Source organism: Lampetra planeri, chromosome 32, assembly GCF_965212315.1.
Source record: "Lampetra planeri chromosome 32, kcLamPlan1.2.h2, whole genome shotgun sequence".
Lineage (NCBI taxonomy): Eukaryota > Metazoa > Chordata > Hyperoartia > Petromyzontiformes > Petromyzontidae > Lampetra > Lampetra planeri.
In genome coordinates, this window is record NC_136138.1 from 5,707,610 (window position 1) to 5,851,788 (window position 144,179).

The 144,179-nt window shown below is 49.0% G+C and overlaps 3 protein-coding genes, 1 long non-coding RNA gene and 1 other non-coding gene across 6 annotated transcripts; 4 read left to right on the top strand and 1 right to left on the bottom strand.

Moving 5' to 3' along the window:
* The first annotated feature begins 13,013 nt into the window (after window positions 1-13,013).
* On the top strand, window positions 13,014-13,085 carry TRNAW-CCA (transfer RNA tryptophan (anticodon CCA)). Its single transcript has one exon. It is a non-coding gene; the product is annotated as a tRNA-Trp (tRNA).
* Window positions 13,086-14,616: 1,531 nt separating this feature from the next.
* LOC144729370 (uncharacterized) lies at window positions 14,617-33,643 on the top strand. Its single transcript, XM_078609592.1, has 7 exons — window positions 14,617-15,044; window positions 16,975-17,139; window positions 27,516-27,669; window positions 30,397-30,522; window positions 31,058-31,152; window positions 31,887-32,002; window positions 32,440-33,643. Exons 1-7 carry the CDS (start codon window positions 14,967-14,969, stop codon window positions 32,729-32,731), a joined length of 1,026 nt encoding a protein of 341 aa, XP_078465718.1. The 5' UTR covers window positions 14,617-14,966; the 3' UTR covers window positions 32,732-33,643.
* Window positions 33,644-47,762: 14,119 nt separating this feature from the next.
* LOC144729371 (NUAK family SNF1-like kinase 1) lies at window positions 47,763-107,311 on the top strand. Its single transcript, XM_078609593.1, has 7 exons — window positions 47,763-48,751; window positions 86,862-86,982; window positions 92,012-92,163; window positions 100,731-100,796; window positions 102,048-102,167; window positions 102,724-102,856; window positions 103,458-107,311. Exons 1-7 carry the CDS (start codon window positions 48,317-48,319, stop codon window positions 104,783-104,785), a joined length of 2,355 nt encoding a protein of 784 aa, XP_078465719.1. The 5' UTR covers window positions 47,763-48,316; the 3' UTR covers window positions 104,786-107,311.
* Window positions 107,312-114,076: 6,765 nt separating this feature from the next.
* On the top strand, window positions 114,077-116,893 carry LOC144729249 (uncharacterized). Of its 2 annotated transcripts, none has more exons than XR_013587670.1 (2): window positions 114,077-114,471; window positions 116,721-116,893. It is a non-coding gene; the product is annotated as an uncharacterized LOC144729249 (long non-coding RNA). The 2 variants fall into 2 exon arrangements; XR_013587669.1 differs by having other exon boundaries at window positions 114,077-114,228.
* A 13,989-nt stretch (window positions 116,894-130,882) lies between these two features.
* RAB29 (RAB29, member RAS oncogene family) lies at window positions 130,883-143,071 on the bottom strand. The gene is made up of 5 exons (XM_078609594.1): window positions 141,553-143,071; window positions 139,079-139,150; window positions 137,593-137,774; window positions 133,287-133,408; window positions 130,883-132,518 (listed from the first exon to the last, which is right to left on the bottom strand). Exons 1-5 carry the CDS (start codon window positions 141,686-141,688, stop codon window positions 132,398-132,400), a joined length of 633 nt encoding a protein of 210 aa, XP_078465720.1. The 5' UTR covers window positions 141,689-143,071; the 3' UTR covers window positions 130,883-132,397.
* Between the last annotated feature and the right edge of the window lie 1,108 nt (window positions 143,072-144,179).

Genomic DNA, 144,179 nt, shown 5'->3' on the forward strand with positions numbered 1-144,179 from the left:
CTCGCTACCAGCACTTGCCCCAACAGTCTTAAAGGATATACAGGTGATCTTTATCTTGTGTCTTGTTTGTAAGCGTATGTTCATATGTGCGTATGTGTGTTGGTGTGTATTTATTTTGATGTATGATTTTGCGTGTGCACGATTGAGTGTGTATTCATCTGTGTGTGCGATGGAGCAGTGGTTTGTACCCCCGAATTCGATTCCGGGCGAGGGCTAATATCGGTGCAATTAGTTTCAGAACATGTTCTTGTCCTCCTCTAGGTTGACTCAGACTTAAATCGTGTGGTGTGTGTAAACCACATTCAAATACTGCACGAGGTGCGGGCGATGAATTGATGAGGGCGTGAAGTTGTGCTTTAGTAATCTTTGTGCTTTTGTTGTTGCATAATTTCACGTAAATCCGTTGCTTCAACACAGTGCGACGTCGTCGTCGCTGAACATCATTGATTCAATAATTGTAATAATTTAGACTTTATAATGCGCACAGGTTTCACTCGCTCTCAGACATACAGACACAGAGAGAGAGCAAGAATGATTCAGAGACGCGGGAAAACCACAGAAAAGCGGAAAAGATGGCCAGAGTCGGTGGCACCAACAACAATTGCCCAAGTTCTGCGGTTCTGTATTGATAATAAGCAGCTGTTTTGTTTGTTTTTTCCCCAGGAACCCCCCCCCCCCAACCCAAGAAGCCACACAGCTGCCCCACGGCAAATCTCTCTCTTAAAAAAAACGACGGCCGCGACAACTTCTTCTTACCACCCACGTGGCCTCCCCTCGAGCCTTCCTCCCCGCGTTGTATGGCTTTTTATTCCTACGTGATCGTAACGCACGCTGAGCCTCATGTAGGGAGGAAAGCCATGCAACGATGGGCGGATTTGCAGCAGCAGCAGCAGCAGCAGCTGCGGCGACAACGACGGCAGAAGCGACGGTGCCTGGAACGTCAGCGGATTTTTAAACGACGAGAGAAAAAAAAACTAGATGGAGCAACCTCCTCCCCGCCGTTCACTCCAGCTGCCTCCATCGCCTCCCGCCCACTCCTCTCTGCCGATCTCCTGTCCACAATCAGGCTTCCTATTCAAGCCAGCAGCGGGCCGCTCAATTAATGCGAATCCAAATCTGTTCCTCCCGCTGCTCGCCTATAATGTGCAACCCTGAAAGGCACTTTGCCCTCAGTTTTGTTAATTTGAAAATGAGATTAACGGATTTTTAAAGAATATATATATGTACAACCAGTCACAGGTGTAATGCTGTAATATATGACTGGTATTAGTAAGTCATATCTGCCAGAATTGACTCTTTCATCGTTGCAAATTGAAAGTCGTTGTTGCTGAACAACCGGCACAAAGGTCCAAAACACCGAGTGGCCAGCAACAAGTGGCACTCTCGTTGGTGTTCACGACAAGAGAGTTCATATCTCTCTTGGAGCACTGCTTTGCGGAACAGCAAAACAATAGCTGCATGGGGTGTGTGTGGCCGACACCACGCCGGACCGCTTTTTGTCTCCCTCGTGCCAATGCTTACACACATGCACCCGGTGCTCATTTGAGGCCGAGTCGACCTAGGGGAGGCCCAGGAATAGTTCAGATAATCAACACCTATGTTGGTCTTGAGCGGGAACTGAACTCGGGTTTGCAGTGCATTAACCAATACACTACCACCCCTCCACAGACAAAAAAAATCCCCTGCTTAGCCTGAACAGTGGGGTAAGTGCTGTTAGAGGGCACCTATGAAGGCCGACCCAGTACACGAGGGGGGTGGGTGTCCAGCATCATGCCCGACCGACCGCCTTTGTCTCTCGAGTGGCGACACAGGGGACGGCCCAAGACTGGTGCAGATATTTGTCGCCGATTGTGGGCCATGAGCAGGAATCGAACGCGGGTCGCAGGATTGGTAATGCAACGCACTAACCGCTACCACTCCCCACAGAGACCCCCGTATAGCCTGTAACAGACTGTTGGGGCAGGTGCTGTTAACGAGCACATATGAAGGCTGGCACGGCACACGAGAGGGTGGGTGGTCAGCACCACGCCCGACCGCCTCTTGTCTCCCCAATGGCGATGTTTACACATCGTAACCAGGCACTCATTCGAGGCCGAGTCGACCTAGGGGAGGGCCCAGGACCGCTTCAAATAATCGTCACTGGTGTTGGCCGTGAGCGGGAATCGAACTCGGGTCGCCACGTTCACAGTGCAGCGCGCTAACCGCTGCGACTACCACTCCCCGCACACGGACACACGCACACACGGACACACGCTGACACACACGGACACACGCACACACGTGACTTGGCGTTCCAGACAGCGTGCGAGGTCAACCACGCCGTACGTTGCCTCGCAGGATGAAGAGTCCCTCCGCCTCCCTCCAACCACCTCTTTTTAGTGAGAGAGGGGGGCGAGAAAGAAAACGAGGGGAGAGGAGTGAGAGAGGCAGAGAAAGAAGGTTACAATGCGCGAGAGCTACTGGAATGCTGCTGGGCTGTTCTGCGTGAGACGTAACGAGCGCGGCAGCCAAGGGGCTTTTCAGCGATGCCTCACCGCGCCTCGTGACCACACTGCTAATTGGGCTTGTGTCTTTATAAACCAGTGGCCGAGATGGCCAATTGTCCCACAAAGGCAGAAAAGCATGCGGTTTTTTTTTTTTACCGAGACATTCACGACATCCCGCCCACCCATCTACTAACCGCTTTTGAATGCCGTTGCTTGGCTTTTTGCAGTTTTCATGATCAACATCAGCCACGAACAATCCGCTGCCGAATGAAGGCCTGCCCAAGTCGTCGCCACCCCTCTTACGCTGTTCTGTGATGTGACGGTCCATCCAGCGCCTGCATGCGAGCTGATTACATCACTCCGTCTCGTCGGTGGAATTCATCTCGGGTGCATTCCTTGGTCGCCACAGTCACCACGCTTGCCCATCTGCCACCCTTAAAAAAATATTGAAAAATAAAACAAAATGCGTGCTTTTTTTCGAGTTCTGGCGAACGAGACTGACGTGGGAGTGTGGTGTGATGTGGGGTGGTCTGGGTGGTGTTGAACTTCTTTTGCACCGTACGTAGCCAACGATGCTAATCGGAGGCGCGGGTAGAGGTGTAGCTTTGCATCGAATCATCATTTAACATCTATTTTTAAGCTCGTGATACGCGGGTGGCTTTAACACCTTACCTCCCCCTCTCTTACCTATATAGCCTCTTGTTGCAGCAGCCCTTTTGCCCACTTCAACAATTGTTTCTTGCTGTGGTTGTCTCACCTGATGACGGACGCTTGTGTTGCGCCCGAAACGTCGTGATTTATTTTATTTTATACCTACGTGACTTTACTAAAAGAACCAAAGAGTATGGATCCCTGCAGTCACGAAAACGTCAAATCTAGATTTAACAGCTTGTGTAAGATTTCGACACTACTGGGTTTGTTTCCGTCCGTATGTCATGGGCTCACCCCTGACCTCCTGCAGCTGCTAGTGGCCACTACAACGTTGAAAAGAGAATCGATTCTCGCATCTAAACATGACCCTGAATCGCGACAATTCACCAAATCTCTTGTGGGGGGGGGGGGCGTGGTGGGGTTAGTGGTGGGATGGTGGGGGTGGCTTTGTGGCGAGGGTGTAGTGGGGTGAATCGTTACATCTTTGGTCCTGCGGGGATGGGGTTGGGTGCCCACGAGTTTGGGGGGGGGGGTGGTAAGCTTGGATGGTGGAGGGTGGATTGAAGAATAGTTCTCCCAAGGTCATTTTGGGCCACTGCCTGAGGGAGGGGGCTGTGGGTGGCAGGACACAGTGCATAAACACATTATTTAATGTTTAACAGGCTCGGTGTCAAACATTGATGGGAAGATGACATACCAGAGCACTGTGCTGCAGTGCCAATCATCGCCCTTTCCACGGTGTTTTTTTTCTCTTGTAGGCCAGGTTATAAAAACAAACAGCACTCGACCGTTCAATTTAAATTCTTGATGAACTGCGACGCTGGACAACAAGCAAGGCAATCCGCCTCCTTTCCATATCCGTCACTCCACTTAAAAATAAAATAAAAAAATGTCTATGCATCACATCGGCCATCACTGCCTTCTTTGAGTGACATTTTTGTTTTGTCAACAGCAATGTATGTATGCTGAACTTCTTTCGCGCCGTACATAGCCAACCGTGCTAATCGGAGGTGCGGGGGAAGGACAACTAAACATGAAAAAGCAATTCTAATGATATTAGTTTTCAATCTAGATTTAAAAGTGCATAGCTCCAGTGGCTCCCTAAAATCGGAATGTTTGGCGTTCCAGACGGCCGCAGTAAGCGCATCTGAAAGCGTGCAATGCAGTGACCGCCTTTGTTCCATGGTTAGCCAAAAGCCACTGCGAGGATGACCGAAGTTTATGCTCCTTACGAGATCAGTAATATTTCGATTTAAAGCTTTCGTGACTGCAGGGATTCATCTTATTGGTTCTTTCGGTAAAGTCACGTAGAAGGGAAGTAATAAAATGATAAAAATAAAACAATAAAATAATTCTCACGACGTTTCGGCCACAGCGCAATCAGCCGTCCTCATGTGAAGACCACGTGACTTTACCGAAAGAACCAAGAAGAGATCAGTAAGGTATTGTGCTTCATTTGCGGCAAGAATGGTTTCATCCAAGCAAAACTCTGGACCAGTTTTGGCATTCAGTTTCATCCAGCAGTTCGACTTGCTTAAACCAATGCTGGTGAACTGCCAGATGTTCATAGGCTGCCAGATATTTATGCGATGGAGAAGATAATTGCATTGTCCCTTGGAGAGCAAGAAGAACCGATGGAATAGCCCTGCGAGATGGATGAAAACGCCATAACAAACGGACACTAAGTACGGCGAGGTGATCCATTGATACATAACACAAATGAATCGGTAATTCGTCATTGTGGAGATTAATATTATAAATAACGCCTTAATTTTTTTTTTCACAAAACCCATCAGCCACACGGCTTTCTGGGAGCATGTCTTATCAGCAGCACTGGTTAATATCCGCGTCTCATTTGTACATGACTCATTTCTAATGACCCCGCTTACTTCTCAACAGGTGAGTCAATTTTGTGAAAGTAATGGCTCCATATCTTGCAAGGCGGCTGGGCGGTGCAGTAGTAACGCCTGTGCCTCACAGCAAGAACAGCCTGGATTCAATTCCTGACTCAAGCGCCTTTGTGTGTGGAGTGTGAGTGTTCTACCCCTGATAATAGTGTTTTTACCCTTTTATCTGGCAAAAAAACTGACACTTTTTTTTACATGGAGTCATGTTTGCATTGACCACAATACCTGCGGTCGGAATGCAAACAAAAAACACAACTCTCATAATGTATGTACTGTCCTTGAAATTGATTGGTCCACACCCGAGACAGCTTTTCTTAGAGCCTAGTCTTTTGGCGTCATCTGGTTCAACACCATGTGAGACCAATAACAACAATGGCAGCATTGTTTCTTTAGACGGAATATCATTATTTTGTTTTCTCCGAGGGGACCCCCTTCATGGATACTTGTCCTTGTGCGTCTCAAGGTGGGACAACAGCGTGGGCCTCCAAGTGGTGGGGGGGGGGATGGGGCATTAAGCGCTCCCGGACGAAGGCACACGCTTGGCTACACATCCGTGCTGGTCGGTCTCCTTCGCCGTGTGCGTCCTTAATCTCCTCTTTCACGGCCACCGTCAGAGCCCCCCCCTCCCCAAATCAGACAGCCCCTGGTCGCAGCCAAGCAGCTTTTGACAATGCTCCCCTCGCTAGGGGCAAGCCTTGGAATCTTCTCGTTTAATTAAAAGAGAGAGCCCCCCGCTTCCACCCCCTCCCCTCTCTCTTTTTTTCATTTGCCCGCTACTTCCACCCCCCTCCCCACACACAATTCTTGCCACAAAACCTTTTTATTTTCTGACCAACAGGCAGCCCGGAGCGGATTAAGCGCCCGGGTTTCAGTGTTTGTTGTCGGGGCGACGCGGATTTAAGCGTTCAACACGTGGCTGCAGGAATGAGCGGATATTTTTTTTAAAGGGAGACTATATCCGCGTCGCATTTGTCTCATTCGTTTTCACCTGATGACGATTGCTTGTGTTGCGATCGAAACGTCGTGATATTGTTATTAGTTTTATACTGGTAGGAACCTCCTGGTTACACTAGCCCACAGGGGATTATTGTGTCCGTCCGTCCGTCGTGAATCCAAAAATGGGAGGGGTGGGGCTGGGTGGAGAAGGGAGGGTGGGGAGGGGCTGGGTGGGGAGGGTGTGGCTGGGTGGGGGGTGGGAGGGGTGGGGCTGGGTGGGGAGGGGCTGGTCACCCCGTGGTGCCCTTATAAAACTCAACGTTTAACCTACTCACGCTGGCTTATGCCCGCCCTCACAGTCGGCCATATTTGCGGAATACACCACGCCGCCGTTGACCCTGGCCATTGACCGAGCAACCCAACGTTCCTACCAGCTCCCTCCGCAGGAATGTGTTTATTTTTTCTATCTACGTGACTTTACCGAAATACCCAAAAGAAGAAGAATATGAGACTATATTCTATTGTCCGGATTATAAGACGCACTTTCTCCCTTGTATTTTTCAAAGTAGAAGATGGTGGCGCGTAATTATAATCCGTTAGGTGTGTGTGATGAGACTTGTATAACTGGTATTGAGACACCGAGCACACGTTTGGGACGCGACTTACTTTCCGGAACGAATATACCGTAGTACGAACAACGCTGCACGGCGACCCGAGCTCGATTCTTGGCCATGGATGATGTCAGTCAGTGGTATGCGATAATCTGAATCAATCCTGGACCTCCACACCTCCAACCTGCACCAACCATCGTGGTGAAGTCGGGTCAGGCAGCCGCCATGGCCGACACAGCGTGAGGAAGCCTTCATCTATCAATAATTTGACATATAATTACACTGTATACAATGTATTGTTCCCTGTGTACCATCCAGTGAGTGGATGCTGTGTTTAGAGAGCTTTGCTTACAATTAAACAGCTGCAAGAGATCCTTGGTCAACTCAGCCCATCATCATAATTCATCAAATGTCGATAAAATTTGTACCACGTTGTGAGCAGTCGACCGTGGTTGTCCAACGCAGACGCTTATCACTGCCATATCAGATGTCGCCACTGGCTCAGAGATGTGCATGGGTGGTTACGTGTTGATGCTAACATTTTCTAACACACTCAATGTGTAATGAAAGTTAAATTCAGCTCTTCGCCTCGATAACGTTTCACTGAAATCGTACACATTACATGATGGTTGTAAGCAGAAGCACTGATGCCCATAGAGTGGCGGATATAATAGCGCCCCAACTGTTGCCCAACTCTAACACTAACCCTCAGCCTAATCACTCTCAACACCAATTTCAGCCTTAGCCCAACCTTCAACACTCACTCCGTCTGAAGACAAGAAAATACCCAAACCTTAAATCCAATTCCTAACTCCTAACTATAACCCAGTCCTATACCCCTACCCTAGCCCAAACCTAAACCCAAAACCTCGTCCTAACTCGAATCCCAGGACTAACCATAATCGCAGCTCTAACCATAATCCCTAACCTAAAACACTAGCCCAATTCTTATCCTAACCATAAATCCCATCCTAAACTTCTAAGTCTAAACCAGTCCGAACCCCATCCTACCCTCCTAACCCAAACATTATCCTAACCATATGCCTCCCTACTCCTAAACCTAGCCCGAACCCCAGTCCTACCCTGACAATAGTTCAAACACTAACCACTAACCCCATACGCCAATCCTATTCCGAGCCCCTATTCATAGGCTCAACCGCAGCTCCATATCTATCTGCATTCTCGGTCCTTAACCCGAAGCCCAAACCACAGCCCTGACACTTACTACAATAGCGCCCCCAGGTGTTGCTGATAATATCCCTGCGGAAAGAACGTTGCCCTCATTCCTCAATGTTACAGTCGTGGGTGTCAGGACAGGTACCGGCCAGTAATGCAGAATTATAATTGGACAGCAGTGTGAGTATGGTCACTTAAATTAAACAAACGCACACTTTTTGAAGGATTGTATTGAGAGCGTTTTAGCCCTCTTAACTGCCATTGTAGTCAACGTGCAATGTTGGAAACAACGTTGGCATTTGGTTGGACTCGTTGGACCAACGTTACCCCAACATTCGTCCAACGTTCCACCTTTACTGGGACGTATGCAACGGCATAAGCCATTTGCGTAGTTATTGAATGTGCAGGTGGTGCAATTGCACAGGGGCCCACTGGCCTCACGGATCCAAGAACTCGATTCTTAGGGCCTATGTCAACTACATCACCCTGCTGGCGTTGGTGACACATTACGAAGACATTTGAGAAAGTCCCCAGTGTTCGCCAAGGTCATTGGGTGTGTGAGATCATAATACAGAAGAACTCATTGCAGCATTGGTAAGTTCGTGTACTCATTGCATGAATTAGGTGACACTCTCAGATGCATACAATTTCGCGAGGTGGTATATCTGGAATACCCAGTTCCATTGAATCTCTTCAAATCGACGTTTGTGAACTAAGCACGAATCATGCCCACTCCGAGACGTCCTGTAGCTTCTGTTGACGTTGAGGGACGATCAATGAAGTTTGTGATTCCTTAATCCGCGACCCGCTCTTTCAAAATTATAATTATATAGCCGTGATCAATCCACTGCTGGATGAAGGCCTCAAGTACCACACTCACCGCCACGGACGCTGCCCCACTCCCCACCACGGACGCTACCCCACTCACTTTAAGATGTTCTCTGTTCATATTTTGTTTGTTGCGGTTGCACCCGACTCAAGAGCCGCATGGCTCACAGGGCTACACCTAATAAATGAAACTTGAAACTTGAATGAAAGTCGTCACCTCTCACAGTTCTACAATGCAAGAATAGGCAATGTAGAGTACCGACAAATTCATCGCCATTCCATCACCATACTTGACCTTGGCCAACCATCTCTTCTAGCCACACGTTCTGCCCATGCCCACTTTTCCTTAACAGTTTTAATGCTATAATTATAACCTACATATGCTCTCTGATCCAAGTGTTCCACTTACATGATCTCAATATAGTTCCAAGCATGCATTCATTAGCAAGCTGCAGCGTGCACACAATTCTTTGGCACGTGTCGTGACGGGTACTGCAAGATCTGACCGTGTCCGTCCGGTGCTCGCTGAGCTGCATTGGCTTTCGGTTGATGAACGCACACATTATAATTACACACAAAGTTCTTGCCACAAATGAACCACAATACCTTGCTGATCTCGTCAAGCAGCATAAACCATCATCGCAGCGGATTTTGGCTGACCATCGAACAAAGAAAGACAGTGGTCACCGCATCACGTGCTTTCTGATGCGCTTCTGCGGCCGCCTGGAACGCTCTTCCTTCCGATATTAGGAAGCCACTGGAGCTATGGAACTTTCAAATTTAGATTGAAAACTCATTTCTTTATAACTTCATTTTGTGTTTCGTTTGTTGTCATTCCCCGCACCTCCGATTAGCACGGTTGTCTATGTACGGTGAGAAAGAAGTTCAACATAACATACATTCTAAGTGCACTTTCCAGCTTCATTTCATTTTAATGGCCATTCTGAGCCACATGGCAGGACAATACTACATGTAGAAATAACCTGCCCTCTAGTGGTCAAAACACCTAAATACAGCATACAACAAGAACAACATTCGTCAATAACCCTACTCACTTTAAAAGAACAATAATATTGTAATAGGCAACGTTTCAGGCAACAGCCCTGAGCTATGAAGAAGGGCCATTGCTCGAAACGTCGCCCATTATACCTTGTTACTTTTAACAAGAGGCCGTCCATAAATGACGTCACGCGATTTTGGACGATTTTTGACCCCCCCCCCTCGTCACACGGCGTCACAAAAAGTCAGACCCACCCTCAAATATGACGTCACAAAGCTCTGCCCCCCCCCAAAATAAAACATGCTTCAAATCGCTTTAAACTATTGTCATTGTAGTGCGTATTTAATGTGGCGCTGCACTCTGATGCTGTAGGAAATATCAATTAAAAAGTATATTTAATTAAGTAGAATGTGTTGTCTATATTTATTTAAAGTTGCGCATTTTGATGTGGCATCACATTTCTCAAACCCCCCCCTCCCTCGTCACACATCGTCACAAATGTCTGACCCCCCCCCCCCCACAGGTGCGTGACGTCATTTATGGACGGCCCCTTACGTAAACACACGTCACCGGTTCGATCTCCCGGTGTGCCAGTTTAAACAATGGGGTAAAATGTGGGTATACGCCCATCGCCCTTCCACGACTGCGTGGAAGAGGAACAAAACAGCAATGAGCCCTCTCTAGAAGGTGGCTCTCTTGAGCTCTATCGAGCGGAGGGCCCAACCACCAGCAGGGGCAGTGAGCATGCACTTGCACGGCTGCACCATTGCCTTGTTTGTTACCAATGGCCCTTAGATGGTCTTGGTTCTTTCGGTAAAGTTACGTAGATAGAAAATATAAATACAATTTAAAATAATTTAATAAAATAATTGAAATCTTTTTTCCTTTAAGTATTTTCCATTTATTATTTTTATTTTATTATTTTTGTTTTATTTTTATTTTCTATCTACGTGACTTTACCGAAAGAACCAACAATATAAATCCCTGCAGTCACGAACGATTTAAGTCGAGACTTCAATTTCACGCACGCCGACGGCTACCAGATACATTTTTATTTTCCACGTTATCTTCACTTCACAATATAAACATATGGCTCCTCTCCAATAGGCAATTCCGAAGCAGTTCGTTATAATAAAACATATTAAAACAGTGAACGTTGACGTTACAGAATCGGTATTTACCCCTACGTAATTTCCTTTACCCCGTTAAAACATTAACACCACATCCCACTTCCAAACGAACACATTCCGACATGTGTAATAAATACCCTTAAACCAAGGAAATGTTGTAACCCATTGTGTTAACGAATATTAATTAAAACATTTCTGAAACAACGCGCAGTGGTTTGAATGCCGTGCTAAGGAGACGTGCATATTTTTTTTCATTACAGCAGTTTATAAATGATACTAAAACTTACAAGAATGTCTACACATTGTGTCGTCTGAGAGGACGACTGCGGAGGAGATGGAGCGACGGAATCTGTTCACGTGGCAGGAGGAGCGAGATGGTAGCAGCACTGGGCCGCTGGGGGGGCATTCACCCAGCAGTGGATAGACACCGGATGCTGCTGATGGTTGTTTGGATCAGGCTATCGGCGTAATACTGATAGGAACCTCCTGGTTACACCAGCCCACAGGGGATTATTGTATCCGTCGTGCAGTGAGGGGCTGGGTGGGCAGGGAGGGGCTGGGTGTGGAGGGGAGGGTGGGGTGGGGTAGGGTGGGGAGGGTGGGGAGGGGCTTGGTGGGGAGGGGAGGGTGGGGAGGGGCTGGGTGGGGAGGGTGGGGCTGGGTAGGGAGGAGAGGGTGGGGAGGGGCTGGGTGGGGGTGGGAGGGGTTGGGTGGGGAGGGGCTGGGTGGAAAGGGGAGGGTGGGGAGGGGCTGGGTGGGGAGGGGCTGGGTGGGAGGGGTGGGGCTGGGTGGGGCTGGGTGGGGAGGGGAGGGGCTGGGTGGGAGGGGTGGGGCTGGGTGGGGAGGGGAGGGTGGGGAGGGGCTGGATGGAGAGGGTGGGGCTGGGTGGGGGGTGGGGCTGGGTGGGGAGGCGCTGGTCACCCCGTGGTGCCCTTATAAAACTCAACGTTTAACCTATTCACGCCGGCTTGTGCCCGCCCTCACAGTCGGGCATATTTGCGGAATACACCACGTCGCCGTTGACCCTTGCCATTGACCGAGCAACCCAACGTTCCTACCAGCTCCCTCCGCAGGAATGTGTAATTATTTTAGCGTTTAACACACTAATTACTACCGTACAGCGGTGATGGTCGTGTGCATAGGTAGTAGGGCTTCGTCCACCAGTGAGTAGATGATGGGTGCTGCTAATTATGATGCCAATGCATTGTTGTGTTTGGGTCAGTGATATCACTTATTAGAATTATGTAAGCATGTGTTGACGAGGGATGGCGTGGGGAGGATAGGCCGCAGAGGTCGCAAACGGGTTTTGATTCCTTACCCGTACCCGGCCGCACCAGGGTCGCAATCGGGTACCCGTACCCTACCTGATACCCGGCTACCCGTACCCGGCCGGGTATCGGGTAGGGTACGAGTATCGAGTACCCGATTGCGACCTCTGGGATGAAGCCATGTTGCAGGCGCGGGTGGGTTGATTTTAGGAACTTGAATTGTGAGAAGAGACAAGACGTTGGGAAATGAGTGACAAACGGTGACTCACCAGTGACTCACGGCCTACCCGTACCCGGCCGCACCAGGGTCGCAAACGGGTATCCGTACCCCCGGCCGGGTACGGGTAGCCGGGTATCGGGTAGAGTACGGGTATCGGGTACCCGGTTGCGACCTCTGATAGGCCGTCATCCAGCAGTGGATAAACAGCGGATGCTAATTGTTTGAAATCGGGCGACTATCGGTGAAACACATTCCTGCGGAGGGAGCTGGTAGGAACGTTGGGTTGCTCGGTCAATGGCCAGGGTCAACGGCGGCGTGGTGTATTCCGCAAATATTCCCGACTGTGAGGGCGGGCACAAGCCGGCGTGAGTAGGTTAAACGTTGAGTTTTATAAGAGCACCACGGGGTGACCAGCCCCTCCCCACCCAGCAGCAACCCTCCCACCCCACACCCAGCCCCACCCCTCCCACCCAGCCCCTCCCCACCCAGCCCCTCCCCACCCTCCCCTCCCCACCCAGCCCCTCCCCACCCAGCCCCACCCCTCCCATTTTTGGATGCACGACGGACGGACGGACACAATAATCCCCTGTGGGCTGGTGTAACCAGGAGATTCCTACCAGTATTATTTGTCGCATTTACCACAGCAATGACTGCAGTGATGTTGATGAGGGATGGGCGCGGGGACGATAAGCCATCATCCAGCAGTGCATCGATGCTGCTGATCGTACGCGATTGTTACGGTCAAAGCTTCGCGAAGCACGTTAAAGACAAGTGCGCAAAGTTGGTGACAAATGACCACAGGCCTCGTGGCGCAACGGTAGCGCGTCTGACTCCAGATCAGAAGGTTGCGTGTTCAAATCACGTCGGGGTCACAGTGTTTGTGGATACAAGTTTTTTTAGTAAAAAAAACCACGGTTAATAAAAGAAACCGCCCGGTGCATCCGTGGGCAAACGCTTAAGTAAAATCACAATGTATATAGTCGACAATAGGGGACGTTTTTGGCCGGAGATTCTTCTTAAAACTGCGTACTGTACTTTGCCTCTGTGGTTTAAATAATGAGAACAGCGCGGTCTAGTGGCGGTAGTGAAGATTACCCCTTGAAAGATGTAAACTCGAGTTAAGATAGGTGACTGAGATGTGGGCAATTGTGGCCAATGAGACAACTTCACGTTGACCCTGTGCAGCGATTGAACTTTCATCCCCCGAGTAAAACAACAACCCTTATAGGACGTCAACTTTGGCAAACATCACCGTTGATAAAGATTCGTAGTTAACTTTGTTATTATTGGGCGCTTTGCTTAAATGCCTCAGCACCTCTGAGGGCCAGTAGGGGGACAAATGCTACAGAGCAAATCTTTCATTTCCCCCTACTGGCAGAATTACCTTAACATTTTTATTTACATACAAAGCAAACTCTTATATTCCTTGGAAAACATTTATCAGTTTCACCCCTCTCCTCACCGCCCATCATCGCATGATAAGCCACTACGTTTAGCTATCATTTGTGACCAGGTCGCTTTTGAAAAATAACTTAATAGTTCAGTGGGCTTTACCTGATGAGGTAACATTTATAGATTACATTTATTTTTGTATATATTTTAAGTGATTTGTTTATCTTTCCAATACATTGAGCTCCTTTTTCATAGATGCCACTACTGGAAATCTATGAAAAATATCTTTATAGCTCATCGGATTATTTATACTGCTCCAGTTTTAATAAACATTCAGATTTGAAGGCACCATTATTGTATTTAACCTCGGCAAAATGCACGCACTTAAAATTGTAATTATAATATATCATTAGTTATAAAGTATAGTGTATTAAATGTAATAATTATAAGTTATAATACTGGATTATATTATAAAATATATTATTGAAATTATGTTATGATTTAATTATTTTACAATTTTAATATTATAGTTATAATTTAAGGCACCATTATTGTATTTAACCTCCTTGAGGAAATGCACGTACTTAAAATTGTAATTATAATATATAATTAGTTATAAATTATAGTGTATTAAATGTAATAATTATAAGTTATAATACTGGATTATATTATTAAATATATTATTGAAATTATGTTATGATTTAATTATTTTACAATTTAAATATTCTAGTTATAATTTAATAAAAAATGTTATATTGCAATTACGTAATTAAAATATTGTTATATATTGTAATAATAACATTATTATTAGTTACAAAACATAGTAAATCAAATACAATAATCATAACCTAATACAGGATTACAATATCAAGTATAATAATTGCATAACCATATTTAAATCATATTATAATTTGACGCCACGGAAACCCGCATTAACCAGCGTCACCAACGGACGGTCGACGGCTCGACCAATGAGAGCGCGCGCGCGCCTTCGAACGCGCGCGGGCGACCAATGGGAAGCGAGGCCTGCGGACATTTTGAATGCGCGGTCCGGGGCGTGCGAGTCAAGGGGTCCGCATTGTCATCGCCTCGCAGTTATATATTACATTTAACACTTTCTCACCGCTAAACCCCCCCCACAACTCCTCCTCTTATCATTATTTATTTCCCGCTTCGATCGCAATAAAAAAAAGGCGGTGTTTTTTTGCTGCAAGTCGAAGCGACGTCCCGTGGAAGCGCCTCCTCGTGGTCGCGTCGTCGTCGCTGTCGCTGCTTGCGTTGAATCGCTTCGTGGTGGGGTTTTCTGGCGCTTAAAAGAAGGCGGTAGGGGGAGAGATAAAGAAAGAAAGAAACGCGCTAAGATGTCGGGTTCCGCCGTGGTTGAAGATCCAGCCTCGCTCACCAAGGAGAGACTCAAGTCGGAGCTACTCGCGCACAAGGTTCGAGTTTTTAGTCTGCCTCTCCCCTCCCTACTCTTTGTTTTTTTTTCGGTAAAGTCACGTAGGTTAAAAGGAAACAAATACATTAAATCACAAAATTTGTTTGCCTCTCCCCTACTCTTGTCATCTCATCCCCATTCACCCATCACCTCCCCTTCCTTTCCCCGCCAGGCTGATGCCCCCTCTCTCTGCTCGCCACCCATCGCCAAGCCTCTCTCCCACACCCCTCAGCCGCCTCGCTTGGGCCCTGGTGGTGTTGTCACCAGGGTCTTCCTTGACCCATGGAACTTGCTATGTTGTGCATCTCGACTTAAACAACCACGGTTGGGTTGGGGAATGGGAGATTTCGGTCCTTAAATGATTACGATGCTTATTCTATGTACAAGCATGGATTGGTACCACACTTGAGTCAAGCGAAATTGGTTCTAGATTTGAAGCTTTCGTGACTGCAAGGATTCATACCCTTAGGTTTTTTTTACTGAAAAAACCTAAGAGTATGAGTGAAATTGGTTCTTAATGGGTGGACTTTCATATTCGCGGTAACGTTTAACAACCATGGTTTGGGAAGATAATGTGACTCGGGCTCTTTAAGGACGCCGCTTACATTCCACGTAGTTTCGCACCGCGGTTGAGTTGTGTAGGTCCTTAAGGGATGGATACCTCTTTTGCTGTTGACGCAGATAGATGTGACACCACGGTAGGGTTGGGGGGGGGTCCTTTAAGGACGACGCAGACGTTTTTACGTCAACGCTGGGTTGGGTAATGCGATATCTATACGAGATCTCTCTTGAGGACCCCCTCGCTTGAATTGCCCAGTGTGAGACACCCTCAAAGGGGGGGATGCCGCTTTGCGTGCTTGAACTCCACGTAAGGATTTGATACCAGTTGCGTGTAATAGGTAATTAAACGACGCCACGTGTGGGTCTTTTGAGTCGCCAAGATGAAGCCACTCGCTCACCTATTGTCCGCGTTTGCGGGTTGGCAGTGTGCAGACCGTATTAAACGTTGCCACGTCTGGGACTTCAAATTCCCAAGATGAATTCATTCAACATACTTGGCGACTGAGCCTGATTGTGCGATACGATAGTCTGGGGTGGACCCTTCAAGGCTGCTTGGTATTTTTTTTTATTTGTTGTGCCTCTGGTAGTGCGGTGAAGTTGGTCCTTAAAGGACAACTTCTAGGACCCCAATTATGGTGCTTATAATGTCTGACATGCCGCTCCGCACGTAGACATTTAACACTACATATGTAGTGTAATATACAACGTTTAAACGGACACCACTTGTGAGTTTTTACATGCTGGATTCTTTGCTTTGTACATTTCTTTGAAAGTAGTTAGGGATTCATCTTTAAGACCCAACTTGTGAATTTGTTAAAGTTGAAAGCCTCGCTCTGAATGCCGACGCCCAATAGTAACATTGGAATTTTAAGTTCGTGTTGGACATATCCTTTGGGTCAACCAGATCCTCGGTGTAAATGTACTTAATAAGATATACCCTTGAAAAATGTAAATTCTGGGCCTCCATAAATGTTGTGCTTTTCAATGAACACCAAACTGCAATTCTGATTGTGTTAAGATACATGCTTTGAGTTATTTACTTCAAGGGTGCACCGCTTAAATATAAATCTCTCGCTGTCCACTCAAACATCGTATAGCAGCACAATGCAAATGATAACACTGAAATATCTTAACGATCATCCACAAATATAGCTGTGCTTGGCGTTTTCAGCTGTAAACATCTCCACCCTCCATTATATTAACACAACGCCGAGTATATTAACATTGCTTTTCAAGTTTATTGTTCAGTTTTTTTCCCACTGTACCGTCCCTCTCTCCCTGCAAGTCGACTCCAGCTGTGCCCTCTTCTGCCGAATAAACCCTTCATCACCCCTACCCACCCCAACCCTGTCACCGTGCCATCATCGCAGGTGGCGCTGCCCACAGGCGAGCAGAAGAAAGAGGTGTACGTGAAGCTCTACCTGAAGCACGTGACACCCAAGCGGAGCGGTGTGCGAGCCCGGGCCGGCCTGCGTGCCGACTTCTCCAGCGATGAGGAGGAGCAGCAGCAACCCACACGCGCCTCTCCAAACAGGGTGATTTATCAGAATACAGCGATCCCTCGTTTATTGCGGTTAATGGGGACCGGAACCCCTCGCGATAGGCGAAAATCCGCGAAGTAGGATTGGCCCCCTAGGAATTTCCGTATATGTGTGTGGGGGTACCAGTATGTTCAAAATATGTATATTTATACTTTATATATATATTTTACTTAAATCTATTTAATTATAAAACCTTAATATTATACATTCACTCTCTCTCTCGTACGATACGTATTATGGTGTTCTACACTCACCAATGACAGTAGTATCTTGAGACTTGACTCCAGTAATGACGACGATGACAATGACAATGACGACGATGACAGACCTGTGCAGTTCGATGAATGTGATGATGATGATGGTGTTACTGCACAGGTATAATAAGGCCTTTAAATCAGTTCGAAAAATCCGCGATGCACTGAGGCCGCGAAATTGAACCGCGAAGTGGCGAGGGATTACTGTATTTATTCTGGAGGAATCCGATGAGCTCTCAAGCTTTTTTTCAACATATGTCCAGTATTATCATGTTGGTGGCATTGCAGTTTCTCGCTGCTCATTCTCCTCTGCCTCCGCCATAGTCTGGAGACAAGGCTATGAAGAAGGCTGTCTCTGGCCCAGGCCAATCAGGTTCAAAGATAATGCGTATATAATAAGAAGCATGTTTTTTGTTGCATGTTCACCACAAGTACGTGTGGTTAATGCAGGCATGGTTCCTTGCAAAAGGGTTATATTTGGTGTTTGAAAATTTTAACACCTGTTTTATTGCGAGAAAGGATAACACCTATTATTGTTTTTATCATGGTCTAGAAAGTTCTTCCCATAGACATCGATGCATTTGACTCCCCTGCACCTGTTGGAAGTCAAAGCTTAAGACCTTAATTTTTACTTAGGCGTTTTACTAACTGCCTCTTTCTCGCTATCAAATAAATATGTTCACTGTTTCTGCACAGGGTCTTGAGATGCGGTCGTGTTTAGATGCAATAAAGTTCCAAATTGTGCTATGTGTTAAACAGCACAGAAATAATAATGTCACTTAATTACCCAGGGAAGCCTAGCGGAGTTGGCATACAACAATGTATATTAATATGGAATATTACACTCATGAGGCATACATTGCATTGTGTGTTTAGCAATGTATTTTCCAAATAACTGTTCAATTAGTTCATTTGAACCCTGCAATTTTGCAGACTACATACACTACAATGGCTCAAAAAGGTATTCTTGAATTGATTTGTGACCACATCATGAAAATTCATTCTATTAGCCACTTTGTTTTTAGGCTATTGTTTTGCAAGTGGCAGGAGAGCCACAAACCCACGAATTTGAATCACAATACCCCAAGGACCATACAGACATGTTCACAAGCCTACTTGATGTACTGCCCTTCCGGTTTGAGAGTTTCACAAATCTGCGCGATCCACAAACGTGCAGGATTACAGGCGTGTGATAAGGTAATCGCGGATAATGCTGCTTCCATCAGTTTATTCTCGTGCTAGATCTCACAGCTCCTGTAAAATCAACACCTGATTTCCCAGGTTTGTTCTTAGAGTCATCACTCGTCTGGGTTTAGTTCTTCCCCTGGCTTGCCAAACCCTGAGTGCATCTCCAATGCCCGTCTCTGTAAACTGCCCTCCCATACTCTGCCATGTCCATTCTAATCTTCACTTACCGATTACATTTACAACTATTTTCTATGTTCCCTTCCGAACATAAAAGTTTGTTAGCTCCCTTGTGAAATTCTTTGCATCTTATGTCACGGCAGCATCCATGTAATATCCAATACGCAGTGCTATGATTGATGTAATGTAGGTCTGTCATGAAAGTACTATCAAGACTCGGAGAATTGTAAAGTCTTATTTGCTGTAATACAAGTGTCACTTTTATTCATGTGTATTTCTGCATACCATAGGCGGTAAACTAATACTATAATAATGCAACATTCTCCACATTTCCAGTAATTATAATCGGATATGCATAATTGTATTACAGTAATTTAATCACATCTATAATTTCAGTAAAAGTTAGACTCCCATATGGCTTTTAAGCAGTGTTGCGTATGAAGACATGTGCTTTTACTTCCTCATTTCATTCATTGAATTATATTGTTGCCAAAGAAAGTCACAGCGGTTTCCTGCTTGGAAATAATCTCGTTCATATCCCGATTACTGTCCAGAAAACACCCCATTCTCATTGTAAGGACAGATCATGCATTCGGACAATCAACTTTGCACAATAACATCATCAACCATGGCTATCATATGTATCATTGTTTGACCATACTTCATGCTCGTCATGGTGTGTTTTTTTAAAGGGGGCCCAGAGAACTAATTCAGATATTATTACCACGGATGTTAGCCTTGAATCCAACACAGGTCGCACGTTTCATAGCCACAGTGATGTAACCACTGTGCCACCACTCCCCCTGCAATCTAATATATGGCCAAAAAATAGTTCCTGAAAATAACAGAGTAATACCAATGCATGGTAGTATCTGAGATAGAAAGCTCCAGCATAATGTAATACCATGGCATTTGTACTGATCCCAGCCATCAAAACTAAATTTTAAGTCTTGAAACAAGTGCTCAGAGGAATGCTATTATCAGCCATTGTCAAACCACAGCTGGATGAAGATCTCCCCAAGCCATTCCTCATGGTTCCACTCCTTTGTTAATCTTGACCACCTTGCATTGTCATATTACATTCACCTTCAATGTACAGTACAATGTAAACTTGCACATTTCTATATATTATGAAGGAATTAACGTGGCATATATGCATACCTGCGTGGTTGTATTAATCAATTGCAGTAATTTTTTTTATTCATACTGTGCGTGCATGCACGAATGGTGCGCTCTGTATTAATAGCCACAATTTACTATTACATTTGAATCGGGTAACAGCCCATTGAGATCGAAAGTCTTTTTCAAAGGATGCTTGGAGTAGCTCGGAGAACTAGCTCTTTAAAATGTATACACTCGTTACATGATTGCTCATGTTACTTTATTTCTCGTCCTATTTTACTATTCTTAGGAACATGGAGATGGAGTTTCCAATGGATAATGCATTAGGTTGGTGTAGATTTAATGCTACATGCACAATGCCTAATGCTTTGTGTACCTTACTGATAGTATTCTGCATTTTATTAGTATGCAAGGACATTGCATTTACACATATAAATGAATGTACAATATCCTGTATATGTCAGTCCATTGCTGGGTGACGGTCTCGCCATGCCGACCAAGTCACGTTGGTTACTTGAGCATACCTCACCATGCTGGTCAGTGGGAGTTGGTGAAGGCAGGGATCATATAGGTACAGTTGAGCAATGTATCTTGATACACTATCCCCTGTTGCCAGTCGCGTAGCCCCGCAGCCTATAACAACTCAATGTGCATGGTGGTGATCCATATTAGCACTGTCCAGGCTCAACGCTGCTTACTTATGGATACTTTTCGGGTGATGCAATCCTACAAATGTATCGCATTTATTTGTATGTGCAGTGCTATTTACATGTACACGTTAATATTCAAAACATCATGAGAGCGTATCCCAGCTCAAACATATTGGTGACTCTTCACTGCCCTGAGACGGGGTGGAAATATTCCTTGTTTCTTTTCTGGGAAACCTTCCAATAGATTGGATGAACGATGTTGACATCCGACGGTGGTATTTATTTTAATGACCTTCGAGAGTTCGTGGGCCGAGTTGACTCTTGACTGAGTTGAGTGCTCCGAGCAAAGTGCCTGCAGGCGTACCTACTGGGCAATTGTATGAATTGACCACCCTGCCGGTTAAGTCGGTTGTCACAATTCTTGGCCATGATTCAGTTCCAGAATCATATCTTTTGGTCTCGTTTTTTCCATCCTGTTTTAATTGTTTACTGTTTTGTCTTGTTTTCATTATTTAGTTTGCTCTATTAGCCTAAAGGGAAGATATGATTTGCGCAAGTTGTGATTGATTTTTTGCGCGAAAATAGTGATTTTTATCGAATGAATGCATAATTTCTTGCCGGTGTACCTGCAGGTGAACTTATTTATATTTTTTAGTATTTTCTCACAATTATAACTTTTTATTATTTTGAAATGTGAAAATGTTCAAAATCAAAAACGATTTTCACGCACATGTGTATCACCCACACAATCAGCCTTAGGTCGGGCAATTGGATTGTGATTTATGATTGCGCGACACTGACACGATCTTAAGTGCATGCTTTGAGGCTACGAAATGGTACACGTCAAACAAATTGACCTCGCGTGCCAGTGACATGTCGCCGTGCGCGCTGACTTTCATGTGTCGAGGGTGTGAGCAGAGCTTGTCAACTTGAAACCTACCAGAGGTGTTCCTTCCTGTGTAATGCGTTGACAGTGTGCAAATTTTTTTGCTTCCCACCGGATGTATGTATAATTTTGGCTTGTAAAAACATTAGAATGCATCTTTATATGGTCTATATTAAGGGTGTAATTGGTAAATGGCAGTACATGTTAATTGATCAATTTGATAATTTTTATGAACTCAAAAGCTTGTTGATTTTTTTTAAACCAAATTGATTATGAATAACATGCGAATATTGCACATTATTCAAGCAAGGTTAATGTGCGACCGATAATAATGTCCTTCCCTTTGTCAATCCACTGCTGGATGAAGGCCACTATTTATGCCTTGTCAGTCATGGGGAACATACGTATATATGTCTATGTTGAACTTCTTTAGCACTGTACCTGTTAGTGTGAGTTGGTCAGTTGAGGAGAGCGAAGGAACAGTTGAGATATCACACGCCACTGATTTTAGCCATGGCCAAGAACACGTCAATTTGTAGCAGCAGTTGTCTTGTCAACAATTGTGTTATGCATCATCCAAAGCAGCGCTTTCTATAAAACCGCAGTGGTCTCTTTTCTGTGTCGTGGAGCTGTTGAGACTAATTATTGTGGTTAGACATCCGAGATCACAATTAACAGTCATTCCTGGCAGCACACCGCACACTTCCAGAATACTCTTGTTTTATCAAGAATTTTTTTTTTTCATCTCGGGGTCTCACTTCAAAGGCTTTTAAAGCTGAAAAAATGCTTTGTATTAAGCCAATTTTTGCACTGAAGAGATTTGTGTATATTACTACTGTCGACTTGGATATAAATTTGAAATGCTTTGCATTACTTTATAATGTTCACATCTTCTTAGACACAAGTAAATGATTGTAGATGCAGGTGCAGACCTTCCTTGTTTAAAAAAAAAGCTTAGCAAAAATGTCCGAAATGCATCTTACTAAAGCTGGCCAGCCCAGCCGGTGGAATGTTTTTGGTCGTTTTTTTACTTCAAGATGGATAACATTGGTTGGAATGTCTGATGTTTTACGAAAAACATTTTAACGACAGCTCGCGTAGTAATGAACGCTTTCTATTTACTCCTAACGCAAAAAATATTCCCGCGTGCCCGCTTTCCCCCCACGCTTCGATGAAGTCAGGATTTTGGATCAAGATTATATTCACGAGTAGATTTTTTTTTTACTCGTTTGTACAGCATCATTTTGTCCCATTTGTCCTGTCGGTACTGCCTCCGTTGTGTTGTCTAACATCGGTCCGGTTTTTACAGTCCGTGTCGCTTGTACTGTTTGTCTCGTAAAATATCATACCTTGCAATAATCGGCAGTAAGAATATAATTTTCATACAAAAAATGCGCATAACTTGAAAATAGTGCAATGCAATGTATATATCATGGGTTTTTCAAAATGTATTTTGAATTAAAATCGATTTTGAGGCACAACTATTATGATGTTGATTTACATTTAGGGTCATGGAGCAAAACACAACAAAAAAATTATAAGCAATACAAATGAGATGGTAATTTTATTTTTACACTTTTGGTAAATTGAATCCTAATCCTGAATCGTGAAAAATGTTCCAGTTCACTGAGGGAGTGGGATGTATCGTCACGTGACTCTGTATGTACTGCCCAACATGTGACCTATTTTTGCCAGTATCAAAGTATGAAAAAACAAGAATAGGTTTTATCCCTTTCCGGCAATTAAACAGGTGTTAAGATGTTCAACCACCAAATATAAACCTTTTTCAAGGAATCATATCTGCATTATCCACAAATACTTGTGGTGAACATGCAAACAAACATCGTCTGATCATATATGCATTGTCTTTTAAACTGATTGGCCTACACAAGAGACAATCCTTCTTTATGGCCTAGTCTCACCAGTGTCAGACGAGTGAATGCCAAAAGATGAACAGTGGCTCATCGATGAGCCATTGTTTGCATGTTCTCCACAAGTACGTGTGGTTAATGCAAACAGGATTCCTTGCAAAAGGTTTATATTTGGTATTTGAACATCTTAACATTTGTTTTATTGCTGGAAAACAGTGAAACCTATTCTTATGTGTTGTCTTTTTGTCAATCTACTGCTGGATGAGAGCTGCATAGGTCGTTGGGGATTATTTGAACATACATCACCATTCTGGTCAGTGCTGGGTAGCATGGAAGTAAAACCATTGAGTACAGTACGGATTTTGCTGCACCGCCCTTTGTTAACAATCTAGGTACGCTTTGTACCACATGCCTAATACCAAGCATTTTTTGCATAGAGAGGCACCTCAAAGAGTTTATTTTTCTCTTTTAACTGGGGTGGGTTAAATGGGTTCGAATTGGAGTCGTGCTAGCTTCAAGAGGAGAATCACGTCTTGGCGGTGCAGGCCACTGCAGATACAGCAGTGTCACCAACATAGCGTGGGTTGTGTGGCCCAGAGGTCGCAATCGGGTACCTGATACCCGCACCCTACTCGATACCCGGCCGCACCAGGGTCGTTTGCGACCCTGGTGCGGCCGGGTACGGCTAGGCCGTGAGTCACTGGTGAGTAACCGTTTGTCACTCATTTCCCAACGTCTTGACTCTTCTCACAATTCAAGTTCCTAGAATCAACCCACCCACGCCTGCAACATGGCTTCATCCCAGAGGTCGCAATCGGGTACCCGTACCCTACCCGATACCCGGCCGGGTACGGGTAGCCGGGTATCGGGTAGGGTACGGGTACCCGTTTGCGACCCTGGTGCAGCCGGGTATGGGTAAGGAATCAAAACCCGTTTGCGACCTCTGGTGTGGCCACACGAGACACGTGCATGTGCGTCTGAGCCGAGCCGCTCCCGTTACCCGCACGCCATGTAACCGCTGACCCATCGATGAGCCATTGCCAACCGTCCACACTGCCTTTTATGGGCATGAGGCAAGGCAGCAGGGAGCAGCCCACTCAGACTGTGAATCAGCTCGGTCCACCCAGCCGATTGGTGGGTCAGCAGACCCGTGACCTGCGCGAGACCTCCGATTGGCTGTCTTTTGTCTGTGGGGCTCCCAAGAAATCTTTGAGGTGGTGACAAAGGCTTGCCCACATGTCACATCTGTGCCAAGTTATATAAACCGTTTTGGACTGATGTGTTGTTGATCCATATGCGATAAAGTGCATCTTCCTTTCTGGAGTCTCCTTTTATTAAGAATCCAAGCGTGGCTTTTTTTACTTTACAATGCACAAGTAACAAAATATGAAACTCATTTTTTGCACTGCAAGCGGTTGAAATATAACAATGCAAATAGTTTTGCATTGTCATGTGCTTACTGGAGATGTGAAATTCCATATATACTATATATCTACATAATTTAGTGATTATACTTAATCGTGTATAAAACATAAATAAAAAGAGAAAATGAAACTGGCTTTAGAACAGTGCTGTTAATCTTTCTAAAATTGCCACCACGTGACAACAAAGACTAGCAGAATGGGCTCATGGCAACTCCTGCTTTAGGAAATTAAACTCTCTTTAAAAGAATGCAAAAATAGATGTGTAAGATTTGTGTCTATTATTTGTACTGGATGTTTGTTATGTAATCTCGTGAAAAATGTAAAAAAACAGCTCACCTTTGGTTTTGCAGACCACCAAAGCACATTATGCATAATAGACTTTGAAGAAGGGCCACTATCAAATGACCAGCCTATCTTTTATCGGATTTATATATAATGTGGGTTAGACCCTCCTCTGGTGCTCCAGCATCTGGAATTTCCTACATACTTAAATATGTGCATTGTAATCTCTGCCTCTTCATGACCTTGTTCAAGAACACCAAATACAATCGTCTACTTGGCCTGTGGCCAGAACCGCGATGAGAACTGCGGTAAAATAGGGATTGGTGGATCACACGAATGTTGTGAAACTCCCTTCCCGTGGGCATCAAGGTGCCATACCTTGCCTCACCAGCAGAAGGCAGTACAGCAATTTGACGAATCTCCATTTATAGCCATCTGTACGGGGATTTATTTTGCCCCCCCCCCCACACATGCATGGGTTTTCTCTAGCTGTTCCTGTTTCCGCCAACATATACAAACATTCATTAATTGCCTTAACCTCTTAAAATTAAAACACAACATAGGACTCGACTGAAAACGAGTCCTAGGACTTCTCTGAATAAATAAGTATTTTTTTATGACATGTTTACTGCCTGCTGCACTTGTTTATTTGATTGTATTCTTTCACTTAATTAAATCAACAGGGAAGTGCATGGTTGAAGCACGCCTCTATATGTGGAATTGGGGGGGAAAAATCAAAGTCTGTAATTTTTTGAGAATTGCAGATTTATGTTTTTTGGGTCCGCTTTAATTGGAGGTCGCTTTTTGGGGCTTTTTCCTTCAAGCCCTGCCTCTTTCCTGTTTAGACCTACCACTCTTTCCTGTTTAGACTCACCACTCTTGTTTAGGCCCTACCCCTTCCTGTTTAGGCCCTTCCTCTTTTGGCTCCACCCCATCCTCTTAAGGCCTTGCCCTTCCCTGCTTAGTCCCCACCCCGATTCTGAAACCCAAGAAGCTGCGGCACAGAAACATGTTAGTGTGAAGCAGGAAAAGGCGAGTCTACCTTTGGACAAAAACGTGGTGGTTGCTTAATGTGTTTGCTTAACAGCAATATGCTCATGTACACCACTTAGTGAACACCCCCAAAGTAAATATTTAATAATGACCTTGGATAGTTGTTAGTAGTTCCCCACTGTTTTTTTCATATAAAAAGGTTGCAACTAAACACAACTTTTGGAGCTGGCCCTCACTAAGACTTGATCCATCGGCGGCAGTTACTGGTGCACTACAATAAACAACCAAAAACGTGAGAATCCATTGCATTTAGAAAAATGGTGAGTTACTCATTCTTGAGACTGACATGTATGAGGTAGTGTTGGGGGCACGCAGTATGTAGCGGTGGCTGGGGGGGACAGTAGGTGGGTCGGGTTAACCACAAAGTCCACAATTCCTTCTAGATTTGAAGCTTCCTCCTCAAGCAACATAACATTGACCATCTTCCAATTTCAACTGGAGTGGCGGGCAATGCTCCCCGCTTCCCCCACTATCGTAGAGTGGAGTGGCGGGCGTAGAGGTTGGCGCATTGTGCTACAAACCCGGCAGCGTAAATTTCATTCCAGGACATGGTTGATATGAATGGTGAATAACATCGGTACCGAGTCGTTGGCACCCATCTTCGCGCACCAGCACTGACAAGCATGAAGAGGCCTTCAGTAGATTGACAAAAGGGTTACAAATGGCTTTTAGAGCTATGATCCGTTTTTGTCGCCTCGTCAACTTTAGCTAAGTAGGGTCGTCACAAGTCGCAGGTATGGCATACACACTTGCTTGTAAAAATAAAAACTGACATAACCGTACGGATTTCACTAGGGGGTGGCATTTGACAAACCATAGCAAAGGTCTTTCTAAACCTGGGTTTTCAAGTAATGTATAGTTAATCCACTGTAAGCTGATATTTTGAGTCTTTTTAAACAAGGTTCAAATATCACCAATTTTGTGAACTTGATCGGACTTAACTTTTTTAATAAATACTCTGAAAAATAAAAATGTACTAAACATAATTGATAGCATTGATAGAACGTTAGATATAAATGCAACATTGCCAAAACATGCCAAGGGACTGACGTGTACCAGGGGTTGGCACAGCATTGAAATTGCACAAATTATGCACGTTTCCATTGCGCTTGTGGTACTTTAGTTTTCTGCACATTCTTTTCAGATAAACACTTTTGGTGGAAGCACATACACTGCAACCTAACCCCGGTACATTTTAAGCCGATGTCATTAACATCACTTGAGCACTCTGATGGAGTGCCTGGTCATGATTTTAATTTCGTTATTTTTATGAATTGACTAAAAACTCGGTGTCTGCCCTAGACACACTGCCTAGGTACATACCAACAAGGTGAGATATTTAGATTTTTTGTCGTGTCTTTAAAAGGAAAAATACATTTGAAAATATGAAGGTAGTGACAAATCATGTTTTTTGGCTTCTTGTACAACCCCCCACCTCCCTATTCTACCTTGCGACGGCACAGAAGTCCACCCGGAAGACGGTGGTGCAGGTGACGCCAGTCAAGGAGACGGTGACGATCACGGAGATCATCGAGGAGAAGGATATCACCAAGATGTCCGACATGGAGCTGTTGAAACTGCTCTCGCAGTACGGCTTAAACTCTGGACCCATCATTGGTGAGCGCAGGGCTCTATCTCCCGATGCCCCCCCCCCCCGCAGTCACGCTGGGTTCTTGGCAGCACTTCAGTTGCAGAACGCAACAGAGTTTGCATTTATATGGTCTCGATGTACTTTTCAGCTTTCCATATTCGTTGGCGATAAGCCATTGGGAGTGGAAATACATGGATTAGCAAACGTACACAAGTGAGAGACATAGTTTTGATTGTTAAAAAAATAAGTGGGCTCAGCCTGGACATGTCGGTGTAAGGGACGATGAACAGTGGTCATGCAGCATGACGGAGTGGCACCCAAATGAGAAAGCGCACACAACTTGGAGATGGAGCAATGAAATCAGCTCATATGCAGGTGCAAGATGCATCGCTGCTTGGGGAAGACTTCATGTAACAGTGGATTGATCATGGCTGATTTTGAGTTTAAAGTAAGATGCAACTGAAAAGATTTTACATTTTAATTGCATTTGTTGCCTGGGCTGTCAACCCCTTTCTTGAAACTTAATTAATTTCTAAATAGAAGTTAGCTACTTACTACATATTGACGTAGTGCTATCGTGATACATCTACATTGATGCATTCAACCACATTGGGAAAAATCTCTCCAGTGCCGTAATATTATACTTCACCATAAGCTTGACATCTTTATTCTCATCGACAAAGCTTGCTTCTTGTGTCAAATGGTCTAGGACAGACAGCCCTAGGGTGGTGCAGGGGCAGGGGCATATCTAAGATAAGAGCCATTTGTTATTTGGGCCCGAGCTTCCTTTAACATGTGCCATTGTTGGCTGGACGTCCTCCCCAATGAATGGCAAGCAATAATAGAGTTGTGTTCCCTGCTAATTAACACAACCTAAGGGAAAGGGCCCAGCCCACTAATGGAAATGCAAACACCATTACACAGCCTTCATTGGTTTTCCTTGTTATGCTCAAGATTTGGATAAGACAGGAAACATTTCCAGCAGTCTTTCTTAAAAAATGTAAACAGATTGTTTGCCAATTGTGAGCAGTTAACGTATGCCTCCTATGAACCAACTCATGCTTGCTAACTCGTAATTCTGGCAAAGATGAATTATCTTTAGTTACAGACGATGTCTCTGGTATCCCGTGAAAATGCTTTACGCCTTTCTCTAGGAGCTTTGTTGTTGTTTACTTAGCATGGCATATTGGCACTTTTAAGTGTGCTGAGGCTCAGGGTTTCGGCTGTTTGATGATAAAATTGAAATGAGTGTTTCGTGATAAAGTACACCAGTTGGTATTTCAGGTAAAAACCCCTTGAGCAAAGGCTGTTTACCATGACGTAGACTTAACAAGTGTTTAATTTTATCAAGAAATCAAGTGACATTCTTTTTTGTGATCTTTTCATGTATGTGTAGGGGTGTTACGGAGGGGCTGTATACATGGGATCACACGGGAAACAAACACAGTGGGCGGGGCTACGTGAGTGCACGGGGAGGTGCTCTCAACGACGTCCGCACCGGGGAGCCTGGGGGGCTGACCCGGAGTTGTGATCCCCCGGGGCCCCACCCCTCAGCGGGGGGTTTTGGTATAAAAGGGGATGAGCCGGAGAGCTCGGGGCATAATGTTAAAGCTAAACCAGTGAAGACCGAAGATCGTCTAGCTAGAGCCCTGGACTCCCCTGGGTCGCCGCCCTTATCAGGGCCGCACAGGACCGAGTCAGCGGCGTGGTCCCGAAAGCCAGAGCCGGTGCTCTTATCAGAGCTGGTCTGGGACTCCGGGTACCGTGAGCCCGACTTACCAGTGTCGGGCCAGATAGCCTCCCCTAGCCCGTTAGTGGAGGACTAGGAGGTAGGTTAGGCATAGCTAGCAAGTGTATCCCCAGCTAGCCGGGTAAGGGGGCCGATACCCCCTCCAGTGTTGTATGTCCGGGATTGTGCCAAATATCTCGGAATAAAAACGTGTGTCTCCAACCCCGGCGTCCAAGAGTCTTCAACTATATTACATATGTATGTATATCTAAAATACTTCCTGGTATCCGTTTTCATTTCGATTCAAGCCTATAGTGGAAAATATTATTGTCGACCTTGGTGCACTTTCTTCTTTGCAATGAAATGTAGCCAAGTGGCTTAATTTTCAAGTGGTTTTGGATGTCTTTTTCCCCCTAAATTATTTTGGCCGCATTCCCAAGCCACGCTGAACACTTCAAACGTCGTGTACATTTCCTGCTCCCTCTGCAGTAGGGTGTGGAATTTTAAGCTTGGCTGCAGCCTCGACCAGTGAAACAAATTATGTCATGGTGAAACTTCCCATTTAGCAGCAGCTTTGTCTGACCGCCAGTGCATGTCCGAGATAAGGGCCTGCCTGTACCGCACGTCCAGACACGTGCTAGAGTAAATTACATTCACTGCCTCGTTAATTTGGTGCGACGTGCACAAAAACTTCCGTAAAATTATTTTAGTCGCTTTCCTAAATTAAACAAATTATGTCGTGGTTTTTTACGTGCCACTTCGTTGGGAAGGTATTGGCTGTACTTCGTGCTTGGTCTAGCATTCCCATGTGACTGTCTAGATTTCTTTTGGTTTTGCTCACGTGTGTGGCACTATGTCCGACGTTCGCTCCACATGCTAGGAGCTTCTTCAGGACAATGTCAAACAGCAGACCGTAGAAGCTGGAAACACGAGAGTGCTATACAGCACAACTGGGAAAACCTACGTCGTCGTGACTGTTTTTGTTATCTTTGTGTGCCTCGGTGGGTGGCGATCTTATGAGCAGCCACCACGCGGAAGGTGTATGAGAGCAAGCTCATGAAAGCCATGAAGGAGGGCACCTCGGCCACCAACACGAAGGCCGTCGAGGAAGCCTACAGTGATGACGACGACGAAAACAATGGGAAGGAAGGTACGGCTTTTCGGTTTTCAGGTGGCCAGGAGACGAGTATAGCGAGTGTTCGTGTGCCCATCTTTGCCATGGGGTTTTCTCCAAGCACTTCAATGTCACCTCCCACGATGTAGACCCTCATGAAAAAAAATAATCTTACAACTCAGACTTACGTGTATTAATAATTGGCTGTTACTAAATGGGGTGGAATGGCAGGGTAGTGGTTAGCGTGCTGTTTATGAATGTGGAATTCTGAGTTCTATTCCTGGCCACGGCTCACTTGGGTGATATCAGAGCCCATGCTGGGTCTCAACTCCTTTTACCAACCTGCACTGACCAGTGTGGTTCAGTACAGTCAAACAACCACCATTACTGTAGGGCATGGGGAGGCCTTCATCCAGCAGTGGAATTACAAAGGTCTGTAAAATCATGAATATTATACTTATTAAGTGACCACCGCATTTAAAAAGCATGCAATTACAAGTGAGCAAGTCATGTTAAATTTAAGGTAATTCATTTCCGTGGTTGTTGTGTCGTTTGTTGCTTGAACGTGAAGCTGCAGAAGCCAAAGAAAAGGAGGTCGAGGAACCAAAAGGCAACAGCATTCAGGCCCCGGTGGCATCTCGCTCGACGCGGTCGGCCAAAGTCAAGGTGACCGTTCCCTGCTCCGTCCGCAATGCCCTTCACCCTGTTCACTGTTTCTCTGCTCTTCACCAACTGCCTGCCTCGTTGTTGGGTGGCGGAATAAACAGTGGTGACACAACAAATGGTGTCTCGCAGCAAGAAGGGACCTAGGTTCGATTCCCGACTCGGTTACCTTTCTGTATGGAGTTTGTATGTTCTCCCCCTCTTTTCCATGGATATATCCTCCGGTTTTCTCCGGTGCCTAAAGTAGCATACAATTTAACTGGTGTTGAGATATACTAATTAATATATATTTAACTTCTTTCGCACCATACATATCCAACTGTGGTACCTGCTCTTTTCTCTGTAGTCCCCAGCCCCTTGCTTCAATGCACTGTGGTCCCCGATTCCTGCTCTCTTACACCCTTGTCTGCCTCCCTGCTCCACGATATCTGCTGCTTGGCCAATTCCACCTGCTGCCTGCCTGCTTCCTGCCTGCTTCCTGCTTGCTTCCTGCTTGCCCCTGGTTTCCTTGCTTTCTTCTCTCTAATTCCAGCTTCCTTGCCTCTGATCCTTGCCTCCTACTCGCAGCTGCCTGCTTCCTACTCTTTGCCCTTTCTCTCGCTCCCCGTTCCCCTCTCGCCACTGCCTCGTCCCATTTCCCTTTCGGCTCGCCGTTGGGCACGCTGCCACGCGTATACTATGCGATTGTACTCAAGCTTGCGACCCGTGACACGTCCTGCTTGGCGCACATGTTTCAGGTGACTGAGGAGACCACCACGACCACCATGACCACCACAAGTACCATGAGCAAGCGATCTTTGAAAAACTTCAAAGAGCCGTCTATAGAGGTCATGTCTTCTCCCAAAGGAATCAAGTGAGTTTTACTCTTTTTAAAACGTTTTAATAATCTATTGAATTAATGATTAGTTAGCAAGTCTTTTCACTCATTATAAATGTGTTCATAATGTCACACTTATTTGTAAGAGGCTTTCAAGAGTTTCTGCTGCTGCAAGTTAATAAAAGGTCAATTTGGTTTCCTGCTCTGAGCAAGTATCGGGAGATGCCCATCATCACCTATTTACAGTAATGAGCCTTCAGAGAACTCTCTACTTCCATGGAATTAACATCTACTACCTAAATATATCCACAATAGTTGATACGTGTACTGAGAAACCTTAGAAGCGATTCTAATCGGTTCCTATCTACCACACAAAAACCCCGCTTTACAACCCATGACGACTACGACCTAGCAGTTATCCACGCCTGTTCCGCCACGTAACGACGCGTTCCTCTGCCCCCCCCCTCCCACAGCGCCACCCGGCGCCGGCCCCTGCGCTCCTCGGCAGAGCCCTCGCTCCGCGGAGAGGACCTGCTGGTGCGCCGCGAGACGGTAACGGTGACTTCGGCCGCTCCCGCCTACGCCCGAGCTAATGCCAAGCCGGTGCACGCCACTGACAGCGTCACGGCGGCGCGTGCCGTCGCCCACCGCCGCTTCCCCGTGTGGCTGCGCGTGCTGCTCGTGCTGGCGCTGGTGGTGTTCCTCGCGCTGGTCTATGCCAACATGGAAAGCAACGAGCCCAAGCCTACTCCGCCCCAGGAATAGTCGGGACGTCTAACCTGGTTCTTTTTCGGTATTACATATGTCCAGTATATATATACTTTTTGTGAATTTTTACAAAAAAAAAATGTTGGGTTTTTTTTATTTTAATGACGTACCACTCTGCACGGTTTTTTGCCAACGGAAATTCAAAGCACACGGAATCATACTCTGCCTTCCATTCACTCGGACGATGCCTATCTTGTTTTGCTGTAGTTCCAATATAGTTTGGTAGTTGGTTTAATTCATCACCAAATTGATAGCCAGTGGATTGGATACTGCAGAATTGACATCTTGTGATTTTTTTTTGTTTGAACATGGTCTGTTTTATGTAAAATGAATGAAGTGTTAGCAGGAATCACAAAATATGATGTTACCCAACCGTCGTTTGTGTTAGGTTCAACTACGTTTTTATCTTTTTAACATAAAGCGTTGTATCTCTAAATGTTTTGAAAGCTTATACGTTCGCAGTTGAGAACGTATATTTTATAGGGAATTGGTGAAGCCTACGAATGTAGGAAAGAAAAAATTGTGAAAAAATAATGTTCCCGTATTTAACTGCCTTAAAACTGTTAACTGTGATCTGCAGAGTGCGGACATATTTTTGCAAGTGTCCAAAGTCGTACTGCCTGCCAGAGGTGGTGTATTTTAATGTATCCCAGTCACACGCAGCAGAAATTTGGGTTTGTAAGTTATTCGGCGATCGATAGGAAATGTTTTGGCTTTTTAAAAAGGGTGGTCATGTATTTTTTGTCTGCAAATATCATAGAGTACATTTGTTAAAATAACAAAAAAACTAACAAAAACACAGCTAGAGTACATTTTGTATTGTATTTAAAGATACTATATTGAAGATTTGAAACTTTTTTTTACGACAATGTTGAATTTTAAATGACGAAATACATGGTTTTTAAACAATTGGTTCCGTATTTAATTGGAGAGGATTAACGCTTGCAGATGGGACAGATTTTAAGGACAGTTGGCAGCTATTCATATGGAATATATCGCCTTCCTGTAGTTTGGGTATTAGCATTGTTTATGTACGATACGAGGAATTTTAACTAGTAGATTACATTTACTTTATAACTTGTATTATGCTTCGTAGAATGATTAATCTTAACTGCTTGTAAAGAAATTCAAAGTGGCTTCTTTGTAAACGGCGTGTAACATGCTGAAACCAACCACTTGGCTTTTCTACTCTTTGCCTGTTTAACCTCAAACCACACACTGCCGTTTGGAAGATGATTGGGTGCATTCTCACGTCATGCAAAACGATGGCTAATGCGAGTTTGCAGAGGCGCACGCTTGTGTTTATGGGCATTGAAAGTGCCTAAATGCAGCTCTTAAGGCCAATTAACACATCCCGGGTTTTTCCTGATAAACTGTGCTCTAAGGAACAGTTTTCCACAAATATATTTCAAGAACTGCGCGCTCACAAGTTATTGCTGGCCCCCCTAGTCGGGGTTGATGGTGATTCGCCAAAGCGCAGCTTGATTTAAAATCGGAAGGGACTATTCCAGCAAGATGAAGGGCTTAAAGCACATTTAAAAGCAGCTTCACCTTTTGTAGATGTATGGATTAGCTTTAACTTAATACACTTTTACAGTACACTTGGCACTTACATGCTTTTGAGCGGTTAACCATTTGGTGTCCGTCACATTCGATAAGTTGAAATTCTCATTGAAACGGTCGCACAAGTGGAAAGTGTTCCAGCTCAACACAGCAACCTGCCATTGCGGTGTGCGCCGCTGTTGCGTGCAGTGGCAGTCTCTTATCACGAATTATTTAAACGTGTACTGTTGAATTGCACTTAACATACCAAACAGTACTTGTTTTTAACAATTTGCGTTGCGAAACTGCAAGCTCAATTCAGCATTTAATAAGCACAATTGCCTGATGAGAACATGTCATTTGCTTCTAGAGTAGCCCTTCTCCGTGTTACTCAAAAGCGTATTTATGGCGAAGTAACAATTGCACATTGTATTTAAAGTAACCTATACAATAATGATATGCTCAAAGTGGGAATAATTCATTATACACCTTTCAAGGCTATTTGTGTGGTGGTTGGTGCATATCCCTATCCGATCCTGCTTCGTGCATTTGTGGAAGTTGTACAGCCGTGAAAATTTGCGTCTTCCAATTTCTTTACAACCAGTTGTCGCGTTCGGTTGCGCACACGTATGTTAGATAAGAAAAATGTGTTTTAAGTCAATGAAGAAGCAATACAACTTTCCCAGAAGGTCGTGTGGTGTCAAATTATGTTCATACTTTGCAGCTTAAGGTGTGTTACCTTGTGTGGAATTCCTAGGATACTAAGGCTTTGTTTGGATTTGGAGAGTGCCTGCAATGTAAGGTACTCTGAGATTCCAAGCATCGTAAGGATTCCTATAGATTCAGTTAAGAGGGCCTGCTCAGAATCACACAGCCCCATCCAATCAATTTGGATTAAGAATGTTTTTTTTAGCATATAGAGTGAAATCGCCTTACAAAGCAAAGTGTGAACCTGAATACATGTCACCTAACAGAAGGATTAACTTGTGCCCGTTAATGATGGAATCACCTCCGGTGAGAAATAAGTTATACGTACATATGAAGCTACAAGAAGCTGGTCACATTTTTAAATAAAAAATTGTATGTAAAAATGTGTAAGAAAATCATGTGAATTACCTCTTGTCATCTTCATTTTGCAAATAATGACAACAGCAACGTGTTTTAGACGCCGTGTTTCATTACTTAATTTTTTGTAATAGAGTTATTTTTACTATGAGAAAAAAATATCCAAAAAGATGGCTTCGTCTTCTGTTGTTCCACGCCATATAACGTCTCGTTAATGCCGCAATTCATTGTATTTTTTTCACGTATTAACAATTATAAAGCGTTATTGATGTTGGGATGTATTACATGTGAATTTGGTGGGAATGTTCAATTTTTTTCGAGATTGTACAAGGAAATAAAAAAAAGATTGTTAGAAGTTGTGGGCAACTATGGGCATTGATTGAACTCGTTATTGTACCTACTTTGAGCCGACTGCCACATCTGCTAAAGTGCATTTTTGTTTTTGCTCCGTTGAACTTTGAGCTGGAAAATACGTACAATTTATTAGAAAATCCGGGGTTGTGTTTTTACTTCATTTTATGTTAGCAGAGCAATTAAGAGAACACATGAAGTTAAAAATGCACTTGAGCAGCAGAGCTGTTTTAATACATGAAATGATATTTTCAACCCTTCTGATTGTAGTTTTTACTTTTATTCTGTATACAAGACTTGTGTTTGTATTTTGTGTAGCCTGTATATGAAGCAACTCCAAAATATAGTGCTTTGTGTGAAATCTCTACCATTTATTTTGTTGTCACTATACACTCCGTACAACACGTCTCGTGAAGGTGCTCAGGGGATTATTATGACGTTGTGTGGGAAGCGGTGGGGCAGCGATTAGCGCGCTGCACTACGAACCCAGTGAGCAGAGTTCTAGTGACGATTATCTGAACCGGTCCTGGAACTCTCCTAGGTCGACTCGGCCTTAAATGGGTACCTGGAGCGGTGTGTAAACATCGCTGCTGGAGAGACGAAGACGGCCGGCCACGGTGCTGGCCACCCACCCCCTCGTGTGCCATGCCAGCCTTAATAGGTGCTCGCTAACAGCACTTGCCCCAACAGGTCGGGCTTTATGGGGGATCTTTGTCTTAATATTGCGTTTCAGAATTGAGAGATTGCGACACCTTGGGGGGGTAGTCCACCCAACTGGATTAATCATGGCTCGTACTGGATGTTCTTATTGCTGTAAATACTATGGGTTTATATGTCAATTCTTAAGCTCACGATACATGCATCCGATCGTGTGTGTGTGTGAAAGAATGTTTATTATTTATTCTGCTTGTGTTATATCGTTAAACAAATGGTGGAGCAGTGCTCCGTGCACTGCCCTATGGACCCGCTGACCAAACTTCAATTCGTGGTCACCGCTAATACCAGTGGTGAGTGATGTACGGACCATACGGTCCTGGTGTCCGCCTTCACCAACCCGAACTAACCAGCATAGTGAAGTACGTTCATGACCGACACGGCATAGGTAAGTCGTCGTCTAGCAGCGGATTGGTTGTGGACTGGAGCGGCGTTATTTCACTGTTGTATGTAACAGGGTTCCGCGTTCACCCATGCAGTCACCAGAGATGCTACCGTTCACCACAATGTCGATTTATTTTGATCAAACCGCAGCGTGTAGCCATTGCTGCAGGCTGCTTTGGTTTATTTGTGTTGGGAGTACGGCTTCAGTTTGGTTTGCAGGTGTCCTCCATCTGATAACAGTTTGTCGTTACCCTCCCTGCTAAGTATGGACTTTTGCGCTTCACTTTTCATTCACCTTCAGTGTTTATGGTGCTATTAATATCAACATCGTTTACGAGATGCTCAAATTCACTTACAAATCGATGAGCTCCCACAGGCACGCAACACAGCTGGTGTAAATACAGAATGTTTTTTTATGGATTGGGCATGTACATTTTGCAGAACCAAAGCATTTAGAATTGCTCTCGTGTTCTCTGGTTATGCCACACACCAGAGGTCGCAACCGGGTACCCGATACCCGTACCCTACCCGATACCTGGGGTACCCATTTGCGACCCTGGTGCGGCCGGGTACGGGTATGGAATCAAAACCCGTTTGCGACCTCTGCCACACACTGACGTATGCCCGACGTTTCGCTCCGCATGCTAAGCGGTCGTTCATAAATTACGTCACGCACCTATGGGGGGGTCGGACATTTATGACGGATGTGTGACGAGGGGGGCGGGGTTTGAGAAATGTGACGTCACATAAAAATACAACTTTAAATATAGACAACACGTTCTCCTTCATTAAATAGACTTTTTAATAAATGTTTTCTCCTAGAACAGAGTGCAGCGGCACATTAAATACGCACTACAATGACAATAGTTTAAAGCGATTTGAAGCATGTTTTATTTGGGGGGCAGAGCTTTGTGACGTCATATTTGAGGGGGGGGTCTGACTTTTTGTGACGAGGGGGGGGGGGGTCAAAAATCGTCCAAAATCGCGTGACATCATTTATGGACGGCCCCTAAAATACTTCCAGCGCGCATAGCAAAACATCGGGACATGCCCAACAACACACGGTACGCCTGTAACATAAGTTGCATTTTACTCGGAATTTATCTTTAATTGGTGCTCATTATTATATTTACTTTTGTTATATTGGTGACCTAGGTCACGCTTGCACAAGAGACTGATTGGTCTCTTAGAGAATTCGTCACCCGCTTAAACTAACTCCAACTACACAACGGAGAGAGATACGCGGCACGATCGTTCACGCAAAAAAACCCTCCGGAGTGGGTGTTTAAATGGCTTGTGTCAATACTTGCTTCAGATTGGACAGCGTGCTGATAGAGAAGCTGTGTCATGTTATTTCGAGCACAAGGCATTAATTGTGCCGGGGACAGGGGCTCCCTTGTACACACCACTGTACAGACATCTTTTCGTCCGGGACGTTATGTCCAATGACATGAAAAAAAACGAGTCTTTTTTTTAAACAAAATTTCACTCTGCATTTTTACTTGGCAGTCATTAAATCGACATTGGGTTGGAGCGGTTCGTGGATGTCGACAGCTTGCCCCATCCCTGCACATTTCTCGTCGTCGGTGTTTTTCTCCCCCGTGTTTTGGCTTTAGATTCGAACACCGTGAAGATAAAATATTCGCTCATCCGTGTACCGAACAGCAGCTGGGCTTCGTCAACATGGTCTAGATTTTTGCATTGTCAGTTCATTGTTTACCGTTTTTAATCCAATTTATATATTTAGCAAATGCACTCAAAATTATGTGTTTGTGTAGGGATAAGTTAATGCGTCTCTAGCCCTAACACCTGAATACATGTGCGACGACATCTTATTGAGCCATTTCAGTGTGAATACGTTTAGCATGAGGGCAAGTAAAGAGTGAAAGGCTGTTTAGTGCCAGCCGTCCACCCACCTCGGAGAAGAAGCGATACAATCAGTTCGTGTGCAGGTGTTCAGTCGGTTCGTTGCATGGCAGGATCGTGAGAGGTGGCGGCGGCTTGGGAAGGCCTTCATCCAGCAGTGGATTGACCATGGACGATGATGATATTCATCTTGGTTCTTTCGGTAAAGTCACGTAGAAGGGATATAATAAAAATGTACCGTAATAAAATATAATTCTCACGACGTTTCGGCCACAACACAAGCAGCCGTCCTCAGGTGAAGAAACAGAGCTGTCGGAAAGACAGCGCTCCAATGAACACTGCTAAGCTTGGCAGCGTATTTAAGTTGGGTGGGAGGAGCAGGGCGCCTCGACAAAGGAGTTTACATATCAACAGGAATTTAGCATAGAAGTAGCTATGATAATGTGAGAGATTAGCATGATGTTAAAGTGAGAAATTAGCATGTAACTGGGAGATTAGCATGTTGTTAATGTGAGGAATTAGCATGTAACTGATCACGGAAGTGGCTATGTTAAAGTCAGAGTTTACATATCAACAGAGGAATTTAGTATATTGACGCTAAAGAACTGCAACTACCCAACTATCATACAATAAACCGATGTGAAAGAACTAAATATAAACTACATCAATATAATCAATGTACTCAATATACTCTCCAATAAGCTGAGCTATTAACATTAAGTAACTGGGTATACACTACTCTATATAATGACTATCATATAGTGAACCGATAAAAAACTAAAATATAAACTACATCAATATACTCTCCAATAGGCTGAGTCAATATACTAAATTCCTCTGTTGAAATGTAAACTCTGACTAACATAGCCACTTCCGTGACCAGTTACATGCTAATTCCTCACATTAACAACATGATAATCTCCCAGTTACATGCTAATTTCTCACTTTAACATCATGCTAATCTCTCATATTATCATGGCTACTTCTATGTTAAATTCCTCTGTTGATATGTAAACCAGAGGTGTGGACTCGAGTCATGTGACTTGGACTCGAGTCAGACTCGAGTCATGAATTTGATGACTTGCGACTCGACTTGGACTTGCATAACAATGACTTTGTCCCACCTATGAGATGTGGACTCGAGTCATGTGACTTGGACTCGAGTCAGACTCGAGTCATGAATTTGATGACTTGCGACTCGACTTGGACTTGCATAACAATGACTTTGTCCCACCTATGAGATGTGGACTCGAGTCATGTGACTTGGACTCGAGTCAGACTCGAGTCATGAATTTGATGACTTGCGACTCGACTTGGACTTGCATAACAATGACTTTGTCCCACCTATGAGATGTGGACTCGAGTCATGTGACTTGGACTCGAGTCAGATTCGAGTCATGAATTTGATGACTTGCGACTCGACTTGGACTTGCATAACAATGACTTTGTCCCACCTATGAGATGTGGACTCGAGTCATGTGACTTGGACTCGAGTCAGACTCGAGTCATGAATTTGATGACTTGCGACTCGACTTGGACTTGCATAACAATGACTTTGTCCCACCTATGAGATGTGGACTCGAGTCATGTGACTTGGACTCGAGTCAGACTCGAGTCATGAATTTGATGACTTGCGACTCGACTTGGACTTGCATAACAATGACTTTGTCCCACCTATGAGATGTGGACTCGAGTCATGTGACTTGGACTCGAGTCAGACTCGAGTCATGAATTTGATGACTTGCGACTCGACTTGGACTTGCATAACAATGACTTTGTCCCACCTCTGATGTAAACTCCTTTGTCAAGGCGCTCTGCTCCTCCGACTCAGCTTAAATACGCTGCCAAGTGTTCATTCGAGCGCTGTCTTTCTGACAGCTCTGTTTCTTCACCTGAGGACGGCTGCTTATGTTGTGGCCGAAACGTCGTGAGAATTTAATTTTATTATGTTTCATTTTTATTATTTCCCTTCTACGTGACTTTACCGAAAGAACCAAGAAGATGAATCCCTGCATTCACGAAAGCTTTAAATCGAAAGATGATTATATTCCTGAGCAATTTTATCAATGAGTTTAGTTGTGATGGCTAGGATGAGTACAAATGCAATGCTATTACATTAAACTGCAGCTTTATATCTCAGACACTGCCATTCATTCGTACATCAGATTGCAGGGGGAGTGGTTGCACAGTGGTTAGATCACTGGCTATGAACCGTGCGACCTGTGTCCAATTAAATCACGGCTAACATCCGTGGTGAGTCATATCTGAATTAGTTCCCTGGCATAACCCCCCCTCACGCGCCTTCAAAAAAGCCCCACCCTAACCAGCGTGGTGAAGTATGGTCAAACAACCCTCATGAGATGTATAATATTTTCCCCCCGCACCTCCGATTAGCACGGTTGGCTACGTACGGTGCAAACAAGTTCAACATACATCGATAGTTCACATATAGTTCACGGGGACACCTTCAGCAGTGGATTGTACATTCTACATTATATATAATTCCAGGAATTTACTTGCTGAAGGAGCGACCTTTTTCTTTGTATTTCGGGTCAACCCTGTAAACAATTACCGTGCAATATTGTTAGCTCTTACCGTAACCCTAAACTGCACCATTTGTACTGGTAGGAACCTCCTGGTTACACCAGCCCACAGGGGATTATTGTGTCCGTCCGTCGTGCATCCAAAAATGGGAGGGGTGGGGCTGGGTGGAGAGGGGAGGGTGGGGAGGGGTGGGGTGGGGAGGGGCTGGGTGGGGAGGGTGGGAGAGGTGGGGCTGGATGGGGAGGGGCTGGTCACCCCGTGGTGCCCTTATAAAACTCAACGTTTAACCTACTCACGCCGGCTTGTGCCCGCCCTCACAGTCGGCCATATTTGCGGAATACACCACGCCGCCGTTGACCCTGGCCATTGACCGAGCAACCCAACGTTCCTACCAGCTCCCTCCGCAGGAATGTGTGCTCCATAACACTGTATTATTCAAACTCATATTTTAAACTAAATTGTTTGACATCTCTTGGTGAATCTATGTGCCGTGTCCTTTCTCAAAGACGTTGGCGGCCTTCCTTTTATTTAGCTTTGTCCATGATATGTGCTCAGTAACTTTTTTATTCAATACTCCCAATTGTTAAAATGGCTTTTGAACAATACTTAATTCGCTGTCTTCCCTAGTTTATTGTAACTAATTACCCCATTCAAAACATTCAGTGTCTTGGTTTCTCATGACATGTCCAAGAAATATCACTCGCCTTTCTCTAACGATCCTTATAAATGTTATTTTTGTATCTGCTACTCATCTTGTCTTACTTTTCGTGAATAGCGGAGCCAAATAAGGTGGAATCTTAACCAGGGCCTGACCTATCTGGCGTCACTCGCATTACAACATTCATATTTTGCATTCCAGAAAAATGACTACTAACGCTTCCTCGATTTGTTTAAACTCACCCTTTTGATAAGTCTCTTTTCAAGGATCCACAGGGCTTGGGCAACTCACTGATTTATTTTAAGCTTTCGCTTTTCTTTTTACTTACCCCTCCCTACACACGCCTGAAACGTAAAGCTGCCGAAGGTAGTTTTGTTTAAACAGCGGGGATATACCGTAAGACTGAAAATATGCGTACGATTATATTGCGATATAGTCATGCGCCAAAAAAAACCACACACACCTATGCCCTTTTTAAGTATTTGCATTATTAACTTCGGTCGGTGCCGTTGTCAAAACGTGCGTCTGCCGGATGGAGGGAGGCAGGTTATCGACAAGAGTGATAGGCAGATGTTGGTGACCCTCACGGGCGGTGACCCCATAGGAATGAAGGTGACCCCGGGGGAAGACTGAAAGCCCACATGGTGGGAGACTATAAGAGCGGTCGTTTGAGATCGAGTATCGACTGAACACCAAGTGAAAGATTTAGCAGCAGAAGATTTTATTTTTGGTGTAACGCCCTTCCTTTACGCTGTGGCGTCTCGGAACGCTTTACGCAAGATAGGCGACGTGCATCACATCTCATCATGAACATTGGAAAGGGCACTTCAAGTGGGAAGCTCTTCCTGTGGGCACAAGGTGATTTCGCACCTGGCCTGTAATCGAGAATTAGTCTGCCAGTAGGTGGCAATGCTTGCTCTGTGTGATCCCAATTGAGTTTCATGATGCCAGCACGAATGGACTTCTGTTGTTTTTCGAATGACGTCACGGAATCTTTAACGTCTTCAGGAAGCAAACGCAAGGTGTGGTGGCATCAACGGCATTGGCCACGGTGAACTCTTGACCTCGTTTTCAACATTACGACAACCTGGGCAGGAATCTTCCTTTTTCTCTCTCTCTCTTTCTCCACTCATTCTTGCCCTGGGCCATCTCCACCTCTGCTCTGCAGTCCTTCATATCCCGGTTCACAATTTCGAACCACCTCTTTCGTTCTTTCTTGGCCTGTCTCTCGGCCTCTGCTCTGGTGTTGTGTCCACGTTCGTCACCTCTCAGTGCCGAGCCCCTCTCTTCTTTCGACATGTCCGAATCATGCGGGTTGACTGTATGGTGAGCTTTCCTGAGATGGGTACCCCCCCCCCCCCCCTTTGCCTTATAATTACAAATGAACGTACAAGGTACATTTACTCATGGCCAGCTAGGAGGTAATCATGACCTTTGAACTTTGGGGTGTTTCCCCTTTGGTTGTCGACCTCTGGGGTGCCACTTCCGTCCCTGTCTCGGTGACCCCTTCGTGATTGATGCTTTGCGTGCAACGTTCCGTTCTGACCCGCCAAGTTGTTTACCCTATTCTCAGATGCAACTCTGCACGCACATTTTCACATGCATCGGCATCAAAAGGGGGGAAGGACCGAAGCTCGTTTTCTATTTTAAATAATCGCTCCGTAACATTCATGAGAGATGGGGCGGGGGGAATTTGCTAAACGCTGATTTGTGGTGTAAAGTAATAATTCTGGCGTAAGACTTTTACAAAAATATATAGTTTTACATTAAAAAAAAGAATCCGTTGGCGTCTACCGCAGTGCAGGAAGTGATGAATTTATACAAACGTATGAAAATGCCTTCCAGGCGACTCGCGTGAAATCTGAAATTCTGATCTCGCCCTCGGCGGTTAGCATCGCGTCCGTGCACGCGTGCAATGGAAAAAAAACACACCCTAACCCTGGCCCTCTCGATTACGATTATTACTTATTTTACAACAGCCCTTGGCCACTATGAGACCTCTTTTACCAGTGGCAAAATATAGTAATAGGCTTTTACCCTTTCAACTGGTGCAAAAACTGACACCTTTATACAAGGGATCATGTTTGCAATAACCACAACACAAGCAGTCAAAATGCAAACAAAAAGAAACAACTCTGATGATGATAATGATATGCACTATCCTTGAAGTTGATTGGTCCACACCCGAGACAGCTTTTCTTAGATTGGCCCTTGGCCAATCTGCTGCTGGATGAAGGCTCCTACGCCGTGTCGGCCATGGAGGGGGGTGGGGGCTGTTGGAAATATTTTTCTATACTGGTCATGTCAGTGGGGGTCGGGGGGTGGGGCAAGGGGGAGGTTGCCCCTTGACGTTCGTCGTGGCTATAAGATTCTCACTAAGGACGCCCATCAGGTTCATAGCGCAACGCTGCTAACCGCTGCGCCACCGCTCCGCCGCCCCAAGATTACGTAACCCAGTCGTTAGATAATGCAGCACCTCGATGACATTAGCATGCGCACTGGGCACGTCGCTGCGGCGAAATTGAACACAGATTATGCCTCGTTATGCAAAGGAATTCAAGCGGTCGAGAGAGGACGCCCAGCATGGTGGCCAAGTGATGAAATCGGCTCGTGTGCAGTGATACGAGCTGGATTGTTACATCGCAGGAGCGTGAGAGATGGTGAGGGCTTGGGAAGCCTTCAACCTAGCAGCGAATTGATCGTGGCTGCTGCTGATGATGATGATTGTTTTTCCTACGTGTTATTAAAACGTCATTTTTCTAACGGAGGTTGACACGTGGGTTTACTAGACTGGCCCCGTGGCTCGGGGAGGACCCTTTTGTGCCTGAAATTGATTGCCGCCGTCAACGTGTGCAGGTGAGAGATTGTGTACGAGAGGTGGCGCTTTTTCTCCATGCACGTGCGCCTTGTGGGGAGCGGTGGCGCAGCGGTTAGCGCTACGCTGCGCTACGATGACGATTATAGCTGAACCGGTCCTGGGCCTCCCCTAGGTCGACTCAGCCTCAAATGAGTATCTCGTGCGGTGTTTAAACATCGCCACGAGGGAGACAAAGGCGGTCGGGCGTGGTGCTGGCCACCCACCCCCTCGTGTGCCGTTCCGGCCTTCATAGCTCCTCGCTAACGGCACTTTGCCCCAACAGTCTGTTAAGGCTATACGGGGGATCTTTGTCTTTGTACCTGGTGCGATGGAGAGCGGTAGTATTCCTGGTTAGCGTGCTGCGCTACGAACTTGGCCACCCAAGTTCGATTCCCGCTCACGGCCAATACCGGTGTCGATTATCTGAATCTGTCCTGGGCCTCCCCTCGGTCGACTCAGCCTTAAATGAGTACTTGTGTAAAAAAAATGAGCACTGGGGAGATACGGGTGGCCATTGGTGGTGCTGTCCACCCACTCCCTCGTCTGCCGTGTCGGTCTTCATAAGTTGCTGCTCGCTAACGGCACTTGTCCCAACAGCCTGTGAAGGCTACACGGGGGATCTTTGTCTTTGTTTCCAGCTAAGCGTGGTCTTTCACGATAACCCTCCATGAGTGGGTGTGAGCTGCACTCAGAAATAAAATCACGTTTCCGTTTTAAATAACATTGCGTCACCGCAAAGAATTAAGAACGTGCACTCATACAAGCACACACATAACACACATAATGAATAGACATGCAACACACACACAACACATGCATAGCCAAGATACATAATACACACAACATATGAATGCATAATACAAACACATTCACAACACGTACATAATGCCTATATACTGACAACGCAAACAACACAATGCAAAGCACACCGAGTAAACACAAAACGCAGTCACAACACCACACAATCGTTTGCGTACGATCCACCTGCCAGAAACTATTGCCATATGAGTCTTGAATAAGAGTCATTGTCCGAAACGTCAACCTAATGTATACCATCTATTATGAAACTGTTCATTTCAAGAGATGGTAAGTGTTGCTTAAAGTTCAATGGTGGTCGGAAATCCCAATATTCATTTATCATTGAATATCGTCCTTATTAATGTTGAAGGCAAATGTATTAGATTTTCCGCCCACCCTATACATTACCCTCCAGTATTAACATATTACAGTGTATACTAATTTAATTACACGTATTATAACGTATACCTATGATGCGTGTGCCTCAACGTACAATCACAGAATGTGTTAGCAGATGTATTGCTTTCCTGCGCAACAGCACCAAGCTTGAACAGCTGCTCGCTAACAGCACTTGCCCAATCAGTCTATTGAAGGCTATAAGGGGAGGGGGATCTTTGCCTTTATAGATTTGAAGTTTTCGTGGCTGCAAGGATCCATACTCTTTGGTGCTTTCGGTAAAGTCACGTAGGTGAAAAAAATAAGAATAAAAATATAAATAATCAAAGTATATCACGACGTTTCGGAAGCAACACAAGCTTCCGTCATCACGTGGGACAACCACAGCAAAAATGAAAAAAATTATTGTAAAAATAAATAAATACCTTTTTTTTCCTTATTTTTTTTAGATTTTTTTTTTTTATAAAAAAAAATTGCTGTGGCTGTCCCACCTGATGACGGAAGCTTGTGTTGCTTCCGAAACGTCGTGATTTCATTTGATTATTTCTATTTTTATTCGTATTTTTTCTTTAAATTTTTTCACCTACGTGACTTTACCGAAAGAACCAAAGAGTATATTTGTCTTTGTTGCATGTGTGTTCAGTTACGGCGGTGACTCGCTGGTCCATTGGGAGGCCCGGAGCAGAATACATTTTTTAAGGACCCCCATTACATTTATAAACCCCTAGTGAGATGGCAGAAGAGCTGTAGACAAGGGAGATAGATTGTAGTGAGATTAGAGAAACATAGACACCACAGAGATGTAGTGAGATGAGGGATGCGGACAAGATAGAGGTCAGATTGTATTTTCTCCGTCAATTGACTTGTGTTTATAAGTGTTTGAATTTGATCTGATGGGGCGCACGTTGTATTCATCGTTATATATATCCAGGGCCCCATTGATCGATTTGGGGCAATGCGTCGTTTGTTTATGCCCAGCATCACCCACCAGTGTTGTATGTAGACACAAAGATCCCCCGTGTAGCCTTAAACCTACTGTTGGGGCAAGTGCTGTTAGCGAGTAGCGCCTATGAAGGCCGGCAGGGCACACGCGGGGGTGATTGACCAGCACCACGCCCGACCGCCTTTGTCTCCCCGGTGGCGATGTTTACGCACTGCACCAGGTACTCATTTGAGGCTGAGTCGACCTAGGAGAGGTCCAGGACCGGTCCAGATAATCGTCACCGGTGTTGGTAGCCGTCTTGTTCAACAAGTGATGATGGTGACACTGCCTTGGCACAGTGGTTGTGCTCAGTGTTTGTGTGTCTCATCTGAATAAGTAATTCGCTCCCTCCTAAATCAACACTGAGCAAATAGAAGCATTAAAACGCAACACATTCGTCGATAACACTGCCTTTACGTTAGATAATATGCGACGTTTTGGGCAATTGTCCTTTGGGCCATTGCCCAAAACGACGTGTCGGAGTGGTTTTTGATTCGTTTAAGACCACAGAGTGTTGTTATTGACCAATTTGTTGCGTGTTGTTGATGTTGTTATTTTGCACAGTAGGGGGCACAGCTGGCGCATCTGCCAGTCATCTCAGCCAGTCAACAACCCACAGCACCTGGGTCTGTCCCGCGACCTCCTGGCATCCACAATGTGCACCTAGACTGGCACTGGCGCCGTGGTGACGTCACCGCCACTTAGTGGCGAATGGCTGCTGCTGTTGTTGTTATGTGTGCTTGTCCACCACTGCCAACGCAGCAGTAGCAGCTTCAGACAATGTTTTTTTTTCAACTTACAAGCGCATCTCTCCCTCCCTCGCTCCCTCCTCCCTCCCTCGCTCCCTGCCCTCTCGCCCATCGGTGATGACAAATCTTCGCTCTGCCTCCATTGGCCCGGCCCTCGGCTCCACGGGACCCAATTGGACGTGGAGGGAGGGCTGCCGATGTTCAAAGGTGGCGCTATATTGCCCAGTGGACCCCCCTCAGCCTTTCTAGCCCTGCATCACATCCAACGCGCGCTCTCGGCGCACGGGGAGGGAGTCGCGCTCCCTCGCCCGCTCTTCTCTCTTCTCTCTCTACCCCGCGCGGATGATGATGGCACGAGGGGGCACACAGCCACATCGTCCATCTCATCATCATCGTCTTCCCTTGGAGGATATGCGTGCTGTCTAGAGGATAAGGGGAAAGAGGTCTGTGCAGAAGTCTTGGTGGTCACACTCCGGGCTGGCGCGTTCCTCTTCGCCAACGTATTCGTCCTCATCTCGTCGTCCGTCATCATCAGAAGCCACCTCCATCATCGTCATCCTATCCCCATCACCACTCGTCAAATCAGCCGTCATCATCATCATCACCAACAACAACAACAACCACGAACGCCTCTTCGGCTCCTGCTCCCAGCTGATCGCTGGAGGCAGCCTCCCGGATGGCTACCGAGGTGCTGCTGAGGACCCGACGCGCAGAACCAGCCGGAGCCACCAGAGATGTCCGGGTTCGCGGTTCGACACCAGCTACACGCCGGTCCGCGCTGGTTCAGTTGCAGCCACAGCAGCAGCAGCAGCAACGTCATCTTCACCAGCAGCAACGGCAGCAATCGCCGTGCTCTTCCTCAACCGCAGCAGCAGCAGCATCCTCCCCGTTCACTTACTCCTGCCCGGCTTCGCGAGTCAAACCGGGACGTCCTGGGTCTCCGGTTGCCACCGCCGCCGCTGCTGCCGCCACTGCCGGCTTGGCTCATCGCGGAGTGCGGAGACACCAACACACGCACAACCTGAAGCATCGCTACGAGTTCCTGGAGACCTTGGGCAAGGGGACGTACGGCAAAGTGAAGAAGGCGATCCACAGGGCGAGCGGACGCAAGGTGAGGCGGCCCTGGCGATTGTGGTGGTGGTGGCCGTGGCGGTGGTGGTGGTGGCCGTGGTGGTGGTGGTGGCCGTGGTGGTGGTGGTGGTGGCCGTGGTGGCGGTGGTGGTGGTGGCCGTGGTGGTGGTGGCCGTGGTGGCCGTGGTGGCGGTGGTGGTGGTGGCCGTGGTGGGTTGTGACGAGCGGCGTTGGAGCAGTTCGCGCTGCACCGCGCTCTGAAGCCCGGCCACGCGAGTTCGATTTCTGCACGAGGCCAACATCGGTGATGAATATTATGAACCGGTCTTGGGCCCTCCCCTAGGTAGACTCAGCCTCAAATGAGTATCTGGTGCGGTGTGTAAACATCGCCACTGGGGGGACAAAGGCAGCCGGGAGTGGTGTTTGCCCCCCCCGCGCCGTGTGCCGTACTGGCCTTTTATAGGTGCTCACTGACAGCACTTGACCCAACAGTCTCTTAAGGCTAGAAGGTGTGTCTTTGTGGTGGTGGTTAGTGCTGCACTGCGCTACAACCCCGGCCACACGAGTTCGATTTCTGCACGAAGCCAACATCGGTGATGAATATTCTGAACCGGTCCTGGGCCCTCCCCTAGGTCGACTCAGCCTCAAACGTGTACCTGGCACGGTGTGTATAGAACATCAGGACTATGGAGACGAAGGTGGCCTGGCATGTTGCTGGGTAACCTCACCCCCTTGGTCGACGTTCCGGCCTTAATGCTCGCGAACAGCACTTGCCCTGACAGTTTGCTGAATGCTCATAATCTTTATTTATCCTGGAGAAATCCGATGAGCTATGAAGCTCTTTTTCACAGATGCCCAATGCTATATGGGGGAATCGTTGGCTTTGTTGATTGTGGTAGTGGTGCCTGATGGTGATAATGGTTATAATGTTGATGATTGATGATGATGGCGAGAGGTGATGATTGCAAGGTGGTTATTGTTGAATTATAATTATATCATGTATAGTTGCCCAGGAAAGCCTCACTGAGTCTAATGACTCAATATCACGAGGGTCCTGCAATGTTTTTTTTTGCAGGCGAGGAGTGATGATTGCTATGTATAATCCAAACGATGTATTGCGGTTCTGCTATTGACGATGGGTGCTGATGGTGGTGTAGGGGGTGATCGTGAAGGTTATGATGATGACTGTCGATGCTGGTGATGACGAGTGGTGTTGCTGTTGCTGCATATGACGGCTATGGTTATGATGATGGTGATGATGTTGATGCTGCTGCTGGTAATGATGATGATGTTGCTGATATTGGCGGAGGTGCCGCAGTTGATTAGGTCGATGGCAATGGGGTTCTACTGCTGTTGGTGCTGCTGCTTGTGATGGCGGTGATTCCATACGGTGATGATGCTGGTGCTGCTGATGTTGATGACGATAGCATCGGCTGGTGGTGGTGCTGATGATCATCATGCCACGGGGTGATGCTGCCGTTGATATGGATGGTTGTGGCGTTTGGTCCTGCTGCAGATGATGATTGAACGACGCTGTCCGAGTACTGGAATGTATGTTGAACTTTTTTTGCACCGTACGTAGCCAAACGTGCTGATACAAACGCTGCTGATTGCCGAGGTCTCCATGCTGCAGAAATGTTGAATGCATTACTGTCAGCTCGTCACCCTCAAGGTTGGGCAGAATTTCGCCGGCGAGAGCTAAAAATATTATCTGAACCACGTGCACCACTGCCCGTGCATGCAGTCGGTGTGTGCGAGACTGCTGCTCCGTTCGCGCGGACGTTGCCGCTGTATTATTATGTAACGGTTGATTAAGGTAATGGTGATATAACAAAGAAGAAGATCCCCTCCCCTCCCCCCCCGTATAACCTTCAACACACCGTTAGGGGCAAGTGCCGTGAGTGAGCATCTTTGAAGACGGGAATGGCACGTGAGCTTGAATTGACCTTCAAAAAGAAATGCACGCATTTGATTCGCGACCACGGCTAACATCAGTAGCGAGTGATATCTGAACCAGCCCTAGCCGCACCCTCCCACCCAACCCAGCCCCCTTCCAAATACACTCGTCCGCGCCTACTGACCAGTGTGGTGAAGTATGGTCAAATACCACCCCCGCCCCCCACACAAGCGACACGGTGTGGTGAAAGTCTTTATCCAACAGAGGACTGACAAAGGGCTGTGGAGCATTATCATCACACAGCTGACAACATGTGGAATGTAGCAATGACCTGTTGGTAGCATGTCTTACGAGTGGACGTCTTATTGCGTTTGCGTAGAGGGCCAATCGGTGCTAATACTTGGCAGTTTCGCGAGAGGTGGCGGCGGCGGCTTGTGGAGGCCTTCATCCAGCAGTGGATTGAACATGGCTGATGACGACGATGATGACTCTCCACTGACAAGCAAGAGCAGTGACGGCTACGGTTTTTTTCGTTGCAAAAATCCGGATCCCTCTGACGAAAGACATAATGAGCCTCAATTGGCCCTCACCTGCTCAAATAAAGTCACCTGCACTAATTAAAAATGCGTCATGCATAATGCACCCGCTACCTGGCTGGCACACAGGTGTACCGTGATGATGACGTTGATTGGGCGGGCATTTACGGTTCACGTTCATGGTAGAGCAGAGGTGGTGGCGATACGCGTGTGCCAATTGTAAATTGGCTGACGTTTGCTTCTGAGTGGAAGGGGAACATAACACATTCCTGCGGAGGGAGCTGGTAGGAACGTTGGGTTGCTCGGTCAATGGCCAGGTTCAATGGCCAGGGTCAACGGCGGCGTGGTGTATTCCGCAAATATGCCCGACTGTGAGGGCGGGCACAAGCCGGCGTGAGTAGGTTAAACGTTGAGTTTTTATAAGGGCACCACGGGGTGACCAGCCCCTCCCCACCCTTCCAACCCCCCACCCAGCCCCTCCCCACCCAGCCCCTCCCCACCCTCCCCACCGTCCCCTCCCCACCCAGCCCCACCCAGCCCCTCCCTGCACGACGGACGGACACAATAATCCCGTGTGGGCTGGTGTAACCAGGAGCTTCCTACCAGTATTATCTCGAGAATGTGTTTGTACGCTCACAGCCGACACCGGTCCTGGGCCTCGCCTAGGTTAGCTCAGCCTAAAATTAGTACCTGGTGCGATGTGTTAACATCACCACTCAGGAAACAAAGGCGGCCGGGCGTGATGCTGGCCACCCACCCCCTCGTGTGCCGTGCCGGCCTTCATAGGTGCTCGCTAACAACACTTGTCCTAAAAGTCTGTTCAGGCTATAAGGGGGATCTTTGTCTTCGTAGGTTGCGCAGTGGTTGGTGACAAATAGCTGCACCGGTCCACCCCTAGGTCGACTGCACCTTAAATGAGTACCTGGTGCAATGTGTATATTTCAGTATTGGGGAGATGAAGGTGGCCAGGCGTGGTGCTGCTTACCCACTTACTCGTCGTGTTCTGTGCCAGCCTCGTGATGTTCTTGTTAACAACACTTGCCCCAACAGTCTGTTCAATGCTATATAGGAGATCTTGTCATTGTCTATGTGGGTGTGTGTATATTTGTACGTACGTATGTAGTTACATGTCTAAATGTGTCTACGAGTAGATCTGTGTGTAGGGTTGTACGTGTCTTTGTATGTACCACTGTGCATATGTATGTGTAGGTGTGTGCCTTTGTCTGTGTCTGTGTGCTCACACAGAAGCTCTCAGCAAAGCCCTGGGATTTAAATTAAATCCTCCGACTCCACGTGGGGCCATGTGGCCAAATTTTATCTCTGCACCCCAACAGACACGACCTCTCTCTCTCTTTCCTCTTCGGAAACACAAAGATCTTGCATTTGCCATCCTCAGCCGTGATCCATCCACTGCTGGATGTTGTTGACCCCCCCCCCCCTCAAGCCGTGCCGCCACCACCTCTCTCGATCCTGCGACGTAACGATCCACCTCGCGCCTGCACAGGCAAGCGATTTCACCGCTCCATCTCCACTTTGGATGTGCTCTCGGGTCCATTCCATTGTTGTTGCCACTTGGTGTTGGTGGATCCACGCTCATTATATTCCAGCAACAATCGAAAAACGAAGACGAGCAAAAAACAATGTTAAATCTGCAGAACATAAGAGGGCACTCCTCCAGCGGCGAGCTGCCTTGCCTACGTCGAAGAGGCTTCGGGAAGGCCTCCGTCCAGCAGTAGAGTGACTACGTCTGACAATGATGACGACGACGACGATGATGATCGCGAAGAGGTCGAGGAGATAAGGCCGCTCACGACGGTTTACATTCCGCACATACCCAAGCCTCCGACCCAGGCCTTGATGTCCTGTAACATCTGGAAAATGACACATCATGTGCGTGACAATTTGGCCAGACACTCCGCTGAGCGAAAAAAGGCAGAGAGGCCAAGATGGATTTCACTCCCCGCCGCCGCCTCACCTCCATCCTCCCCCCCCCCAACCTCCTCCCACGCCACCGCACGCCCAAAGCATTCCAACGTCGAGTCGTGGCAAACGGGCCGTTTCATTGCTCGAAATAACATTTGGGCGAAAGAAAGAGAAAGTTTTAAAAGAGACAGTTGTAAAAAAAAACCCGAGTTCTTTTTAAGGGATATTTTTTATCCATTCATTCCAGCTCACGGAGATGGTGGTGGGGGGGAGGGACAGAGCTATTTATAGGGCTCGCTGTCGGTTGGGTTGCTGCCGTGAGTGAGAGAGGGTGCGTGCCCCAGTGTACTCTCTGGGAAGAGTTTAGATTTGGGATGATAGAGTTTTGGCAGCAGTTACAAGCCCTTTGATTCACAAAGGTGGAATTCGAGACACGGAGGCAGCGGGGGTTGGATGCCGAGTGAGGTGCTGGGTGGGTTGGGTGGAAGGTTGCTGAAAGTGGCGGTGAGCGCTTCACGCCCTGCGCTACGAACCCGGCGGCCCGAGTTTGATTCCTGCTCACGGCCAACACCGGTGTCGATTATCTGAACCGTTCCTAGGCCTACCCTAGGTCGACTCGGCCTCAAATGAGTACCTGGTGCGGTGTGTAAACATCGCCACAAGGGAGGCAAAGGCGGCCGGGCGTGGTGTTGGCCACCCACCCCCTCGTGTGCCGTGCCGGCCTTCATAGGTGCTCGCTAACAGCACTTGTCCCAACAGTCTGTTCAGGCTATAGGGGGGTGGGATCTTTGTCTTTGATTGTGGCGATGCTGGTGGTGTTCATGATGGCGGTGGCCACTGCTCGCCTCGCCCACCGCGTGAGTGCCTTAATAGGCGCTCTCACACGACACCTCACCCCGGCGAACGGCGCTGGTTTTGAAAGTCATTGTGGGCCGATTTTCCGAAATGAGCCTCGACTTGTCCCTGCGGTCGGATCAGTGGCGCAAGGGGTGACAGTGGGGCCAGGAGTTGGGGTGGAGATGTGGCTTGGGAAGCGGGTGAAGGTGAGGGATGGTGAGGGGTGAAGGATGGTGAGGGATGATGAGAGCTAGTGAGGGATGGGCATGTGGGTTGGTGAGCGAGGGAGTAGGTGAGCGAGTTGGTGAATGGACGAGTGAATGAGTAGTCGGGTGAGAGAGTGAGAGGGTTAGCGAGTGGGTCGGTGAATGAATGGGTGGGCGGGTGAGCGAACGAGCGAGCAGGTGGTGGTGAGGATATGAGGATTGATGAGGATATGAGGGATGGCGAGGGATTAGGGATGGCGAACGGTGAGGGAATGTTGAGGGGTCGTGCAGTCATGAGGGATGGTGAGGATTGGGATTTATTTCAGCCAGGTCTGTCTGAATCGGCGACCTTGAAAATACCCCCCCCCCACACACACACCCGGCCACACCACATCCAGTACACCTCTTGCTATGGCCATGGCTACTACCAAGTCACGTGCCATCTACTCCGGGTCTGCCAGCTACCGCCCGAAAAACATTTCGGTGAGAAATTAAGCACCCGGGGTGGGGGGGTTTGGGGGTAACGGGTGGTGAGGGATGTGAGGGGTTGGGACGAGGGGTGGCGTGGGGGGTGGGGGTGAGGTACGCGGAGGGATGGCGTCGCTGTTTCCCCCTACAGTGACTGCTGGCTGGGAGGTGAGGTCTTCCATCATTGGCCACGAAGTTGGAATGTTTTGCTTTGAAAAACACGGCCCTGGTTCTTGAGGAGTGCGTGTTTGTTTGCAGTAGGAAATAGCGCGTTCCCTCCTCCACCTCCACCGCTGCGACCACCACCTCGTTCGCTCACCCGCCCACCCATTCATTCACCGACCCACTCGCTAACCCTCTCATTCTCTCACCCACTCACTTACTCACCCACTCGTCCATTCACCAATTCGCTCACCTACTCCCTCGCTCACCAACCCACTTACCCGCTCACTCAACTAACTCACTCACCCACCCAAAAGACAAAGAAAAGAGCTCGCAAATAGCCTGAACAGACTTGTGAGGCAAGTGCCGTTAGCGAGCACTCGTGAAGGCCGGCACGGCACACGACGGGGTGGGTGGCCAGCACCACGCCCGGCCGCATTTGTCTCCCTGGTGGAAATGTTTACAAATCACACCAGGTACTCATCCAAGGCTGAGTCAGTCTAGGGGAAGCCCAAGACCGGTGAAGATAATTGTCACGGATGTTGGCCGTGAGCAGGAATTGATCACAAGTTTTGTAGCACAGTGGGCTAACCACTACACTACCGCTTCACAGTTCGAATCCGAGTGTTCCTCCTCTTTCTGTCTGCCGGTGTCATTCTGAGCCCGCATCTCCCCATGCTTCTCTGCGCGACTGTTTTTTTTTTACTCTTCGTTCCGTAATTGTAATGAATGCCCGTGTCATAGCACGGAGTACAAGCTGATTAAAGCACAATTCCCTTTGGGCACATGGCTACATTACCTCTCATTATCAAATCAAATTCCACTTTCCAACAGGACTCTCATCCGCCACTTTATTTGATTTTTTAAATATGTATATTGGTCCTCCTCCAGTACCTGTCCAGGGTACGCGCATACTCTGCTGTGTTTTCCAGTTGAGTTTCTTCTTCCTAACACACTCAATACGATCGACTTAAACGGTCGTTTTTTGTAGCGGATATCGATCCGGATTAGTTTTTGTGTTGGGCCTCAAATTCTGGTGATTAACCCCGCTGCTCTCCATCAAGATTGTCACGTTGATACATATATTATTTCTCTACTGCTGGCGTGCTGATCAAGTTCTGACCGATGAAGCTCGTCCTCTTCGCCGGTGGCCTGAGACTCTTCACGGCTGCCCATCGCCGTCGTCACTCGATGGCGATTTTCCACCCGAACCGCGTTGATTCTTCATCGGGGAGCAACACGCTCTGGAATTTGAGCACCGATGTTGAATTCGGCGACAAAAAAAGAAATGTAAAGCCAGCAGTGAAGAGGGAGGAGCTCTATCGGTGAGAATTTGATCGACACAATCTCGTCGGGTGGTGGAGGGCTCGATAACAAGAATTTTGGAAAAGCACCACCACCACCACGTGGCCCGACCCAAAAACAAACACAGATCGGTCGATAAACGTGCGTGTGACCTGTGGTTTGCGGGGCCATGAATCGGCCCGTATTTTTAAGCGCTCCCTGGCAGAGAGCGTTGTCCGTGTCCTCTGATTGCATCGCGGTTCCCAGGCGTGGGGGGGGGGGCAGTAGCGGAGTCGAATTTGCTGCGCGCTCTACGACACCACGCGACGCGCGCCTCGAGCGTCGCGTTTTATTGTTGCCCGTTTTGTAAGCTCGAAGATTTTCCTCTCCGCCGTGGCGACGGTGGTGGTGGTGGCGGCGGGTCGCGTAGCACGTGGTGTTTCCAGCTCGCGTAGTCGACCACGGCTGCCACCCTCCCGGCATGAAAGATCCACTGGACCCGTGTGACGGGAGGGAGAAGAAGATCTCTCGATTCCGGAAGACGATAGAGCCGTGTGTAAATCCGTCGATCCGCGTGGAGTATTCGGTGCTTCATTTCAGCTGGAGCGGTCCGGAACGCTGTTCTGGGAATTGTTTTGCCACGTCCATCTCACGCCCTTATTGTGTTTGCAAGATGCCGTGGTGGTGTGTGTGTTGGTGTGTGCGCGTGTGTGTAGTGTAGCGGTTAGCGCGCTGTGCTACGAACCTGGCGACCCGGGTTTGATTCCCGCTCACGGTCATCACCAGTGACGATTATCTGAACCGGTCCTGGGCGTCCCGTAGGTCAAATCAGTCTCAAATGAGAACCTGGTGTGGTGTGTAAAATTCACCACTGGAGAGACAAAGGTGGTCGGGCGTGGTGCTGGCCACCCATCCCTTTGTGTGCTGTGCCGGCCTTCATAGGTGCTCGCTATCAGCACTTGCCCCAAATGTCTGCAAAGGCTATACAGGGGGTCTTTGTATTTGTGTGCGGTGGTGTGTGCGGTGTTCTGCATGAATAGTGCTCGGGGTTACCCGATGTCCTTATGAACAGTGCGTAAATGTAGGTTACAAGGCCTACCTTGTACTCCTATGTTGACAATCTCAACTCCGAGGCAGCCTCGCAGTGTTCTGGACGGTAACGAGTAAGAAATTAACCCCTGGGTGTATTATCATTGCTATTAATGTTATTACGTAACTGACAAAAAAAAACCGGGACCCCTTCGGGCACGCTTCGAGATTTTCCAGGACGGCTTCCGTCGGAGAGAGAGAGAGGACACATCCTGAGAAGAGAAGGAACGGGTGGCAACCCCAGCAGCACCTCAGCACAACGGCGGCCGCTGCAGTTCCATGCGGCTCCTGATAATGCGTGACCTCCGTTGTCGGCGACGGAGCAAAGTTTGCCCGGTGAATTAGATGTTTGACCTCTGCCCCCCCCTCCCCCCAATGTTTCGCACGTAAGTGTTTGTTTTGAGCCCTGCCGAGAGCTCGTGAGGGTCGTGTGGCAAGCCGTGGAGCGTCGTGCGACGCTTCCGTCGTCTCGGTCGGTACGGCCTACGTTGTGGGTGTGGACCAATCAACTTCAAGGACATTGCATTCATTATCAGAGTTATGTTTTTTGTTTGCATTATGACTGCAGGTATTGTGGTCTATGCAAACATGACTCCTCGTAAAAAAGGTGTCAGTTTTGTTGCCAGATAAAAGGGTAAAAAACCAATTATCATATTTTTTTTACTGGCAAATGAGGTACCAATGGTACGTTGCGGTCGCTGCCCTGCCCTGCCACCTTCGCTCTCTCCGCACTGGCAGCTTCTTCAGTTCCTGTAGCGCAGTCTTATTCATTGCAGGGCCCGTTGGCCACAAGCGGCCGCTGGGTGGTCTTTACCGCGGCCCCTGATGTGCGGCCCCCAACAATGCGCAAATGTGAAAACACCCCTTGCAGGCGACGTGGCAGTCGTCGCACTGCTGATGTTATATCGGAAAAAGTGCCCCCCCCCCCTACTGAACATTAGTGAAGAACACTGCTGGAGAAGAAACTGTAACTGAAGGACCTGAAAAAAATAAGAGGTTGGTCGAAGGATCTAATTGCATCTCTCGCTGGGCAGGGCAACCCTTCGGTGTCAAGAGAACGTCCTGTGGAAGCTGACGTCACAGAGCTGCGTCCGAGTTCCCTTCAAATGACCACCGGTTTACACAGTAGGGGGCAGCTTTGTTCATACTCTATGCAGTGAAACACAAGCGCAGTCTTTACGCCCCCCTCTACTCCTGTTCAAGTTCTTGCCATCCTCTCTGGTCTCACACTTTCCTCTTAATTTCATCATCATAGCGCCCCCCTCCCACCCCCTGCTCCGCTCTGCCAACTTTCTTAAAATGTGAGAGCAGTGCTTCCCTTTCTCTGCCTCTTGGCCTCTTCCCCAGCGTCGTTATTTCAAGAGCTTCCTTCGGACAGCCTTTTCCTCCGCACAATATTTACAGTCCAGATCTTCTCTGAATTGTTAGGATTAAATCCGTGGTTGGCCATGGGCCCTGGTGTAAGGAATTAAATGGGGGCCTCCCCCTGTCCAATTCCCCCCCCCACCCACCCTGACCTTCGACCCCTGACCCCCGACCCCTGACCCTACGCCCTCCTTTTTTCTCATAGCCCTGGCGCCTGGGCCCCGATGCTTGGGTCCCGGTGCCGTCGCACCGTTTGCACACCTGGTAGCTCTGCCACGTCTTGTGTCATACACCACGAATATTTCCCCCTCTGACAATTTTGACTGATTGGTTAATTGCTGCACCTGTGTGAAACAGAGCGTCATAGCTCATCGGATTCCTCCAGTCTAAATCAAGAGTCTGACAATTACATCATCTTCTTGCGCGTGACGGCAACTATGTTGCTTTTCCGCAGCTCAATGCCAAATCTCGAGGTCTGCCGGCCACGACGAGAGGGCTTCAGCGCAGAGGGAGTTTGTGCAGTTTTTCTATTCCTGCTCTTCCTCCGTTGAGTGAGCGCAGTCAACGATGGGATTACTATACGGTCCATCGATTATTGATTGCGGGCTTCGCATTTGTAACCAGACGAGAGCCAGCCGACACTGCGCCGGGAGAGCTGGGGCACTCATCCCGCCGTAAAAAAATATATATATTTCGCGATCTTCAAGCTGCCGTTTCGCAAAAACAACGGCCGGACGTCGCCACCCCCCCCCCCCGATCCCGGACCCCACACGGGGCACGCGTCGCCACTTTTTCTTTTGTTGCAGAGGAAGGCGTCTTCTACTCAGATTTCACCACCATCCTCCCTGCCCCCCCCACTCCACCCCTGCCCGGCCCCCGCCCCCCCACTGTGGAATGGCTGAGTTCCTGGAGGACCTCACTCCAGGAATGCGGCGGCTGCGGCGTTGGCGCACGCGGCGCTCGCGTCGTGCCCCCGCGGTTCGCTAGGCGCCGGAATTCGCGGCGAGCACAATCATTTGGCGAGCAAGCCGCGACAACGGTAACGGTGCCTGGGGAGGAGGGGGGGGGGGTGGGGGGCGGGGGACAGCATCATCGTAATGGCCGGCCCACGCGTTGCGGCCGCACACGCGCCCTGGACAATCGGGCGGACGGTGCTCATTGTTGGACGCGTCTCGCTGACCCGTGCACAGTCCCGCCGGCCTCACCTTCCTTGACCGGGGGAGGAGGAGGAGGACCGGCGGCTTTCAGGTCATCAGCCTAATAAATCCTGGCTCCCCTTTCAGCTGGTGAAGTTAATGATTTGGTGAAGTTAATTCGTTCATTATCACGGAGCCAAAAAGTGGCTTTTGGCCCCCAGGGCAATTATTGCATACCGACCTCCACACCTCCTCCTCCACCCCCCAATGCTGATGTAATGCTTTGGCGAGCGCCAGAATAGCGCAATCTCTTACAAGCAGCCGGTGTGGTTTGTACGAAAGGATGATGACTGGTAATTTTGTCTTCTTAAATTCCACAACTTTTTTTTTATTCCAGTTATGCTCTCGGTGTAATGCCGTGGGACCAAATGTCCTGCTGGGATTGCTGCCAGACCAGTGCATTACTCCGTGACGTTTAGAGAACGGCCTGTGGAATGGGACATCACAGAACTACCTCTGAGATCCATTCAAATGATCCCACATGAGGAGATGGTGCACTTCCCCACGTTGGACGACGTGTGGCAGTCAACCAATCCCCTTTTTTTAATCCTCAAAGCTGTAAATTAGCCCCTTTGAGTGATGTTATTTTAAGTAATCATTGATGACCTGGCCTGACACCATCCACCTGTAAAGACTCAAGAATCCGGTTTAATCACGGAACCACTCTAAACCTGGACTCGAACCTAGGCTCTCAGCATCTCTGACCCCTGAGCCAGCCGGTCACCTCTAGCAGAATTTTCTACGGATCGTTTCCCTTCCCCACATCCCAGCGGGGGTGTTGGGGAGGGTAAGCAGTGGGGGGGAGGTGGGGGGTGGTGGGGAGGGTAAGCAGTGGGGGAGGTGGGGGTGGTGGGGAGGGTAAGCAGTGGTGGGGGAGGTGGGGGGTGGTGGGGAGGGTAAGCAGTGGGGTGGGGGGGAGGGCTGGTGGGGTCTCACCCCCCATCACCCAGCTCATTCCACTCTCCATTCAACCACCCCCCACCACAGCCACAGAGGAGACTTGCTTAATTAAAGGCAAATGCATCCGAAAGTTTGTCCTCCGTGGAGATTGGAGCGATGGATTCTGTAGTTTGTGAACAGGTTGCTCCGTCCGTTGTTACCTTGCGGGGTCGAGAGAGGTGGCGGTGGCTAGCGGAGGGGCCTTCATCCAGCAGTGAATTGACCATGGCTGAGGATGACAATGATAATGATGATGAGTCCATTGGCATGTTGGCTTTCCACACCAATATTATTGAACGGCTTTGTCATGGGACCTCCTTTGCCAGTACCAAAATATACCAATAGGGTTTTTCCACTTTTTTTCTGGCAACAAAACTGACACCTTTTGCAAGGAATCATGTCTACATTAACCGCAATACTTGCAGTCAAATGCAAACAAAAACACAATACTCCGGTAATTTATGCATTGTCTTTGAAACTGATTGGTCCACACTAAAGAAAGCTGTCTCTGGTGTGGACCAATCAGTTTCAAAGACAATGCATAAATTACCGGAGTATTGTGTTTTTGTTTGCATTTGACTGCAAGTATTGCGGTTAATGTAGACATGATTCCTTGCTAAAGGTGTCAGTTTTGTTGCCAGAAAAAAGGGGAAAAACCCTATTGGTGAACGGCTTTGGTTTTAGCAGGCAAAACTCTGGACCGGTTTCGAACTCCTGGGTCTCATCAGCCTTGTAAAACAAATGCTGCCGGGTTACCGCGTGTTCATTGGCAACAGCACTCCGTATAAACTACGGGGGTGGGGGGGGACCCTGTTTGTTAGACACAAAAATCTTAATGAAGGTCGGAGGCTCCGGAGGGGACATACCTTGCGGATTTGTGGCACTGCTAACACGACCGAAAACCTCCCGCCTGTCTAGGAATGTAGCCGCGTGTGCGTGCGTGTAATGTGTCACGGAGGAGACCGCCTCTGATCTACTAAGCCCTTGCCGTCATGGTCAAATGATTTGTCGATAAATCATTGGACCGCCGCTCGTCGTCAGCGCCGTTGCCCGTCTGTCTGAACCGTTACGCATTCCACGACGGCAAGAGGGTGATTTACAAAGGGGGGGGGGAGCCTCGCATGTAGCAAATGCATGAATCGGGCGTTCGTTTAGAAATGTAACCGGAAGTCCTCGGCTGGCTGAGCGGCTCCAGGGGCTAATAACGCTCGTGTCAGGGTACTGAACTTTTGAAGCCGGCACCGCCAAAATCTTGGCTTCGAGCCCTCCGTCTCCTGCTGCGAGATTCAACGGGGCTCTCGTGCGCGCCCAAAATGTGACGGTCTCCGCCGCAAAGAGGCACCTTGATACGTTTTGGCCCCGCTCGGATTCTGTCCCCTGTGTACGAATCAGTGGCGCAGAAGCGCGGTTGGCATGGGGCCCTGGCAGAAGGAATTAAATCCCTCCGCGTGCCCCCCTGTCCACATTTGCTCCTTCCTCGCGTGGCCCATGGGCAGTTGCGCCGCCTGCACACTCGCCGGCGACGCCACCACCGCTCTGACCATACTTCACCGCGTTGGTGAAGGTGGGCAAGGGCCCAGGAACCGGCACGGGTATCTACTCCGAGCCGCCGGCGTTCGCCGTGGCCAGGAGTCGAACTCGGGTTGCCGCTGGGTCCGCGGTGCATCTCGCTGTCCGCCGCAAACCACCGCTCACCACCCTTAAGGACGGCCGGACAATTCCAGCAGACGATCTCGAGGTCGGGCTCCTCACTGCGGCGGCGGCGGCGGCGGCGTCGGCGGCGAGTAAAGAGAAAGAGAAAAAGAAAATAAAAATATGACTCCCGCTGCTTTTATAGGAAACACATTGCGCGCGCTGGAGGTGAGCTCAGGCGCTCACCTTGACGGACGCCCCCGCGAGCAACGCCGGCACGCGAACCAGACGGCAGCGGGGGGAGGGGGGGGCTGTGCAGCGCGAGCGAGGCTCCTCGGTGCCCCCCCCTAAACGAGAGTCCGTTCTGCCCACGGACAAATCAAAGGGGCACGGTGGCAGTGGTGGTGGTGGCAGTGGTGGTGGTGGTTGTTGTTGTTTTTTGGCGGCATTGGAGCGGTGAGCGCGCCGCGCTATGAACCCGGCGTCCCGGGTTTGATTCCCGCTCACGGACAACAATCGGTGGCGGTTATCTGAACCGGTTCTGGGCCTCCTCTAGGTTGACTCGGCCTCAAATGAGTACCTAGTGCGGTGTGTAAACATCGCCACTGGGGAGACAAAGGCGGCCGGCGGGCGTGGTGCTGGTCAGCCACCCCCTCGTGTGCCGTTCCGGCCTTCATAGGTGCTCGCTAACAGCACTTGCCCCAAACAGTCTGTTAAGGCTACACGGGGGATCTTTGTCTTTGTTAGTTGGCGGGAGTGTATCAGTCAGCGTGCTGCGCTATGAACCTGGTCGACCCGAGTTCGATTGCTGCTCACGGCCAACGCCAGTGACGATTATCTGAACCGGTCCTGGACCTCCCCTAGGTCGACTCCTGGTGTGGTGTGTAAAATCATCGTCACTGGGGCGACAAAGGCGGCCGGGCGTGGTGCTGGCCACCCACCCCCTCGTAATGGCGAGGCACCGGTCACTTGAGGCTGGAGGAGACGGGAGGCTGAAGGAGACGGGAGGAGACGGGAGGCTGGGGGAAGGGCCTTCTACATCGTACAAGGGGCTCGCGAGGAGATGGCGGGGGAGGTGTTGGGAGTCACTGGTTGGAGGTGGTGCAGTCACTCGCAGTCGAAGCCGAGCACGCGTTTGAATTTTTGCAAAAATCGGCAGGGCAGTGTGGAACCACACGTGCGAGCGTGAGAGAGCGTGTTAGATGGGGTGTGGGGGAGGGTTCGGGGGGGGGTGGTGGTGGGGGATGGAAGGGGGAGGATGAGCCCCCCCTCCTCACCTCCCTCCACACCCCCCATGGGTGAGAGTCTGATGAGGCCTTCTTTGTTTATTGGGAGCTGTGCGAGCGCGCAGGGCAGGGGTCGCAACTGGCAGAGAGAGAGAGAGGGGAGATTGGGACCCGCGGCGGAGGGAGAGAGAGAGAGAGGCGCCGGCCGCGAGGGCGAAACCTGCGGGAGACGGGAACGACGGTGGCCGAGTGTCCTCGCTGGCGAGATGTTATCTCCAGCGCCTGGTATGCAGGAGGTCGTGGGTTCGAATCTGACCCCCCGACGTCTGTTATGTTTGGAGGTCGCACGTCTCTCTCCCCGTGGTCGCGTGGGTTTTAAATGTCCGGGTCCCGAATTTATCGCTGAATTGCTACGCGACAAGCCACTTCGTTGAGCTATCATTTGTGGCCCGGTCGCTGCTGCAAAGAAAGAGCTGTATAGCTCCGTGGGCTTTACCCAGTCAAATAAAAAAAAATGTTTGAAAGGGACGCGGCTTTTTATTTTATTTTATTCAAAAAAACTAACAGCGGAACGAGACGTATCGTCGCCTGCTCTCCATGGTGGATTCGTTCACGATGTCTCTGTGTGCACGTTGAACTTCTTTCGCACCGTGGGTAGCCAACCTTGCCAATCATAAACGAGCGGGGCCGACGAGGGGCCTGTTGAGGCCATGCTGTCGAGTGCGCAGGCGGCGCAACTGCACAGGGGCCCAGGCGTCGGGCAGCGTAGAGGACCTGGGGAGAGAGGGGGGCCCCACTTCGTTCCTTGCGCCAGGGGGCCCCGTGCCAGCCGCCGCTACGGCCACTGGGACAGAAGTTTCTTTTCCGTGGGAGACCTGGGTTATATAATAATAAAATATATCGGATAGCAAACGGGTTACAGATGCGGAGATTAATCAAACTGTGGCAGAGAAATGCAGTGAAATAAAATGCACGTGCATTAGAAAAGAATGTCGAATTAGAAAATGGGGCTGACGGCCCCCGTCCTCCGTTAACGTGGCCCTGAGACACATGTCTATGGACGGACAGCAGAGAGGGCCTCAATAGAACAACCTGCCCACAAAGCGTTACTTACTCCGCAGCATAAGTGGCTCCTTTCAATCCTTGACCGGCAATTTAACTCGCAACCTTACGATTGCGAGTCGTGTTTGATGATCACAGCAGTGCCCTGGCCAGATAAGATTCACGGCGCAGGGTGTTGTGAATAGGCTACAAGCCAAGGCAAATCTTTGACTCGAGGACTTTGGGCCCCCCCCCCGCCCCCCCACTATTCATTGTCAGCCAAGTGACATTGACATGAAAATCGTGTTCCTATTCACATGTTAAAGGTTGGTTGGTACATTTGTGATGCTCCTTAAGCTACAGATTTCGAATGAAGATCGGAGGAACCAAGGGGCAGAGGAATAGGATTTAAGAGTATCGGTGGAACGCATCCGAGAGGGCGTCCACCGTGGAGATGGAATCATGAAATCGGCTTACGTGCAAGTGGCTGTGTTGATTCAGTGGATTATTACCAAATACCTTGCTGCTCTCGTCAAGAAGCATAAGCCATCACGCGAATTCCGGTCATCCTCGTAGCAACGGCTTTTGGCTGCTGCGTGCACTTTCAGATGCGCTTCTGCGGCCGTCTGGAACGCTCTTCCATCCGATGTTAGGAAGCCACCAGAGCTGTGCACTTTTAAATCTTGATTGGGAGCTAATTACTTTAAAACTACTTTTGTGTTTAGTTTGTTGTCCTTCCCCCGCACCCCCGCTTAGCACGGCTGGTTGCGTACAGTGCAAAAGAAGTTCTACATACATCATGAGAAATGGCGGTGGGTTTGCATAGGTCTTCATCCACCAGCGGAATGACCCTGGCTAATGATGATGATGTTGCTGTTGAAGAGAACGAGTAGAAATAAAATAGATAGCAGTGGGCTTGATGTAATTTTGTAGATAATTGATGCGAAGATTGTTGTCGTAATAAATTATACACAGGCCATAAAAGTTAGCTCAAGGCTTAGCGTAAACACTCGATATAAAATAACGCACGGGGGGGGGGCAGGAGAGCGGCGGTGCAGCAGTTAGCGCACTACGCCATGAACCTAGAGACTTGGCCTCGGCTAGCCATCATGAGTGATATCTCGGCTGGCTCCCCACTCCCGGCCCCCACCTTCATTAACCCGCTCTGACCAGAGTGGTGAAGTATGGTCAAACAACCCACGAACCGACGCGGCCTGGGCAGGCCTTCAAATCCAGCAGTGGATGGCAAAAGTGGCTTTAAATTATGATATTTAAATAATTGAAATCAAATCTGTTTCATTAAAGCACGAGATGGGCGCCGGGGGGAGCAGTCTAAAGGTCAGTCAGCCTTTGGTGTGCGTCTGGTGCCCTCTGACACGATTGTTCCCTTATGTGTGCGCATTATTCGGGCGGTTGGGTGGTGTCGCGGAGATATACATAGAGACTCATCGATATACATAGAGACTCATCGATATACATAGAGACTCATTGAGATACATAGAGACTCATTGGGTACATAGAGACTCACTGAGATACATAGAGACTCATTGAGATACATAGAGACTCACTGAGATACATAGAGACTCATTGAGATACATAGAGACTCATTGAGATACATAGAGACGCATTGAGATACATAGACTCATTGGGTACATAGAGACTCATTGAGATACATAGACTCATTGAGATACATAGAGACTCATTGAGATACATAGAGACTCACTGAGATACATAGAGACTCATTGAGATACATAGAGACTCCTTGAGATACATAGAGACTCATTGAGATACATAGAGACGCATTGAGATACATAGACTCATTGGGTACATAGAGACTCATTGAGATACATAGAGACTCATTGAGATACATAGAGACGCATTGAGATACATAGACTCATTGGGTACATAGAGACTCATTGAGATACATAGATACTCATTGAGATACATAGACTCATTGGGTACATAGAGACTCATCGAGATACATAGAGACTCATTGAGATACATAGAAACGCGTTGAGATACATCGAGTTTACATAGAGACTCATTGCGATACATATAAATTAATTGAGATACCTAGAGACTATATTGTTTGGGTCGTTCGGTAAAGTCACGTAGATAGAAAAATAATAAAGTAATACAAAATCACGGCTTTTCAATTGCAACACAAGCAATCGTCTTCAGGTGAAAAAAAATACAGCAGGCGGACTAATGAGGCAGGGAGAAATGTAGCGTGAGAGCTACTGCAACCATAGGTCATCAAGGTTTGAGATGTGTACAAACCAAGGGTAAGTGGGCGGGGCTCGAGATGGAATTTGCAAGTAAATGTAAGAACGCAGAGCTAGGCATACCTCGGCTATACCTAGAGACGCATTGAGATACATAAACGACAACCCACAATTGTATGATTGTGACCGTGTAACCCCAAAACTATGGTCCGTATAGTACCACTGTAGTCTGCCGTCCTACAACAGAGGAGGAGGAGGAACAGCAGCAGAACTGCACGAATTCTCTCCAGAAGGCTTCTCGTCGTGGCAGGCAGACCTCGAACTCCTGAACTTCTTGCTGCTATCGTGCGCAAGAATATACAAATTTTGCTTGGGCTGCGTGAGCTGTTGAGTGTTACCCCCTCTCGATACGATATAATGGGATTCGTGTTCGTACAGCGTGCGTACGCAGCCGCATCTCGAGACCCCGCATCACGGAATGGGACTTTTATATTAACGGAAGGAGCACGTACATATTGTCATTTGATGAATTGTCATATAGGTGGTTCCTCCTTGTGCCTGGGTCATTGTCCATCATCATTGTCTCTCTTTTGAGTCATTGTCTCTCTCATTGTGTGTCTCTCTCTCTCTCTCTGAGAGTGAACACACCCAGCGTGGCGGCGGTGCGTTACAAGTTGAAATGACGACAAGAATGATTGATCATTTTCTTTGGGTCTTTCGGTAAAGTCACGTAGATAGGTTCAAAGAAAATAACAAAAAAAGAACCTATCTACATGACTTTACCGAAAGATCTAAAGAATATGAATTCCTGCAGTCACGAAAGCTTTAAGTCAAGATTTAATGATTTATTACTTAAGTTGCACTTTTTCAAAAATAATTGTAACCTCCCCATCTGTGTAACTCGCATGCTGCGTGTGCAATCCGTATTTGGACGATCTATAAATCCTAATTATCATTGATGTTGAATCTTATTTAAACCATCACGCAAACTCCGGTCATCATCACAGCGGCTTCTCGCTAGCCATCGAACAAAGACGGTCACAACGTCGCACGCTTTTGGACTCGCTTCTGCGGCCGTCTGGAACCTTCCTCCTTCCGATATTAGAAAGCCACTGGCAGAAATGCACTTTTAAATTATCATCGAGATTGAAAACTCATCTCTTTAGAACTGCTTGCTTTTAGTGTGTTTCGTTTGTCCCCCCCCCCCACCGTCGGGAACCTTTGATTAGCGCGGTTGACTACGTGCCAAGGAGGCTCAACGTACACACGTGCATTAATTTATCACGAGTCAAAGGTAGGAAGTTTTGGGTTCAAAAACCCTTTTCTCGAGATCAGACACCGAGACGAGCACAGCCCCCCCCCCCTCCCCATCCTCGCTTAGGGACGCCACAGAAGTGGTGGCTGCGAGCGCGCACGCGACGGCGCCCGGGTTAAGTGGCGGCACTTACCTCCTCCCCCGACTGCCGTCTTGTCTACGGTGGGGGTGGAGGGGGGGTTGGGGGGGGGCGTGGGCAGGCTGTAATTATTGATCAGAAAGCACTCGTGTTCTTACCGAGGCCAAGAAAGGAGCCGCGTGTTTGGCAATCAATCAAAGTGGCTTTACGTAACCCATCGCAAATTCATTCGTGCGTTCTTAGTTTGGTTTATGTCCCCCCCCGCACCCCCTCCCCCACCACCACAGTGAAATTCTGTGGCATTTGGGTATTGGGCGCCATAGTGGCCAGATGTTAACTACCTCGCCTGGTCGTGGGTTTCATCCCGACCCTGATGCTTGCATATTTGGAGTTTGCGTGTCTCTCTCTCCCCGTGCTCGAGTGGATTTTACTCCGGGTCCTCTGCTTTTTCCCTTCCACGTTTTTGAAACGTGCGTTGATGAATATTTGGCTGCTATAAGTTTCCACATGATCAACAGTCACTCCGTTCAGCTACCGTTTGTCATTGCCAGGTCGGTTATGAAAAAGAGCTATTTAGCTCAGTGGGACCTTAGCCGGTAGAAAGAAAAAAAAAACATTTATAGTTTTAGTTTTATCTATTCATTTACCTTGGGTCCGGCCGCTTTTTTGGCTCTCCCCTAAAGGGGCGCCAATGTGAATTTTACTCTGACCAAGAAGTCAGTCGGCAAGGCCGGTCCGTCCCAACATTAAACAAAACAAAGCCCCCCCCCCAAACCTACCCCCTGCTGGCTACATTCACGACCTCCTGCAGAGCGCACGAACGAAGATTTGTGGCCGGTCTCTCTTTTTTTTTACACGACCGGGCGGCCGTTGTACACGATTTGTGCTGGAGAATAATTAATAGTCAATGCGGAGGGCTTTGTGTGCAATTACGGGCAAAGCAATGTGGTTGTTTTATTATTTTTTTAAAAGACGAACAAAAGTTTCCAAAATATGTAGGGCATGCGAGGAATTCCGTTAGTGCCAGGAGACTTGAGTCTGGGGTAGGGGGGGGGGGCACAGGACTGGAAGGGAGGGGTGGGGTAGCTGTACTGGGGGTTGCTAATTGCTATTATTACTATTATAATTATTAGCAATCCCGCACCTCCGACTACCACGATTAGCTTCGTACGGTGAGAAAGAAGTTCAACATAAATACATGCATTATCTTTTTTTTTGGGGGGGGGGGACAATAGGGGGCTGGAGTTTGAGCCCCTCCCCAGAGGAAGGGGGGCGGTCGGTGGTGGTGATTTTCTCAGCTCCGCTAGGCTCCTCCACACCGTGTTGGGTTTAAACATTGACCGCGTCTGTGCCCCATTATTCCTGCCCGCCCCCTGGCAGGGGTTGCATGGGACATGCTGTTCTCTCGTCCCGGTTGTCCACGGGTGCATGCTCGACTGAGCACTGACGCAGCAGATTTAGCAGCAGTAGCAGCAGCAGCAGCAGTGGCAGCAGGGACAGCAGCAATTGAGCCGAGCTCTCTGAACGTCGATCGCTGCCAAGACACTCACGACCGACATGATCCTGAACACGCCGGATGTCGTCGAATCCTGGAAGCTAAGCCGTGTTGAGCCTGGTTAGTTCTTAGATGGCTCGGACTTTGGATGGGAGACTCCCGGACGATATCAGATGTCGCGCTGCTTGGGTTTTCAAGTCGGTACAGGAGATGGGCAATATAGCAATGGATCGTTGACTCTATCTGCGTGGAGTTTAGAGTGAAACTCAATCGCATGTTCGAGCTCATTGTTACCTGACGCACGTTTGAATTGTTTTGTCAAGGAAGATTTGCCGATTTGTTTTTGGCTGTTTTCAACACTGGCATCAATGGAAGCTGCCATTCCATTAAGAGGGTCAATGGCTTTGGCCAGCCTTAACCCTGAGCCCTGACCCTTGACCCCACCGCAAAACCGGTTTAGGCGCATTTTTGGAGTCACTGGGCATGATACGCCAAGCACTCTGTGATGGAATTGGCCAAACAACTTCATGCAGGACCGTCCTAAACAAAACGCTCGCCAGATCTCCCCGGGTAAACAAATGGCTTTAGAATTATAGGGACTCCTCTACTTACGAATACTCGACTTACGAACTTTCAGAGATATGAACAAACCTGTCCGTATGTCCAGTTGCCTGTTCGAACCGAGAGTCGTAAGTTCGACTGCCGCGCAATCTGGCGGTGGTGGCATTTACATCTGCAGAACGTGAAGAACCAGTGGCATCTACATCTACAGGAGATGATACAACTTTAAAGCCATTCCCTGTGTTTAGTGTACACGCCGTGCAACGTTTTTGGAATCGACAGGAGTAAAGTTGGACTTACGAACAAATCGACTTACGAACAGACCTCTGGAACCTAACTCGTCCATAAGTAGAGAAGTCCCTGCATTGCTTTAGAATTTTTTAAGTCAAGGAGTGAATATGTGGTAGGCTCCAACTCCATCATCATCGGTGCCAACTCCATCATCATCACAGTAAAATCCATTTGTCATGAATCATCATCGCCAGCACCACCATCATCGTCGTCATCATCACTTCCTACAATCATCATCACTAGCACCACCATCGTCATTGTCATCACCACCACTGCAACTATCGTTGTCATCAGCAACGATGCAACCATCATCATCAGCAACACCGCCATCGTGATCATCAGCAACACTGCCACCACCATCATGCTGGGTAAACAAGTGTGAACAATAATAACCATCATCATTTTCACCATGCTGTGTAAGCAAGTGTAATAAATAATCATCATCATCATCATGCTGGGTAAACAAGTGTAATAAACAATAATACTAATCGCCACCATATTGTCATCACCATCATCCCCATCAAGCGATGGAACCCGAGCGCTTGGGTGGGCTCTCGTGCACGGTGTGTTCTCCTCCTTCGTCGCATTTGCAGCCTCCGCCGCTTGCCCCACGCGACGCCACGGCTTCAAGCCTGCCACAGTCTTTCTTTGATGCAGCAACATAAACCTCACCGGGTAGGTGAGACACGGGACTGCGATGGCGCAGGAGTGGCCCGGTGGGCGCTCGTATGTTCACCTGGAGTTCGTATGTTCTCCTCCTGTTCTGCATGAGCGTTCTGCGGGTTCAACGGGTTCTTCCCAGAGCTAAAAACAAAATAACATACAATGCGACTGGTGTTTCTCAATTGGCATGACAGCAGCATTGCCCCACTACTGCAAAATAAAAACAAAAACAAGCGGCATGAGTGTACGGGTCTCTTAGGTGCAACATTCACACCATCGCAGTTTTCTCGTCGTTAAATATCATCGCCCGCGCTCCGGTGGCTTCGTTCACAATGTCTCTGTGTGCACGTTGAACTTCTTTGGCACCGTGCGTTGCCAACCGTGCCAATCGGAGGTGCGGTGGGGGGAAGGACAACAAACTAAACACAACAAGCAGTCCCAAAGAAACGAGCGGGGGCGACGACGGGCATGTTGAGGCCGTGCTGTCGAGTGTGCAGGCGGTGCAACTGCACAGAGGTCCACACGGGCCAGATGGGCCCAGGTGCGCCGGGCTGCAGAGAGGACCAGGGAAGAGGGGGGGGGCCCACTTCGTTCCAAGCGTCGTGAGTGCACGGGTCTCTTGGGTGCAACGTTGACAGCGTCGTAGTTTTCCTGGCGATAAAATATGAACCGTAACATCCTTTTTCTTTGTGGTAGCGGTGGCGCAGTGGTCTGAACACTGCACTACGAGCCGAGCCACCTGGGTTCGATTCCCGGCCATGGCCCGTGAAGTAACACATCAGCAGATCTTGTGCATGTGTGCATGTGTGGGGGAGCGGTGGTGCAGCGGTTAGCGCACACTGCGCTGCGAACCCAACCGACTGAGTTCGATACTGGCCACGGGTGACACCAGTGGCGATTGACGTTCAGTGCGATCCCAGGACCCTTCCCTAGATTGACTCGGCCTTAAAACGAGCACCCAGTGCTTTGCGTTTGGAAGGTAAAGCTGGCCAAGTGTGGTGCCGTTCGCGCACCACTCCATCTGTGTGCCGTGCCGACCTTCATAGGCGCTCACTCACAGGAATTGCCCCCAGTAGTCTTAGTCAAGGCTGTACGGGGCCATATTTGCCTTTCGTGTCGTGTCGGTGAGAATGGGTTGGGTGGGAGAGGCCACGTGTTCTCGCAAGGTGTTAACGGGCGTTTACGTGTGCGTCTGTGCACGCAACGTAAGTGGTCTCAAGGTGGCCAGGGTTGCTGTTGTGACAGTAATAACTCGAAGGCACCACGGGTATTTGCTCCAAATGTACCAAATCATTGATCATTGACCCTAGCCCCTCGTTGAAGGTTTAAAAAAATACCCCCATCATCATAAGTCTCATGAATAACAGTTGAATCATCATCATCAAAGGCAGAAGCAGCATAACCCATCAGCAGCAGTAGCGCATTATTGTATCGTCATCACCACCAGCACGCACCTTTAGAATGTTAAGTGCAATCAGGCCGATGCAAGAAGTGTTTTGTGCTGCGTCATACCATTAGGCAGCCACTGGAGCAAATCATAAGCAGCAGCTGCCGCTTGTATCGCACGGGCCAGACGGTCAAAACTACACACCACTTGTGCCCGTAGGTGTGTGCGTGTGTAGATGCGTGTGCGTGTGTGTGTGCACGCGCGCGATAGTGCAGTGGTTAGTGCACCGCGCTACGAACCCGGTGACCCCGAGTTCAATTTACACTCACAGCCACCATCAGCGGTGGATATCTGAACCGATAACCGAACCCCTACATTGGCTCAGCCCTAAATGAGTACATTCCTGGTGCGGTGTGTAAATACTAGCATGGGGGGGGGGGTAGATGAAAGCGGCCAGGAGTAAGTCTCGGCACATCACCCCCCCCCCTCTTCTATTGCGGATTACCGTGCCGGCCTTAATAGGTGCTCACTTACCAGCACGTGGCCCAACAGCCCGTGTAGGCTATGGAGCAGGAGGTGGAGATCTTTCACTTTGCGCACATATGGTTCAGTTCAGGACAGTAACACAGATTGGCCAACGCCGCGGCTGAACTTTCATGACCGTCCCATGCATAACAAACCGAGTGTCGTTTTGAAAGCTATTCAACTGGTGTATAAGCTAAACAACGTTTTCTTGTTATTTTATCAGGTAAGGGCCTCGCTGAGCTCGTGTAGCTCTCTTTTTCAGAAGCGACCTGGCGATCGCAACCGACAGCTCGACGAAGTGGGCTCATCGCGCGGACATTTCTAGCGGTCAAATACACATCGGTACGTGTTTGACACGTGCGCAAAAAAGTGAATGGGCCTTCAACAAATACCCAGCGCAGATGATAGAGTCGAGCCGTCCAGCCGAGAGCAACGACCACCGTGGTAAAATCTTGACTTAAAGCTTTCGTGACTTTTATGAGTATTTATTTGCTGATCAAGAGCGGTGGACAAATGATATCTTATCTGATGATGCGAAGCTCTGATTAGCGCTGTTGGCTAGGTATGGTGCGAAAGAAGTTCATAATATATACATGGGAACCACAAAGCACATCTTCGAAGTATATGAGATCGTACGTCCAAAATTGTGGAACTACCCACCCAGTTAACCCTTGACCTCTGGGGTTGTAGGGGGCATTACTCCAGACACACCGAGACAAAGTGTGCTCCGCTTCCTTCAATTGCAAGCAACTTGTCATCGTCGTCATTATCCATCGTTGTGTTTCCACTGCTGGATGAAGGCCTCCGCATGCCGTCGCTATCCCTCACACCCCAGTGCTGCGGATACCCGCTGGAGTTGGTCAAAGAGAAGATGTGTCCACTCCTGTCCACTGCAGTGTGGGTCGTCCACTTATTCCTTTTTCCACTCACACTGGGAGAAACCATTAGCGTGGGGTGCCGTGATGGGGGGGGGGGTACTCAGCTCGTTTATCACTGGGTCAGGAACCCATTCAGACATGGGCGACACCAGGTTTTTACAAGTGTGCTGTGTGGGTGTGGGGGGGGCTAAATACCTCTGTGGAGGATGATGGGGGGGTAGTAGGGTGGGGGGAGGGCAGAGGGGCAGGGCTCGAGTGACATCATGTATTTCTTAGCGATGTTAAGCATCGAAAAAGCGGTGCCCTCCGACTGTGTGTGGACCGGAGGTCACGTGATGGGACCTCGGAGGTAGCTCTGTGGTGTCCACTTCTGTGCGTGCTGCTCTGAGAGAATTCATGCACGGGTCGTTCGTTCCGTAACAACGCGACGCCGATAGCGCGATCAGGATACAATTTTGGGGAAAGGAATGACATTAAGTTTAAATAATAATGATCATAAATATGGAAACAAATCTCCAATCTTGCGTGTGTGGAGGAGCTGCAGCATAGGTGGTGTAGAACATTGGGAAGTGGAGTTTAACCCATGAAGGATGCGGGGTTCAAATCCCTGCCTTGGATTACTCACACCCTTCAAGCTAAACAACTTGCAATTTACAATGAATACTCACCAACGTCTAACGAGTGTTAAATACCAAAACACTTCGTTTTTTTATTGTCAGCAATTTGTTTATAATAATAACATAGAAATAATATTGACATATCTACCCAGGAAAGCTACACCAAGTCCCACGACCCGTTTTCAGGATGGGTCCCGCTACATTGGGACGTTTTGCCAACAGCAATTGCATTCAATTTCGATTTAAAGCTTTCGTGACTGCAGGGATTCATCTTTTTGGTTATTTTGGTAAAGTCACGTAGAATGGAACTAATAAAATAATAAAAATAAAACAGAGTCTGAATGACTCTGTCTTCTCGACAGACCTGTTCTTCACCTGAGGACGGCTGCTTGCGTTATTTTATTATTTCCATTCTACGTGACTTTACCGAAAGAACCAAGAAGAGCAATTGCATTGTGCCTTTTAGCTATGGGAGGAATCCGGAGAACCCGAAGGGAACGCATAGCAGAACACGGAGGCAGAAAATACAAACTCCAGCACAGAAAGTCGCCCGAGTCGGGAATCGAACCCAGGCCGCTTCGTGCTGCGAGGACCACGAGTGTTAAACCACTGGCTGCCTCGTGTACAGAACCCCTTGGGGGACCGTAGGGCAAGTCCGCTGAATGAGACACCGGCTGCTTTTGAATGTACACGAGCACATCTCTCATGAAACCCCGTCTGTAAGGGGCCGTCCATAAAGGACGTCACGCACCTAGGGGGGGGGGGGGGTGAGAGGTCAGATATTTGTGATGATGTGTGACGAAGGGGGGGGGCGGTTGAGAGATGTGACGTTTACATCAAAATGCGCAACTTTAAATAAATATTGAATTGTTCCAACAACACTAATTGTTATAACAACACTCTTACAACATCAGAGTGCAGCGCCACATTAAATACGCACTACAATGACAATAGTTTAAAGCGATTCGAAACATGTGTTATTTTCAAAATGGAAATATGGTTTTGGGGGGGGGCAGAGCTTTGTGACGTCATATTTGAGGGGGGGTCTGACTTTTTGTGACGCCGTGTGACGGGGTGGGGGGGGGGGTCAAAAATCGTCCAAAATCGCGTGACGTCATTTATTGACGGCCCCTAACCCACTCGGCCAAATCTCCCAGATTGCGACAGATCTCATCAGCACTCGGGAAGCTAAGCGGGCGTTGAGCCTGGAGAGTGGCTGGATGGGCGGCCACCGCCGCACGAACAGGGCCATCGTCTAGTATCTCGCGGAGCCGCGTTGCGACGTCAGTGCAGCAACATCCACTGCTGTACTGCACTTCCACGCTCCCTGCCTTCACCAGCAACGCACACTGACCGCCAAAAGCTGTTGATCAGGAAACTTTTAATTTATCATATCAATGTCATCTGTCCCCCCCCCCCCCCGGGCCCACCCTCCATGGTGCTGTAGCTAAAGTGCAGCCTCCCAACTCTTATTATCCACTCTCCCTCTCTGACCTCTCTGACCTCTCTGACCTCTCTATTTGCGATGTAGTGAAGGAGGCCCATTGCCCGAAACGTCGACTTTGAAGACGACATAAATATCCCCTACCACCCGCGTGGCACGTATGCAAATCGGTTTTAACGTTAACATTCAAGGTAACATTCAAGGGATTTATCATTGGGGTCAGTGGGGGTCAAGTAATTATTTTGCCCCCTCCAAAAGTAGGCAAGCGATAGCCCCCACCCCCCATCCCCCATGCCTCCCTGTGGCGCCTCCTATGACTTGCGCCACCTGCACGCTTCAGTGCACTCTGCCGCAGCGCCCACTCGGTGCCAAGCCGCCCCTCGGCGATCTTTGAAATCGCTCTCCCGCAGCGGAGCTTCTCAAAGTCCAATCGTCTCGCATTCTCCTCGCTCACGTCACCACCCAGAGCCAAGGGGGTGGTGGTGGTGGTGGGGAGGGGGCGGTAACACCTGGGGTGATAAATGCGGCAAGTGTCCACCGTGGGCAGAAATCCTCGTGCAAATGGGCATCTGTTTCATATACACTGTATGCACTGAATATGAAACAAATGGTTCCGCTTTATTCCATGCATGTTTCAAATGTAATATGTACCCCCCGCTCCCCCTCCCCCACCCCCAAAACGATATTCTGCAGCAAATGTATCACAGTGCCCTTTCCGTGACATTGTTTTTTCCATCACAAAAAGCTACCACGGTGACCTTGCTATCGTACACACGTGTGGTCTAGACACATTCGTCTTTAAGAAAATCACCGTTAGCCTCGGCCACCCCGGGTTGTACCAAAAATGCCACTTTTTTGGGCCAATGGCTCAAAGGTCAACCAAACAGAGCCGTACTTGAATGTTGGTAAATGTGGAAGCACTCTGCCTTGTGGTGGGGGGCTGCAAGGAGCAGAGATTACGGTCTCACGACTTCAGACATTCGCTAAATTATTTTTGTAATAACTGACAATGAGCAAATTCATAACACTGGTTTATTTGAGTTTAGAGTGCAGCCGGCTCCACAATTTTGTTTTTAAAACATCACGGGGATCTTTACCATCCGCTGCGAAGCAGTCCCTCTCATTCAGCACGTAGCATTTACGACGACGATGATGATGATTGCGATTCAAGATTTTGCTGATGCTGACGATGGATTGTGCTTCTGTTCTAACCAACGGTGACTGCCGGTCTCAAACCACGAAGCTCTGCGTACGAGTGGCGACCGCGCCACCACCCGGCCCCATCACCCGACTCCCTCCTTTTCAACCTCCTCTCTCTAACGTCCCATTTCCCCTCCCATATTATCATCATCATCAGTGCCATCCATTATAACAACTCCTGGCCGGGTCACGTTCCACAGAGCAGGTTGTGCCAGCACCCCCCCCGCCCCCCCCCCCCCAGGTCTGTTTGACCGCTGCCAGCGTTGGCCCGCGACTCATCGCGTCTCACGCGAGCGATCTCAGGAGACGCTGCTTTGCGGTGGGGGGGGGGCGGGGCGAGCGAGCGGGCAGGGGGGGATGGGTAGCAAGATGCCGCTGCTAAGTTTCAGCGGCGACGCTTCTCGCTCGACAAGGGGGCCCGTTGTTTGCGAGCGCTGTTCACACTCTTTCACCGCACGAGTGTTTCCTCTTCACGCGTGACTCCCGTCCTTCTCCCCGCGTGCCCGCTGTGCTTGCCCAGCTGAGGCGGACGGATTGATTGCCCGGCTGAATGAGAGGGGGACTGCTCGTGGCCAACAGTGCGTGCCACCAGTGGCATTTTCAGGCACCGAGGTGGGCACCGGCTAACTTAGGTGCAGAGGGTGGGGACGGAATATGGGCCCGCACAGAATTACAACACTGCAGGTGTTGAGACAAATAAGGCATGGGGTCAGTAATGCAGGGTGCTTGCTAATAGTGCCATGGTGGCAACAGTTCATTGCAGAGGTCGCAAACGGGTTTTGATTCCTTACCCGTACCCGGCCGCACCAGGGTCGCAAACGGGTACCCGTACCCATACCCATACCCGGCCGTACCTGTACCCTACCCGTACCCACCCGGGTACGGGTAGAGTACGGGTATCGGATACCTGATAGGACCTCTGGGATGAAGCCATGTTGCAGGCGCGGGTGGGTTGATTCTAGGAACTTTAATTATGAGAAGAGACAAGACGTTGGGAAATGAGTAACAAACAGTTACTCACCAGTGACTCACGGCCTACCCGTACCCGTACCCGGCCGCACCAGGGTCGCAAACGGGTACCCATACCCGTACCCGGCCAGGTGCGGGTAGCCGGGTATCGGGTAGGGTACGGGTATCGGGTACCCGGTTGCGACCTCTGGTTCATTGTGCCGGGCAATAGGTAGTGCAGGGCGCTGTCCAGTAGAGCAGGGTGCTGGCGAATAAAATGCAGTCAATCAATAGTGCAGGTTTGGCTGGCCAATAGAGCGTGGTGCGAGCATGGTCTCCGGTTCCTTGTGCAGGGTGCTAGTGAACAGTGCATGGTGGCACCAGTTCATTGAGCTAGCGGATAGTGCAAGGTACTGCCCAGGAGAGAAAGGTGAACAATGCAGGCTGCTGCTCAGTGGCGATTGTTGCTGGCCCATAGTGCAGGGTTTTAGTTAAAAGACCAATAGCCGCTCAGCTGAACAGGAGCGAATCAATAATGCCAAAGTGATCAGTCATTATGGCAGGAGGTGGTAAACAGGACTGTGGTGAGAGAGCACATTTTCCCAACTCCCCGATCGCACACAAAGCGCCGCAACACCTCTGGATGGTGTGATTGTGGTGGTTGTGGCAAGTGTTGTTGTTTCATGGTGTGTGTGTTTATGTATATATGTGGTTCTTTTTTGGGGAGTGGTGGTATAGTGGTTTGCGCACAAGTCCCACGACCTGGGTGTAATTCCCGGCCTGGCTAAAATCAGTGGCGAGTGATATCTGAATTTGCGTCGTGAGTTTTCTGAGTCGATTCAGCCGAAACTGTCATACCTGGTGCGTTGAGTAAACATCAGCACTGGGGAAAACAAAATAAAAATTAGCTGACGCGTTGCGGGTTACACTACCACCTTGTGTGCCGTGCTGGCCTTAATATATATGGATGTTGAAATTCTTTCACACCCTACGTATCTAACCAAGCTAATTGGAGGTAAGGGGTAATGGACATCAAACTAAACACAAAAAGGCAGTTCTAAACAAATTAGTTTTAAATCTCGATTTAAAAGTGCTTATAGGAAGGAAGAGCGTTCCAGACGGCCGCAGAAGCGCATCTGAAAGCACGCGATGCAGTGACCGTCTTTGTTCGATGGTGCACGCTAACAGCATTTGCCCCAACCATCTTCATACCTTTAAAGTGGGAGGGACCTTTGCTAACGAGTGACGTTAAGCGGATGTCAGGGAGTGGGAGATTGAACCCCACCATTGTGGTGTTGTCAGATGCAGTTGTGTTTTGACCGCATCCTGTCTGTCCTCGGCAGTTTATTGCAGGATCCGGGAGTTGGTGTTTGCAGGGATGGCTCTTGAAGTCCCCAGTGGTCTCATCCGCTGGTCCATTTTGCTGTGCGTGTTTGTGTAGAGATAACTGCGCTTAGTTTGAGCCTCCCTGCCCTCACCCTGAGCACATTATCTTACGTACACAAAACATCCACAGACATTTGCACGCACATTAATGCACACACGCACGCATAGAAATGTGAGTATAATTTCTATTTGTTTTTACTTAGTTTTTATTTTGTCGGCTGGCCTACAGAGCCTCACCTTTGGCGGCCTAGTCAATCCTCCTCGGGAGAACCTGGTAGGGCATCTAGGCGAGTTGTATGAATGTTGAACTTATTTCGCACCGTACGTAGCCAACCATGCTAATCGGAGGGGCGGGGGAGGGGGATCTGTGAGCAGGCCCACCCAAATCAGCATCAATGCCATGGGTTCCCGGATCCTTTTTGGGTAGAATGAGCCCTGACTCGACTCTGTACGACAACATTTACTCTTGTAAGCACTGTGACTAGCAGACAAATACAGGATTTTTTTTAAGCGAAGCAGATAAGTAAACACAACCAGACTCGAGGTTTTGTTTTTTCTTTCTCCACCATTCACTCCTTGACTTGGGCCAGACAGGGCGAGCACGAATAAATGACGACCACGGGAAAACTTTAGAAACGTTATGGTGCGTCTCGAAATATTTTAGAAGACTTATATGACAATAATCATACATGTGAGAGGCTGTCCACGGATTGAATTGATAGTTCCCCGGGCTGATATGGGATGTCCCTTGGTTAAAGTATAACTGCAAAAACTTGTCTTTGGTGAGGATGTACAGCACACTACAGGAGTACTCTTTCATCCCATACTTGGCCAATTCCCGTTACTGCTGCATATACATTTGTAAAATACCCTGTGCAGTTGTTTAATAACGTGTAGGGGAGTATGTTACAGAGTGACTACACAAAGGCAGCCGGGCGTGGTGCTGGCCACCCACCCCCTCGTGTACTGTGCAGGCCTTCTTAGGTGCTCGCAAGCAGCAATTGCCCATACAGTATGTTAAGGCTACACAGGGGACCTTTGTATTTGTATGTTAGAGTCATTATACATTATGTGTGTATGAATATATTATTTACATTTTTAGGAATGACAATGGAAATGTCTCCCTGCACGGTGTATATTGTACTTTGTTAAACTTTAATTCTAATCCGGCCCCACGGTGTTTAGCGCAGTCTCCAAGCCGTTGTTTTCCACTCTATCTCTCTGTCCTCTCCCAATAAGTGCCATGAAGAAGGGCCATTGCCAAAAACGTCACCTATGATCTATTTTTCCGTTGAAGGCCAGCCACAGTGTTATCGGAGAACGCTTTTGAGAATTAAAACCCACTATCCCAGTGTTGCCATCTTGCTGTTTCCGACACGGCCATAATGGAGCCCCATTAGCCACCCAGCCACCTCGTTGGCTAAATATTCATACCCGATGGGGAAGGTCGTGCCACCTCCTTAAGGTACAACAAAACGGGAACAAATCATGGGGGCGATATGAATACATATCTCGCAAATGCAATAGCACGGAGTGCTGCAGGTAAATGCTTTGCATTGAGTGGTTTAATTATTATTATTGTGATTGATATTGCTCATGATTTTTTTTAAAGTGCCCTTCAGGCTGGGCAGTCCCACACACTCTCTAACACACACTCTCTCTCACACACACTCACTCTCACACACACTCACTCTCACACACACTCACTCTCACGCACTCACACACTCACTCTGACACACTCACTCTCACACACACTCACTCTGACACACTCTCTCTCACACACACTCACTCTCACACACACTCACTCTCACGCACTCACACACTCACTCTGACACACTCACTCTCACACACACTCACTCTGACACACTCTCTCTCACACACACACTCACTGTCACACACTCTCTCAGCGGCGCCGCGGTGCTTGGGCTGAGGACGCGTCTCTCAGCCCACGCGGCGATCGTTGCTGCACTCTGCACCCTGCCGACGATGCTCCCCCGTGTTGTTTACCCTGCTGGCGTGACGCGCATGGCTGCCAATTCCTGTCAATGCAGGCGGCGGTGGGGTGTGGAGGCCAGGGGGTGGGCAACGGTCAGCGCGCCGCTGCGCTACGAACCCGGCGGGCCCGAGTTCGATTCCAGCTCACGGCCACCGCCACCAGTGACGATTATCTGAACCGGTCCTGGGCCTCCTCTAGGTAGACTCGGCCTTAAACGAGTGCCTCGTGCAGTGTGTAAACATCGCCACGCGGGAGACAAAGGCGGCCGCGTTTGGCGTTGGCCACCCACCCCCTCGTGTGCCGTGCCAGCCTTCATAGGTGCTCGCTAACAGCACTTGCCCCTACAGTCTGTTAAGGCTATACGGGAGATCTTTGTTTTGTTGCGGGTGGTGGTGGTGCGGGGCGTTCGACGGCTTGGTGGTGGCCCCAGCTGCGTGGCGCTGGGGGTGGTCGTTGTCGAGAGGGGTCACGCGATCGAGTTCCTCAATTGCCGCCCGAGTCCTGGCCCCAAAAATCAACAGCGGTGGCGGCGATGAACGCCGTGAATCGTCGTGGTTTTTTTCTTCTGTTTGCGTTGTTTCAAGCTTTCCCATTATGGTGGAGAGCGTTTACACAGTCAGCTCTGTCTGCCAAGTCCACCTGTAAGGGGTGCGGTCACCATAGCTCTCGTAAAGATGACCCATTGTGGAGGGCATAAAGTCGAGTGGCTATCTGGGGCTTTTTACCTTATTGCAAGGTGGCCATGAAATGCCAGTAAAGCAATGGTTTCCTTGAATCTATATGTGCGGAGCCTTGAGTCTTATCTGCCCCTCGTGTGCGTGGTGGGTTTTCTCCAGGTTTTCTCCGGTTCGTTCCCATGTGAAGTCAAACTTGTTAATAATGCAATTGGCCAAACACCGAAATGCAGCACCCTCCCGAAGATGAGTCTTGAGGCTCGGCACAGAACCAGTCCAGATATGACGCACCATCCATTTTAGCCGTGGCAGGGAATTGATCGCTGGTCAGGGCTGGATCCAAAGGCGGCGGAGGGGGTGATTGCCCTGTTTAGGGCCAATTTTAAGGCCCCATTTAAAAGGCTTGACATTTTGGAATCCCCCCGCCACCCTCCACTGTGTTCAGAAGTTTCTAGATTCGCCTCTGGCTCCGGTAGCCAGTAGGGTTGTCGTGCAGTGCACTGGTTGTTGCACCACCACTTCACGTGCACGTTTTAATTATGAAGAACTCCAATCCTTGTTTGCAAGAGATCCTTACCTGTTTCCCGATTTTTGCACTCCTTTCCTTCGCTTGTATTGTTTGCCGTTGTGACTTGCTGACCCGCCCATACCGGACATCTGTGGAAAAGAGTTTTATAGCTCATCGGATTCCTCCTGCAGTCGAAATAAAGATTCTGGTTTTGATCCGCTCTAGACTTTTTATTATTATTATTATTATCTTGAGAGCCCTCTCCTGGTCAGGCCAATGCAAACGCAAAAGGCACTTGGAATATATTACATTATTTGGCAGGCGATCCAAAAAAGGAGTTGCGTGTTCCTCTGGGGAAACTTGAACTTGCATTGTGGCAGCCGCGAGCCGTGAAGAGGCCATCCAAATGCTCGACGCTCCCTCGGGCAGGCTCGGGCGGTCCCTCCGCCTTTCGAATGCAGCGTTTTCACACTTTGTTTGACCAGTTGACAACTCAAAGAGACGAGATGGATGGATCGAGAAGCGTTTTCCGAGAGTGACCTGGCTCGTCAAAAAAGTGACACAAAGGCAATGAAATGAGGGGCGTGGAAAATGGAGCAAATAAAAAACATTCCGAGCAAAGCCAACTGGACGGACAGTGTGGGTCTGTGGCTGTGAGCTTGTGTGAAATTGCATGTGTGGCTGTAAAGAGTGAGGTCAGAGAAAGCCACAGAAGACTTTATTTTACGTTCATGAGATTTGTTTTTTTCACTTTTGCAAAAGGCTATCGGAATGCAAAATCTTCTTTTTGAGAGGGCTGGGTAAAGTTGCTCGAGGTTCAAGTGCTTGGTTCTTTCTTAGTTGTTAAAGTCCAACTTCCTAGACAAAGGCCTCTCCCTAACATTTGACCGACTTTACTGTGTCTTTCCATGTCCGTCCCGTCTATGTTGGTCTATGGGTTTCTATGCGAGTCTAGTTCTGTGTGTGATTATATCTGGTTCTGTGTGAGTCTACAGGTCACTCTGTGAGTCTATAGGTCTCTGAGTGAGTCTGTGATTATCTATTTGAGTCTATGGGCCTCGGAGTCTGTGTAAAGCCATGGGGTTTGGTCTTATTCTTGATTTCTTTAGCATAAACATCCTGCCCCCAGTATCTTCAACTCTTTATTATCATTTGTCACCTCCATCGATCGTTCCATTCCAAATGTTCTTATCTCATCCAGCCATCTCAAATTGAAGTACTCTGTGGCCCGCATGCTCACGGTGCATATTGCACAAGTAGATTACAATTTCACGGTCATCAACCTGTAATAATTACTACTCTAACACCGTCAAACACCCTCCAGCAAAATCATAAACAAGGGAGTTAAGGGGCATTGTTTTATTTTCGCGATCATAAATGCCTGTAGCATTCTCGCCCATGGTTGGAGTTGGTGGTGGCTGAGTGGCTGGGGGTGAGCTCTCGGCGAGTGTTCGTTAAAGCATCGGCCAAATATTGGGTGAGCATTGGGGCGAGTGTTGGGCGACTATTGGGCAAATGGCTGAGCAGGTGGTTTGGTGAGCGTTGCGTGAAAGTTGGGCGATTCTTTGCTCGAGTGATTGCGCGAGTTGATTGGGCGAGTACAGCACTGGGTGAGTTTTGGTGAGCATTAGGCCAAGCATCGTACAAGATTTACACGAACATTGAGGCTGGCGTCGGTTGGCCGTTCTGTGAGCATCGGGATGAGTGGTGAGTGACCGAGTGAGTGGTGGGCGAGTACGTGGTTGACCGTCATATGCAGGTCTGCATGAGAATTGGCCAAGCATTAGGCAAGGGCGGGAGCGAGCGCGGGGGAAGAGCCGTTTGGGGCGAGCCATTTGAGGCTCACGCCACTAATCTCCGGCATCATCCCGCGTGTGGGGCAATGCGGAGGGGGGGAGGCGCCCCCTAAAATTAGGACGCGGCGGCTCGTACGGGGCTGAGTGCCCTGCCGTCGGGAAAATCCAAATCTTGGGCTCGGCTGGCGGGGTACATTGGGGGCGGCTGTGTGGGGGGTCGGGTAAGGGAGGGGGGGGGGCGGCTCAGATCTCGTTTGCGTTCGGCGTAGATCGGCTGTCGTAACGATTCCCGCGAGCGGCGGAGGCGATTCTGTGTAATTATGTGAGGAACGGAGTATCCGCCGTGGATTGGCGTTGGGGTATTTTTGTTACGTTTAAACTAAACCAGTAAACTATTAAACTAAACCATGTTTTTATTTTACCAGGTAAGGCCCACTGTGCTATATCGCTCTTTTTCAGAATTGCCCTGGCCACAAATGATTGCACAACGAAGTGGCTTGTCATGTGGAAATGTTGTATAGCAGTCAAACACTCCAAACGCACGCTTTTAAATGTGGAGGGAAAAACCAGAGGACCCGGAGAAAAATGCACGTGACCACGGGGAGAGAGACACACAAACTCCAAATTTACATGCAGGTGTCAGGGTCGGGGTCGAACCCTGGCCCTCCTGCATACCAGGCGAGGGAGTTAACATCTCGCCACCGTGGCGGCCCAATTACATGAATCCGGGCGGTGCCGGGACACGTTCCAGTCATTGCCACGTGATTGGAGACCTCTTGCTCATGCGAGTATTTATTGATGTTTTTCCCCCCTTCATGGGAGATGACGGCCGATGGGAAGGGGGTGGGGGGGGGCAACGAACGGAGTGAGTGGAACGTGTCAAGGAGTGGAACGTGTCCGAGAGGACGTGCCACCCATGGAGACGGAGCGCCGCTCGTGCGCAGGCTCTGTGTGGGTGGTTGCCAACCTAGGAGGTCGTGGGAGATGGCAACAGCTGGAGGAAAGAGATCATCCAGCAGTGGAGTGACCATGGCTGCTGCTGATGCTGATGATGATGAAAAAATACGTGAAATAAAAGTAAATACATTCCAGCTGTTCTCAAAACACGAGTGGATGAAAGCCTCCCCATCGGGAGTTTTTGACCAATATTTTACTTCACTGACGTTAGTCCTGGCCGTGAATCGAACGTGCGTCGACAGAGTTGATGGCGTAGTACGCTAACCACTGAATGTTCTCCTCTTGGCGGCGTGGATTTTTCTGCGGGTCCTCCGGGTCCTCTGGTTGTTCCCTCCACTTTTAGAATCGCCTCCGATTAGCACCGTTGGCTACGTACGGTGCGAAAGAAGTTTGGCTGCTATTAATTTCCACATGATAAGCCACTTCGTTAAGCGATCACTTGTGGCCAGGTAGCTATATAGCTCAGTGGGACCTACTTGGTAAAATAAAAAATATTGTTTCGTTTTATAGAAACGCATTAATGATTATCTCTAATTGGGTATCTTGGGAGTGTAATTCAGCAAGTGTTGTTAATCTCGAGTTTACTAAGCCAATTAAAAAAATAACCACTTGGGAGCAGAATGCAAGAGTGCGAAAACCTTCATGAACGAACCGACGCACAAGTGACGCCTACAGAATTCCTCAGCGCGACGGGAATCGCGATGACGCATTCAAGTGCGGACATTTTTTTTGAGTGAGGCGCACGCTGTCTCCACTGTGAAGCACGTGGCCGCCAGTTTCGGGGATTCACTTAATATTGCGTACAAATAAAGATGTCATTATAGAGTATCAAAATGGTACAGGTGCAGCCCTGCAAGTGTTTGCTCACGCCACTGCCCGTAGAAGAACATCCGCTCTAGAGAGCGCTTCCTGGGGCTAATTTGGCCCACTCTCCCACGCTGGCCAGACATCTCGGAAGAGGAGGCAGTGACCCACACTTTACCCCACCACACGCGACCCGCCGATCGATCGACTTGGCTGTGGCTGCACCGCTTGCACACCGCCGTGTGGACTGACGCAAGAGGGAGGCTTTTAAGACGCCCACACCCGTTGTTTCAATGGGCGAGGTCAAAGAAATAAAATTCAACCAGAAAACCTCTGGGTGTACATTTTTAGTGTGCGAACCATCACACTGCGTCAGCGTCCCATTATTGTATCGTTTATAAAATAACCTGTATGTCTATCTACGTAATAATTGAACCCTGTACAGTTTTACGTCGATGAAGAAGGAACTATGGCCGCCCCCTTCGTCGATGGTCCAGTGGGAATTTTCTCTGTCCCCGCAAACCTCGTCTTAATCGCGGTGGCTGCGATGGCTTAAAGTGCGACCCCCCCCCCTCCCTCCTCCTTCCGCTGTTGCTGCAGGTGGCGATAAAGTCAATCCGCAAGGACAAGATTAAGGATGACGGCGAGATGGTGAACATCTGGCGGGAGATCGAGAACATGTCGTTGCTGAGCCACTCCAACATCATCGGCGTCTACGAAGGTGCTTGGCGGGGAAAATCTGATTTTGCGAAAAAAAATGTTTAAATGTTTTAAAATTCTGCTGTTGAGATCACACGTGTTGACGTGTTTTTAGTAGGGGGTTTCCTCCCCAGTTAATTCCAACTGCTATCAGCATCGTGTCGTCAGATGAAGAATTCATTGGTAAAGTGCCGTCTTTGTATATATATAAAAACGGCAACAATTGCGGTGGGCATTGGTGGCGACGCTGCACGTGGCCGCCTGTAATCCAACGCTTCTGTGGAAGCAGCAGAGAGAGGGTTGGTGGATCACCGCAACAGATGTTGTAAATTATCCTTATTCACGTGGGCGTCCAGGAGGTGCCACACATACCTATGGCTTGCTAGGAAAAGGCAGCATGGCAAGTGTGGACGCCGACTCTTTCATATGTGTGGGATCGAGTGTTGTCCCCTCGCACCTGTGGGTGTTTATTTCCCGGTGCTTCGGTTTCCTCCCACATGTAAACACTCCTTCATTGGCTGATAACATCTCAATATGTAGAGGACCACAGAAATTGGGCAATTGTTGGTGCTGGCTCACCGCACGGATGCTGCCTTTCTGCTAGTCTGTGGTTGCTCACGCCTCTGAGTTGTTCTCCTTTGAGAGCGAGCGAACACTGGACGGCAACGGCGTTCCAAGCTGAAATTATCATTATTATTGTTTGACAAAATCTATCCCAAATAAATCCTTAATAACATTTTTTTGCTAAATTCGAGACGAAGTTGTAGGCACGCTTTCCCACACGCTCTGCTATGAGATCATCGCGTGGCAGTCAACACCTCGGCAGAAAGATGCTTGGTTAAAAGCTGTGCCCAAGTCAATTGAAGGGATACTCAGAAGTGGTTCTGTGATATCTGCTTCTCTGGACCATTCTCTCACAAGGGGTGATCCGCCTCGGGGCGCGGCTGATACGGACGTCACAACAGGCACATAGGAGGAGGTTTTGGCAGTCCGCGCTGCGTCTCTCTTTTCGTAGATTCTTCAGGTCGACGCCTCTTCAGTTGTCCGGCGCGATGTCTGACGTTTCGCTCCCGAGTGCTGGGAGCTGCTTCAGATTTCCCCAAATCACTTCTCGAAGAAGCGTCGGACATGGCTCGGTGCAACCCGAAGACGCGTCGGGAGAGAGAGAGCGAGAGAGAGAGCAGTTGGGGAAACAAAAGTTGCGCATAAAAAAAGGTTGTCAACTGAAACTTTTTTCTTACCCGTTGTGGATTGCAGCTCAAATTTGCTCGGAGGGGGGGCGGGCGGGGCGTTGGTGGGGGGGGGGGCGGTGAAGGGATTTAATCATTTGTTTTGCTTTGTATTTTAATCACAAAGGGATTTTAATCGGAGGGGATGTTTTGCTCTCTAGCACAGAGGGGGGGGTTTTGGTGTGGGACCCTGGGTGTGAGCTTCCTGCTGCTGCTGCCAGGGCGTTCTCTTCGGGCGTCGGAGCGGAGAACCCCGAGAGAGGAGGAGGGGGGCGGGGGGCGAGAAAGGAGGGGGGAAGGGAGAGGCGCAAAAAAACACTTTGCACAAAGGCGACGTTCGCTCGCTCGCTCGTTCGCTGACTCGTTCGTTAGCGCCGCGACGGTGGCGTTACGGTGAGCGGTTGAGCAATGCCTACCCCAGGCCAAATTAGATGAGTGCGACGCTGCGTGGGCGCGATGAGTCTGAGCCGTTACTCTTTATCTTGTTGTGACATCGGATGTGCATGCGAGACTGCTCCTGTGAAACGAACAAAAAGAAAACACATTTGCCACAGATCTGACGTTCTAAAAATTAAAGGCAGACTTGAAATTATATATTTTTTGGGAACGCGAAAATTGCTAATTAATGTTGTCATATCAAAGAACACATATAAGATGAGGTTAGTGTTGATATGCAATGGTAAAGGCGCAGCCCTGCAATTGCTCGCTTGAGCTACTGCTGGCAGAAGGGCCTCCACTCGGTGGGTGGGGGGGGGGGCTCTGGAGATCCCCCTCGAGAGGGTATTTGGTCTACTCTTCCACACGACTTGGAAGAAGTACCCACACTTTATCCCACCACATGCAACCTTTTTCGATTGACTGCGGCGGTGAGCTTATTTCTTCATCCTGTTGGACGGACAGAGGTGACGTGGGGATTTGAGAAATTTGCTGCTCGTTTCAACTGCTCCGCCGTGAGACGGAATCGAACCGGCGACCCCTGGACTGCTTCTGACCGTTGCACCGCGACTGTGTCAGCTTTGATAACCAAAACATTTCACTGCATTTACGACAACAAGAAATAAAATAAAAAGGAGACCAGGTGGGCTGAGCAGTTGGTCAGATCGCCTAGCCAGCACTGTTGAGATTGTATGGGTTTATCCTCCCTTGCGATTAAACTGGATTCTGAAACGGAGCACGTTGCTGTTGTTCGCCCGGTCACGGTGACTGCCCCCACCCTCCCCCCCCCCCCCAAAAAAAAGAAAACACACTTAAATTGAATTTGTTTAACTAGAAAAATAAGAAATCAAAACTAAGTTTGTGCCCCGTTCGAACGAATGCAGCTGGAAATACACAATGGTCCGGAAGACCCACAGAGTGGTCAGCAAGAAAATGTGTTTTTTTATGGTGAAAAACAACGAGAGGACGTTTGATCACCTTGCGAACATTCCTTGTCGTTGTGTTGCTGGGTTATTCCATCGCAGGGTCGTCGTGAGTGATGGGGGGCGGCTTAGAGAGGCCTTCATCTAGCAGTGGATTGACCATGGCTGATGATGATGATGACGACGAGTTAGCCGGGTGGAGCAGTAGAGGGGGTGGTAGGTGGCGGGTCGTTAATTCCCACCCCCCACCTCCCACTGAGAATTCCAATTCCTGCATCATCAGTTTCACAAGAGGTGCTGTCCCCTCTCATTCTGGACAATTTACGGCGGTGATGGGCAGCCCAGACGAGTCGATGGGCGGTCCTCCTTCGCCTCCGTGTGCCACAAGCTCGACATTTGTGCTCACGCACTAAACATGATCCCACGCAGTGTGGAGTCTATGGGCCGTGATGAGTCTATGGGCAGTGTTGAGTCTATGGGCAGTGTTGAGTCTATGGGCCGTGTGGAGTCTATGGGCAGTGTTGAGTCTACGGCAGTGATGGGCAACCCAGACGAGTCAGTGGGCCACGTGGGCTGCCCTCCTTCGGATGAGTGGGCCGCAAGCTTGACACCGTTCTTGCGCACCAATCATCACCCCACGCATCACCCTCGACACACTTGGGCCAGGCCACCAAGAGGGCCCTCCACGGGACGCGTGTGGCCGGTGGGACGCAGGTTACCCACCGCTGGGTTACATCCATCATGGGACCTCCTTGCCAATACCAAAATATGAGAATATGTTTTACCCTTTTTTCTGCTGTACGCCTTTTGGCGTCCTCTGGTCTAACACCTTTTGAGACTAGGCTCCAAAGAAATCTGTCTCTGGTGTGGACCAATCAGTTTCAAAGACAATGCATATGTTATCAGAGTGTTTTTTGTTTGCATTCTGACCACAAGTATTGTGGTTAATGTAGACATGATTCCTTGTAAAAGGTTTCAGTTTGGTGTTTTAACATCTCAACACCTGTTTTGTTGCCAGAAAAATGGTTTACATCCATCTGTAAATCCACTGCTGGCTGTCGGCCTCTCCAGGCCAATCAGTCATGGGGTTTTGTTGTTGTTTGTTTGTTGGTAACAATACTTCACCACGCTAGTCAGTGCTGGTTGGCGAACATCTGGCGAGGGCCGGACCATGTCCGAGACACCGCACGCCACTTGTGTCGGCCGCGGCCGCGGGTTGACCATGCGTTGGTCGGCTTCCACCACAGAGCGTGCAAAACCGCTGAGCCAGCGCTCTGTCTACCCCCCCCCCCCCCTCGTATTGGACCCGACTCAAAGCGTGTGAATTTGCCCCCTCGGCTAAAGCTCTGCCCTAGCCCTGTTAAGTCATCGTTTCAACCAATTGGAGACACCTTGGGGTTTTGCTGATGCAGCGTAAAACCAAAGATGGGGCGCTGGGATTTTACGTCTGTTAAACGAGACGCGGTTTCTGCACTTTGCTCGTGTGTTTGTTTGGCTTTAATAGACGCTCACTAACGACACGTGTCCCTGTTTGGACGGATCGAGGGCGATTAATGGGCTTTGGCAAGGCCTAGAAAAGATGTGGACTCATGCGGTACAGGAGGATGTGGAGCTGATTGGACTTGCCGATGACTGGTACCACTCGTGTCAAAATCAGTCTCTACGGCTCGTGAAGGACGCTAATGGGCAGTTGCAGTCAGTCGCCCAGTCATCTAAGTCTACCCAAGGCACCTGGGTCTATCCCATGACCTCCTGACGTCGAGCCCTCCATGCTCCACGTGGCCTCAAAGTGCTTCTAGCCTGGCGCAATGGACGTGGTGACGGCTGTTGGTGTTGTGTGCGCGTCGATCTGATAACAGCTTGAATAGGCGCTTGCTTACAACACTTCACCCCGACAAGTCTATAAGACTACCTACCGGGGGTAGGGAACCTTTGCCTTTATGCTTGCGTCCGTGCGATGTTTATCGCGTGCGTTCATCGGTTTGCACGTGCGTGCGTGCGCAGTGGATAGCACACTGCGCTATGAACCCAGCGACCAGAGTTCGATTCCCGCTCACGGCCACCGGCACCAGTAATGATTATCTGAACCGGTCCTGGTCGACTCGGCCTCAAACGAATACCTGGTGCGATGCGTAAACATCGTCACTCGGGAGACAAAGGCGGCGGGGCCATGCTGCTGGCCACCCCACCCCCTCGTGTGCCGCGCCCCAAAACGCCTGTCGAGGCTGCAATGGGGATCGTTTGGTTCAAGTTCAAGTTAATTTATTAGGTATAGCCCTGTGAGCCATTCGGCTCTTGAATCAGGTGCAACCGCAACATACAAAAAACAAAAAACGTGAACAAGAAAAAATCTTAAAGTGACTATGCGCAAACAGAAAAATCCAAGAAAAGACGGCAAAATATTGCAGAAAAAGCACCGTACACCAACATACACCAAATATTGGTCTTTGCTTGTCCCCCTTAGTGTTCGAGAACAAGGACAAGATTGTGATGGTGATGGAGTGCGCCGAGGGGGGGGAGCTCTACGACTTCCTGAGCGCGCGTCGCCGCCTCCCCGACGCCGAGGCGCGGCGTCTCTTCCGCCAGGTCGTCTCGGCCGTGCACTGCTGCCACAAGGTGAGCGCGTGAATATACGGGGTGCTTAAAAAAATTAACCCATAAAAACAAAGTTTTTCACTATAAATCCTTTATATGCGTGGCGGCTAGAGTCCTCTCATCCTCTGGCTTGAGATGGCTGCCACCTATGGGTCAGATGATTGTCTGGCAGCATTAAGCAATTGGTAATTAAATATTGAATTTTTTTTCCCTAAACAGTGTAAAATTTTGGATTTTTTTTCACGAAAATAAATTGTCACGCACAACGAGTCTGTGTGCAAAATGTCAGCTCGATTGGATCACGGGAAGTGGGTTAAAAAACGACCGAAAGATTTGCACGGTCGTAAGCGCGCAAGCAAGCAAGCAATTGAACTTAATATAAAGGATTTAAAAAATGTGAACACTTCCGAGAATTGTTTTTCTTTCGGATAGTCCCATATTAGCGTTTACATTGTTTTGAAGCACCCTGTATATATGCATGTAGAGGACCGCAGAGCTTGGGCGATTTGTCGGCCTTCCCGCTCGTCTCTAGTTCCTTCCCGCGCCCGCCGGAGTCGTTCCGTCTCCCTCTCTCTGTTTGAGAGAGCGGCCGAGGGCGCCGCGCAGGCGCCGCGACTGCGCCGGGGGCCTCCGCGCTACGAAGCCGGTGGGAGGGGAGGGGCCCATTCGAATCCACATTGAACGTCAACGTCACGCGTTTAAGGGTGTTGGGCTGCATTGTCCGCGTGATGATGAGCCACTTGGGCGAGCTATCATTGTGGGGCCAGGTCGCTTCGGGGATAAGAGCTGCATAGCTGGTAAAATAAAGAGAGTTTAGTTTTAGTTCAGATTCCACGCATCGGCGGCCCTTGCCGACGGCCACGGGCCTGCGTCGCTGCGCAGCGGCAACCGCGCCACCACCACCGTGTCTCTTCATGGCCACCACCACCGCCACCACCACCACCACCGTGACCACAGCTGGCGTCGTCGCCGTGATTATAATTATTAGGGCTGTCATCGTAAGAATCATCATTTTCAGCGTCACAATGAACTTTATTCCAGCGTCGTCGTCGTCGTCGTCGTCATCATCGCCGCCACTGTCACCAGAACCATGCATCGTCATCTTCATCATAATCATCACTCATTATCGCCATCATCAGCCCACCAACATCATCTTCAGTAAACAGATGTACGGCACAACGGAGCTAGTTCAAATGAGGCAGAACACAAGATACAGGCAGCACATGAGAGCGGGGGCTTAATTTCAGTTGGGTTGGCGACCTGGAAAAATAAATCCACACCCAGCACACGACATCCGGTATTACCCCTCGCTATGGCCGTGGCTACTAGCCGCGTGCCTGCTCCAGCCGACTGATTATCCGGAGAAACTATTTTCTGAGAACGTGAACCCAGCATTAGAGACGGAACAAAGACGGGCAGAACAAAACGACAGCGAAACGAGGCCAATCGAGAATCGATTCTAGAACTGAATCGCGTGGGCTTTCTCCAGGTCCTCCGGTTTGCTCCCACGCGTAAACACTCGTGAATTGGCCGATAAGCACGTGAATATACGGGGTGCTTCAAAAAAATGTGAACACTTCCGAGAATTGTCTTTCTTTCGGAAAGTCCCATATTAGCGTTTACATTGTTTTGAAGCACCCTGTATATATGCATGTAAAGGACCGCAGAACTTGGGCGATTTGTCGGCGCCGGCTTATTGCGTCGCTGCCTTCCCGCTCGTCTCTAGTTCCTTCCCGCGCCCGCCGGAGTCGTTCCGTCTCCTCTCTCTGTTTGAGAGCGAACGGACGCCGGGCATGCCTTACAGGTCGAAATTATCATCGTGCGTGCAATGGCGCGGTCGGCTACGTCCGGCGGTGCAAAGAAAGTTCAACACGCATGTGAATAGACGGCAGGGTGCAGGTGGAAGAGGAGGTTGTGGGAGAGGGTTGCGTGAGCAGTGAATCATGAAATGCATCCTGGCGGGGGTGTAAATATTAGTATCGTGAGTCAGGCCTTGATCGTCGGCCCTGAAAAAGAGACGCGCCCACGCTAATCCGGGACCCGGCTCATCAGCATGCAATTCCGGTCGCCCCGGCGCAATCTAATCAGAGCCTCGTCACCGATAATTACGCCGAGACGAGCGAGAAGAGCAAGATCACGCAAGGTTCGCTCTGTCCGCCCTGTGCTCCCGCGACGTCGACATTATTATTATTCATCACAACAACAAAAACACAGATGGGAGCGGTGCCTTGCCAAATATAACGTCAAGCGACCTTGAGTCACTCTGCCAAATGCGTGTTCATCCACGCGTCCTTGACAAGCCCACGCTCGTGTCGCCGTCCCTTGCCCCTCGAGATCGCACTGCACCCACCCTGCTTACCTCTCCCCTCTCATCTCACTCTGCTCCCCTCCATGCACTCTCCTACCTCTCCCCTCTTGCCTCACTCTACTCCGCTCCACGCACTCTCCTACCTCTCCCCTCTCATCTCACTCTACTCCCCTCCACGCACTCTCCTACCTCTCCCCTCTTGCCTCACTCTGCTCCCCTCCATGCACTCTCCTACCTCTCCCCTCTTGCCTCACTCTACTCCCCTCCACGCACTCTCCTACCTCTCCCCTCTTGCCTCACTCTACTCCGCTCCACTCACTCTCCTACCTCTCCCCTCTCATCTCACTCTACTCCCCTCCACGCACTCTCCTACCTCTCCCCTCTTGCCTCACTCTGCTCCCCTCCATGCACTCTCCTACCTCTCCCCTCTTGCCTCACTCTACTCCCCTCCACGCACTCTCCTACCTCTCCCCTCTTGCCTCACTCTGCTCCGCTCCACGCATTCTCCTACCTCTTCCCTCTCATCTCACTCTACTCCCCTCTGCGCACTCTCCTACCTCTCCCCTCTCATCTCACTCTGCTCCGCTCCACGCACTCTCCTACCTCTCCCCTCTCATCTCACTCTACGCCCCCCCACGCACTCTCCTATCTCTCCCCTCTCACTCCACTCTCCTCGCCTCTACGTACTCCCCGGTTAATTCACCCGCGACATTCACCAAGGCGGCCGCTGGCACCGAACCTCTGCGAACGAGCGACCCTGCGTCCTTTGCCCCTGCGGCCCCGGGTTCCTTCATTTCTCCGAGAGCCCCCCCCCCCCCCGCCGTCGTCTCCGCCGCTCGTCAACTCTCAGAACCATCGCTCGCCCCCCCGCCGGCACTGCCGCTAACCCCAGCCACCCCCCCACCCCCCACCTCGTCCGATATTCTGGTGCCACCTTTCATCGGCGGGCGCTTCTCTCTCAGGGTTGTTCTGCTTCTTTTTCCCTCTGCCGACGCGCCAAATTGTGATGTCGCCTGTCATGCTGCCGCCGCTGCTGCCGCTGCCACCGCGAATGTGTACGTTGGGCGGGGGGGGGGCGTCAATTTCCGGTCGAGAGGGGCGCCGATGGTGGAATGCGAACAACTTTGGCGGAGCGCCGCACAAAACCGGTGTCTCGTTCGCCGGGAGCGGCGGCGACGGTGGCGGCAATGGCACACTCGTTCGCGGCCGAACGTCCTCGCGGTTGCTGGAGCGCGATCGTGGCGGGAGAGGTAATCCTCGGACGACGAGTTCGGTGACTTCGTAAGCGATCGGCGACTTTGTGGCCGATCGATCGGGCGACTTCTCATTGTGGGCAATCGGCAATGTCGCAACCAATGCAAGGCCTCTAGGTGAAATGCACTGGCGGTCAGTGTGGGGCTTGGACCCCCCCACTGGTTAGCGAAAGGCCATTGAAACCCAACAACAGCAACAATACTTACCTGCTCATTATAACGATTATAAACTGCACATGTGCCCCCCACCCCCATCCCCCTCTCTTCCCCCTCCTTCCCCGGCTCACCCCTCCCCTCCTCTGCCCTGATTTTTGTTGTAAACTCGGATGTCCCTTCCAAAAATTATTCAATATCCGCACAGTGTCTCGCCTCATCTAAAACAAAAGCTGAATGACAATTACGTGACTTTGTAAAAAAATATAAAATATATATATAAAGTAAAAACTCTCGACATTCGAATTAGCTCACGATCCGAGAGAGAGAGTCGGCCGTGAGAAGACTCAAGTCGGAGGTCACGACCTCCAGGTGGCCTTCCCTGTCCCGGCCCTGACACGGATGTACACACTCATGTTTACAATGAGTCTCTCATTATGACCCCCCCCCCCCCCCCACTGTGGGCCGATTGCCCAATTGTCTGGTGGCTGTTACGGCCGACTTCGGATCAAAGGTGTTGCGGTTGCGGTGCTGCTCGCAACACCCACGCGCACGGCTAGACAGCCTAGCAAGTGCTGCTGCTGCATCATGTTCACCCGCGTCGTTGCGTACACACATTCTACATCCACCCATCTCCACAGCAGCTTTTGGCTAACCGTTGAACCAAGACGGTCACCGAAATCGCGCGCTTTCAGATGCGCTTCTGCGGCCGTCTGGAATGCTCCTCCGATATTAGGAAGCCACTGGAGCTGTGACACTTTTGAACGTAGATTGAAAACTCATTTCTTTAGAACTGCTTTTTGTGTTTAGTTTGTTGTCATTTCCCCGCACAGTGCGATTAGCAACATACGTACATTTTCGCTTGATTTTGCTCTGAGTTAAGCTCACGCAGGGGTGACCGGGCATCCCCAAGTGTCAGTGGTGAGCGCGCTGGGCGTTTAATCCCGGAAGCCTGGGTTCGATTCCCGGCCATGGCTGAACATCAGCGGCGAGTGAAATCTGAACTGGTCCTGGGGCCTTCCCCTGGGCTGGCTCGCCCTTTTCACGAGTACCTGACGCGGCGCGTGAAATATCAGGGCATGGGTGCACCCTTCTCCTCCCTCCCCGCTAACCCTCCACACCCCCACGCCCCCCTTCAACCCCTTCAATCCACATTGGCCGGCATGGTGATGTATGGTCAAGTCAAAATCCCAAGACAGACACGGTATTGGGAAGCCTTCATTCAGCAGTGGATTGACAAAGGACTGTACATCACGATACCTTTTCATAATTTATCATCATGAGTCATGGTCAGTCCACTGCTGGATGACGGCCTCTGCAAGCTGCCGCCACCCGTCTCGATACACCGATGTAACAATCCGCACAGCACCTTCACTCGGACTGATTTCACCGCTCCGTCTCCTTTGTTGGACGTGCTCTCTCGACCGTTACTCACAGGACACAGGAGTGGTGGTGGTGGGGGGGGGTGGCGAGGAGAGAGCGAGCATTCCTGTCTCACCACATTTGCCCCAGCTCGCAAGTAAACTTCCATTCGTTTGGCGTCAATGGGCACGCGTGCGGCGGGGTAAAGTGTGCGTACTCCTGACCTCTTCCAAGACATCGAGTACAGCGGCGGAGGAGTAGGCCAAATACCGTCCGGGAGTGGGGGGGCCCTCTGGAGCGCCAGACCTCCCCCCCCCCGTCTAGTGAAGGCCCATTCCGCCAGCATGGGTGTGGGAAATCAATCCCAGGGCTGCACGTCTGAACAGACGGCTGTGGTTTGTCTCGGCTGTCTGCGTATGCAACGCCGCCGAGAGGCTCCGCGCGCTCACCAACGCCGCACAAAGACTCCCGCGGTCGCCCCTCCGCCTCGGTCTGCCCGCCACGGCAGCCGCTCTAACCCCGGGCCGTCTCAACTTCAGGGGCTTTTTTGGGAGGACGCCGTGGTTCTTCCGCCCGAGGCCTTGGATTTTGGGTGGATTATTAAGGGCCGGGCCACCCCCCCCCCCACCACCACCCATCCAAAAACAATAAATATATCAATGATGAAGTGATTTCCTGCCGCAACAGAGCATTTACAGTCGTGAGTCAGTGGTGGGAATTCCACGTTCCTGCAGGACTTGGCGTGTATGACCACTGTTGTTAACAAGTACCTTGTGTTCATTTTATAGGCCCCCAGAAGGATGATGGGCTGAGTCCCCCCCCCCCGCACCCAACCACAACCGAAACAAGAATTAAACTCGCAATTTTCTGATTGCGAGCGACTCGCTCTCTTCCGATTGCGAGCGACTCGCTCTCTTCCGATTGCGAGCGACTCGCTCAATCACTAGGCCACTTGGCCATATATATATATGTATACGTACCGTAATACGCTCAGTTTACATCCTGCGTGCGTTCCCGAAAGTTGCGACGGCGAATATCGAAACGACGTCCATCAGAGAGCGATGTACACGGGGTAGGTGGTGGAGGCGACGGATGACGAGAAAGCACGGACGATGCTGGGGGGTTGAGGCGACGCACATCGGGTAGCGGTGTTAATAATAAAGTGACGACGTATTTGAGAAATGACGGAAAACGTGAAAAATGCACATCGGGGCTATTGCTGCATATGCAGTTGTAACGATACAGTGCTTGTTTCCAGATGGAACAGTCCGCAACGGTGTTCCGGGAATTATTTTAGCGACGCCACATCCTTCTCATGCCTGACTTGTGGCCTGAACATCTCCATAGGAAGATAGGAATATAAGTGTACAATAATAGGTAGTGTCAGTACTGTATACATATATTTTTCTCATTGTTTAGAATTTTTTAAGTTTGTGTTGAGCATTAATGTGACGGTTGCGCTTTGGGTGGCAGATTTTGTGCCAGAAAGGCACCGGTGGACGTAAGCAGAACTCAAATTGACTTGACGAATGTCGGATTGTCATTATTATTGATAGTCATACCTTGCACCCCACGCGCTGATAATCCCAACTCCAAGCCGGCCAAGTTAGCGGGACCTAATTACTCGAGTGAGTACCCGAGTGAGTAATTAGGTCCTGTCTACGCAGCTTTATAATGGTTGAAACGCAATACTGCTGCGCTATGAAACGTCCTCTTGGTTCGTTTGGAAATTAAATCCATAGGGCTCACTGTGTGCGTTACCGCCTAGTTACGTGCCACAATGAATAGTTTTGTTCGTTTTAACTTCGATTTGGCTTTTTTACAGCTGTGTAACTCACAGCTAGAGAGCGCAGCTCTGAAATAGCGGAGGTGAATATATCAACGATGCATTGTGGGCATCATCGCGCCACGCGCGTGGCGGGTCAACGGTCACAGGAAGGAATTTGAATAAAAACACAGAGAGAGAGAGATTCAGTCCTGGCCCTGACGACGATCCACGCGTCCTCACTGTGGCCCCTGTGGCCCCGGTGGCCTCGTGGCGGCTGCGAGTGTGCTAGCCATGTTGACCCTCGTCGCGGCGCGTGTTGGCGGCGGCGGTGGGGGTGGGGGTGTTTAGTCTGCGGTGAGTATCGCATCTCCCGCCGCTGCCTCCTGGCCTGCCGCCTGCGGGCGACGATAACGCGACTCGCTCTCTCGGCGTGTTTGACGGCGGCGGCACCGCAGTGTTGGCGAGGTGGTCGGGTGCTGAGTTGGTGGGGGTAGTGGAGTGGGTGGGGGTAGTGGAAAGGGTGGTGCGGGGGGGGGAGTTCATAATTGGTGCGTCTGAGTGCCCAGATGTTGGGATTGAGTCTGGGTGTCGGCCAGCTCCACGAAAACACATCTGTTAGTTGACCAGCCATTGGTTTACGCGAACCTGACTCTGCTGCCGATGAGATGCTGAATGTCGAAACCAGTCATTGCCCGTAACCGTCTGGCAATTCACCAGCTATTGGGTTTACGGCTAGCCTGACTCTGCTGCTGATAAGAAACCCGGCTATAATATCAACGCTGGTGAAACATTGTCGCTCACAGAAGGAAGGCCGTGTTGCCGATTTTAGATGTGTACAAAAAATACTAAAACGTGTCATGTGAAGGGACAGATATATTGTCTGCTTAATGTTTCGTGATGAAGCTGTGTGCTCAAGCCACTGGAGCTATGCACTTTTATACATAGATTGAAAACTCATTTCTCTAGAACAGTTTTTTGTGTTTAGTTTTCTGTCCTTCCCCCGCACCTCCGATTATCACAGTTAGCTACGTACGGTGCCAAAGAAGTTCGACATACGTAGATGCAACCGTGCACATAAAACCACCGGATAACACTTGGGCCGTCACTGAATCTGGCGATTATCCCAGCGATGAGAAATAAAAGTGAGTGAAGTAAACAAACAATAACCTCCCTCGGTGACATCACCTCAGAGCGTATCCGGCGGGGCGCTTACCACACATTCTAAAAGCCACGAACGATGTCTCTCGCTCGTGACGTGGGACCGCACGGGACGCGCACGGGCGGCCGAAACTTGGGGTATGAACCCCAGGTTCTCAGCGGCGCCGCCTCTACGTTCTCCGACCGTCTAAGTGCCGGCTGCCTCCACCATGGTGGCGAGATGTTAAGTCCCTCGCGTGGTATACAGGAGGTCGTGGGTTCGATCCCGACCCTGACGCCTGCACATTTGGAATTTGCGTGTCTCTCTCTCGCTCTCTCTACCCGTGGTCGTGTCGATTTTTTTCCGGGTCCTCCGGTTATTCCCCTCCACATTTAGACTCGACATGCGTTCAGAGTATTTGGCTGCTATATACTTAACACGTGATAAGCCACTTCGTTGAGCTATTATTTGTGGCCTGGTCGCTTCTGAAAAAGAGCTGTATAGCTCCGTGGGCCTTACCTGGTAAAAATAAAAACAGTAGTTTAGTTTTCTGTATTTTAACGAAACGCTTTCTCTCCTCTGACCCCCATCCCACCACCCCCTCAGAACGGTGTGGTCCACAGAGATCTGAAGTTGGAAAACATCCTCCTGGACGAGAACAACAACATCAAGGTAACCTGCTGCCGCTGTACCCTCCTCGCTTGTTGCGAGAGGTTTCGCGGTCCGATCCCGGCCGCCCTCCCCGGTAGCCTCGAGTCAATGTCACGCGCTCAGAGCGTTAGCGCTGCCATGCGTTTCCACACGACGAGCCACCTTCTTTCGGCGATAATTTGTGGCCAGGTCGCTTCCGAGAGAGAGCTACGCCATCGCTCGGTGGGCCGACTGCGCGGTAAAATAAAAATTGCTTCCGCTTTGGTTCGCTCGCTGGCTTTTAAATATCGCCGGTGCGTCGGCCACACGAATAAATTGCCGTCTGCTGCACAGAGAGCTTTAAAGATTTCCATGCCCCCACTCCCCACCCACCGCCCCCCCCCCCTGACGTCATTCGTAGAGGAGTAGGCAATTGTGCACCAGCGTCACGGTCCAAATTCGTTAAATTGGCCGCATGTCAATCGTGGCCCCCCCCCACCCCCCTTCCGAATTGGGAAAATGTGGCAGGACCTTCCTGGGTGAACAAGTGTGGTAGCCGTGATGATGATAATAATAATGCAGGTAGGAACAACAGTTCCAAACTGCCCACCAGGGATTATTTGTCTGTCTGTCTGTCGTGCATAGCCACGCCCTCGATTTTTATTTCATAGAGCGCTTCGGGCGGGCTCAGCACCACGTGACGCGCCGCCCCACGCAGCTTGCGCCGCGTGACACGGATAGCACGAATGCGCTGTCCAACCAAGTTCCTACCTGCCCACTCCGAAGGAACGTGTTACTACAACCAGTGAAGCAAAATATTCGTCGGGCGGAGCGGTGGCACAGTTTTTAGTTTGTTGTCCTTCGCCCTGCACCTCCGATTAGCACGCTTGGCGACGTAGGGTGCGAGAGAAGTTCAACGTACACACGTTCACACGGTGTCGTTAGCGCACTGCACTTTCGAACCTGCCGACCCGATTTCGATATCCGGTTACGGTGAGCGGTGACCGGTACGATCAGGCCCGGCCTGACCGTACAACGGTGATTACGTGCACGTGCCCCCCTCGTCCCACATCTCCTCGCATCTCTCTGAATCGCCGCACATCTCATAATATATCTAAACATCTCCTCGCATCTTTCCGCATCTTTCCACATCACCGCACACCTTGTCACATCTCTCCACATCGTCTCTACACATCTTCCCCACATCTGACCACATCACCCCACATCTGCCCACGTCTCTCCGCATTTACTAACATCTACCCCCCCCCGCCCCCCCGTCCCATGTCCCGGCAGCTCGCGGATTTTGGCCTCTCGAGCAAGTTCCAGGGCGACCGGCTGCTCCAGACGTTCTGCGGGAGCCCCCTGTACGCGTCGCCCGAGATCGTCAACGGACGCCCCTACCGAGGCCCCGAGGTACGGTTTTACGCTGGCTTTTTTAATCAATAAAAAAAAAATTAAATACAGGTAAGGCCCCCACTGAGCTATGTAGCTTCATGACGAAGGTTTTTTTTGGGGGGTGGAAATGTGTCGTTAATCTGCCACCACCCGACACAGCCAATTGGTGAGATTTGTCACGTGAACAAAACGTGCCAATCAGTGTGTTGAAGAGTGAATCCACAATATTTACAATTTGAATTCTGGCAAAATCGCCCAATGAAGCTGGATGTCATTACCAGCGGGATCGACGTTTGTCGCTGTAACTTTCTGACCCGCCCCCACTGGACATCTGTGAAAAGAGCTTTATGGCTCATCGGATTCCTCCAGAACAAATATCCTGATTCTGATTGTGTAAACATTGCTACTGAGGAGACAAAGGCGGCCAGGCATGATGCTGGCCACCTTTCCCCCCCGCACCCCCTCTAGGTGTGCTACAGTGCCGGCCTTCATAGGTGCTACTCCTCGCTAACAGCACTTGCCCCAAAAGTCTGTTTAGGTTACACGGGGAATCTTTGCCTTTGTGTGCTGGCAGGTGGACAGCTGGGCCCTGGGCGTGCTGCTCTACACGCTGGTGTACGGGACGATGCCCTTCGACGGGCGTGATCACTGCACACTCGTGCGCCAAATCAGCAGCGGCGACTACAAGGAGCCCACTCAGCCCTCCGGTAAGTGGCCGCCCTGTCCGCCCACCCGGGCATCTCGCTCGCTCACCGGCTCCCTCGCTCACTCACCCGCCCACTAATTCATTCACTGGCTCACTCACTCTCTCAACCACTCGCTCATTAATTCACCGGCTCGCTCGTTCGCTCACTCACCTGCTCGCCCACTCGCTCAGTCACCTGCTCATTTATTCACTGGCTCACTCAGTCACTCACCCACCCACTCATGCATTCACCGACTGGCTCACACATGCATTTCTTCACTGCCATGCTTGCTCAATCACTCACTCAAATGCTCACTCACTCATTTGTTCACCGGCTCACTCACTCATTCGCTTACCCGCTCGCTCACTCATTCACCATCTTGCTTGCTCTCTCACTAAATCCCTTCCCCCCCTGGCCTACTCATTATAAAATCTACAAATATATTCACAAAATACGCCAATCAAAAACAACCGATTCTAATGCAAACTCACAATCCAACACGTGTCATTCGTGTAGATTTCAATCCATGAATGATTCTATCCCTAACGGTAACAAACATGTGCTCCCCTTCCCCCCGCCACGCCCCCCATCCCCCTCCCCCCGCATTCCCGCACGAACCCAGATGCGTGTGGCCTCATCCGCTGGATGCTCATGGTGAACCCGGAGCGCCGTGCCAGCATCGAGGACATCGCCAGCCACTGGTGGGTCAACTGGGGTCACAGCGGCTCGCTGTGCGACTGCGACGCCCGCGCGCCCCCCACCGGCTCGCCCGCCCGTTCCCGCGGCTGGTCCTACCCGCAACCGGCGCTCGACTCTCACCAGCGCTGGAAGGCGGCGGTGGCGCCGGCGGCGGCGGTGGCCGCGACGGTAGCCGGCGGCGGGCAGCGCGACGGCGAGGAAGACGGCGCCGGCGTCGCCGCTCGCCCGGCGGGATCAGCGCCCGCCGCCCGGTGCCTGCAGAAGTCGCGCAAGGAGAACGACGTCACCCACACTCAGGCCGGCGCCGGCGCTGGCGGCGACACCCAGCCGATCGCGGCTCGGGCGCCAGCGCGGAAGCCCAAGAGCATTCTGAAGAAGCGCAGCGACTTCGCCGAGCGCTCACAGCCGGCCGCACGCAGCCTCGACAGCTACACCTCCTCCGCCGCCGCCGGCGCCCGCTGCAGCTTCCCGGACGACGCGGAGCTGCCGAAGCGCGCCCCCGCGCCGTCGCCCTCGCAGTGCCGCCCCGCCGCGCCCGCCGGCGGCACCGCGAAGATGCCGCGGAAGGGGATCCTCAAGAACGGCGGCGGGGGCGGTGCCGGTGGCGGGGGCCAGCGGGAGAGCGGTTACTACTCGTCCCCCGAGCGCAGCGGCTCGCTGGACATGACGGTGCTGCTGGCGGTGCGGACGGGCGGCGTGGAGCCGGACGGGAGCGGCGGCTGGCGCTCGATTCTCACAACGCCGCCCCCGCCTCCGCGCAGAGGCAGCAGCGGCTTCGTGGTGTTGCGCCACAAGGGCATCCTGAAACGCCACGGCAAGTTCTCTCCGAGGCCCGCCGGTCTCGGCGCGGAGGCCCCGCCGCCGGCGCGCATGTCACGATCGCTCGGCGATCTGCTCCTGCTCGGCGATGCCGGGGGCGGCGGAGGGGGCGGCGGTGAGCGGGGCTCCAGTGCCGGAGGCGGTCTTCAGAGTCGCCCTTCGAGCGTGATGAGCGACGACAGCATCCTGTCGAGCGAGTCGTTCGACTGTCTGGACTTTCAGGAAGATGTTGTGGACGGGCGCAATATCACCGCCGCCACCGCCACCGCCGTCACGATCGGCTTGAGACCGTCCAAGAGCCGAGAGCCCAGCGAGGACTCGGTGTTTGATGGAGACGATGATGACGACGATGACGACGACGACGATGGCGACGACGCCTCTGCGATGAATACTTATGAGCGAGTGTTGCAGTTGAGTCCGAGGCTCATTTGACCTCGAGGACGTCGCTCGGATGCTCGCCCACGCGCGCACACACGCACGCACGCGTGGCCACGCGATAGCGCATTAATTTAATTTTTGTTTTATTTTTTATCGCCGCGTATGTTCACGCGTAATCTGTGCCAAACGCTGCAACGACTACTGGAGGCTCGGCGGGGGGTGGGGGGGAAAGTTGTAAAGGGTAACTAAACGGCGGGTGGGGAAAAAACCAAAGTCGATTTCTTAAGAATCGTGGATGAGTTCGTAACCAAAAACTCGCGTGCCGTTTCAGGAGCTTTAGAGGTGACCTGGTGGCCGGGTCAATCCCGCTTATGTTCTGGGTTCAATTCCGGGTCTCAGCCCAGCTACCTGTGATTATTACATTTTGACTTTGCAAGTGTTAAGCAAGTTTATTATGGGTTTTGGCCTTGGTCACAAAACAAAATGAGCAATGTCAAATTGGGTTTGGCATTTATTGTTGTATTTATTCAAATATTTCACCTGGATCGTCGCTTGAGATGGAACATCTCATTTGCAAAGGCTTTCCAGGGTTTCTGTTGCTACACGCATAGCATACGCGTAATGACGTATATATACACACACACGTGTATATATACACATCTAGAACCTATAGAGCATCTGCCCATCTCATAAATGTAAAAGCTGTGGCTTGATTGGCATGGAAGACCTACTGAGATTCCCACGAAGTGGTACTCATTTTAATTCCCCCTGGACGCACCATGGGTCGGCTGAGTCAACCCCCGGACCAGGATTTAAACTCGCGCGCTTTCCGAGTCTGAGCCAGCCACTCTAAGGCTCGAGCCAGCTTGGCCGGTCGACACTTTGACCTTTTATCGACATGCGACAAATAAGCTTTACAGGGTGCATGGAAAGATATGACCCCCCCCCCCTCACCGTGTGTGCAAATTAAGACGCTGTTTAAGGGACTTCTAAAGTAGTTCTGGAGTATCTTCTTCCAGAGGTTTGTTCTCTGACACAGGGTGATGCACTACGAGCTATGGGAGCTCGGAACGGACAATTCTCGGACAAACCAAAACAAAATATATTCTAAACTCTAAATTAAACTATTTTTTTTATTTTACCAGATAAGGCCCACTGAGCTATTTAGCTCTTTTTCAGAAGAGACCGGGCCACAAATGATAGCTCAACGAAGTGGCATATCGTGTGGAAATGTATAGCAGCCAAATACTCTAAACGTGTGTTGATTCTAAATGTGGAGGGAAAAACCGGAGTACTTGGAGACAAATCCACGCAAACTCCAAATACACAGGCGTCAGGGTCGGGATCGAGCCTACGCCCTCCTCCATACCAGGAGATCGTGGGTTCGACCGTGAATGGAGAAGCACTGCAGGAGAAGAGTGGAGCGAATCCTAACCAAAGCCAGCTGCTGTAGTTTTTCCACCATGCCAAAAGCTATGCAAGCCTTTGCCTAGGCCCGAGCCTGGCGTCTGTCCGCCACCCACAATGTTGTGCTCGCCCGCTTCGGTGGTGGTGGCAAGTGCATCTGGCTTAATTGCGCCGTGAACGCAAACGTATCTATAGTAGAGCTGCGTTGGGTTCGATCGCGAAACGATAAATGTGTCGTTAAAACCCGCCACCACCCGACAGTCAATTAGCAACGTTTGTCACGTAAACAACACGTGCCAAATCGTTACGAGTACAGCACACCAGTGTGTTGGAGAGTAAACCCACGACATTTACAATTCGAGTACGACGTTTCGCAAGTAATCACAACTAGCATCGTCAGGCGAGTTGTCACCTGATGATGTACTAGTAACAAATTGGCATGTTTTGTTTACGTGACAAACCTTACAATTTGACTGTGTCGGCTCGTGACGAGTTTGACGACGCATTTATATTCACGCGATGGAACACAAACACCTCTTATGGATTTTGGTCGCGAACGCCTGCGTGTTAAACACACAAACGTGTAGAGTACGCGTTCGGTACAGGATCGCTGATGGGGTAAGCGTTGTGGAACTGTCGAAATATTTGCTCTCTGCACCTTTGCAGAAAACAGAGAAGACGAAAAAGCACTTATCACGGAATAGTAGCAGTAGTCGCCAAAGCCATCGAGGGGCCGTTTCGAGTTGCTCCTTCTGTTATCGCGCCCCCTGCACAGGGGATATGAAATGAAAGGGCACAACTTGTTTTGCCTGTGCCCATATTCGGCAGGTTGCAGCAGCGAGCCGATGGATGTAGAGGACGGTTAAAGGCGCAGCCCCTGCAATCGCTCGTCTCGTGCCCCCGTCGGTGGAGGGGCCTCCGCTAAGAGAGCAGTTCTCTCTCGCGGCTATGTTTGGCCTACTCTTCCTATGCTGGGCAGCAGCCGTGGAAAGGTGCGAGTACGCGCACAATCGACTCCATCGCGTGCGACCCGTTGCAAGGATGTGGGATGGGCCATCAAATGCTGGGGGTGGGGGGTGAGGATTTTTGCGAATGATTACATGAAGTGTTGTTATGGGAGGTGGAGGTAAAAAAGAAGCAAAATTGCAATAAACATGCGATGTGAATTTTAAACGAAAGTGTCAATCTCCTTTTTGACATCGAAAATATTTTACTGAGTTTTATTGACATTCAGGTGTATAGATACGATAGAGTATAAGATGAATAGATGAATACAATAAAGTGTAAGAAGCACTGGACAGTGTGTGGGTAAAGAAGCCTTCGCCCAGGCTCAACATTTTCGAGTCGCCATGGTGATCGTGGTTCGCACACCACTGGACCTGTGGACCCAGAGGTCGCCGGTTCGACTCCATCTCCCGGCGCGGCAGTCGAAACAATGGTGCAAGTCTCCCAAATCCAGCCCCAGCGCCCCACCTCCCGCCTCCTTCCACCCGCCTCTGCCCACACAGCAGCCGCACAAATGGGTCGCACCTTCGCGATTCGCACGGTTTGCGCTACGCACGCTTCGAAAAAAGTTCAACATATCAGTCGTACGGTGGGGTAGAATGTGGGTACGCCCACCTCTTCCAGGACGTTTGATGGGTGCATATGATAGGGATAATACCCGCGCGAGAGGCTCCCTTCGAGTGGAGGAGGCCCCTTCAATGAGCATTGAACATCTGTTGTCAAAGCGTTTGCCCAGGCTCAACATTGGAGTGACACGGGGAGCTTTCTCGCGGTAGAAATGGATCAGGCTTTTTTTTTCTCTCCGTTAAACCTGTTGAGCACTGCCCGTGTTTGCAGAATAAATATCACAACGTCACCAACTGACTTTGACCACCGCGCTAACAGAAGAAGGCAGCATTCCCTCCTCCCCCCCCCTTAAACCCAACTCAAAGTGGCAAATCTGCGGGCGGAAAATGATTGCTGCCGCCCACCCCCCCCGGGGCTGTGTTTACCGTGAGAAAATACGACGCGTCGACGCTAGTGATCCCGTGACTTTGTTCGCAAGAGTTAGGCAATTGTGTCGGTCAAAACTAAAATTACACCGCAAATTACTGATTAGGAATGTAGTAGCATTGCCGTTATCGCCCCCCCTTACCTGTGACAGCTTGGCAAGACGCTACGGAGTCGTGGGACTCGGCGAGGCTTCCCTGGGTAAGCGAGCGTAATAAATACTGTAAAAAAATCATCCCTGTCACATTTGCGATTCCTATCTGAGATGTGTATGTCCACCGATGATCCTTTCGCAGACAGCTCGTTTATTTACCCCAGGAAAACCTCGCCGCGAGACTCGTTTTTCAGGATGAACCCTGCCGACTTTTCGCAGTCACGGGGGCGGGGTGGAGGGCGACGATTGCTTTGCGCGTTTTCCCAACTTTTCAAATTCAGCAAACATTTGGAGCGTGACGGCGACGTGCACACGGATGGCCTCCTGTTTTCTAAAACGAAACAATTTTTTTTTTATATTTGACCTGGCAAGGCCCACTGGGCTATGTGGAGCTCTTGTTCAGAAGCGACCTGGTTGCAAATGACAGCTCAACGAAGTGGACTCATCACGCGGACATTTATGGCAGCAGCCAAACACTCTAAACGCACGTTTCTACATGTGGAGGGGATAACCGGAAGACCCGGAGAAAATCAATATGAGAACGGGAAGAGGGACACGCAAACTCTAAATATGCAGTTGTCAGGGTCGCGATAGAACCCATGACCTCCTGTATACCGGGCGAGGTAGTTAACATCTTGGCAACGACGCCGCTGCGGGGATCCTTTAACGACCACCGTGTGCAGCAGCAGACTGCACGTATCTTTTTCCCCGGTTTAATACACCCATGGCATTAACCATACACTCGTGGTATTAACCAGGGCGGCCGTCCGGATTAAACCGCGAACCTCTGCAACAAGCGACAAACGTGCAACCGCTTGGCCCCCCCACCTCAAATGTACAAATGGCATCTCCAGACGGAGGAGAGGATGGAGGAGTGGGGGGGGGGTCTCGCGAAAAATCCGTTGCCTCCATAAACACGAGCAGGAGGAATGTGACACAACTTCGAGTAGTTTTGTTGTTGCTATTTTAGAAAGGGATGTGGGTGAGGTGGGTGAGGTTGGGTGGGGTGGGGTGAGTGTGTGAGGTGGGTGGGTGAGGTGGGTGAGGTGGGTGGGTGGTGGACAATCACCCCGTCGGCATTCAGAACGCGTGCGGTGTAAGCGACACGGACGATCAGTCGCCGTTGACAGGAGGAGCCCCTGTGTGTGGCTGCGCGTGTGTGGCCGCAGGGCCTTCATATTTGTTCAGCTTGCCCGTGCCTTTTGCTGCCCGACTCATTTTTGGTAACCAACGCTGCACGTTCGGTCGACCGAGCCAGCCGCGTTGAAATAATTTCAGAACGGCGAGAGATTTTTTTTTATTTTAGATCTATATTTTTTTTTTTGTAATAAGAGCACGGACAACAGAAACACGGTCCAATCTTGGTTTGAAGCTTTCGTGACTGCAGGAATCCGTACTCTTTGGTTCTTTCGGTAAAGTCACGTAGTATAACGTGACTTTACCGAAAGAACCAAAGAATATAGAAACACGGTCATTAAAGGAAGAAGAAGATGAACGCAAATGTGGAACACAAACTGAAAAGCGCGTCAAGGAGCGTGGGCCTTGGCATTACGTCGAGAGACTGATGGAGAACAGGCGGGTCAGAGGACGTACCCAGGTCACACTATAACGCAACCTAACAATTTGCATCATTGTGTTGAGAATATCGACACCAGAATTACGAAGCAGGCAATGCATCTCCTTTCTTCCGCAACCCATCGGCCGCACGGCCTTCTGGGATCGCGTAACTTCAGCAGCATCGTTTTAAGACACGTAGAGAACAATGCTTTGTCGAAAGAGGTTCGTATCATTGTCATTCAGACTGTTAAAAACGTGGCTTGGGCATGACGCATCATGGCTATAAAGCAGGGGTGGGGAACGTCCGGCCCGTGGGCCGTATAAGGCCCGCGAAATCATATGGTGTGGCCTTGCCAAGGCAACCGCAGGCGGGACTCGAAATTCAATAAATCTAGGAGCAAACCTGGAAAAGCAGTTGCAAGTAGCAACATAATCAATACCAGCTAACATCACACGCCTCACCAAAGAGAAGCAGTTCCAGCCAGAGGTGTGGACTCGAGTCATGTGACTTGGACTCGAGTCAGACTCGAGTCATGAATTTGATGACTTGCGACTCGACTTGGACTTGCATAACAATGACTTTGTCCCACCTATGAGATGTGGACTCGAGTCATGTGACTTGGACTCGAGTCAAACTCGAGTCATGAATTTGATGACTTGCGACTCGACTTGGACTTGCATAACAATGACTTTGTCCCACCTCTGGTTCCAGCCATCACATTAGGGGTGAGTTAATTAAATATTTTACCAAATATGGCTAATTTTTTAGTTGATCATTTTGTATGGCCCGCGAATGATGTTATAAATATCCAAATGGCCCTTGGCAGAAAAAAGGCTCCCCACCCCTGTATAAAGGATATTGGCCGATGGTCGTATGTATGTTGAACTTCTTTCGCACCGTACATATCCAACCGTGATTATCAGAGTTGCGAAATTAGATTAATGACGGAGTGACAGCCAATGAATGCAACGCGTCCGAGAGGCCGTCCAACCGAGGAGATGGAGCCGCGAAAATCAGTTCCGTGTGCAGGCGCTGGGTGGATTTGTGAGATCGCAGGATCGTGAGTGGGTGGTTGGTGGCGACTCGGGGAGGCATTCATCCAGCAGTGGATCCGACAACGGGACTGTACGTTTGTCTCGCCCCAAGGTGACTTCGAAGCCCACTTCCGTTCGCCACTTATTAACCAGCGGCGATCATTCCGGTGCCTTAGCTGACAGCGGATAAGAGCGAGAGAGAGATAGACAGAGAGAGAGATACGGAGAGAATTTCCTGCAGCTTATCTCGGCGTCGGTTGCCTTGCTCCGTCGTTCAACGAGGTTGACTTGCACCTTTATCGCTCGGGCCGGGACCAAAGTGTAGCGGTCGCACTGTGAGCAACGTGCAAGGCAAAGGTACAGCCCTGCAGTTGCTTGCTCACGTCCACTGCTGGCGGAAGAGTGGAGGGGGGGTGCTCCATCAGAGAATATTTTTGTCGGCATTGTGCCCACGCGTTGCCCCACCAACACGCGAGCTGCGGTGTACAATCTCGAAATGCTGAGCGGGCCGCATGTTAAATGAGAAGTGGGCTGAGGGCCTTTTCAGTAACTCCCCCCATCGATTGAACCAAAGGATCGGCAACAAAAATAACAAGAAGATACAACAAAAAAATTTCAAATTCGGTAAGAAACTCAATGTATGTGAATATATATTTTATGGGGAGCGGTGGTGTAGTGGGTTAACTCTATGCTGCGCTACGAACCCAGCGACCCGAGTTCGATTCCCGCTCGCGGCCAACACCGGTGATGACTATCTGAAGCAGTCCCAGGCCTCCCCTAGGTTGACTCAGCCTCAAATGAGTACCTGCTGCGGTGTGTAAACATCGCCACTGGGGAGACAAAGGCGGTCGGGCGTGGTGCTGACCACCAAACCCCTCATGTTCTGTTCCGGCCTTCATAGGTGCTCGCTAGCAGCACTTGCCCCAACAGTCTGTTAAGTCTATTCTTGGTTCTTTCGATAAAGTCACGTAGATAGAAAACTAAAATTGAAGGCAAAAAAACCACGACGTTTCGATCGCAACACATGCGGTGTTCTTTTCTTTCCACCTGAAGAAGACCGCTTGTGTTGCGATCGAAACGTCGTGGGGTTTTTCTTGTTTTCTATCTACGTGACTTTACCGAAAGAAGCAAGAATATGAATTCCTGCAGTCACGAAAGTTTGAAGTCTAAGTCTGTTAAGTCGAAACGGGGGATCTTTGTATTTTTTTATATCTACATTACATCCCGAAGCAGTCTGCAAAGAGCCGCAGGTTTTTGCCGAGCCCTGGATTGAACTGTGCCATTGACACGGGGGACAATGAGCTCTGAATCCGTCGAGGAGCTCGCTTTTCCGCAAGCAACGGATGATGATGGCCCACGGTAACATCGCGTTGAGAGCTCGGTCCCAGCCTCGTGTCTCGCGTCACCGCGTTAAATGCACGCGGCAGTAAATGGGGGGAGGTGGGGGGGGTTGTCGATGTTGCGACGATTCGGAGGCACGCGTCGAGTGAGCGAATCTCAAGTTGGTGGTCTTTTCAGGGAATCTTCATTTTGTTTTGAGGTGCGGTACAAGAAGTCAGCAGCGAAGACGTGAACGGCGACAGAATGCAACTGCGAAATGACAATGACAACGTTGTTACGGGCAACGTATAGCGCGGTGATAATAATATAATCCGTCATCCACATCGTGATCATTGCAATCGTATCGTGAAAAAAAGCTATATAGTGGACACCCTGATCACCGGTAAAAATGGTACGATGGAACTGGCCTGCATTATTAGTTTCAAATGGCGTGCTAACAGATATTTGTACTGTGCTAACAGAGGCATTGTACAAACAGTTATATACATATCTAAATGAAAGAGACGATTGACCCTAACCTTCGATAATTATTGATTGTGCCATTTGTATCTGTGCCATTTTTACCGACCACCCAGAGACACCCTACTAGCACGTCACCAATCAATGGGACGCATCCTAAACCCGCGTCCACGGCATATTTGATGTTGAAGATGATGGGGAATGGCAAAATGAAAGGAGGTGGGTGATCGTGACTGATGAACGAATATGGTGGGGAATAAAGAGAGATGGGCGATGAAGGAAGATAGTGGGAGAATGGAGATTGTAGGAATTGGGAGGTATCCGAAGATGGAAATCGATACGAGGCAGACAGAGACGAGATACGAGCGAAGTTGAAAAGCTGAAGGATGTTTGGTGATGATTGGAGATGCTGTGAGTTGAACAATTGTGGGAAACGGTAGTGGTGGTGACACTTAGTGGCGAAAGATGTCGGTTGTTGTTGTTGAGGACAGAAAATGACCGAAACCAAGCGATGCTCGAAGATGAAAAATGGGCAAAGACAAGTGACGGTGCGAAATATTAGCAGACGGGAGATGGCAGAAGACAGGACACAGATGAGTCATGGTGATGGGCCCTGGGTGCATGGAATCAAATCCCTCCCACCACCACACCGGAATTCCCCAAACATTCGTAGCCCCAGTGCCCTGTGCCTTCTAGCCCTTCCGTGGGGCCCGGTGCAGCTGCACCGCCTGCACACTCGACAGCCGCCGTAACCGGTGGTGTAGCTGTGACCCCGGGGTGCTTTCCCGTTGTGTAGTTTGGTGGCGGGAGGGGGGGGCGCAGAGCGAGATCGCAGCCGCCGGTTCAACCTGGCACAGGGACGCACCGGACTAAAGGTCACCACACAGTCACACTCACGGAAATAAGGGCGGCGTTATCGCTGCCACCCTGCGCCTCTGCCATCATTTAGTATCGCACTTTAGCCGTTTTCCATCTCCAAGTGGTGCCCGCAACGACTTAATATTGCACGAACCGATATTCCATCCTTGTGCATGATGGCAGCAGTACGGTGTTCAGTCGCTAAATACCAATTTCGAGGTCTGCTCCCCCTACGTTGAGAGAGAGAGAGAGTGGGCTTCCGCGGTGAGTGGTCTGACTTTAATAAATAGCGTGATGAATAATTAATTAACAAGTACCGTAATTGACAATACAATAGATTGTCGGTAAACAAGAATTTCAGCAATTGATTGATGACGGGGGTCAATTCATCACTCGAGGCACGTGGCGCACGAGTTGAATCACAATTGTCGCGAGGCGGGATACATGTTAAGCGAGTGCGTTGGGGGGGGGGGGTGCTTAATTGATCTAAATTGATTGAGCACGTGGACTTAACGAGTTCTTGTGCAGTCATCCACCACATCCCTTTTAAAAGGCGAGCCTTCCAGCGTTGCGCGCTGTTGTGTGCGGCGTCAGTGACCGGCGGGAGGGAGACCATCTGAGAGTCGCGGTTTTCGTCGCCTCAATCGGGGAGGCGCTTTCTCATTCCGCTCGTTGCAATTGCGGCATTGGAGTTACGTTTTTTTTGCCTTCGGAGATGAAACAAACGTTCCTGGTGGCGTGTGTCTGTGTATATCGGTTGTCGGGAACGCAAAGGCGGGGATGTGGGCGTTGTCCTATGGGGAGCGGTCGTGCAAGCGGGTTGGCGCGCTGCGCTATGAACCCGGTGGGTCCCGAGTTCGATTCCCGCTCGCGGTCGACGCTAGTAACGAATATCGGAACTGGTCCTGGGCCTCCCCTAGATCTAGTCTGCCTCGTGAGTACCTGGTGTGGTGTGTAAACATCGGGGGTGGTGCTGACCCACCCCCTCGTGTGCCGTGCCGGCCTTCATAAGTACTCGCTAACGGCACCTACCCCAACGGTGTTGGGCTATACGAAGGATATTTGTTTGTGCATCGATTGTGGAGCAAAGACGATGTGGTCAGGACCGCGCCCAGATCACGACCACCCCGCGTGGTCTCCCTGGAAGCCCTTAATAGGTGCTCGCTGACCGGACGTGACCTAAGGCTGTAAAGGCGAGCTCTTTGTACGCATGCAAAAGGCGTAGGTGGTTGGTGCACGGCACTCGTAACCCCGAATCCTGGGCTCACGTCTCTGCCACGGCGAATGTCTGTGGCAAGTGAAATCTGAACTGGCCCTGTGCCTCCCCTAGGTCTACTCCGCCTTAAATTATTAAACTGTTGGTGTACAACGAGAGCTGGGGGGGGGGGGGTGGAAGGCTAGAGCATCGTGCGCTGTGACGGCCTTAATAGGTGCTCGCTAACAGAAGCAATTGGAATTTTTTTTTAGTTGCCGTATTGCCTGTATTGAACGCAGTTCATTCCCCTCGTGTGCACTGGGGAATTGCTTCTGAACCGATGTTGGTACTCTTAGGCAGTGCCGGAGTATCTTGGTAGCAAAGGTGCTACGGGCCCCGCACTTTCAAGGGCCCCGTGCTAAATGCGTTCAAGCTATCAATTGCGGTTTGGCGATTCTGCACTTGCTATATTACTATAGTACTATACCGCCTTCAACGTTTATATAGACTGGGTGTTTAAGGTTGGCGATTTGTCGTATTATCTGGCTGTATATCAAATGAATTGCCTTACTATGCAAGTTCAAAATGTATAATATGTTTTACCCTTCTGGCAACGCCTTTTTACAAGGAATCCTGTCTGATTTTAACCACAATGCTTGTGGTCAGAATGCAAACAAACACTCTGATAGATCACAACGTTTCGATTGCAACACAATCATCGCCTACGTGACTTTACCGAAAGAACCAAAGAGTGTGGATCCCTGCAGTCACGAAACTTCAAATTTAGATTATGCTCTGATAATATATGCATTGTCCTTGATGCAGATGCTCACGCCGAGCACTCATTACTCCGAGTGCATTATATTTGGGCCTTTGTGTCTTCTGGTCTAACACCGTTTGAGACGAGGCTCAAAAGAAAGCGGTCTCTGGTGTGGATCAATCGATTTCAAGGACATGGCATATATTATCAGATTTTTTTGCATTGACAAGTATTGTGGTTAATGCAGACGTGATTCCGTGTAAGAAGATTTTGTTTAGTTGCCAGAACAAAGGGGAAAACCCTTTTATATTTTGGTACTGGCAAAGGTTATAATGCAAAGATCAAACTGGGGATATTTGTTTGCCTCCTTGGTAACGTTCCAATGATGTTGCCAAACGAATTTCAGGAACGTCGTCTTTACTATTCCTTCGCTGCTACGTTTTAGAAAAATTCACAAACCTCACTTTTAACCTGTTTACGTGACCACCTGCTAAGACCCCCATTGGCCGCTCGGGCATCCCGTTCACAACATCGCCACTACATACTGGACTGCAACCTCGCTGAAATTCAATGTCCTCGAGTACACTGCATTAACATTTGTAAAAAATTTCTCTCGACAAATGACCCCCAGGTTATGTATCCTGACTTTGGCATTACGTTAATGGTAGAACAGGTTGTGATATTTCGCATTACGACAAGTTTTCCTCCAGGGACGCATCCCCAACGTAAGTGGAGGACTTGCCCGAATTATACATGTGGTGGTGCATTCTTGCATATACACAGTACTTAGCTCCGTGTTCATCATGTAAAAAATTAACCCGTAAAAACAAAGTTTTTCACTATAAATCCTTTTTATGCGTGGCGGCTAGAGTCCTCTCGTCCTCTGGCTTGAGATGGCTGCCACCTATGGGTCAGATGATTGCATGGCACCATTAAGCAATTGGTAATTAAATATAATAATTTTTGTCCTAAAAAGTGTAACATTTTGGAAAAAAAATTTCACTAACATTAATTGTCACGCACAACGAGTCTGTGGAAAATGTCAGCTCGATGGGATCACGGGAAGTGGGTTAAAAAACGACCGAAAGATTTGCACGGTCGTAAGCGCGCAAGCAAGTGAACTTGATATAAAGGATTTAAAAATGTATGCACGCTGATCAGCACCTACCCTCCACAACAGGGAAGCGGGCTAATGAGGAAACCGCTATTTCTGGTCGACTGAATGCAGGTGGCGGCTGCTGGACTTTGGCCTCGCCGTACGCGGCCCCTGGGAGGTGTGGGACAGCAGAAGACGCGCTCGCCAATGATGCAGATTTACTCGCTTGCATGAAAGCCACGCAACTTCCCCCCCCTTCAGTGTGGCTTTCAGTTTTTTTAGTTTAAAATAAAATTGGAAAATGGTTTTGTATGGTAAATTCTCTTGAAGTTTTGTGCGAGGTGGGGAGATGATAAAAAAAAAAAATCCCCTAAAATGGTGCGGTATAGGGTGGCGGGAGGGTATGCATATTTACAACATGACAATACTTTAGTGGCAGACACACCAAGTACTGCAGGGGGTACAACTCGTGTTAAGACCACAGCAATCCACTGACGTGCTTGTGGATTTTTCACCGGACAGGATGTGTGGCAGAACCAATGCGCGGTCCGCGTGTGGGCCGCAGCCTCGGCAGATAATTTCCTGATTGCATACAATTAAAACAACAAAGTTGTAATGTGGCTTCAAGGCTGGAGTATGTATCTTTATTTGGAGTCGGCTTCAAGCACCAGTTCTCCTCAACCGGAAAATGAATCTGGGTTAATACACAACATCTCGATTAGCAGTCGGCATCCATTGCGAAAAGTTCAATCCAAATACCAGGCCAAACACTTTACCACCAAGTTAAAGAAATTCGAGATTACGGTGATAATACTCGGGGTTCGAGCACCGATTTTACCCCAAATAAGCCTAGAACCAGATCGCCCTCGGTGCGTTTGAGCCTGGGTAGCCATTGGTTGGGTGACCACACAAAGCAGGTATGCTGGCAGCGCATTGTATCATGCCCCCCCCCTGCCGCATTCAAAAATCTGCCTCCAACCAGCCTGCTGAAGGATGGCCATGTAACTCCCGACGATCAGCCCAAACCTCTTCAACGTTCACATTTATCCACGCCCCCACCCCCCTTCCATTATCCGAGAGGCGATCGTCATTCACACATCCACGTGTCTGTAATAGCAACGATGTTATTATCCACGAAAATCTCGGCGCATCGGGATTCCTTTCTTGAGACGGGCATGCTACGTCGTCAACTCGTCCATTGGCCCAGCGGTCCCCAACCTTTTTGGCACCAGGGACCGGTTTCGTGGAAGACAATTTTTTCACGGACCGGGGGGGGGGGGGGGAGAACTTCATCATTGGGTCTTCCCCCTTTTCAAAGAAGCTCTCTAGCGACGTTTGTTTTTGAATAATTTTGGCTAGGAAGTTAGCAGCTTGTGGGCTTACCAACACTGACAAGTGGGCAGTGCGGGAAAGAGGTGCGGACGGAAGTGGTCAATAAAATAATGGACTCGCCGCTCTCACCTGCTGCTGCTGTGCGGCCCGGTTCCTAACAGGCCACGGACCGGTCTGCGGCCCTGGGGTTGGGGACCCCTGCCTGCATTAGCCGGCAGCACCGTAATGCCGTGGACAAGGGGGAACCGCACAGCTTGGGCAAATTGTTGGCTGCGCGGCTGCTGCCAGTAAGGGAACACTGCGGGCGGCGCGTTACAACAACTTGAAATTGCATTAGTGGGGATTGGCGCATTCCACGTGTTGTAATGAAAGAGAGGTCTATCTTTGTGCTGGAGGAAAACGGGGGAGTAACCCAAAGATACACCACCCACACTGACGAAGGAGAGAGGGGGGGAAACACCCAAACCTCCACACCGATCACGTCACGAATCAACTTGCTGTACTGCCTGCCAAATCGCGGTAACCTCGCTGCCAGGGCCAATTTTAAGAGTGTGACCAAAGCTAAAAAAAAAATCTGATTATTTATCCTTGGTGCTCATCCCAAAACGACACGGGGACGACTGGAACTAATCCGTCCACCATACCCAGCCCTGTGTACCCTCCCACCCCCTGCGCACCAAAACACTTCTCTGGAGACGAAGTGCGGTGTTGGTTGTCCACGTGTTGGTTGTGCACGTGTCTGCCCTTCGTCGCATCTACAGCAGGCGGGGGGGGGGGGTTGAGGTCGGCTGCAACCTGCGGCTATTTTTGAGGGCTGCTTTCGCGACGTTATTCACATGCATCGCGGCTCTTGAATTATTGCGTTTTTTTGTATATAACAAAATTCGAAAGAAAAACAAAAAACATGGCTCTTCTTCCATTTCTGTTTGCCGATCACGCTGATCTACAGCAACGAAGCCTACTCGCTCCAGAACGTCGCTTAAATAAAATAGAATTAATAATAAGACATATTCTTGGTTCTTTCGGTAAGTCACGTAGAAGGGAAATAATAAAATAAAAACAATAAAATTATCACGACGTTTCGATTGCAACACAAGCAATCATCATCAGGTGTTTAAACCACACCAAGAAAAACGTCGTGAGAATTGTATTGCTTTATTTTTATTATTTTATTATTTTCCTTCTACGTTACTTTACTGAAAGAACCAAGAATATGAATCCATGCAGTCACGAAAGCTTTAAATCGAAATTTTATAATAAGACGTTAAAATAATTGGAGGCCTTATTGAGGAATCTCCGGGGTTGCTCAAATCGTACCGTGGCGACTCCACGCAGCTCCCGCCCCGCGCGTAATTGGTTAATTGACTAAGTCAATGCTAATTGGTTAATTGGCTAAGCCAATGGTAATTGGTTAATTGGCTCAGCCAGTGGTAATTGGTTAATTGGCTAAGCCAGTGGTAATTGGTTAATTGGCTCAGCCAGTGGTAATTGGTTAATTGGCTCAGCCAGTGGTAATTGGTTAATTGGCTCAGCCAGTGGTAATTGGTTAATTGGCTAAGCCAATGGTAATTGGTTAATTGGCTAAGCCAGTGGTAATTGGTTAATTGGCTCAGCCAGTGGTAATTGGTTAATTGACTAAGCCAATGGTAATTGGTTAATTGGCTCAGCCAGTGGTAATTGGTTAATTGGCTCAGCCAGTGGTAATTGGTTAATTGGCTAAGCCAGTGGTAATTGGTTAATTGGCTCAGCCAGTGGTAATTGGTTAATTGACTAAGCCAATGGTAATTGGTTAATTGGCTCAGCCAGTGGTAATTGGTTAATTGGCTAAGCCAGTGGTAATTGGTTAATTGGCTCAGCCAGTGGTAATTGGTTAATTGGCTAAGCCAATGGTAATTGGTTAATTGGCTCAGCCAGTGGTAATTGGTTAATTGGCTCAGCCAGTGGTAATTGGTTAATTGACTAAGCCAATGGTAATTGGTTAATTGGCTCAGCCAGTGGTAATTGGTTAATTGGCTAAGCCAATGGTAATTGGTTAATTGGCTCAGCCAGTGGTAATTGGTTAATTGGCTAAGCCAGTGGTAATTGGTTAATTGGCTCAGCCAGTGGTAATTGGTTAATTGGCTAAGCCAGTGGTAATTGGTTAATTGGCTCAGCCAGTGGTAATTGGTTAATTGGCTAAGCCAGTGGTAATTGGTTAATTGGCTCAGCCAGTGGTAATTGGTTAATTGACTAAGCCAATGGTAATTGGTTAATTGGCTCAGCCAGTGGTAATTGGTTAATTGGCTAAGCCAGTGGTAATTGGTTAATTGGCTCAGCCAGTGGTAATTGGTTAATTGACTATGCCAATGGTAATTGGTTAATGGGCTAAGCCAATGGTAATTGGTTAATTGGCTAAGCCAGGGGTAATTGGTTAATTGGCTAAGCCAATGGTAATTGGTTAATTGGCTAAGACAGGGGTAATTGGTTAATTGACTAAGCCAGTGGTAATTGGTTAATTGGCTAAGCCAGGGGTAATTGGTTATTTGGCTAAGCCAATGGTAATTGGTTAATTGCCTCAGCCAGTGGTAATTGGTTAATTGCCTCAGCCAGTGGTAATTGGTTAATTGGTTCAGCCAGGGGTAATTGGTTAATTGGTTCAGCCAGTGGTAATTGGTTAATTGGTTCAGCCAGTGGTAATTGGTTAATTGGTTCAGCCAGTGGTAATTGGTTAATTGGTTCAGCCAGGGGTAATTGGTTAATTGTTTCAGCCAGTGGTAATTGGTTAATTGGTTCAGCCAGTGGGAATTGGTTAATTGGTTCAGCCAGGGGTAATTGGTTAATTGGTTCAGCCAGTGGTAATTGGTTCAGCCAGGGGTAATTGGTTAATTGGTTCAGCCAGTGGTAATTGGTTAATTGGTTAAGCCAGTGGTAATTGGTTAATTGGTTCAGCCAGTGGTAATTGGTTAATTGGTTCAGCCAGGGGTAATTGGTTAATTGGTTCAGCCAGTGGTAATTGGTTAATTGGTTCAGCCAGTGGTAATTGGTTAATTGGTTCAGCCAGTGGTAATTGGTTAATTGCCTCAGCCAGTGGTAATTGGTTAATTGCCACAGCCAGTGGTAATTGGTTAATTGGTTCAGCCAGTGGTAATTGGTTAATTGGTTCAGCCAATGGTAATTGGTTAATTGATTCAGCCAGTGGTAATTGGTTAATTGGTTCAGCCAGGGGTAATTGGTTAAATGTCTCAGCCAGTGGTAATTGGTTCATTAGCTCAGCCAGTGGTAATTGGTTAATTGGCTCAGCCAATGGTAATTGATTAATTGCCTCAGCCAGTGGTAATTGGTTAATTGGCTCAGCCAGTGGTAATTGGTTAATTGGCTCAGCCAGTGGTAATTGGTTAATTGGTTCAGCCAATGGTAATTGGTTAATTGGCTCAGCCAGTGGTAATTGGTTAATTGGCTCAGCCAGTGGTAATTGGTTAATTGGTTCAGCCAATGGTAATTGGTTAATTGATTCAGCCAGTGGTAATTGGTTAATTGGCTCAGCCAGTGGTAATTGGTTAATTGCCACAGTCAGTGGTAATTGGTTAATTGGCTCAGCCAGTGGTAATTGGTTAATTGGCTAAGCCAGTGGTAATTGGTTAATTGGCTCAGCCAGTGGTAATTGGTTAATTGACTAAGCCAATGGTAATTGGTTAATTGGCTCAGCCAGTGGTAATTGGTTAATTGGCTCAGCCAGTGGTAATTGGTTAATTGGCTAAGCCAGTGGTAATTGGTTAATTGGCTCAGCCAGTGGTAATTGGTTAATTGACTAAGCCAATGGTAATTGGTTAATTGGCTCAGCCAGTGGTAATTGGTTGATTGGCTCAGCCAGTGGTAATTGGTTAATTGGCTCAGCCAGTGGTAATTGGTTAATTGGCTAAGCCAATGGTAATTGGTTAATTGGCTCAGCCAGTGGTAATTGGTTAATTGGCTAAGCCAGTGGTAATTGGTTAATTGGCTCAGCCAGTGGTAATTGGTTAATTGACTAAGCCAATGGTAATTGGTTAATTGGCTCAGCCAGTGGTAATTGGTTAATTGGCTAAGCCAATGGTAATTGGTTAATTGGCTCAGCCAGTGGTAATTGGTTAATTGGCTAAGCCAGTGGTAATTGGTTAATTGGCTCAGCCAGTGGTAATTGGTTAATTGGCTAAGCCAGTGGTAATTGGTTAATTGGCTCAGCCAGTGGTAATTGGTTAATTGGCTAAGCCAGTGGTAATTGGTTATTTGGCTCAGCCAGTGGTAATTGGTTAATTGACTAAGCCAATGGTAATTGGTTAATTGGCTCAGCCAGTGGTAATTGGTTAATTGGCTAAGCCAGTGGTAATTGGTTAATTGGCTCAGCCAGTGGTAATTGGTTAATTGACTATGCCAATGGTAATTGGTTAATGGGCTAAGCCAATGGTAATTGGTTAATTGGCTAAGCCAGGGGTAATTGGTTAATTGGCTAAGCCAATGGTAATTGGTTAATTGGCTAAGACAGGGGTAATTGGTTAATTGACTAAGCCAGTGGTAATTGGTTAATTGGCTAAGCCAGGGGTAATTGGTTAATTGGCTAAGCCAATGGTAATTGGTTAATTGCCTCAGCCAGTGGTAATTGGTTAATTGCCTCAGCCAGTGGTAATTGGTTAATTGGTTCAGCCAGGGGTAATTGGTTAATTGGTTCAGCCAGTGGTAATTGGTTAATTGGTTCAGCCAGTGGTAATTGGTTAATTGGTTCAGCCAGTGGTAATTGGTTAATTGGTTCAGCCAGGGGTAATTGGTTAATTGTTTCAGCCAGTGGTAATTGGTTAATTGGTTCAGCCAGTGGGAATTGGTTAATTGGTTCAGCCAGGGGTAATTGGTTAATTGGTTCAGCCAGTGGTAATTGGTTCAGCCAGGGGTAATTGGTTAATTGGTTCAGCCAGTGGTAATTGGTTAATTGGTTCAGCCAGTGGTAATTGGTTAATTGGTTCAGCCAGTGGTAATTGGTTAATTGGTTCAGCCAGGGGTAATTGGTTAATTGGTTCAGCCAGTGGTAATTGGTTAATTGGTTCAGCCAGTGGTAATTGGTTAATTGGTTCAGCCAGTGGTAATTGGTTAATTGCCTCAGCCAGTGGTAATTGGTTAATTGCCACAGCCAGTGGTAATTGGTTAATTGGTTCAGCCAGTGGTATTTGGTTAATTGGTTCAGCCAATGGTAATTGGTTAATTGATTCAGCCAGTGGTAATTGGTTAATTGGTTCAGCCAGGGGTAATTGGTTAAATGTCTCAGCCAGTGGTAATTGGTTCATTAGCTCAGCCAGTGGTAATTGGTTAATTGGCTCAGCCAATGGTAATTGATTAATTGCCTCAGCCAGTGGTAATTGGTTAATTGGCTCAGCCAGTGGTAATTGGTTAATTGGCTCAGCCAGTGGTAATTGGTTAATTGGTTCAGCCAATGGTAATTGGTTAATTGGCTCAGCCAGTGGTAATTGGTTAATTGGCTCAGCCAGTGGTAATTGGTTAATTGGTTCAGCCAATGGTAATTGGTTAATTGATTCAGCCAGTGGTAATTGGTTAATTGGCTCAGCCAGTGGTAATTGGTTAATTGCCACAGTCAGTGGTAATTGGTTAATTGGCTCAGCCAGTGGTAATTGGTTAATTGGCTCAGCCAGTGGTAATTGGTTAATTGGTTCAGCCAATGGTAATTGGTTAATTGATTCAGCCAGTGGTAATTGGTTAATTGGTTCAGCCAGGGGTAATTGGTTAATTGGCTCAGCCAGTGGTATTTGGTTAATTAGCTCAGCCAGTGGTAATTGGTTAATTGGCTCAGCCAATGGTAATTGATTAATTGGCTCAGCCAGTGGTAATTGGTTAATTGGCTCAGCCAATGGTAATTGGATAATTGGATCAGTCAGTGGTAATTGGTTAATTGGCTCAGCCAGTGGTAATTGGTTAATTGGCTCAGCCAGGGGTAATTGGTTAATTGCCTCAGCCAGTGGTAATTGGTTGATTGGCTCAGCCAGTGGTAATTGGTTAATTGGTTCAGCCAATGGTAATTGGTTAATTGGTTCAGCCAGGGGTAATTGGTTAATTGCCTCAGCCAGTGGTAATTGGTTGATTGGCTCAGCCAGTGGTAATTGGTTGATTGGCTCAGCCAGTGGTAATTGGTTAATTGGCTCAGCCAGTGGTAATTGGTTAATTGGTTCAGCCAATGGTAATTGGTTAATTGATTCAGCCAGTGGTAATTGGTTAATTGGCTCAGCCAGTGGTAATTGGTTAATTGCCACAGTCAGTGGTAATTGGTTAATTGGCTCAGCCAGTGGTAATTGGTTAATTGGCTCAGCCAGTGGTAATTGGTTAATTGGTTCAGCCAATGGTAATTGGTTAATTGATTCAGCCAGTGGTAATTGGTTAATTGGTTCAGCCAGGGGTAATTGGTTAATTGGCTCAGCCAGTGGTATTTGGTTAATTAGCTCAGCCAGTGGTAATTGGTTAATTGGCTCAGCCAATGGTAATTGATTAATTGGCTCAGCCAGTGGTAATTGGTTAATTGGCTCAGCCAATGGTAATTGGATAATTGGATCAGTCAGTGGTAATTGGTTAATTGGCTCAGCCAGTGGTAATTGGTTAATTGGCTCAGCCAGGGGTAATTGGTTAATTGCCTCAGCCAGTGGTAATTGGTTGATTGGCTCAGCCAGTGGTAATTGGTTAATTGGTTCAGCCAATGGTAATTGGTTAATTGGTTCAGCCAGGGGTAATTGGTTAATTGCCTCAGCCAGTGGTAATTGGTTGATTGGCTCAGCCAGTGGTAATTGGTTGATTGGCTCAGCCAGTGGTAATTGGATAATTGGATCAGTCAGTGGTAATTGGTTAATTGGCTCAGCCAGTGGTAATTGGTTAATTGGCTCAGCCAGTGGTAATTGCTTAATTGGCTCAGCCAGTGGTAATTGGTTAATTGGCTCAGCCAGTGGTATTTGGATAATTGGATCAGTCAGTGGTAATTGGTTAATTGGCTCAGCCAGTGGTAATTGGTTAATTGCCTCAGTCAGTGGTAATTGGTTAATTGGCTCAGCCAGTGGTAATTGGATAATTGTATCAGACAGTGGTAATTGGATAATTGGGGTAATTGGTTAATTGGCCCCGCCCGACATAATTAAACCGGCGGGCGCGGGGAAATCTTCATATTCGTTGATGATGATTGGTGATTCGTGATGAATAGAATGGCTGATGGTGGTGGGATTGGTGAGAATGCTCTTACTATTCTTGGGGCTTTCGGTAAAGTCACGTCGATAGGTTCAAAGAAAATAACAAAACAAACTACGACGTTTCGATCGCAACACAAGCGGTCGTCTTGTGTTGCGATCGAAACGTCGTAGTTTTTTGTTATTATTTTGTTATTTTCGTTAAATCTATCTACGTGACTTTACCGAAATACCCAAGAATATGAATTCCTGCGGTCACGAAACCTTTAAGTCAAGATTCAATGCTGTTACTGATGGTGATTAAATATTGATGAGTATTAATGATCGCGATGAATAAGTGATGACGACGATTGATGGTGGTGATGATAATGATGCTATTACTTACTCTTATACTGTATTGATAATGGCTTATTATAATGCCAAGTGCTGCTTTTATTTTCCGATGGAGTTATTTTATCAACCATACTTCGCCACGCTGGTGAGCCGAGGTCAGGGGGTCGGCGACCTATACGACTCCAGAGCCGCCATGCAAATTTTTTTTAACAAAAATACGAATTATAAAAAATGTCTCTTCTTGTTATATTTGTGGCCGAGCCCTGCGGCTAACTGCTAGACTGCAGGTGAAACGTCCCATTGCACAGGGACTTCCTGAGGAAAAACTAAAACCGAGCCTTGAGATTCATTGAGGCAGATAAGGGTCACTTTTAGAGAAGGGGTTGGGGGAGGGGGATACCTTTGCAAACGCGATTGGTTCCTGTCTCAAAATAGCCCGGGGTCACTCACCGTGACGATAGGAGAGGTGTAGGGGTCGGGCAGGGCAATGACCATTGTCCTGCACGTGGCCTCAATAACGACCCAGAAGATTCTTGATCGGTGAGGTCACCAGCTGGGCTGGGGTTTCAGTGACCGCTCCTGTGTCTGAAACAATGGGGCAGCAAAGTTTATTATTATATATAAAATAAATAAATAAACACCCCCTCTGCTGCCTCTATCCATCCAGAAGTATACTGCACGGAACTATAAATGGGTACACCACCAATCTAGATTTGAAGTTTTCGTGACTGCAGGGATCCATACTCTTTGGTTCTTTCGGTAAAGTCACGTAGGTATACCAACCAGTTAAGTCGATCGGCAAAGGGGGTGTGTGGTGGGGTGAAGTGTGGGGTCCTCCCTTCTCTGATGCTGATGATGACTCCTTTTCTCTGCCGAGACGTCGGTCAGGACAGCACTGAAAAAATTTACCCGTAAAAACAAAGTTTTTCACTATAAATCCTTTATATGCGTGGCGGCTAGAGTCCTCTCGTCCTCTGGCTTGAGATGGCTGCCACCTATGGGTCAGATGATTGCCTGCCACCATTAAGCAATTGGTAATTAAATATAATTAAATTTTTCCTAAAAAGTGTAACATTTTGGAAAAAAATTTTCAGGAAAATAAATTGTCACGCACAACGAGTCTGTGTGCAAAATGTCAGCTCGATTGGATCACGGGAAGTGGGTTAAAAAACGACCTAAAGATTTGCACGGTCGTAAGCGAGCAAGCAAGTGAACTTAATATAAAGGATTTAGAAATAGCAAAAACTCTCCTGCCATCTGTAGAGTTTAGAGCTACCTCGAGTGGAGGCCCCTCGCGCCAGCAGAGGCGTGAGCAAGCGATTCCAGGGCTGCACTTTTACCTTTTAGCGCGGCCGGTGCCTTTCAGACTATTTATTTATTTACGTTAGTCACTTATCGTTGATGAGTCCCAGGGATTCATCGCTCAGCGAATTTTCCGCGTCGCTGGTGTATTCGAGTGCACGTGGCACCTCACTGTTTGCAATCCACAGCTATATAAAGAGTTATACTTGATATGGTGTGCCGGTGGGGGGGTAGAAATAATTAAGCCCTGGATCAATTCGATTACCAAATCACGTGGGGCGCGTCAGATATCGGAAGCTACGCGGATAGTGATTGGGTGGCCGACCTATCTTGCACACAACGGCGAGTGATGCAGAATCCAACGTTCTCCAACCGGCGTGGGGAAGCATGTTTCAAAATAACATCCACGGCCGTCGTGGCGTGGGGAGGCCCTCATCCAGCAGTGGATCGACACGTGGCTGTGCGTGCGGGGGGGGGGGGGCCGGGGAGGGGGGCGGTGGCCGGTGGTCGAGACGAACGACGGAGTGGCAGTCAAAGGAGGGTGGAGGAGGGGGGGGGGGCACGTTCACCGCGGAGATGGAGCCACGGGGATCAGCTCGCGTGCAGGCGCGAGATGGATCGAGGAATTGCAAGGCGGTGCGAGGTGACGGATTGGGGAGGCCTTCATCCAGCAGTGGATATATCATGGCTGCTCTTACTGATTTATTATAATTCTATACTGTTTTTCACTATCGTCTGATTATTTATTCATAAATTATCCACAATACACCACAACGTTGACTAATTGTTATTTGTTTTCATATGCCGGTCTGTAACTCGTCTGTGTATAAAGAAGACGCATTTGACTGGCAAGTGCTCACAGACGAAAAAAAACCGAATCTTTGTTTAAATATTGTGCAGTCCAAACCACTGCTGCCCTCTTGCGGCAAACGTCTATCAACGCAAGCAATTTGCTCAGCCCGGTCAGGAAAGGTCACGGTCCCGTGATTTAATTTAAAGCCCCCCCCCCACACACACTTTGAGCAGTGGGGGTTGTGGTTAGCCCAATGTTCTTCACGGAAAGGTCCGCGGGTTACTAGCGGCCCCTAGTAGCCATTAGTGCGGCCGCCGACAATACACTAGCGTAAAAACAATCCCGTCGTCTTGCTGTCAAACCGCCAATGATTTCAAATGTGTGACGGGCCTTCGCACCGATGATTTCCTCTGAAAATGAGTGAAGAACACCGGGTTAGAACGATGAACCCATCGACGTGAGTTCGAATCTCATTTCCCACTGACGGCGTGCGTCAACGACGGGAGGCACGTCCATGGGCTACCCTAAACTTCACGATATTTTTTGTATTTTACCAGGTAAGGCCCACTGAGCTAAATAGCTCTTTTTTAGAAGCGACCTGGCCACAATTGATAGCTCAAACGAAGTGGCTTAGCGTGTGGACATGTATAGCAGCCAAGCACTCGAAACGCGCGATGTTGATTCTAAACGTGGAGGAGAAAAACCAGAGGACCCGGAGGAAAAATCCACGCGACCACGGCGAGAGAGAGAGAGACCGCAAACTCCAAATATACAGCAGTAGGCATCAGGGTCGGGATCGAACCCACGACCTCCTGCATACCAGGCGAGGTAGTTAACATCTCCTAGCCACCGTGATAATGATGAGAGACACCGCAAACTACGAATATACAGCAGCAGGCGTCAGGGTCGGGATCGAACCCACGACCTCCTGCATACCAGGCGAGGTAGTTAACATCTCCTAGCCACCGTGATGATGATGAGAGAGAGAGACACGCAAACTCCAAATATACAGCAGCAGGCGTCAGGGTCGGGATCGAACCAACGACCTCCTGCATACCAGGCGAGATAGTTAACATCTCCTAGCCACCGTGATGATGATGAGAGAGAGAGACACGCAAACTCCAAATATACAGCAGCAGGCGTCAGGGTCGGGATCGAACCCACGACCTCCTGCATACCAGGCGAGGTGGTTGACATCTCGCTACCGTGGGACCTCATTACCAAATTCCCGGGGGATGGGGGCTGTAGGGGAGGGGAGGGTGTTGGCAGAGTGGTTGTGATTACGCTTGTATACCTAACAAAGCCTCAGCCCGAGTCGAATCATTGTTAGGAGGGTATTATCAGTTGGGGGCGATGGATTGCTCTGTACTTTATATTCCAGTTGAGTCACGGGGCTCCTGACCGAGACGGAAACCATCATTGATGCTCGCTGTACTCGAGCGAAAACGGTGCAATCACAACCAATCACAAATATTCGTGCTGCTTGTTTTAGTATTTTATTTATTACCAACCTTGCAGTAAACAGCCATGCGTGCCTTTTACTTGCACGGCGTTGTTGTGTCTGGCATACGTCAATAAGCGTCTCAGTTTGTTTGCTCTAACCGGGTGAGAAGCCTCGTTTGTAACAGCCACCTGCACGTGGAGATTAGCTGGGGGGGTGGTTGGTGGTGGTGGCGCATCTCGATTAAAAACGTACTTCTTCAGAACCGCTTTTTGTGTTTAGTTTGTTGTCCTTACCCCGCGCCTGCGAGCAGTGCGGTTGGCTACGTAACTGTGCGAAAGAAGTTCAACATACATACATCTGCTTGTACCCAGTGCCGGATTATCCTAGCAGCAAAAGTAGCTACAAATGCTACGGGCACCGCACTTTCAAGGGCCCCCGCGCTAAATGCTTTTAAGCTATCAATTCCGTTTCGGTGATTCTGCACTATTACTAGACTACTATACTGCCTTCAACTATTAAGAACGACTGGGTGTCGTATTATCTGGCTGTAGAGCACATGAAAAAGTACAATTACTTTACTATGCAAGTACAAAATTGTGTTTTAATATTTACGTGTTTATTTATTTAGGGCCCCTTTATAACAGATGCTACAGGCCCCGCACTTAGCTTAATCCGGCACCGCTTGTACGCTATGGATAACGGTGTGTGTGTGTAGGCTCGATTTGGAATGTGACTGCCATTTGGTCTGGTTCACCGGCTCCGCGGCGCCAAGGCGAATCCTTTCGCCTCGATGGAAAAGGGTCCCAGGCCACGGCGCTGGTTGCACGTTGGCACAAGCGCGAAGACAAGGACAGATATTGTTTTGGAAGAAAATGGAAAAAAAAACAGAAAAAAATGCAGCCGAACGTCGGTGACATTCGCGCGAAAACACGTCAACGCATTTTTCTATCGGTTCAATAATAGAAAATGAAGCTAAAATGTTCATTCCAGTAATTGCCAAACATTTAGTCAGGAGAGCCTCGCCAAGGATGTATCATCGCTTTGTTGGAGGAAGAGAACGATTCCACCCCATGTTAACCAGGCTCAAGTGGGCTTAGCTTCCGCAGCAAAATCCCATTTCGGGATTCGGTGGACTTACCGAGTGCTCAACGGGCCAAGCAAAGGTATCCGTGCAAGATAAACAATCGGCGCGCACGCACACAACACCACGTGACAACACAACCCCACGTGACGATGGTGAAACCAGCATTTGTTTCAGAGGTTTGTCCCTGCTGACGAGACCCCGAAAGGGCGAATCCGGGTCCAGAGTTTGTATTCTCAAACAACCGATTTGTCAACGGCGGGCAGCAGAGGACGGTGCAACAAAATCAACTTTTGTCCTGCACGGTGCACTTGCTTTCCTGCCGCGTCTAGAGTCAACGCCTTCACCCACCCGTACTCACCAGCGTGGCGAAGTATGGTCATAGAAGGCCCCAAACCCCGCTCAGGTATCGGGAGGGACTCGTCCAGCAGTGGATTGACAGGAGGGCCTGCACGCGTGCATTTACAACATCATTCTGGACGGCTCCTAGGATAAAACATTTCTTTCCTCTTCATGCGGAAGATGAATGGCGGTCTATTTGTGAACTTATTTACCCACAGTGCTCCACACAGCTCAGCAGGCTGCAGAAAGCTCAAGCTGAAAATATTTATTTTTAAACATTTTACTTTTAAGATAAATTAGTTCATTTAATTCATACGTCTTGATTAGCGAAAGGTTTTGTCTGCTACTCAATAGCTATTATTAGGTAACAATTCGTATTCCGATAAAAACATGGTTATTGGAAAATAATGTTTAAAATATATTTCTGATCAGACCCCATGGCGTAAAGTGCATTTTTCAACTCTTATTATCAACTTATTATTATTAGTATTATTCACTCTATGTCTACGGCCTCTGTTTTATCGCGGTGGTGCGGGGATGGTTTCCCCTTCGCCTTGTATGCAGGAGGTGGTGGGTTCAATCCCGGACCCTGACGATGCCTGTCGCTGTATATTTGGAGTCGGCGTGTTCTGTCTCTCCCTGTGGTGATCGCGTTAATCTCTCTCCGGTTTTCCCCTCCGCATTTACAAACGGACCATGCGTTTAGATTATTTGCCCGCTACTATAAATTGCCACACGTGGTGACGACCAAAAGCCACTTCAATGAGCTATAAACTCACGCATGGCCAGGCCGCCTCTGTAAAGAGCTAATAGCTCAGCAGGCGCTACCTGGTAAAATAAAATGAGAGTATTATGAAAGAGGGCCGTTGGCCCGAAACCTCGCCTATTGTATATATTTTTGTTTCTTTTGAAAGCCATACACAACAGACACACACACGTTGGTGTTGAGGAACGCGTGGAGTTTTCTGAGGGCACGAGAGAGCCGGGGAGAGTCGGTGGCGCTACCGAACGCTGGCACTCGAACGCTGGCACGTTCCCCCATCACGACGGGCAGGCGGAAGAACCGGCCGCCGCTTCAGTACCAAGTTGGAGAGAACTTCAACTCCAACATCAAGCGAGGGGGGATGCCCACCCTGGCATCCGTCTGTCCATCCGTGGGATGCCTCGGTGTGTCCCACGTGCCTTCTCTGGTTGTGTCTACACCATTAGCTCCTCAGCCGTCTTTGTATCTCACAACCCGTCCCACCCAATGTTCACCTCTCCACCGAGTCAAGGCGAAGTTGTCTCCCTGACACAAATGAGCGCAGGGGCTGTCGTCGATGACGGTCCTGGGCCAGCGGTGGAAATTCCACACTGCTATGGCAGGAGACAGTTTGTCCGCAGGAAGGCCACCGCTGACTTTACAGAAAGTGATGTTTGCTGTCATTGATCCTTGAGGAATAATGATGGAGCTGCCGATGAGGAGTTCATGATGATGATCAGCTGATTACAGGCCACGTGGACGATGACAATGATGATAACAGTGACGTGGACGATGATTATACTTGTGTCGATGATGGTGGTAACGCACAGAGTTGATGATGACAATAATGATGGTAATGACGTGGAGTTTAGTTAATGATGACAACAATTATGTCGCTGTTGATGATGGAGTTAATGATGACGATGAAAATTGTGATGGTGGTGATGATGATGAAAACGACAACAATCTATCACGGCCTGACCGAAAACCGAAGATTTTAACCCATGCAACTTCCTCCTGTGTGTCGATGGTTCCAACCTTGGTGCTGGATAGATCAGCAGCAGAGGAGGCAGTGGCACAATAGTGTGGTTGGCACGGGCCCCGGTGCAAGAAATAAAATCAGGGATCGCCCCGGTCCAAATTCCCCTCTTCGACGCAGCCCTGCGGCTGGGGCCCCCCTGCCCCCTGGCCTGTGAGGCCCTGGGGCAGTTGCACCGCCTGCACACTCGACAGCTACGCCGGTGGGAGGAGAGGAGTTCTCAGCAGCATCGTCGAGGTTTCTTCCCCGCGTCCTCCGTGCCCAGCTGCAGGTAACCTCCATCGGACAGGTGACTCGGCTCCCCGGCACCTCCCACACACAGCATCTCCTCCACCAACACCCTGGTAGGAGGGGGGAGGGGGGGAGGGGGGGCGAAGGGGAGGGGGGGGCAGCAGGGCTGGATTGACATTTCAGGCCATGGCACCACCTTCACGGCGCATGGAGAGGCCAGATAAATCCTCCAGCGTGGTTTTGGAAATTAAATCCATAATCACAGCAATAATAATTTCGGAGTTTTTTAAAGGAACTTATACGTCAAGACATCCCAAAGCGCTGTTAATGAAGCAGAACGATTAAAATGTGAATGATTTAAAAAATTCAAGTTAAATAAAAATTGCACAAACCTATATACTGTACAGCCGAATCAAGACACAGCGAAACTAAGCGCACAGTCGGCACTAAAACCTCTGTTGTGTTGGGCTTTCAGTGGAATGCAGAAGAAAATATGATACAAACCCGTGAAGTCAAAAGGAGACAGCTAAACATGTAAAAACTAACAAGAATAGTAAAAGAGAAACCCAATCAAAATACCAAAAATCGATATAACAGCAATAAAACTACCGGACTCGAATTACAATACAATCAAAGATAACATAATAATAACAACAAGGTCACTTTGTCTATAACTACTAGTTTCATGCCGAACATTTCTAAAATCTTGTTGGTTTTGGATTTGATTTAACCTTTACCATTCGCACATCACGTTCAACAACCAGAAACTAAAACTGCTACCACGCAGGGGGAGGGGGGGCAGAAGGTCACGAGAGCTCGCGCCGTGACCCTTGACCCCTGAACCTGGAGCGGACTGCCGACGGATGGACGGCACGTACCGTATGGACTCCGTGATGTTGTGGTTCATCTTCACGGATGTCTCCGCCCAGCCCAGGAACCCCGAGTCCCGGCTGAACTGCTCGATTTCAGCCCGGCTCACAGCCCAGTCGGGCAGGTCGCTCTGCAGAGGGAAGGATGATGATGATGATGACTTTTGCTTAAGTACCACAGCACCATCATCTCGATTTAAGACTTTCGTGACTGCAGGGATTCATCTTCTTGGTTCTTTCGGTAAAATCACGTAGAAGGGAAATAATAAAATAATAAAAATAAAACATAATAAAATAATTCTCACGACGTTTCGGCCACAACGCAAGCAGCCGTCCTCAGGTGAAGAACAGGTCTGTCGGAAAGACAGCGTCTGAATGTTGTCTTTCCGACAGACCTGTTCTTCACCTGAGGACGGCTGCTCGCGTTGTGGCCGAAACGTCGTGAGAATTATTTAATGATGTTTTATTTGTATTATTTTATTATTTCCCTTCTACGTGACTTTACCGAAAGAACCAAGAAGAGGACCATCATCGTTATTATGACGCTCGTTTAACCAGAGAGAGCTTGGCCGAGTCTCAAGATCTTTTTTTTCTGAAGCCCCTGGCCATGTTTTCTCGCTGTAAAGGTGGCGATGTTTGTTGCAACACGTAATCCCAATTGAGCGATTTGCCGATACTTTTCATTATTGTGTTGTTTGGCCAATACCGGTGCCACGGAATGTTTATATTAAAAAAATTCGAGCTTTTGGAGGAAACCGCAGAACCCAGAGGAAAACACACGTATGTATGGTGAACTTATTTCGCACCATACGTAGCCAACCGTGCGCTGCTAATTCGAGGTGCGGGGGAAAGGACAACAATCTCAACACAAAAGGCAGTTCTAAAGAAATGAGTTTTCAATCTAAATTTAAAAGTGCATAGCTCCAGTTGCTTCCTAACAGGACAAGGGGATAGAGAACATACAAACTCCACGCAGGGAGGCGTCCCCAGTCGCGAATTGAACCCAGGACCTTCGTGCTACGGGGCGCGGCACGAGTGCTACTGCTGCACCACTGCCGTGCACCGTGCTGCGAGATCGATTCGCACGGTGGGCTACGTACGGTACGAAAGAAGTTCAACAAACGCACGTACACAACCAAACATGACTTTCTCACTCTCGCCAATTAACGTCGTGTAAGCCAGCAATACAAAGAAAACGGTTTAAAGAGTGGCTAGTTTTAAAGTGCAGCCCTGCGAGTATTTCAAGCAATCGGTCTTCGATTCGAGTGCCAATATCGCCCCCAATAAAGCAGGCATCAGTGCATCATTACAGCAGAACGGGAGAAGAAACCCATCACGACCTCGGCGGCTAACACCGACTGAGCAAAGTAAAGTGCAACCGCGAGCAATGAATAGCAGAAGGAAGGTAAGTAGTAAACACATAAATAATTTGTTTAAAAAAAACATTTTTTTTTCCTCCTAGATTTTAGATTTGCTCACTCCAGTGCTGGCAGAGGGGCCTCCACTGAAGGAATCCCGTTTCGAGAGAGGGTAGGTTTGGCCTACTCTTCCAGGCTGGCCAGACATCTTGTAAGAGGGGGGAGTTACCCACACTTTACCCCACCTCAAGTAACCTGCTGAATGCAGCAAGGTGGGGGGCAAGGGCAGGGGGGTTAAGCAACTTGCTCCATTGTTTCAACTGCCACACCGGGAGATAGAATCAAACCGGTGAGAGCAGTGTGCTCACAATTAAACCAGGGCAGAATCTCAAACTACAGTCCACAAATAAATGTAAGTAACGCTTAGTAGTGGCAACAACAACAAAAACAACCCCATAAACATCAGATATTTCATTGCTACTGTGTAAAGGCTGCCCAGGAAACGTAACGATGTCTAAACGACCTTGCTGATGAGCCTCAATTACATTGAAACCGGTCCATTGAAACGAGTGCTACAAAAAAACAATGGCACGTAAACCCGGGATCGGCTGATGTTTACTTGAATGTCATGTTCTACGTGGAGAAACAATCTTGTTTGTTTACTAAATAGCGTATTACCCATAACCCCCCCCCCCCCCCACCGTGGGGCCACGTGATTGCTACTGCAACGCACGTGGCCCACGCTGCTGAGTGAGAAATCGCGACCAATGCCATTAGCAACGCGGCGACCGAAACGTCGATCAATAATCTCCCGGTCTCCAGATCAGCAACAACTTGAGTCATAATTCCCCCGCCACATTTTGTATGAAAAAAATGTTGCCGTACCGATTGCGTTTCTCGGTAAGGTGGTGCGCGATAACTTTGCACGCAAGTGCATCTTGAATGTGGGTTGGTGAGTGGATGGGCGGGTGGAAGTGTGGGTGGACGGACGATTTGCGTCAGCGGGCGAGCAGCCAAACAAACAAGTGGGTAAATTACTGTGTGCGTGCGGCGGGTTTATGAATGGGTGAGTGAATGCGCAAGTGAGTCGGTGAATGAGTGAGTGGATGGATGGGTGAGGAGATGAATAGTTGAGTGAGTGGGTGAGTAAGTAGATTAATGTGACCGATTGAATATGTGGGTGAGTCTGTTCACGAATTCATGAACGAGTAGCGGAAATATTGAGTGGATGAATAAATGAACGGGTTGATGAGTGTGTGGGTGAGTATGGTAAGGATCTGGTTGAGTATACGAATGAGTGGGCGAATACGGTGAGGATGCAGATGAGCGGATGACTGGGTGAGTATGGTGAGGATATAGGTAAGTAGATGAGTGAGTATGTAAATGAGTGAGGGGGTGAGGATGGTACAGATGTGGCCGAGTCAAATAACGCGAATGGTGAGTGTTTCGGTTAGTGGATGAGTAAATATTTGAGTGAGTGAGCAAAACAGGACCCGGCGGGGTGGGCTGGTAGGAATAATACTTAGTACCGGTACAGGGATATCGACCGGGTATAGAGGAGTTAAAGAAAAAATTACTGTATTCTAGTGTAACGTTAATTAAAAGTGTTTGTTTTGACAAGAAACGCTGTGAGATTTAAAGACCCCCCAACACCACCCTCAACACCACCCCTCCCACCACCACCACCTTCTGCACTAGGCCTCGCGAAGCCTGCCGCACTAGGCCTCGCGAAGCCTGCCGCACGAGGCCTCGCGCCGTGCTTTTCGTGCACAAATAAGGCGATTAAATGTATCTCGTCTCTGTGTTAATAAATGTTTCTTGTCTCTGTGTTAAAAAAACGTGCTGCGTTTCAGTAAAGTATTTTTTTTTTCAAATAAACGTGCTGCGTTTCATCTCTGTGTTAATAAGCCTGCCGCACTAGGCCTCGCGAAGCCTGCCGCACTAGGCCTCGCGAAGCCTGCCGCACTAGGCCTCGCGCCGTGCTTTTCGTGCACAAATAAGGCGATTAAATGTATCTCGTCTCTGTGTTAATAAATGTTTCTTGTCTCAGTGTTAAAAAAACGTGCTGCGTTTCAGTAAAGTAATTTTTTTTTAATAAACGTGCTGCGTTTCATCTCTGTGTTAATAAGCCTGCCGCACTAGGCCTTGCGAAGCCTGCCGAACTAGGCCTTGCGCCGTGCTTTTCGTGCACAAATAAGGCAATTAAATGTATCTCGTCTCTGTGTTAATAAATGCTTCTTGTCTCTGTGTTAAAAAACGTGCTGCGTTTCAGTAAAGTAATTTTTTAAATAAACGTGCTGCGTTTCAGTAAAGTAATATTGAAGCGAAGTTTAAAGTTTTGCCGTGATGCGCCGGAAGCGACGGCCATCTTGTTTAATTCACAGATCGCAGGGGGAGCGGGCGGCCATCTTGTCGGACAGGGTCATGCCAAGTGTTTGCAGTAGGGGGCGATGTTGATACACGGACGGATGGACGGACGGACGCGGACGGACGGACGGACGCGGACGGACGGACACGGACGGACAGACGCGGATGGACGGACGGACACATTAATCTATTGGTGGTCTGGTCCACTTCGTTCCTACCAGTATAAGCTTGCACGTGAACATGGTAAGGATGCGATTGAGTCGGTGAGTCAACGAGTGAGTAGGTGAGTGAGCGGGTGAGTAGGCGAGCGAGTGAGTAGGCGAGCGAGCAGGTGAGCATGGTAAGGATGCGGGTGAGTAGGCGATTGAGCGGGTGAGTAGGCGAGTGAGTGGGTGAGCATGGTAAGGATGCGGGTGAGTAGGTGATTGAGCGGGTGAGTAGGCGAGCGAGCGGGTGAGTAGGCGAGCAAGCGGGTGAGTAGGCGAGCGAGCGGGTGAGTAGGCGAGCGAGCGGGTGAGTAGGCGAGCGAGCGGGTGAGTAGGCGAGCGAGCGGGTGAGCAGCGGTGGGCGACGCGAAACCACGCGCGTGCCTTGTTGGCGAGCAGGATGCACGGGATGGGCCTCCCGTCGGGCAGGAAGGCCTTGGAGTCGAGGTCGCGTTTCCACTTGAGGCAGTTGTGGAAGGAGGGCAGGGAGGCCACATCGAATATCACGATGCAGCCGGCCGCGTCCTTGTAGTAGAGCCGCGTCATGGACGTGAACCGCTCCTGCCCTGAACGCACGCAGCAGACCCACGGGAAACTCTCGCTCCTATCCCTGAACGCAAGAGGCAGACCCACGGGAAACTCTCGCTCCTAGCCCTGAACGCAATAGGCAGACCCACGGGAAACTCTCGTTCCTAGCCCTGAACACAAGAGGCAAACCCACGAGAAACTCTCGCTCCTAGCCCTGAACGTGAGTGGCAGACCCACGGGAAACTCTCGCTCCTAGCACTGAACGCGAGTGGCAGACCCACGGGAAACTCTCGTTCCTAGCCCTGAACACAAGAGGCAAACCCACGAGAAACTCTCGCTCCTAGCCCTGAACGTGAGTGGCAGACCCACGGGAAACTCTCGCTCCTATCCCTGAACGCAAGAGGCAGACCCACGGGAAACTCTCGCTCCTAGCCCTGAACGCAATAGGCAGACCCACGGGAAACTCTCGTTCCTAGCCCTGAACACAAGAGGCAAACCCACGAGAAACTCTCGCTCCTAGCCCTGAACGTGAGTGGCAGACCCACGGGAAACTCTCGTTCCTAGCCCTGAACACAAGAGGCAAACCCACGAGAAACTCTCGCTCCTAGCACTGAACGCGAGTGGCAGACCCACGGGAAACTCTCACTCCTAGCCCTGAACACAAGAGGCAGACCCACGGGAAACTTTCGCTCCTAGCCCTGAACACAAGTGGCAGACCCACGGGAAACTCTCGCTCCTAGCCCTGAACGCGAGAGGCAGACCCACGGGAAAGTCTCACTCCTAGCCCTGAACGTGAGAGGGAGACCCACGGGAAACTTTCGGTCCTAGCCCTTAACACAAGAAGCAGACCCACGGGAAACTCTCACTCCTAGCCCTGAACGCAAGAGGGAGACCCACGGGAAACTCTCGCTCCTAGCCCTGAACACAAGTGGCAGACCCACGGGAAACTCTCGCTTCTAGCCCTGAACGCGAGAGGCAGACCCACGTGAAACTCTCGTTCCTAGCCCTGAACGCAAGAGGGAGACCCACAGGAAACTCTCGCTCCTAGCCCTGAACGCAAGAGGCAGACCCATTCGCCTGGCAGAAGCACCGTGGTGACGTCACCGCCACTTAGTGCTCGCGAACGGCACTTGCCCCTACAGTCTGTTAAGGCTATACGGGGGATGCTTGCCTTTGTTTTGGAGACTGGTGACAAAATGGCAATGAGATCAGCTGATATGCAGGAGTGCAATTGGGCGAGATGAAACGTGGAAATCGCAGAGCAGCGAGGGATGGCGACGGGGTGGGGTCGGCCTTCATCCAGTAGTGGATAAACCATGGCCCGTGATAACGATGACAGTACCTGCTACGTCCCATAGTTGGAGTCTGACCGTCTCGGTCTCGGACCACTGGATGATTTTCAAAGCGAAATCCACTGCAGGTTCGAAAGACAAACAACATCAACAGACGTTCTCTCACAACAAGCAGACACAACCAAGACAACGATCACGTTCATATCGTCTAGCCAGGTGAGAACTACAGGATACCAGGATGACTCTCATTTGGGGCCGTCCATAAATGACGTCACGCGATTTTGAACCATTTTTGACCCCCCCCCCCCCGTCGTTACACGGCGTCACAAAAAGTCAGACTCCCCCCCTCAAATATGACGTCACAAGCTCTGCCCCCCCCCCTCCAAAAAACATGTTTCCATTTTGAAAATAAAACATACTTCAAATCACTTTAAACTATTGTCATTGTAGTGCGTATTTAATATGGCGCTGCTGTACTCTGATGTTGTAGGAGAAAACATTTATTAAACATGAGGCGTTGGAAAGCTGAAATTTCGCTTAAAATTCACTTGAAAATATTCAACGTCGAACTAAAACTGCAGATGTTCAGAATATTATATTGAAATTCTCTTATACGTATATAATATTAAAAGTAATTATGACTATAAAAAAATACATTTCGATTTAAAGCTTTCGTGACTGCAGGGATTCGTCTTCTTGGTTCTTTCGGTAAAGTCACGTAGAAGGGAAGTAATAAAATAATAAAAATAAAACATAATAAAATAATTCTCACGACGTTTCGGCCACAACGCAAGCAAGTAGACAGACCTGTTCTCCACCTGAAGACGGCTGCTTGTGTTGTGGCCGAAACGTCGTGAGAATTATTTAATTATGTTTTATTTTTATTATTTTATTACTTCCCTTCTACGTGACTCTATAAAAAAATACTTGAAACCTTGTAGTAGAACGAAGCAAAATGCAGAGTACAATTATAACAATCACATATTCATTTCACAGAATGAAAAGCCCTGGTAGAATCATTATAATCAAAATGTTTAATAACAATAAAAAATAAAAAAAATGCTTCAAATCTATTTAAACTATTGTCATTGTAGTGCGTATTTAATGTGGCGCTGCACTCTAATATTCTAGGAGAAAACATGTATTAAAAAGTATATTTAATTTAGTAGAACGTGTTGTCTATATTTATTGAATGTTGCGCATTTTGATGTGACGTCACATTTCTCACCCCCCCCCCCCGTCGTCACACATCGTCACAAATGTCTGACCCCCCACCCCCCCCCAGGTGCGTGACGTCATTCATGGACGGCCCCTTTGCAAAACTTTATGTCGTCGCTAATTGGGCAAGATGTAACAATTGTCGTACGTACTACAAGTCCAAGTGTCGAACATTTTTTGTTTAACCAGGTGGGAACTCAAATAGATCAAGTTAATGTAATTCGCGAGTGTTACCTGGAGTATTAATTAGTCTCCCAGCAGGGGGTGATTATTGCTGTTGAATGTCGAAGCCAGAGGTGGGACAAAGTCATTGTTATGCAAGTCCAAGTCGAGTCGCAAGTCATCAAATTCATGACTCGAGTCTGACTCGAGTCCAAGTCACATGACTCGAGTCCACACCTCTGGTCGAAGCCCAATTTGAGTCGTTTGCATGTAATTTTCAAAATTGGAAATGTTTCGTGCAATATTTTATATTTATCAAGGTACACAGATGTTTCTGCTCTGCTTTCTCTTATCTTCTCGGCTTTATTTTAAAAAAAAAATCATAATTTTTGGTGAACCATATTACCCTTGCGAATGAGACTCATCCCCACTCTCATACGTTTTCACCTGGGTCACACAAAATAAACTTAATTAACTTGACTCATTTGAGGTCGGTACCGCACACACGATAGGTGTGGGGGGGGGGGCGGTGACCAACACAATGCCCGGTCGTCTTTGTCTCCCCTGCCCCAGGTGCTCAATGAGAGGCGATGGACTGCTTCAGCTAATGGGTCACTCATGTTGACCATGGCCGCGAATTGAACTCAAGTCTTCCGCGTCTGTAACGATGTATGATCAGCACTGCGCTATTGTTCCACACAAAATGACAGTGACAGATGCGTCGCCGATAGAATTTTCGCCAACAATCTGTTTGTTTACACAAAGACAAAGATCCCCCTATAGACTTCAGTGACTGATGTGGCAAGTGCTGTTAGCGAGCACCTATGAAGGCCGGCGCAGCACACGAGGGGATGGATGGCCAGCACCACACCCGGCCACTTTTGTCTCCCCAGTGGCGATGCTTTACACACCGCACCAGGCACTCATTTGAGGCTGAGTCGACCTAGGGGAGGCCTAGGACTGGTTCAGATAATCATTACCGGTGTTGGCCGTGAGCGGCAATCGAACTCGGGCCGCTGGGTTCGTAGCGCAGCACAGAGCTAACTCACTACACCACCGCTCCCCATAAAATATATATTCACATACATTGAGTTTCTTACCGCGATTGCCCCTGGACACAACACGCGGGCGTGGGCACGCTCACCTCCCACCGTGGCGCGGTAGTGCCTGGTGTAGACGTCGTGCACGAATCTCTGCACGAAGGAGGTCTTGCCCACCACGGGGTCGCCAACCACGAGCACCTTGAAGAGGCGATCCACGTGCATGGTGGCGGTGTGCATGGTGGCGGGGTGCACGGTCACGCCACGCGGTGGCGAGGATGGTCACAGAAGGCGACGATGGTCAGGGTCTGTGTTAGCCGCCGAGGTTCATTCACGTTCTGCCGTAAATGTGCACCGGCGCCTACTTTGTCGAGGGAGATGTTGGCACGTAAGATACTGCTAAAATATTTTTTTGACGCCCTATTGAGATGGTGATAGCGGTGATGCACGATTGAGATGATAGGATAGTGAATAGGACGAAGAGGTGATGTCCTATTGATGACAATGATGACGGTGCTGATGTCCTATTGAGATGATAATGGTGATGATGTTGCAATTAAATTGAATTGGCGAGAATCTGTCATGATGACGATGTCTATCGACTACCATCAAGTTTGATTGCGGTGATAAAAATAATTAATATTAAATACTCAAACATAATGATGAGGAATATGATTGATAATGATTGGAACCAATATCTATTAACGATATCGATGAGGACAGTGATGTCAACGATTATTTAGGATTGTCTGGGAAAATAATTAATTAGGATTGTCTCGACACAATGAAAGTCATCATGATCTTGGTCATAGTATCTAACGGACACTCTTCAGAAAAAAATGATTGCTACGATAAATTTTGACGATATACCACATTATCATTTGATGATGATGATGATGAAGATGCTGGTTGTCCAATGTTCAAAGAAATAATACAATCTACTTAATTATCACTCTAAGGTGGTTACATGTGGCCAGTAAGATCGATCCATGGCCTCTCGTAATTGAAAGCAACGGTCCTTGTTCTTGACGTTTATATATACTGTACGGAACCCCACCAATTTTAAAACAACAGCAGCGACAGGCGTTAAAATTACAATGTTTACGTCTCCACGTGAGTTCCGAAAACTAATTTAAAAGTGAACAAGGCGATTGTGCTTAAGTCACTCGAGTTTGCAGAGTACATTGAGATTGTTTTTTAAAAACGTCGTCTTTACTCTCGTTACTAGTTGTTAATACGCGTTATTATTCTCCTTTGTCTGCCGTAAAAAAACAAAGTCCTATCGTGCTCTTTAAAATAAACGCGCCAGGCAGAGTGAATGTTGAGCTATCTTATAATGTTCGGCACCGTATATCACTAAAGGTGCAATCAAGTTCCCTCTAAGCGTATGTAGTATTGTACGGTAGCCTGCGGATTATAAAAAGTGAGAGGCGCCACTAAAGACTCGTGTCCCGTCTCAACAAAGTCAGACAGAGTGATACGATCGATACAACTGAGGCGATGTTTTGAGGACTAAGCGAGTCCCAAGATCATCTGAGTCACGTGCTGTCGGACAGAGGAGGGGGTGTGGGGGATGATTAGGGATTAGAGGCCTTGTGAAACGACAGATTTGATATGGTAAAGGGCCGTCCATAAATGACGTCACGCGATTTTGGACGATTTTTGACCCCCCCCCCCTCGTCACACGGCGTCACAAAAAGTCAGACCCCCACTAAAATATGACGTCACAAAGCTCTGCCCCCCCCCCACAATAAAACATGCTTCAAATCGCTTTAAACTATTGTCATTGTAGTGCGTATTTAATGTGGCGCTGCACTCTGATGTTGTAGGAGAAAACATTGATGAAAAAGTTTATTTAATTAAGTAGAACGTGTTGTCTATATTTATTGAAAGTTGCGCATTTTGATGTGACGTCACATTTCTCAAACAACCCCCCTCTCGTCCCACATCGTCACAAATATCTCCCCCCCCCATGTGCGTGACGTCATTTATGGACGGCCCCTAAGCGATGACACAGCCACTTGTAAGGGGCAGCAGGGTGGCACAGTGGTAAATGACACCCGTGCCTCACAGGAAGAAGCGCCTGGGTTCGATACCCGGTTTCGACCACCTTCTTGCTCTGTATGGGCTCTCTGCTTTCCTCTCGTAGCTTCAACACACGTGCAATGCAACTGGCGTTGATGACACATTGCAATGCTGAAGCATGTTCCTCCTGTGAATTACTCAACCGGGATGACACACACACAACAGCGGTGCTCTTCATTGCAAGGCCCGCCCGGCCCCTGGTGGGCCCCTGGTGGGCCCCTGGTGGGCCCCTGGTGGGCCCCTGGTGGGCCCCTGGTGGGCCCCTGGTGGGCCCCTGGTGGCATTTATGGCGCGCCCCCTGGACGTGCGGCCCCCAACAATACACACATGTGACCCCCACCCCCCCATCATCCTCATCGTGCTGTCAAACCCCCAAGGTGACAGCCCTCAGCTGATTTATGTCTCATTGGCGAATGTGCCCCCCACCCCCACCCCGCCTCTCTCTGAAAGTGAGTGAAGATCACTGCTCTACAGCAACAACGTCCCCCCTTCCTACAACAACTTTTCTCGGTAAACAAACGTCAATAAACACATTCCTGCGGAGGGAGCTGGTAGGAACGATGGGTTGCTCGGTCAATGGCCAGGGTCAACGGCGGCGTGGTCTATTCCGCAAATATGCCCGACTGTGAGGGCGGGCACAAGCCGG

Coding starts and splice junctions, on each gene's coding strand:
- LOC144729370 (XM_078609592.1), top strand. CDS start 14,967: ATGTCGGGTTCCGCCGTGGTTGAAGATCCAGCCTCGCTCACCAAGGAG. Junction 17,140..27,515: donor CACGCGCCTCTCCAAACAGG/GTGATTTATCAG, acceptor GCGACGGCACAG/AAGTCCACCCGGAAGACGGT. Junction 32,003..32,439: donor TCTTCTCCCAAAGGAATCAA/GTGAGTTTTACT, acceptor CCCCTCCCACAG/CGCCACCCGGCGCCGGCCCC.
- LOC144729371 (XM_078609593.1), top strand. CDS start 48,317: ATGGCTACCGAGGTGCTGCTGAGGACCCGACGCGCAGAACCAGCCGGA. Junction 48,752..86,861: donor ACAGGGCGAGCGGACGCAAG/GTGAGGCGGCCC, acceptor CTGTTGCTGCAG/GTGGCGATAAAGTCAATCCG. Junction 102,168..102,723: donor GCCCCTACCGAGGCCCCGAG/GTACGGTTTTAC, acceptor GTGTGCTGGCAG/GTGGACAGCTGGGCCCTGGG.
- RAB29 (XM_078609594.1), bottom strand. CDS start 141,688: ATGCACACCGCCACCATGCACGTGGATCGCCTCTTCAAGGTGCTCGTG. Junction 137,775..139,078: donor CCAACTATGGGACGTAGCAG/GTACTGTCATCG, acceptor GCGTGCGTTCAG/GGCAGGAGCGGTTCACGTCC. Junction 132,519..133,286: donor AACATCACGGAGTCCATACG/GTACGTGCCGTC, acceptor CCCTCCTACCAG/GGTGTTGGTGGAGGAGATGC.